This window comes from Rana temporaria, chromosome 11, assembly GCF_905171775.1.
Source record: "Rana temporaria chromosome 11, aRanTem1.1, whole genome shotgun sequence".
NCBI classification, from domain to species: Eukaryota; Metazoa; Chordata; class Amphibia; order Anura; family Ranidae; genus Rana; species Rana temporaria.
The window spans coordinates 122,726,748-122,866,151 of record NC_053499.1 but is presented as its reverse complement, the minus strand read 5'-3'; the positions used below and the strand labels follow the sequence as shown (position 1 = coordinate 122,866,151).

General features: G+C 44.9%; 2 protein-coding genes across 4 annotated transcripts; one reads left to right on the top strand and one right to left on the bottom strand.

Annotated features, from left to right (window-relative positions):
- Nucleotides 1-41,040: 41,040 nt before the first annotated feature.
- On the bottom strand, nt 41,041-82,543 carry DNAJC4 (DnaJ heat shock protein family (Hsp40) member C4). 2 transcript variants are annotated; one of them, XM_040329030.1, is made up of 7 exons: nt 82,440-82,543; nt 71,935-72,040; nt 70,861-70,954; nt 56,728-56,954; nt 55,983-56,141; nt 49,681-49,767; nt 41,041-41,227 (listed from the first exon to the last, which is right to left on the bottom strand). In XM_040329030.1, the coding sequence occupies exons 2-7, from the start codon at nt 72,015-72,017 to the stop codon at nt 41,131-41,133; spliced, it is 747 nt and encodes a 248-aa protein (XP_040184964.1). In that variant the 5' UTR covers nt 72,018-72,040; nt 82,440-82,543; the 3' UTR covers nt 41,041-41,130. The 2 variants fall into 2 exon arrangements, with proteins under 2 accessions (XP_040184964.1, XP_040184963.1); XM_040329029.1 differs by lacking the exon at nt 82,440-82,543 and adding an exon at nt 82,293-82,377.
- On the top strand, nt 82,474-125,664 carry NUDT22 (nudix hydrolase 22). 2 transcript variants are annotated; one of them, XM_040329027.1, is made up of 6 exons: nt 82,474-82,578; nt 103,094-103,701; nt 116,010-116,117; nt 122,016-122,113; nt 122,197-122,290; nt 125,174-125,664. In XM_040329027.1, the coding sequence occupies exons 2-6, from the start codon at nt 103,105-103,107 to the stop codon at nt 125,273-125,275; spliced, it is 999 nt and encodes a 332-aa protein (XP_040184961.1). In that variant the 5' UTR covers nt 82,474-82,578; nt 103,094-103,104; the 3' UTR covers nt 125,276-125,664. The 2 variants fall into 2 exon arrangements, with proteins under 2 accessions (XP_040184961.1, XP_040184962.1); XM_040329028.1 differs by lacking the exon at nt 82,474-82,578 and adding an exon at nt 100,077-100,177.
- The last annotated feature ends 13,740 nt before the right edge of the window (nt 125,665-139,404 follow it).

Sequence of the window (139,404 nt, the reverse complement as noted above, 5' to 3'; positions counted from 1 at the left end):
GATTGAAGCCAAGCTCCAGATCACATTTTATAATAATTTTGTTTTTCTTTTGAGATAAAGGTTTTGCATAAATAAATAAAAGCGGATCATTTAAGTGGTTTGTCTCATCCCTGTAAACTGATACATTCTGCCAAAGAGCTTGTGCTTTTGAAAAACAACAGGCTTCCTGGCTGGATCACCAGATGAAAATATAAGAAATAAAGCCTAAAAAAAAAAAAAAAAAATACTGCAGCCATCACATCTGAAAAGCAGTAAGCTGCAATATACAAAATGTTTGCTTTTGGGTTTAATGCTGCTTTCTCTCCAATTCGTTTTCATTATAAATTTTTCCCCTTGGCAATTTTTTTTTAAATTGATGTTTATATATGAACGTTCAATTTTTTTGTTTTGTTAGCTGGGCATTAAAGTAGACCTACTGGGCCGGATTCAGAGAGCAATTGCGCCTGCGTAACCATAGTTACGCAGCGCAATTGCTTACTTGCGCCGGCGTAACGAATGCTCCTGATTCAGGAACCTCGTTACGCCGACTGCAGCCTAAGATATGCGTGGCATAAGGCTCTTATGCCCGCATATCTTAGGCTGCATTCTTGCGATGGCCGCTAGGTGGCGTTCCCGTTGTGCTCAGCGTATAGTATGCAAATTGCATACTAACGCCGATTCACAACGTTACGCGAGCCCTACGTACGCAGTATACGTCGTTTGCGTACGGCGGTTTTCGCGTAAGGCCAATGTTACGTATACCCGTCGTTCCCACGTCGCAAAATTTGAACTTTACGTAGTTTGCGTAAGTGAATCGTGAATGGCGCTGGACGCCATTCACGTTCACTTTGAAGCAAATGACGTCCTTGCGACGTCATTTGCCACAATGCACGTCGGGAAAGTTTCCCGACGGAGCATGCGCTCTACGATCGGCGCGGGAACGCGCCTAATTTAAATAATTCCTGCCCCCTACGGGATTATTTAAATTGCGCGCTTACGCCGGGCATTTTGCCGGAGCGCCCACGCAATTTACAGAGCTACTGCTCCGTGAATCGCGGGTAGCGCAGAAAATTTGCGGGGGCGCAGAGCAAAAACGGTGCCCTGCGCCTACGTAAAAAAAGCGCAAGGCTACCTGAATCCGGGCCACTGTCATAGCTGAATATCTTCAGTTGGCGATCTTAGGTGCTGGTGTCTTTAACCGCTAGCCTGAGGCAGGGAGACCACAGGCAATGCTGGTCATGAGTTCTCCAGTCTCTGCTTGCCTGTTTGGGAACAGCTTCATTGTTCAGTTCCAAAAGTTTTCTAACAGAAATGTTATTTTAGTATCTTTATAAAAGGGACTAATTGCAGAAAATAATTAACTTTTTTTAATGAGCTTCAAACTACTATAGCTCCCAGATGACATTTTGATTACAATAATGTTAATGTATCCCCAACTTTTTTTAATACTCCTTATGGATAAAATCACTCAGAGTTAAACCAGAGTATAGCCCTGTGCACACGGACCAGAATCTCGTCAGGAAAAAACTGTAGTTTTTCCTGACGAGATTCTTGGCAAGAATATCTCACCGCCCGAGTGTACAGACACTCCTTTCAAAAGAACCGCGGTTCTTTTGGAAGGCAGGAACGCAGTGACCTCATCGCGTACGACAAACATGTGCTCGTCACATTCGATGCCGTCGCCTCCATCTTGCTGCACCCTACCTATGCCTAGGAAGCTACTGCGCATACGTCAAAGTCATTTCGAGCATGCACGGGTTTCCACGGCGTCAGGTGAGTATACACACTCTTGGGTTTCTCGTCAGGAAAACACTGCCGAGAATCACGACGAGAAAATAGAGAACATGTTCTCTATTTTTTTCGTCTAGATTTTAGGTCGTTTTCTTGACGAGAAACCTGAAAGCCTCGTACACACGCACGGTATACTCAGCAAGAAAGCTCTGCCAGCAGTTTTCTTGCTGGTTCTTACCAAGTAAACCGAGCGTGTGTACGAGGCTTTAGATGAAAAAAAGGTGGTAAGGTAACCTTAGAGCAGTGATGGTGAACCTTGGCACCCCAGATGTTTTAGAACTACCGTATTTGCCGGTGTATAAGGCGACCGGGCGTATAAGACGACCCCCTAATTTTACAGTTTTTTAAGATTTTTTTGCCTGTACTCACCGTATAAGACGACCCCCTTTCTGAGGTTTTCAACGCTTCATATTTCTTCCTTCTGGAGCCATATTTTTCTTCATTCTTGCTGGAGCCAATCACAGCGAGTGATGTATTCTATCAATGAATACAAAACCTGCTTGGATTGGTAGAGGATGTAACATCATCAGCCCACGCCTCTCTGACTCTCAAAGCCAATCGAGCAGGCTACTGTATGTAGCCTGCTCGGATTGGCAAAGGCTGTTACTCCAATCCGAGCAGGCTCTGTATTAATTTGAATACATTGCTCACCGGGATTGGCTAAGCGGTATATACTGTATGTAGCTGAAGCTGCATACAGTATTACCGCACATCCAGCAGGCATCCGAGGAGCTGACCCGGCGTATAAGACGACCCCTGCTTTTTGGCCAGTTTTTTTAAGTGTAAAAGGTAGTCTTATACGCCAGCAAATGCAGTACATTTCCCATGATGCTCAACTACACTGCAGAGTGCTTAAGAATCATGGGAAATGTAGTTCCAAAACATCTGGGGTGCCGAGGTTCGCAATCACTGCCTTAGAGCCTGTAAACAGTGGTGGCAGCCCAGCTATGCTGCATATGAATTTGTAAGCTTCATCTAACTAGGCTTCTGGTGGTGGGGGTGCACTTTGGCGTATTTTCCTTTGGGAGAACCTTGTTCTAGCACTCTCAGTTCTCTTCTAAGACCGGTTCTACCTCTATCCGTTATCTTGGGAATCAAATACCTGTGGACGCCTCCCAGCTCTTCTCCTGGAATTTTACTCCCCTGCTCCTCAGAACACAGGCGTACTTATCTTACGTCTCAAGACGGCTCTCATGGCTAGGCAGGGTGAATGCCATGAAAATGGATGTTCTTCCTAATTTTCTATACCTATTTCAGACAATCCCTATCCGTATACCTGCCTCGTATTTATGGAAACCCTGTCAGATGTTTTCCACATTTATATGGAACGTGGCACAACCTAGAATACGTTATGAAACACTATCTCTCCCGAAATCCTGAGGTGGAGTCGGCGTACCTCCTCTAAGCTTTGGGTCCAATTGGAAAACCACATAAACCCAACTGAGCTTTGTGCCCACCCCTGGATCCCAACCACCCTTCGCAAGAGCCCTCCTCTCCTACGAGACCTTATTTGCCTGACGATCCAAAGTCATATATTGTTCAGAGGCAGTGTGTTCATCCTTTATGTCCATTGACATTGGTATGTATGACAGCTTGCGATCCCCTTGGCATATTCCTCTTTCAAAAAAATCATAGTGCTCTTATTATATTTCTCTATGCCCTTCACAATGTAGTGTCAATGCAATGTCATTTTTGGTGCCTCTCACCTGTATCCCTTGATTTCAGTATAATCACCTGTACATCTTCGATTTTTGATTATTTGATCTTGAATTTGCGATTGCGAATAGGAGACAGTAATTTTTCAGCGAAACAACGGCACTAACTTTATCTGCTTATCCCCTGAATTTGAGAAAGAAGGTCCCTCCTCTGCTCCCACCTCCCAGCCCCCTCTGTTGATGTGATAGGGCCCATGGAAGATTAAATTGGGTCCTGGTAAGTAAGTAGGAGTCGCGGTGTGGTCTAGTAAAATAAATTAGGGCTGTTACTGATCAAAATGTTTCTGTTCGATTAATCGTTTTTTTTTTTAATCGATTAATCGACTAATTTCGATTAATTATAACGCACATACAGATCCAACTACTTTTAGTTGATCTCCTTGCAGGCTGATTCCTAGTGCAGCTACCAACCACTGGAAAAATGCATAGCAGGATACAAAAAACACACAAAGGCAGCGCTCGATGGGAATAGCATTAAAACTTTTATAGTCTTCAAGTAGGTAACAAAATAAATATTGCACTGGAGATAAAATCGATGTAGCTACATAAACTGTAAAAATGGTGCAAATAATACCATACGGTACCAAAAGCAGTCATACAAACTTGTAGCTAAGTATGATACCGGTATAAAAATGTGTACAACGATACCACTGCTGAATCCAGATGAGGAGTGGTTAACATCAGTCCGTTGGCATGTAGATGTCCCGTGAAGGGAACTATCACAACTCCCAGTGGATGGTTGTAGAATCCCAGGTTGATAGAGGGAAGTGATAGAGGGAAGTGTAACAGCCCTTGCGTGTGGCAGATAGTAAGGTCCCGCCGGCATGCAGATATGAAGGCACAGCAAAGGAGCCCTTCAGATGGACATGGCAAGCCCCGCCCGTGTCCGTGACGTTACTGGATCTCCGACGGAACTCCTTGAAGGCCCAGAAGCCGGCGGAGAGGTGAGTACCAATCAAAAGAATTTTAATCGATCAAAAAGATTTTGATCGATCAAAAAAATTAAAGATTAATTGATTAATTAAAAGTTAATTTGCACAGCCCTAAAATAAATGTATTAATTTAGGCAGAAATTAGCAATAAAGCTGCCCCCCTGTTTAGCTGATGAGGCCTGGGCCCAGTACAAGAAGACCAGTTGTACTGCCTTATCAGCGGCTATGGCTCCAACCTATGATAGTCTGAATGTGAATGCATTTTAAGTGGGAAAGTCATGCCAAAACAGTCTCCAGGGTCTAATATGGAACTTGACAACACTAAAATGATAGTTGCCTGGCTGTCATGTTGGTCTATTTGCTTTGCCTTTTACCTTGAATCACTGACCCAGAACAAGTATGCCAATGAGAACTACTGTTTTTTCTTTGACTTTGCTGATCTGTATACTCATTCTTAGTTAGTTGTTCAGGAGGTATTAGAGCCATCCATATAACAAGTATAACTTGCCACAAATTTGGGGCAGTGTTGAAATGTAAGTCGGTTAACTTGCTGCACATTTTCACCGGCAATTTGTTCACTTGATGCACAAGTTCTAATTTACACTTTTCCAGTTTGTAGAAAATTTGCGTGGCAAGCCTCTAGTTGGAGCAAAGTTGCAGTGGTGAGTCTACAGCAAGACTCTGCAAGTCTACAGCATGAAAATTCAGCCACAGTGACCCCTGTGGTGGGATGACTATTGCACAGCATAACTGAACCAGAACTTGCAGCAGACTTGCAGAATGTTTGGAAAGAAAGTTGATCTGGAGTCATGCAATGCGGACTTGCTGCAATTGTGCAACAAACTTGTGAAGCCTGGCAAGTCTAGCAATAGCTTAACAAGTCATTTTCAAACTTGCAGCACAATTGCTTACTGTCTGGGCAGGGGATCATCATAACTGTCAGCCAACTAGAATTTTCAAATTGGGTCTGCATTGGCAGCCACCTTTATTTCTCCCATGACATGTCTACTTTAGCCTTTCTTAATATTGTAAATAGCATATTTAATGATTTGGTTTAGTTTAGTCTTTGTAGTTCAGCAGCTGTCATACTGTGCAAAGACTGGAAGGGTATATTTTCGAATGGGCTGGTCATCATATCATTTACAATCTGTGTCATAAGCAATTATTGAAGGGGTTATAATTTAATACTGGCAGATAACAGAACAAGAGGTCTTGTAACTCCCACAGAATTTGGGAAGACATACATATCTTTAGTACATCGCTATTCATTTTTCTGTATAAATCATTCACACATCAGAAAACAAAGCTATACGCAACAAATTCTTTACAGAGGGTAGCACATTCTTCACATACTATTACATTGCAGTTAGGACTTTCTATAGCGTGTATAACCTGACATTGTAACCTGCTTTAATTACTGGCATTCCACAAAGACAGCACTGTGTGTAGTAGAGGTCCTTTACCTCTAGAACTAACGTCAGCCCTAGTAAGGGAAATACTAACCCTGCCCTTACTAGTGCATTTTATTTATCTGCAGTCTTGCAGCTATGTACCAAGAGTGTTGGATCCTATGGTCAGTGGCGTCACTAGGGTTGGTGTCACCCGGTGCGGTAAAACATGGTGTCACCCCCCTCTGTCTAGGCTGCCCAGCACCAAGCAGGCAGCGCACGGGCACAGGGCGCACCCCAAACCAGCCCCTGTAAATGATAGTATAGGGCAGTATAGTGGCAGGTTAGGGTAGTATAGAGTCGTATAGTGGCAGGTTGGTGTAGTGGGGTGGTATAGGACAGGTTAAGGTGGTATAGGGCATGTTGGGGTGATATAGGGTAGTTTGGGGTGGTAAAGGGCAAGTTAGGGTTGCATGGGGCAGGTTGGGGTGGTATAGGGCAAGTTAGGGTGGTACAGGGCAGGTTGGGGTGGTATAGTACAAGTTAGGGTGGCATAGGGCAAGTTGGGATGGCATGGGAAAGGTTGGGGTGGTACAGGGCAAGTTAGGGTGGCATTGGGCAGGTTGGGGTGATATAGGGCAAGTTATGGTGGCATAGGGCAGATTGGGGTGGTACAGGGCAAGTTAGGGTGGCACAGGGCAAGTTGGGGTGGTACAGGGCAGGCTGTGGTGGCACAGGACATTCTGGGTGGTACAGGGGAGGCTGGGGTGGTACAGGGCAGGCTTGGGTTGGTACAGGGCTGTTTTGGGGGATACAAGGCAGGCTGTGGTGGTATAGGGCTGTTTGGGGTGATACAGGGCAGGCTGGGGTGGTACAGGGCAGGCTGGGGTGGTACAGGGCAGGCTGGGTGGCACAGAGAAGGCTGGGGTGGTACAGGGCAGGCTGGGATTGCACAGGCAGGCTGGGCATGTCAGCAAAAAAAAAAAAGAAAAAAAGAAAAAAAAAGGGATGGTGTCACCCCTCTAGCGGGTGTCACCCGGTGCGGACCGCACCCCCTGCACCCCCCTAGCAACGCCTCTGCCTATGGTTGTGATGGAAGACTTTTCACCAAAATGTTAAAACCAGTGTGATGCTGACAGCTTTATCTCTTTTATATCTCTCAATGCAGACAATTAGGCTGGTCATACACAGAGTGAATTAAGTCCAATTCCCAGTGAATCAGCCAAAATTTGTTCCGTTGGCGCCACCGAGCTTGATAAAAGGAAAATCTTCAATCAACTTTTGTTGCAAGACCTGGTTGGAGAATTCTTGGTTGAACAGCAACTGCATGCAATCAGATGTTTCTCTCATTCTGCCTGTAAAGCTGAACAAAAGAAATCTTAACCACCTCAATACTGTGCCATAGCTGAAAGACGGCTACAGCGCAGGAGGGCGTCCATGGGCATGCTCCCAGAACATGCCTCCTGCATGCACACTGGGGAACGCATCAGGCACTCAGTAACCGCTGGGCTATTTGGACACAGCTGATCACAGATCAAGGTAAAGGGTTAATCACAGGGGCCCTTTATCATGTGATCAGCTGTGTCCAATCACATGTAAACAAACTTGCTGGTTATCAGCATTTTTTTTCTCATGCAGTTTTACTGTCTGTAGAAAGGACAGCCAATAACCAGCAAGGCTGATGGGGCCTAGGCAGTACATTGCAGGGGCAGCACGGAAAGAGTCCCCGCCGGCTTGCGCTACAATGTTAGTGTAACGCAAGCTGCTTCCAATTTTGACTGTCCTATCAGCCTGGACCACAAACCTTCCTCACTGTGCTATATGTTTTCTGCTGCACCATTGGCATGTTATATCTTCTTAGTCCTCTCCATAAAATTATCAGAAATTTGTGCTTAAAGTAAAACTATAGGCAACACTTTTTTTTTTCATTTTGAATAGAGTAAGGTAGGGTTATAGCCACTGTCAGTTTATTTTTTACCATCCCTGTCACATTGCAGAGATTTTCCTTCACTTCCTGCCCCATAGCCAAACAGGAAGTGAGAGGAAATGTATGCAAATTAAGGGAATTCAATGCCCCCCTCCCCAGGCCTTAAGAACTAGTGTCCCCACTTGAAAATTCAAGTGGGGACGGTACTTAAACAGAAAGGGGTGTGGCCTTGACAGGAAGGGGTGGTTCATATTTAAATTAAGGGGTACACGAGTTTAGTCAGGCCTAGGGCAGCACAAAACCTAAATACACTACTGGATGGGGCACATTTACACTGATAATCAGTGCCGCCTATCAGACTCCATCAGTGCTACTTATCAGTGCAACCTCGTCAGTTCCTCCTCATCAGTGCCCATCAGCGCCGCGTTATCAGTGCCGCCTAATCAGTGTCGGCTATCAGACTCCATTAGTTCTGCCTATCAGTGCAACCTCGTCAGTTGCTCATCAGTGCCCATCAGTGCTACCTCATCAGTGCAGACTAATCAGTGACCATCAGTGCCACTTCATCAGCACAGCCTCACCAGTGCAGTCTCATCAGGGCACATCTGTGAAGAAGAAAAAAATTACTTATTTGCAAAATTGTATAACAGAAATGAAGAAAAACTTTATTTTTTTTGTATTTTTTATTTTTTTTAGCAAAAATAAAATCCCCAGTGGTGACTGACCACTTGCCTACTGAGCAATTTCCCCCCCTTCCTACCCAGGCCAATTTTCACACTTTAAACAACAATTGTGCGGTCATGCAAAACTGTACACAGATGAACATTTTTGAGGCAGGACTGATGGGCACTGATCAGCAAGCACTGATGAGGCTGCACTGATGGGCAATGTGAGGGGGTTAGCTCAGCAGCGGGTGTGTGTGACCCCCCTGGATGAGTTTACTACACAAAAGGAGGCACAGCAAACAGCATTGTAGGTGAAAAAACAAAAAAGGTGCGGTTTACTTGGCCACTTACTACACACGCAGGTTCCCTATCTATCAACTAGGTGCAGTTTTGTGCTGCCCCCAGCACCTACAGTATCTCCCTGTTTTATAGGTTTGCCACACAGGCTTTGTCTCACAACACAGGCAGGCATCAAGCTCCTTAGTCTACACAGACACAAAACTGGTTCCAGGGTGGCACACACTCTCTAAGCATGCTGGGAATTTTGTAGAGGCCTGAATGAGCCAACTTACTTCAGCTGGGCTCATTACCTCACCACTGCAGGACTCTCAGCACTTCCCCCTAGTAGAACAAATCTGTATAGAGCCTGAATCTAGGACATACATACCTGCCATCCTGGATGCAACCAGGAGATTTTAACTGCCTGCTGTTACAACACTGATGGATAGCACCGATTGGCACTGATAGGTGGCACTGATGGGCACTGATAGGTAGCACTGAAGGGTACTGATTAGCAGTACTGATGGGCACTAATAGGTAGCACTGGTGGGCATGGATTAGCAGCACTAGACAACGATATGGGGACCGATGTTCCTGTAACAGAAGCCTGCTGACAGCTGATCCTGTGGTATATGAAGGACTCGGGGATCACAGAGCATGCCGCAGGGTGGACGCTGACAGCATGAGCAGGGTAGGAGGTCCATGGTAAGCCTGCACTGTAGGTGTCTGTCAGCTATAGCGCAGGCGGGAAGGAGTTAAATACAACTAAAAGAAAGCTCCACCTGACTCACAGGAAATGTCATCCAAAGTGTGACAGCATTGAAAGTTGAAAATTAGCCTGGGCAGGAAGGGGGTGAAAGTGGCTGAAGTATACAGTGAAAACTCGGATTGCGAGTAACGCGGTTAACGATCGTTTCGCAATATGAGCACATTTTTTGGGGAAAATCCTGACTCGGGTTTGCGAATGTTGTCTCGCAAAATGAGCAGGATTCAGGACACAGCAGTGTGCATTACCGCATTCGGTCTGAGGTACGGGGGCGCCGTAGCCAAGCAGAGCTGTTCAGAAATACTCAGAAACATCCCTTTCCTGAGCCTGAGGTTTTCCGAGTTCAGCCGAGCTATCCCTGTGCCTTTCTGAGTATTTCTGAGGCTCTGTGGCGCCCCTCCCTCTTGCCTAGTGTGGTCATTTTTTGGTAGGAAAGCAGAAGGACTGGCAGGAGCACCGGGGATTTCATACAAAGGAAGCAATACAAAGAGACAGGATACTTTCTCATACAAGTGCATGGTACAGCAGGCACATATCGGGAATATGAAATGTTAGGTTTACATATTCTTTACTATATTGTAGACATGCAGAGCATCCTAAAAAAGTGTTGCAGAAGGTTCTAACCCCTACCCTGTTTCCCCAAAAATAAGACCTACCCTGAAAATAAGACCTAGCGTTATTTTCCAGGAGGGCTGCAATATAAGCCCTACCCCGAAAATAAGCCCTAGTTAAAAATGCTTGTAAAATCCTATAATCCACTCTATTATAGTAGTATATAATGTACAATGTGTGTGTTTCTGTAATATAATTGCGGGGGAGAGAGCTCCGGTGGATAACAGACGTGCAGAGTGGCACTATAACAAATGTATTTGGCACAATTATATTACAGAAACGCACACATTGTACATTATATAATACTGTAATAGAGTGGATTATAGGATTGTACAAGCATTTTAACTCAGTTCACACTGGGGATTCCTGTCAGGCAGGGAGAGAGAGGGGGACAGAAACAGCACATTACATGGTAAGACCTACCCCGAAAATAAGCCCTACTGTGTCTTTTGTTGGCATAATTAATATAAGACCCGGGCTTATTTTCGGGGAAACACGGTACATCTAGGATGTGCGGAGCATGCAGCAGGAAAAGAAATTCACTAATGTAAAACAGTATTAGTATTAGTCAGAGTGTTTTCCACTAAAACAAAGGGTGAGGAAATGAATAATGTAGCAATTCAGCTCCCAAGCTTGTTGTGTAAATAGAAAACAATTCTGGAGGAATTGAAGGAAGAATGGACTTTGTAGGCACCTTTATATAAAAGTACGAAATTTAATGTTTCACAAAGAAATAACATCTAAATACATAAGAATAAAGAAGGAAAAAATGTTAATAAAAACAATACAATACAATATTGGGAACACCCAGCGACCTTCTAACAGGAGCTACTCAATAGTAATGTAAGTGATTGGCTATAGAGATGTCTATATAGTAACTGGGCCAGATTCAGAAACAAGATACAACGGCGTATCTCCTGATACGCCGTCGTATCTCTGAGTGCGGGAGGTCGTATCTATGCGCCTGATTCAGAGAATCAGTTACGCATAGATATCCCTAAGATCCGACAGGTGTAAGTGTCTTAGGCTGCATTTTCAGGCTGGCCGCTAGGTGGCGCTTCCGTATGTTTACGCAAGGAATATGCTAATTAGGTAGATACAGCGATTCAGAAACCTACGTTCGGCCGGCGCAATTTTTTACGTCGTTTACGTTCGGCTTTTTGCGGTGTATAGTTACCCCTGCTATATGAGGCGTAGCTAATGTTAAGTATGGCCATCGTTCCAGCGCCGAGTTTTGAAATTTTACGTCGTTTGCGTAAGTCGTTCGCGAATAGGGCTGTACGTCATTTACGTACACGTCGAATCCAATACGTCCTTGCAGCATACTTTAGAGCAATGCACACTGGGATATTTTACGGACGGCGTATGCGCCGTTCAAAAAAACCGTCAAAAACGCGGGGTCAAGTAAAATTTAAATAAAACACGCCCCCAACATCCCCATTTGAATTTGGCGGGCTTACGCCGCCACACATACGTTACGCCGCCGTAACTAAGGGCGCAAATTCTTTCTGAATACAGAACTTGCGCCCAAAGTTACAGCGGCGTAACGTATTGGAGATACGTTACGCCAGCAGAAAGATCCGCTGATCTTTCTGAATCTGGCCCACTGCCTATATTGAGTATGAGAAACTCCTCGATAGGAGGTCCGCCGGATCCACAATGAAAGACTTGTGCTCTACATGTTTCCCGATATTCGATCGCTTCATCAGGAGCCTTTAAATTGTATAAAGAGAGAAACTGTTTCAATCAAATTGTCAGATATAATAGCATTTGTTTGGTTTTAAACAAAGTCAAAACATAAACATTATAGTGTGAAACGCTCACCAACGTTTTTTTGATGCTGTTTTAACCACTTAAGGACCGCCTCCTGCAGATATACGTCGGCAGAATGGCACGGCTGGGCACAAGCACGTACCTGTACGTCCTCTTTAAGTGCCCAGCCGTGGGTCGCGGGCGCGCGACCCGGTCCGAAACTCCGTGACCGCAGCCGCAGGACCCGCAGACCCGATTGCCACCGGAGTCCCGTGATCGCCCCCTGGAGCTGAAGAACGGGGAGAGCTGTGTGTAAACACAGCTTCCCTGTTCTTCACAGTGGCAGCTTCATTGATCGTGTGTTCCCTGATATAGGGAAACACGATCAATGACGTCACACATCCAGCCCCGCCCCCCTACAGTTAGAAAAACATATGAGGTCACACATAACCCATACAGCGCCCCCTAGTGGTTAACTCCCAAACTGCAATTGTAATTTTCACAGTAAACATTGTGCATTTTTATAGCATTTTTTGCTGTGAAAATGACAATGGTCCCAAAAATGTGTCAAAATTGTCCGATGTGTCCGCCATAATGTAGTAGTCACGAAAAAAATCGCTGATCGCTGCCATTAGTAGTAAAAAATTTTTTTTTATAAAAATGCAATAAAACTATCTCCTATTTTGTAAACGCTATAAATTTTGACCAAACCAATCAATAAACGTTTTTTTTTTTCCAAAAATAGGTAGAAGAATACGTATCGGCCTAAACTGAGGAAAAAAAAACTTTATTTATATCTTTTTGGGGGATATTTATTATAGCAAAAAGTAAAAAATATTGCATTTTTTCTAAATTTACGCTCTATTTTTGCTTATAGCGCAAAAAGTAATTACAGCAGAGGTGATCAAATACCACCAAAAGGCAATTGGCACTGCGCTGATAAGCCATTAACCTCTGCAGCTAGGGGTTTGGATCCCGGTCTCAGCTACATGTGAATTGAGTTTGGTGGTCTCAGCCCGGCTCCCGGTGGGTGTGCTATGCGAGGTAAGCCTGCGCCTAGTATGCCCACCCCCCTCCCACAAAAACCACCACACTTACACGCACTCGAAATTGGGTTAACATGCACGCACTTTGACCATGCGGTCTCTAAAAAAGAGAGGCGAAGGACTAACGGGGCTGGTTGAGCGGGCAAATCCTCTCACTCCCTTATAGGGAGTCCCTCTGCCCCGTTGGGCTTCAAAGCGGAGCAGGTAGGGCGGGCTGTGTGGGAGGACCCCCTCACATACCCGCCATTGCCACCCGGGGCATGGAGAAAGGTGGCAGATTGCCTCTGGGGGAGGCCTGCCTACTCCCAACTCCTGCAGTCCGGCTCCTCTCTCGAGTACACACACAAAATACACTTAAAGAAAAAAAAAAACTCAGCTAATGAGATTCCACTTTTCATATTCTCTGTACTTTGCACTAAGATTATGATACATATAAGGAATAATTTTTGTACCTGATTTTAATGAATGAAATGTTAAATAACTGAATGTGAAAAAGAAAAAAGATAAATAAAGAATGAATATTTAAAAAAAAAAAAAAAAAAATACCACCAAAAGAAAGCTCTATTTGTAGGAAAAAAAGGACGCCAATTTTGTTTGGGAGCCACATCGCACGACCGCGCAATTGTCAGCTAAAGCGACGCAGTGCCGAATCGCAAAAACTGGCCAGGTCCTTTACCTGCATAAAGGTCCGGGTCTTAAGTGGTTAAACGAGTTTATGGAGCTGCCCACCCCGTATAGTGCAGTGCTAGTCGACTGATATGGTACACCACTAAAGGAAATGGGGTGAAGACCCGGATGATGGATAGATTGGACCCACAAAAGTTGAAGCGAGGTAAAATGTGGGAATGCGCCAGGTAACTAAAAATAAAAATAAAATAAAAATTGTAACTATGAAGTTATTGAATATTGCCTATTGCTAGAGCAACACAGTAACTTTATATGTTAAGACATTGGACAGGAGACCTTTGCAGGTACATACATAAGTATCAAGATAAAGCTAATGTGTTGGTGGAAAGGTCCTAGACAAGACGTGAGGTAATCAACATAATGAGGGGTATTTTCTAGATTTAGATAAATAATGAAGCGAATATAAACAATTGTAGTAATGAAGGATGTACTGTATATGTACACAGGGCCGCCATCAGGCGCACTGTGTGCCCCTTACACAGCTTCAGGCATGGGCCCCCTGGAGCAGAAAACCGGGGGGGGGTGGGGGATCAGCAAAAGCAGCCCAAAGGGTGGCGCCATTTGAATGGAACTTCCCTAAAGGGTGGCGCCATTTGAATGGAACTTCCCTAAAGGGTGGCGCCATTTGAATGGAACTTCCCTTTGACTGAACATGTGTATGCAAGGCAGGGTTGAGAGGAATCACGTCGGGGAAAAACGTTGGGTTTTGGCCTGTCAGGAAAACCAGCCGTGTGTACAGGGCATGACAGTGTGTATGCAAGACTGATGGAAGACAGCTTGAACGGAATTCTGATGCCGTGTAAGGATATGCTCTGGCGTGTTCGCATAGTACACGTGCAGAGCCCGCCAGGAAGTCTGCACAGCGCTGCGCTAATCACAGCCAGGGAGACACTGTCCGATGCTCGGCTGCAGAGATTGGGAAATGTCTCCCTGGCTGTGATTAGCGCAGCGCTGTGCAGACTTCCTGGCGGGCTCTGCACGTGTACTATGCGAACACGCCAGAGCTCATCCTTAATGCCATGTACACACAATCGTTTTTTCCGATGAAAAAAGTCTGATAAATTTTTTTCAGCGGAAAAAACGATCGTGTGTGGGCCCCATCGGACTTTTTTCCATCGGTGTAAAAAAATAGAAAATTTTTAAAAATCCACGCATGCTCAGAATCAAGTTGACGCATGCTCGGAAGCATTGAACTTAAAGGGGTTGTAAAGGTTCGTATTTTAATTTTCTAAATAGGTTCCTTTAAGCTAGTGCATTGTTGGTTCACTTAACTTTTCCTTCCATTTCCCTTCTAAATGTTTTTTTTTCTTTTTTTTCTTTGTCTGAATTTCTCACTTCCTGTTCCTGCTCAGTAAGGTGTTCTGACTGACTTTCCATCGCTCGGATGATGGTGGAAAGCTTACTGAGGAGAAACAGGAAGTGAGAAATTCAGACAAAGAAAAAAACATTTAGATGGGAAATGGAAGGAAAAGGTAAGTGAACCAACAATGCACTGGCTTAAAGGAACCTATTTAGAAAATAAAAAACGAACCATTACAACCCCTTTAATTTTTCTCGTCTCATCGTAGTGTTTTACATCACCGCATTTTGGATGGTCGGAATTTAGTCTGATAGGGCTAGATTCAGAGAGAGTTACGCCGGCGTATCAGTAGATACGCCGGCGTAACTCTGAATCTATGCCGTCGTAAATTTAAGCGTATTCTGGAAACCAGATACGCTTAAATTAGGCTAAGATACGAGCGGAGTAAGTCTCCTACGCGGTCGTATCTTAGGGTGCATATTTACGCTGGCTGCTAGGTGGCATTCCGTTGATTTCAGCGTAGAATATGCAAATGAGCTAGATACGCCGATTCAGAAACATACGTGCGCCCGGCGGATTTTTTTTTTACGTCGTTTGCGTAAGGCTTTTTCCGGCGTAAAGTTACTCCTGCTATATGAGGCATAGCCAATGTTAAAGTGGAGGTTCACCCGAAAAGTTAATTTTTAAGATTAGATTGAGGCTCATTTTGTCTAGGGGAATCGGATAGTTTTTTTTTAAAATCGAAGCAGTACTTACCGTTTTAGAGAGCGATCTTCTCCGCCGCTTCCGGGTATGGGCTGCGGGACTGGGCGTTCCTATTTGATTGACAGGCTTCCGACGGTCGCATACATCGCGTCACGATTTTCCGAAAGTAGCCGAACGTCGGTGCGCAGGCGCCGTATAGAGCCACACCGACGTTCGGCTTCTTTCGGCTACTCATGACGCAATGTATGCGACCGTCGGAAGCCTGTCGGAAGCCTGTCAATCAAATAGGAACGCCCAGTCCCGCAGCCCATACCCGGAAGCGGCGGAGAAGATTGCTCTCTAAAACGGTAAGTACAGCTTCGATTTTAAAAAAAATAGCCGATTCCCCTAGACAAAATGAGCCTCAATCTAATGTTAAAAAAAAATTTCGGGTGAACTCCCGCTTTAAGTATGGACGTCGGGACAGCGTCGAATTTTACGTTGTTTGCGTAAGTGGTTCTCGAATAGGGCTTAGCGTAAATTACATTCACGTCTAAAGCATTGACTATTTGCGATGTGATTAGGAGCATGTGCACTGGGATACGTTCACGGACGGCGCAATGCGCCGTTCGTTAGAAACGTCATTTACGTGGGGTCATGTTTTATTTACATAAAACACGCTCACCTCTTCAAAATTTGAATTAGGCGCGCTTACGCCGGCAGATTTACGATACGCCGCCGTAACTTAGGGCGCAGGTTCTTTGTGAATACAGAACCTGCCCCACTAAGTTATGGCGGCGTAGCGTATCTGAGATCTGAGCACAAAGTTACGGCGGCCCTGAATCTAGCCCATAGTGTGTAGGCAAGACTGATGAAAGCCAGCTTCGTCGGATTTGCGACGGAAAATTCTATCGGATTTTATTCCATCGGAAATCCGATCGTGTTTACGCAGCATGACAGAAAATTCCATCAGATTTTAGCCCATCGTAAATTCCGATCGTGTGTACAGGGCATTAGACTATGACAATAGCCGCCTGTCAAACATACCACACAGCAGCACAAGCACCTAATCCTGAGCAATTTTAAGTAGCCGCGCACTAACTGCGTTACCCTGAGTAAACAGTGAGTAATTTGTCACAGGTGAACATTTTAATTGCCTTCAGGTTTCAGCCACAAAAAAGAGAATAAACAATTGTAACAAGCTGAAGCGGATGTCTGTGCAGAGGGTCATGTCAGCACATATACAATTAATAGCATCTGTCTGACATCTGTGTCCACGGTCATTGTTACAGGATGCTCCTTTGTGGTTGAGATAAAAGCGCTAAGCACTCTCATAACATACGTGCACGCCGTTTTGTGCTTTAATGTTGCACAGAAGACCAAGATGTTCTTGAATAAAACTCAGGCCTACAAAGAGAAGATCTTAGATAATATAAGACCTCATTGGTGGCATTCCTTTATATACCCTCATACAGTACTTCGCCACCATGCGTAAAGAGTCTTTGTGCTACAAAAAACTATTTAGTGGAAATTGATGGCATCGCCAGTGCAGGTACATCTAAGGCACAACTTGCTGTTTGTTAGCTTTTAATTTGTGAAAAGGACCATTAAAACATATAGAGTTTCTTTAGCCATGCCAAACCATTGTTATATTATAGCCTTGGAATCCACTTATCAGGAAGAGAGGAGTGCTGCGCACATTATTATGGCTGCTGAGTAGCTAGCTGATAAATACACTCACTTATAAAGCTAAATGTACACTGCTCACTGTCACCTAATTAAATATTAGAAATTATTAACTAGTTTTAATGTATATGATAACTGTAGTTTTATGTGGTTAGGACCAGTGGCGGCTGGTGCTCAAAATTTTTTGGGGGGGCGCAAACGAAAAAAAAAAAAATTGCAGCCTCACTGTGCCCATCAAATGCAGCCATCAATTGTCACCACTGTGCCATGCCATCAAACGCAGCCACTGTGCCATCAATTGTCACCACTGTGCCATGCCATCAAACGCAGCCACTGTGCCATCAATTGTCACCACTGTGCCATGCCATCAAACGCAGCCACTGTGCCATCAATTGTCACCACTGTGCCATGCCATCAAACGCAGCCACTGTGCCATCAATTGTCACCACTGTGCCATGCCATCAAATGCAGCCACTGTGCCATCAATTATCACCACTGTGCCTTGCCATCAAATGCAGTCACTATGCCATCAATTCGCACCACTGTGCCATGCCATCAAACGCAGTCACTGTGCCATGCCATCAAACGCAGTCACTGTGCCATGCCATCAAACGCAGCCACTGTGCCATCAATTGTCACCACTGTGCCATGCCATCAAACGCAGCCACTGTGCCCCTCAATTGTCACCACTGTGCCAATTTTCGCCACTGTGCATGTCACTGTGCCCTTTAATTGTTGCCACTGTGCCCATTGTCACCACTGTGCCCTTCGTCACCACTGTGCCCATTGATGCCACTGTGCCCTTTGTCGCCACTGTGCCCATTGATGGCACTGTGCCCTTTGTCACCTCTGTGCTCATTGTCGCCGCTGTGCCCTGTAAAATGCACTTACCTTACTCCTTCCACGTCCCTCGATGTCTTCTCCCGCCTTGGTGACGCTTCAGTCAATCAGGTTACTGATAACCAGAATCGGGGAACCTGATTGGCTGAGACAGCCATCAGTCTTATCCAAGGAACGCACCCCCCATACGTTCCGAGGATAAGACATCCGGGAGCCAAGGGCTGTACTCGGAAAGCCTATCAGAGCCGCTGGCTCTGATAGGCACTTCCGCACAGCCAACCAGCTGCCGTTATTTAGGTGGCCGGCGCTCAAGTTCCGGCCATCTCTGAATAGACCAGCGGCAGCTGGCAACAATAACATACATTCATGCAATGCAGGAATGTATGTTATTAGACTCAGTGGTGGGCGAGAGCCAGAGGGGGCGGCGCTCCAGCGCCCTCTATGGACAAACCGCCACTGGTTAGGACTAAAAAAAGGACTGAAAAAGAAAAAAAAAAAAGATCAAGAGGTCCATCGGCCTGGAGGTATATGGGTTTAGGGCGCTTTCTCTTTATTATGGTCAAACACAAACCATTCTTTTATAAGTCTGGTATATACTGTATGCAATTTTGCGCATGAATATTGTGTAAGCCTACTAACCACCCAGCACAGGATTTGTTCCTTTTTTTAAATTTAACTACTTCAGCCCTGGACCATATTGCTGGTCAATGACTGGGCCACTTTTTGCGATTCGGCACTACGTCGCTTTAACTGACAATTGCGCGGTCCTGCGACGTGGCTCCCGTACGTATTTCATCACCTCTGCGGGGTTTTTTTTGCGCTATAAACAAAAATAGAGTGACAATTTTGAAAAAAATATGAATATTTTTTACTTTTTGCTGTAATAAATATCCCCAAAAATATATAAAACTACTTTTTTCCTCAGTTTAGGCCGATACGTATTCTTCTACATATTTTTCGTAAAAAAAACCTGCAATAAGCGTTTATTGATTGGTTTGCGCAAAAATTATAGGCCCGGATTCACAAAGCACTTGCGCCGACATATCTCAAGATACGCCACGTAAGTGCAAATATGCGCCGGACCCACAAACTGAGATGCGCCTAAAAACAGGCTTCATCCTGCCGACGTAACTTGCCTACGCCGGCGTAGGTTGGGCACACATTTATGCTCACATTGATCACTATAAAAATGCCACTGGCAGGGAAGGGGTTAACACTAGGGGGCGAATAAGGGGTTAATCATGTTCCCTGGGTGTGTTCTAACTGAAGGGGAGGTGGACTGACTTGGGGAAATGACAGATCGCTGTTCATACATTGTATGAACAGACGATCAGGCATTTCTCCCCCTGACAGGACCGGGAGCTGTGTGTTTACACTCACAGCTCCTGGTTCTCGCTCTGTAACGAGCGAATGCGGGTGCCCGGCGGTGATCGCGCCCGCTGGGCACGCGCGTCAGGACCAGGGACGAGCGGGGGTCCTTCAGTCCGTTTCCATTGGTTTGAACCGACCGTGTGTACGCGGCCTTAGATTCCTCCAGAGGTTGTAAGGGGTTCGCTGAACTTTGGCTGGTTGATCTATTATTTGATGATGTCTGCATAGTTCTGGGGCCAACACCACTTGACACGGCCAGCTGCATATTATCACTTAAATATTTAGCTGTCTGTAAGGACATTCTTCCCATTGGCTGCCAATTCAAGGAGCTTTTTTTTCACTGACCCTCGATTCATTGTTTTTTGGCAGGGGTTCCCCGAGACCTGAATTTTTGTACAAGTGTTCCTTTGGGACAAAACACTTGAGAAAGGCTGTTCTAGGCATTTGCTTTATAGGCTGGAAAAAAAAAAAAAGTATGTACCAGGAAAAACCTTAGGTAAGTGGACTAGCCATGCCACGGTGGTCAGAAAATGTGATTGCTGCTTTGTAACTAAGCAGACACTTCAATGCCCTTAACTAGGAATAGCAATAGTGGGCCAGATTCACAGAAAAAGTACGCCGGAGTATCTGCTGATACTCTGGCGTACTTTCAAATTTGCCGCGTCGTATCTTTATTTGGAATTTGGGTATGCTAATTAGCTGTTTACGGCGATCCACGAAGGTACGCGCATTCATCGCATTCTCTTACGTCGTCGCTAGTCGGCTTTTCCCGTCGTAAAGTTGCGATTGCTATTTAGGTGGTGTAAAATTAGACAGCCCATGTTAAAGTATGGCCGTCTTTCCCGCGTCGAATTTCAAATTTTTATTTTTTTGCGTAAGTCGTCCGGGAATACGAAATTAAATAACGCACGTCGCCGTTCAAAACATTGCGTCAAGGCGACGTCATTTCGCGCAAAGCACGGCGGGAAATTTCAAAACGGAGCATGCGCAGTACGTTCGGTGCGGGAACGCGCCTAATTTAAATGGTACACACCCCATTTGAATTAGGCGGGCTTGCGCCGGACGGCTTTACGCTACGCTGCCGCAAGTTTACAGGCAAGTGCTTTGTGAATCAAGCACTTACGATGAAAACTTGCGGCGGTGTAACGAAAACGGGATACGTTACGCAGCCGTAAAAGTACATGAATCTGGCCCAGCAATTCTAGCAGATATCCATTAAGTGATCAATGTTTTACCCTGAGACCATGATAGGACTGTGGCTGTCCTTAGAGTGTTATTTCCATGCTGGATTTCCCAGAACACAGCTGGTCACAAGTGAGACACCACCAACAGAGGATATGGTGGAAGCTGAGGCAGACGCTGACAATACAATAAAGGAAGGAAAAGAACAGGTCATGTTTTTCAACAATTGTAAGCATACGTTGTTTATGTGAAGACTTACGCACACTACTCCATTGCTCTGAGCACCTGCTCTATGCTTAGAAAAAAAAAATACACGTATACTAATGCTGTACAAACATTCGCACAATAACGCGCTGGCAAAACAATTAATACCAGCAAACAATAAAGAATGCTTTTTCATGTTCCACTTTAATTTCAATTGCTGCCAAATGTCATTATTTTAGTTTATCCTGGTCGTGCCATTCCATGTTATTTCTTGTTCAATCAGAGCTATTGCCACACATGTTCATGTCCTCAGTTTCTGTGCCACCTTGTCTTGCCTCTCAACAAGTACCAACAGTAAAAGTTTGTTGACACAACAGTGCTAACACTATACTTCTGTACCTGTGTTCAAACTGGAATCAATTCAACTCACTAAAGGGACAAAAAGTCATGTTTATCCTTTATATCACGTGCTTTATTAAAGTAACCCTGCACTAAGAAAGATATGTAGAGGTGGCCAAGCCATTTTTTGCTTGGCTTCAGATAATAGTCCTGGCATGAGAAGGATTTTAGCAAAGTTTGTTGCAGATTTTTCACATTTTGGCATTTAGACCCTGTTTGAGATCCCAGGGGGCAGATTCATCAAGGGGATACGACGGCGGATCTCCAAATTTTTGTCCCAGTCCAGCCCTGCTAGCGGCCGATAAAGGGTTAATACCGCCCGCAATGCGCCTCTATAGAGGCGCATTGCGGGCGGTATTGCCGCGGTTTCCCATTGTTTTCAATGGGAAGGAGCGGTATACACGCCGCTCCTCTCACCGCTCCAAAGATGCTGCTGACAGGAGATTTTTTTGTCTCCTGCCAGCGCATCGCCTCAGTGTAAAAGCCCTCGGGCTTTCAAATTGAGTCTGCAGTGAAGGAGTTTTTCAGGCGGGATAGCAGCGCTATTTTTAGCGCTGTACCGCCTGAAAAACTCCTCAATATGAAAGGGGCCTTAGAATCAGTTACGCATAGATATCTATTAGATCCGACAGGCGTAAGTCTCTTACGCCATCGGATCGTAACTGCAAATTTTTTTTTGCCCGCTAGGTGGCGCTTCCGTCGATTTCCGCGTCGAGTATGCAAATTAGCTAGATACGCGAATTCCCGAACGTATGCGCGGCTGACGCAGTAAAGTTACAACGTTTACGTTAGGCTTTTCCCGGCGTAATGTTGCCCCTGCTATATGGTGGCCTAAGTGCGGCGCAACAATGTTAAGTATGCCCGTCGTTCCTGCGTCAAAATTTTAGAAAGTTACGTCGTTTGTGTAAGTCGTCCGTGAATGGGGCTGGACGTAATTTACGTTCACGTCGAAACCAATGACGTCCTTGCGACGTCATTTGGAGCAATGCACACTTGGATATTTTAGGGACGGCGCATGCGCAGTTCGTTCGGCGCGTGGACGTGCTTCATTTAAATTATACACGCCCCCTACCCGCCGAATTTGAATTCCGCCGCGTGATTTACGCTACGCCGCCGCAACTTTACAGGCAAGTGCTTTGTGAATAAAGCACTTGCCTGAAAAACTTGCGGCGGCGTAACGTAAATCGGATACGTTACGCCGCCGTATAGATACGCCATTCTACGAGAATCTGGCCCTATATATTTTTTCTTTAGATTTTACAGACCAAAGTAGATTATTTGCCAATACACCAGGCATCATCAAGTGTCATCCAAAAGTTTTATTGAAGAATGATCACATCACAAAGTGCAACGTTTCAAAGCCGTGTAGGACCCCATTCGTCGGCATTTAATTATCATTTGCCTGAAGAAGGGGTCTTTGTGGCTCCAAAACGTTGCACTTTGTCCTTTTGTGATGTGAGCAGATTTATTACCTCTTCTGGAGTCTCTCGCCAATGCAGTCATCTCCTCCTTCCTCTGGGTGCCCCACAACAATCCAATCCAATCCCCACGCTCCCTCCTAACAAATGTTTGACTGACAATGGCCTATGGCTCCCGCTGTTGCCAGTGTTTCCTGTGAATACAGGAAGAGGAGGAGCATTGCTGCAACCTGGACAGAACTGAATCAGTCAGAGGACCCAGATAAGTGTTTAGGAGTCTAGGACAGGTAGTAGGGTGTTTTTTTTACCTAAATGCATAGAATGCATTAAAGTAGAAGTTAGCCCTCATATCATTTTCAGACAAGGAAGCTGCCATCTTAGCCTCTTCTTAATCTCCAACTGCCACCATGATACTGCACATGTGATCAGTTATGACACTAGCTATTGGATGGTTTGACAATTTGGTTGAGAGCACAACCAATGGGACTATTACTTTCCCGACATGTGCTGAATTTTTTTTTTTTTAAACTGTTAAATCAATGGGTTTACTTCCGCTTTAGGTTGGGTTCACAGCATGGGGTCCACTGCGTTCCTGTTCACTGGTTCAGGTGCAAATCAGGTCCAAAATATTGCCTGAATTTGCACCTGAACCAGATCCAAACATGCATAGGACCCTTTTGGAATGTGGACCGTAGCCACCCCGGACCTGGGTGAACTATTGAGAGCCGGTCACACTCGCATGTCATGCAAATTGGATGTAGAGAAGCCCACATCCAATTCGCAATTATGTGAACCCGGCCTTAAGATTAAAACGCTTTGACTTATATTCCCTATAAACCCTGAACAGCGACTATTTCTTTAGTGTGAATTCCGGTCTCAGGGTTCCGGGGGATGTGGTATTCTCACTATGCAGGTGTTGACCCATTTTTCTAACACATACAGTAGATAATAAATGCATCTACAACCTACAAAGAGTCACGAGTGGAAGGTAAATTTTAAATTGCCCTAAACGAGAATTGGGGATACCCCATAAAGATAAGGCTAGTATAATCTATATAGACAGAAGACCTATACTTGAAAGAGCGCACACTTTTAAGTTGTAGAGAATGGAGAAGGTTTAGAGTTTCTATTGGATTTTAAATGCTGTCTGGGGATTATTTTGTGAGACTTTAAAAGCTGCTTATGTCCCCATACATGAGTTTTTTTCTTTACTTCCCATTATTTTTGACATATTTTATGTACTTTCACCACAATATTTTTCTTACTGTAAATTTTCAGAGTCGAACTGATAACCCCCAAAATTTGATAACACGTTTTCTATGTTTAGAAAGAAACTGCAGCAAATAGTTTTTTTCTAATTTTAAATAGAGTAAGGAAGGGTTAGAGGGCCAGATCCACAAAGAGCCGGCGTAACGTAAAAATTCCCATTTAAGTTACACTGCCTTAAAATTTCTACCTAAGTGCCCGATCCTCAAAGCACTTACCTAGTAATTTTCGGCTGTGTAACTTAAATTCCGCCGACGCAAGGCGTTCCTCTTCAAATGGGGGCGTTTCCCATTTAAATTAGGCGCGCTCCCGCGCCGGCCGTACTGCGCATGCTCGTGACGTTATTTTCCCGACGTGCATAGCGCGATATTAAGTTACGCCGAGCTTTGTGGATCGCGCCGGGTCAATAAAGTTGCGTCGAAAAAAAAAAAAGATACGGCGAAAAAAAAAAAATGTAAAACAAAAAAAAAAACGCGTCGCTGGACAGAAGGGTCTACTTTTACAAGGTGTAAACAGTTTACACATGCAACTTAATACTTACGGAGAAAAAACGAAGCGTAAAAGCTTTGTGGATCTCCGTAAGTGCTAATTTGCATACCCGAAGCAGCATTTCGACGCGAAATGCCCCCAGCGGCGGATGCGGTACTGCATCCTAAGATCCGGCAGTGTAAGTCCCTTACACATGTCGGATCTTCTGTCTATCTCTTGGAAACTGATTCTGTGGATCAGTTCCAAAGATAGAAACAGGGATACGCCGGCGTATCCCTTTTGAGGATCTGGCCCAGAATCTCTACTGGTTTTCTTTTTTTGTTGTTGTTGTCTGTTGTTTTTGTTGCAAAGATTTTCTCTTACTGTATGGCTACCATGATGAAAATCTGCAGTTTTAGTTGTCTAGTTTTCTGTTTGAATATTTTATTGTGTTTTCATGAGGCATAACAAAAGTCATAATAATAGTACCATTAATATTTGTACAATACAATAAAAAGAATAAATTACACAAAATAAAAACAAGCAATTATAACTATACTTCTCTCGTTAAGTATATAGAAACGAATGTACGGAGTATTCCTTAGTGTAATATTTCAGTGATCATTACAATTTAGTGATGTAATTCTAGCTGTTGATATTAACAATCATATATAATCAAGATAGGAGAATGTAAAAAGTAATATTTAATTATAGCAAAAATGGAAGAAGATAACGTTTGCTCGATTATAACGGGTCAAATAACCTAAAATAGTTACGAGAAATGAGAAAAAGTTTCCAGGGCCAAGTTCCTGCTAATTGGCTTGGCATTATCTGGTAGTCTGTTTTCAACACAGGAGCGCGATTGAGAGACAGGTGTTACCATATAATAGGAAATGCCTGAACAAGGACCTTTATGGCAAGATCATCAGCCACATGTTGGAGAGTGTACCACTGGGAGGAAGTTGGTTGCTTTAGCTGGCCTGAGGATCTATATAGGATGGAGGTATGGTGACCACTCTGCATTCACTCACTGGCATTTGTGTTCAACAAACACGTTGGACTTTTATGCAATCCTTGTTAATTTATTTCACTTATTGCTTTTATTATACACAGTTATGCCATATAAAATTTGAATGACAATTGTGCAGTCATGCAACACTGTAGCCAAATGAAATTTTTATAATTTTTTCCCCACAAATAGAGCTTTCTTTTGGTGGTATTTGATGACCTCTGCGGTTTTTCTTTTTTGTTAACAAAAATTAAAAAGACAGATTTAAAAAAATTATGTTTTTTTGTTATAACATTTTGCAAACGGGTAATTTTTCTCCTTCATTGATGTACGCTGATGAGGCTATACTGATGGGCACTGATGGGCTGCACTGATGGGCACCAATGGGCTGCATTGATGGGCACTGATAGGCGGCACTGGTGGGCACTGATAGGCGGCACTGGTAGGCGGCATTGATGGGTGGCACTGAAGGGCATTGATAGGTGACACTGGTGGGCACTGAGAAGTGGCACTAATAGGTGGCATTGATAGGTGGCACTGATAGCTGGCAGTGATGGGCACTGATGAGTGGCAGTGATGGGCACTGAGTGGCAATAATGGGCACTGATCAGTTACGCTGATAGGCAGCATTACTAGGTGCCACTGATTGGAATCACAGGTGGGCATTGATAGGTGGCACTTGTGGGCATTGATAGCTGGCACTGCAGGCATTGATAGGTGGCACTGTGGGAACTGGCAGGTGGCACTGGCAGGTGGTATTTTTGGGCACAGAGGAGGCAGATGTGCCTCCTTCCTCTTCGGGACCGACGTCTCTTGTAAACAATCCGGAGGAGGAGGAAAAAAACCCTGATTACCAATCCTCTGTTTACATCATGTGATCAGCTGTCATTGGCTGACAGCTGATCACATGGTAAGGGGCCGAGACCGCCCCCTTACACGGATCTGTGATGCACGAGTCTCATTGATCACAGCGCACGCCGCACGTGCCCTACAGGGGGCGCACGTTGCGCGTGCAAAGGGGAGGACGTCTATTGACGTCCTCCCAGATTTTCAGGCCTGCACTGTAGCTGTCATTAGACTATAGCGTGGGCCTCTAGTGGTTAAGTAAATTTTGGGTGCACAATAGTTTTATATAGCTGCACAGCACTTAAAATAAAATTGATATTCTATGTAGTTGTGGGAACACGTCAGTGCAGGAAGCAGCCCAATAATATTCATACGTTAATGTTCACATTCTTTGTTTTAGGTAATTACGCAGAGGTTATTTTGATTATTATTATTCATCCCCTATAGTCACAAAATAAACAAAGCCGAGTAACTTTAAAAAATCAAGTACATAAAAAAATTGATGAGCACATAAAAGAAAAAAAAAATCTCAGATAATCTTAATTTTCTACTGTTATACTTGAAAGGCTTTAAAAGAATTAATCTTAATTTACATAAGAGCTTCCACAGAAAACCTTGTTAAATTGAGTATATTTTTTTAAACAGCCTGTATGTTTGCCATAAAAGTTCTCTCAGTTATTTCCCTTGGTATAAACTGAAATGAGATCCCTAGAGTATGTTAAGGACCAGTGTAATGCATGCAAATGCAAGTCATGTGTAATAATTATGTTCAGTACGATGACTGCAACAATTAAAAATTACACAAGTTCAGTGAAGCAAATCCAAATCCTCATTATAAATAAATTGGGTAGCTAGTCCAGAAACTGTGATGAGTCAGCAATACGAGTAACAACACTACACTCGGGTTTAGATCTTATAGACGAATGTTGTGTTAGATGCTCTTTTTGGAAACGTTACTAAGCCCAGGTTCACAATGGGCTGCGGGAACGAAGAGGTGCGAGTTCAGCTGAACTCGCACGATTTCACTCCCGCTTGTCAGTCCCGATTTCGGCCGCAATTACAGAGACATCTGTGCAGTTTCTGCACAGATGTCAATGTAAATCGCGGGCCGAAATCGCAAAAAGTAGTACAGAAACTACGTTTTGAAATTGGTGCAGCATCGCAGATGCGGCGTCGCCCCAATTAGGACGTTGCCATTGCAGCAAATGCCACCGATTTGACATGCAATTTGACATGTGTGAACCAGGGCTGAAGGTCAAAAGCTAAACATATAAACTTATACATTATATAGTAACTTTTTGGAAGTAGCACGAAATACAAATAAATAATATGCTATAATAAATATCCCCAAAAAATATATACAAAAACATTTTTTTCCTCAGTTTAGGCCGATACGTATTCTTCTACATATTTAAAAAAAATTAAAAGAAATCACAATAAGCGTAATAATGAATGGTTTGCGCAAAAGTCATAGCGTAAACAAAATAGGGGATAGAATTATGGCATTTTTATTATGACTTTTGACTTTATTATGACATCAGATACTTTTGACACATTTTTGGGACCATTGTAATTTTTACAGTGATCATGCTATAAAAATACATCGATTACTGTGAAAATGACAGTGGCAGTGAATGGGTTAACCACTAGGTGGCGCTGAAGGGGTTAAGTGTGCCTAGGGACGTGTCCTAACTGTAGGGGGGATGGGCTATCTGTAACACGACAGTGATCACAGCTTCCGATTACAGGAAGATGTGATCAGTGTCCTGTCACTAGGAAGACTGGGGAAATGCTTGTTTACATCAGCATTCCCCCCTTCTTCCTCACCCTGACACGATCGCGGGTATGCCCGCGGACATCGAGTTCGCGAGACCAGCGGTCGGAGTCACAGAGCTCCCGGCGGGCGCGCGCATCCACAATGTCGGCTTTCTAAAGGGGACGGGTATATACGTCCTTTGTGTGCGGCGGGCGGCAAGTGGTTGTAAACCAATCGGGAGAGAGAAAAAAAAACTGCAAGACAAAGGCATGATATACTTACCTTACCTTAGATCTTAACTTACCTTAGATCGAAGCCCTTAACACTTTGGCCGGCGACATGTCTCCCGGAGTTACTTCTGTGTATCGCGGGCTCTGGTGCTGTGATTGGCTAGAGCCGCGATGACGTCACTCACGCGCATTTGCGTGGGAGCCGCCAGTAACAGCACACTAGCTGAAGAAACAGCACATATGAGGCGTCTCTTCAGTGCGCATGTGCTGATGACATTGACACATGCTTATACAGTGAATATCTCCTAAACTATGCAAGTTATTATAGGCTTACCTGTAGGCAAAAGTGGTTGTAAAGGGTTTACAGCCACTTTTATGGACAAATTACTGAAGTTTGAAGTTACAACTTCCAACCAGTAATTTCACCGTAAATAGATAAATAATATATTATTATCTTCTAACATATAGCATAATAATATATTATTTAGCTTGTACCTTTTCAGCAGCAACAGATTCTCATTCTCCCTCTTAAAGCGGGGTTCCAAACACTGTAGCTGCTGACTTTTACTAAGGATACTTACCTGTCCTAGGTGCCCGCGATGTCGGCCCCCCCAAGGCCGATCCCTCGATCATTGCAGCTCCCGCCGCCGCCGTGCTCACTAAGGCCCCATACACACGAGAGGATTTATCCGCGGATACAGTCCAGTGGACCGTATCCGCGGATAAATCCTCTCGAGGATTTGCGCGGATTTCCATGCGATGGAGTGTACTCACCATCGAATTGAAATCCGCGCCGAAATCCTCTGGCGATGACGTGTCGCACCGTCGCCGCGATTATGACGCGGCGACGTGCGCGACGCTGTCATATAAGGAATTACACGCATGCATCGAATCATTACGACGCATGCGGGGGATCCCTTCGGACGGATGGATCCGGTGAGTCTGTACAGACCAGCGGATCCATCCGTTGGGATGGATTCCAGCGGATAGATTTGATAGCATGTCATCAAATATTTATCCGCTGGAAATCCATCCCAGGGGATAAATATCAGCGGAAACAGATCCGCTGGAGTGTACACACCATAGGATCTATCCGCTGAAACCCATTCGCTGGGATTTTTCAGCGGATGGATTCTATCGTGTGTATGGGGCCTAAGGGAAACAGGCAGTGGAGCCTTGCGGCTTCACTGCCAGTTTCCTACTGCGCATGCCCGAGTCTTGCAGCGCTGTATCAATGGGCGGCTTCTCTCTTCGATACACACAGTTCCCAGAAGGCAGCGAGCATCATTCCCCAGAAAGAGGCAGATTAGGAACATCCGCACAGCAACCGCAATTTTTGGTAAGTCAAATTTTTTTCTCTATTTTTTTTTTTGAATTTTGGTGACATTTTTTTTTTGTTTTTAGGGTGGACCTCCACTTTAACTTTGTGAGAAAAACATGGGATTATGCATACCTCTCAACCGTCCCTGATTTCGCTGGAATGTCCCGCGATTCGCGTAAACTCCCGTGGTCCCGCGAGACAAACAACTTTGATCCGCGGACCCCCCCTCTTAACAACTTTGATCCGCGGAACCCCCCCCCCCGCTCAACAACTCTGATCCGCGGAACCCCCCTGCTCAACAACTCTGATCCACGTACCCCCCCGCTCAACAACTTTGATCCGCGGACCCCCCCCCCCCCCCTCAACAACTTTGTTTGGGGGGTATGCTCATCTCATTTGTCCCTCATTCTGAAGTTGAAAAGTTGGGAGGTATGGATTATGGGTAAATCTTATACCCATAAACACATGTTTTTTCCTTCTAGTTAAAGCGGGGGTTCACCCTATAAACCCAAAAAAATAAAAAAATGTTTTGTTCTACCATAAAATCAGGCATTGTAGCGCGAGCTACAGTATGCCTGTCCCGATTTTTTTTCCCCCGTACTCACCGTTTACTCGTACATCGAAGATACCGACTCCCCTCGGGGAATGGGCGTGCCTATGGAGACGGAGGATGATTGACGGCCGGCTCTGACGCGTCACGCTTCTACGGAAATAGCCGAAATAGGCTTGGCTCTTCACGGCGCCTGCGCATAGCCTGTGCGCAGGCGCCGTGAAGAGCCGAGACCTACTCCGGCTGTCTTCGGGGAGAGTGACGTGCCAGGGCCGGCCGTCAATCATCATCCCTCTCCATAGGCACGCCCATTCCCCGCGGGAGCCGAAATCTATAATGTACGATTACACTGTGAGTCCGGGGTTAAAAAAATCGGGACAGGCATACTGTAGCTCGCGCTACAATGCCTGTCTCGATGGAAAAATCATGTCAGTGAGGGTGAACTACCGCTTTAAGAGGGCTGGGCTGGAAGGGAGCATATGTATTTTAGACACATGTCCCCTTCTATGTGATTACAGTGAGAGGCGTGTCTCCATTGCAGCATTTTTATTGGACAGCTTAGGCCAATGGTACTTTACTATTGGTCCAAGACTCCAAGCTGTCCATTCAGATCAGTGCCTCTGACAAAAAGTAAGGGAGAGGCACTGTGAGCTCATCCTCTCAGTCTGCTGAAAACATAGGGCCAGATCCACGTACCTCGGCGCTTCTCTCCGCCGGGCGCAGCGTATTTTAGATACACTATGCCGTCGTAATTTTTTTTTTTTCAAATCCACAAAGAATGCGCGCCGTAAGTTACGGCGGCGTAGTGTATCTTTGGCGGCGTAAAGAGCGCGGCATTCAAATCTCTGTGATGGGGGCGTGTTTTATGTAAATACGTCGTGACACGACGTAAACAACGTTTTTTTCTAACTGCGCATGCGCCGTCCATTGGGGGTATCCCAGTGCGCATGCTCGAAATGAAACCGGAACAAGCCAATGGTTAAGACGGTGACGTCATTCTACGCAAATCCCTATTCGCGAACGACTTACGCAAACGATGTAAAAAATTCAAAATGCAAGGCGGGAACGACGGCCATACTTAAAGGGGAGTTCCAGCCAATATTTAGGTTTATTAAAAGTCAGCAGCTACAAAATGTGTAGCTGCTGGCTTTTAATAAACAGACACGTACCTGCTCCAGCGTTCCAGCGACGCGCCGGCCGGGGCTCCGCTCCTCTCCCCCCCTCCCCGGCCGGCGTCTTTATTGTCACTGTGGGCACCCGACCGTGACAGCTTTCGGCTTCACGGCCGGGCACCCACTGCGCATGCGCGAGCGGCACTGCGCATGCGCGAGCGGCGCGGCGCTGTTTGATTGGACAGGCGATCGCCTAGGACCTGTCACGTGTCCTAGGCGATCGCCTACAGGGAGGGGCTGCCAAAAGGCGATTAAGCTTAAGTCCCCTTCTCCTAAAGCCCCCACTCCCCCCCAAAAAAAATTACATGCCAAATGTGGCATGTAAGGGGGTGAGGCGTGGGATAAGCGGAAGTTCAATTTTTGGGTGGAACTCCGCTTTAACATTGAGTACGCCTCATAATAGCAGGTTTAACTATACACCGGAAAAAGCCGAACGCAAACAACGTAAAAAAATGCGCCGGCCGGACGTACGTTCGTGGATCGCCGTAACTAGCTAATTTGCATACTCGAAGCGGAATTCGACGGAAACGCCACCTAGCGGCCGTCCGAAAAATTGCATCTAAGATCCGACGGCGTACTAAGACGTACGCCTGTCGGATCCATCCGAGATGCCGTTGTATCTTGTTTTGTAGATACAAAACAAAGATACGACGCGCAAAATTTGAAATTACGTGGCATATCAAGAGATACGCCGGCGTAATTCTTCTGTGGATCTGGCCCATAGTGTGCCAGCTTGTATTTAAACTGGCTGCTCTGTATGTAGCTTCTAACAGGCTGCGCAAGAAGCCCAGTATCTCCGAAACCATAGATGATAGGAGCCCCAAGGTCTCTGTGAACCCCAGGTCACTGAGAGTGGCTAAGCAGCAACTGTTGTGTTCATTTTTATTATTTTTTTATGAAAAGCAATGGGACTAATATGCCTCAAACAGAAACCAAGCATTTGGATTTCAGTTGACTGCAGTTGTCAGCCCCACTGACTTGAATTTGTAGGTTTTACAAGCAGTGACACCGGTAAACTTGACATGCTGCTTTAAATTTGCAGCGACACAAAGCTGCATGTAGACAGCCCTCTCTGGTTGTATTGTGGACAAAGCCCCCCCCGACCTCTAAGGGGCCCGGTGGTCCCCATGGCCCCGAATGGCATCTCCCTTTTTTTTTTGTTTGTCAGCACCCAAAGCCACAGTGCCTCCAGACCTCTAAGGGGCCCGGATGGCATCCCCCTTTTTTTTTTCTTTAAATTTTTTTTTCCGTCAGCACCCAAAGCCCCCTCCCCCGACCTCTAAGGGGCCCGGTGGTCCGCAGGGCCCCGGATGGCATCCCCCCTTTTTTTTTTCCTCAGCACCCGAAGCCCCCCCGACCGCTAAGGCGCCCGGTGGTCCCCAGGGGCCCAGATGGCATCCCCCTTTTTTTTTCGTCAGCACCCAAAGCTCCCCGCTTCTCAATTTGCTGTGGCAGCACCCCCCCCCCCAGTTCTCTGCTCCTGGGGGCCCATGCCTGAATCAGATTTACCAAAACCATGTAGTGCAAGGGCCTGCCTGATTGCATACAAATTGAAACTCTTAAGCCTCATACGCACGATCGGAGTCTCCGCAGACCAAGCCACAGACTTTTGCCCGAAGGGCATTGGCCGTGAACTTTTTAAAATTTTAAAGCATGCTATCCCACATTTGTTGTCGGAAATTCCGACAACAATTTTCCGATGGAGCATACAAATGGTTGGATTATCCGACAACTTCCTGCAATCACACTTTTCCCGTCGGAAATTCGGATTGTGTGTATGAGGCTTTAAAGTTTAATCTCATATTATATGGTTTTGGTAAATCTGAAGACAAAAATCTGCAGAAAATCTAATAGTGCATATGGGGTCTAAGTGGGCAGTCAAACTACAGCTCAACCACCTATATTTACCATCCCCCCAGCCACTTTTGTGGAAGAAACCTAACATGTCACAGAATGCCCATGCACTAAGGCACACCAGCATGCATTAAAACTTCTTGAAGCATGTGTTATTTGTATTTTTTTTTTCATAAACTTTGCAAATAAATGAAGGGGGTCAAATTTGTGAGTTACCGTATTTATCGCGGTATAACGCGCTCCCGCGTATACCGCGCACCCCTAAAGTGGCCCCCGAAATTCCTGTAAAAAAATTTTTTATATGATTTTATTACTTACAGTTTTGGTGTCTTCCCAGCGTCCATCGTCCGGTCCGGCGTCCGTCTGCGGCCTCGATGATGTCCTCCCGGCTTCTCCAGCACGCGCCTCAAGTCGAGTCCCTGCTTCCCGCGCTCAGTTCGAACGCCTCCGCCGACATATACCGAGTGCAGTACACTCGGGTACATTCGGCAAGGCTCGGCGTCGCTCGCGCTCTGTGACATTTATGCGTGAGCACGAGCGAAGCCGAGACTAGCCGAATGTACCCGAGTGTACTGCACTCGGTATATGTCGGCGCAGGATTTCAAACTGAGCGCGGGAAGCGGCTATCGGCGTATATCGCGCACCCACGATTTTCCCCTTATTTTAAGGGGAAAATAGTGCGCGATATACGCAGATAAATACGGTAGGTCCTGAAAGTATGCTGGTGGGTGGGGCCTTCCCCGGAGGTGGCTGACATGGAGCGGTCAGGAAATTGTATCTTGACAGCTTGCCTGCTGGCTGTCAAAATACCAGAACTGTGGCTGCTTTTGATTGGATGCAGCTGCTGTTCAGCGGAGAATTTTCCAGCAGGATCCTTAATTAAAAGTTGTTCAAACTATCAACTTTTGTCAAGCCAATTGAGACGGGTTTCTAAAGTACAGGCCAAAATTTAGCTGGCAGTCACCTGAATAGGTTATATCTACACACAGGGGCGGACTGACCATTGAGTCACTCGGGCACTGCCCGAGGGGCCCATGCCACTAGGGGGCCCCATCAGGGTTGCCAGGCTCAGTAAAACCAGGGACAGTATGTAAAAATCTGTTTTTTTAGATCTGTCCCTGATATGTCCGAAACTGACATGCTTTTAATGTGAAGATCCCAAGATTTTAGCTGCCCTGCCTCTGCACTGCCTCCTGGCGTGGTGGCCATCTGTAAGCCAGAGGGGCCCCATAATCTTCTATTGCCCGGGGGCCCCATGAGTTGTCAGTCCTCCCCTGTCTACACAGATGTTTTTTTGTTTATCTGTTGTGCTACCAAAGTTACTAGGAAATTAATCTCTAAGTGTAACAAATGATCCCTAAACAAATACTTCTTTATGGAGCAGGCTACACAAATAGCATGTAGCAGTTTTGTATGATTGCACAATGCTCTATACATTTGCCATTGATTGCTACAAGATGCTACTTATGTTGCATGCTCCATAGGGAACCGAGATCACTTGCTACATCTAGAAAAAAATTCACTAGCAATTTTGGGATTAAGATATGTAACGCCCCCTTTACTTTCAGTAAGGGCACTACGCTAAAGTTAGTGGGAGAATGAGAGAGGTAAGTTGCTCTCATTCTTGATTATGTTAAATTTGGCTGTCGCCAAATCTGGATTGTTCTGTGGGTCAGACTGCGTTCTAGTGATGCGGTACCATCCCTGGGTGGCAGGTGGCGCCAGAGAGATCCAGGCGGAGCTGCTTCTTCCCAGCAGCCAATGTAGACGTAGACTCATCCCCTTCATCCCAGAAAAGGACACGGCAGTAGTGGTGGGAACGATCATCAACTCACGACTCGACTACGCAAATTCCCTCTATTTGGGACTACCAAAATACCAGATTTCACGTCTACAAGTCGTCCAGAACACGGCAGCCAGACTGGTAACAGGTAAAAAGCCGTGGGAATCAGTCTCCCCGGCCTTGAGATCCCTCCACTGGCTGCCCGTACAGGACCGGGTGACATTCAAGACACTCTGCCTCACCCACAAATGTATACAGGGGAACGCTCCCCAATACTTAAGCGAGAAAATAAAACCCTACATCACCAAGCGCGTTCTCCAGTCAACCGACCAAAACCTTCTCCAAATTCCTAAATCCCGCTACAAATCGAAGGGAGAACGTAGATTTTCGGTCCAAGGACCACGGCTCTGGAATGCTCTACCCTCTGCAATCCGAATGGAGGAAAACCATCAGGCCTTTAGGAAAAAACTAAAGACCCACCTCTTCTGAAGGACCGGAATGACTTTGGACGGGAAGCGCCTTGAGGCGATTTAGTTCGCATTTGTAGTGCTATACAAGTTACTCACTCACTCACTCACTCAATGAGAGGAGTTGGGCCTCGCTGTGCATGCTGGGAGGGAGTATTTCTGTGGCGGAGGCCGTTGTTCAGGGTTCTACACGGGTTCCTGGTTCCAGGTGCGGCACCCACCTTTAGGGTGTGCGCACATCGCTGGCCCCACCACTATGGCCCACCTGGCCTGGGGTCGCGCGCTACGCGGAGTTCCAGACTCTGGGCCCTTCTGGCCTAGAGCAACTGATGCCACAAAGGGGCCCCAGTGACTGACTGGGTCCCCCTCTTTTTGAGAAGATCCCAGGCTGTATGCCGTTCGGTGGAGGATCGGCTTGAGGAAACCCGGAGGCAGGTTATCCAAAAGGGCTTGAACGAACCATCAGGGATCTGGTGACCGGTTACTGACAGGTAGGCTGAAACTGTCAGACGGTGACCCTGAAGTGATTTAATGGGAAGATTCGCTCTGCTGTTCACATTGTCAGCATTGAGCCTGTGGCAGAGGCCTCAACTGGCATCTTAATCCAATCAGAGCCAGGCCTGTGGCAGAGGCCTGTTCTTCCCAGCAACCTTCAAGTGGCACTCCGGCTGCCAGGCCTGTGGCAGGGGTCTGTCCGGGGGGCACTTCACCCACTCTGGCTAGAATGGCGACGTTTGATGCAACTACAGAACAGCAGGATTGCTTTTCTCTATCCAAGCCTGATACCACAAAGTTTCCTTACTTCATCAACCTTTCCTGTCTACCTCAAGTTGATGTTGGTCGTGTTGGGCCAAGAAATAAAGCATTCAGAAAACCATGGGGCAGATCCTCAAAGAAATTACGCCGGCGTATCTGTTGATACCCCACGTAATTTCAAATTTTGCGCGTCGTATCTTTGTTTTGGTATCCACCAAACAAGATACGACGGCATCTGTGTTAGATCCGACAGGCGTACGCCTTAGTACGCCGTCGGATCTAAGATGCAATTTTCCGGCTGCCGCTGGGTGGCGTTCACGTCGTAATCCGCGGCGAGTATGCAAATTAGCTATTTCCGACGATCCACGAACGTATGAGCGGCCGTCGCATTCTTTTACGTTGTTTCCGTTCGGCTTTTTCCAGCGTATAGTTAAAGCTGCTATCTGGTGGCGTACTCAATGTTAAGTATGGCCGTCGTTCCCGCGTATAGTTTTGAAAATTTTCCTTTGTTTGCGTAAGTCGTCCGTGAATGGGGCTGGACACCATTTACGTTCACGCCCAAAAACAATGACGTCCTTGCGATGTCATTTGGAGCAATGCACCCTGGGAGTTTTGACGGACGGGGCATGCGCAGTTCGTTCGGCGCGGGGACGCGCTTCATTTAAATAAAACACGCCCCCTACTCGCCGCATTTGAATTCCACGCCCTTACGCCGCGAGAGATACACTACGCCGCCGTAACTTACGGCGCAAATTCTTTCTGGATTCAAACCAAAGCCAGGTAAGTTACGGCGGTGTATCGTATCTCAGATACGCTGCGCCGGTGCAGATCTTTGAGGATCTGCCCCCTTATCTGCTGATTGGACATTCGCTTATTGCTCTGCTCACTACCTTCACCCCTAGACACCACACAGAGGTAACTCAATACGCCGATCCCAAATCAACCAGCGGCTCCTGAGGGGGTAGCACTACAGATATTAAAAATCTCCTGCGTAGCTCTAACTTATTCAGGTGAATGCAAGAAAAAGACTCTTAATTACAAGAGAACAAAATTGCCAGTGTAGATCTATTACTCAGTGGTAGTTGCCTCATGTCCAGTACAGAGTCGGTTCGACTCCGACACGACTTTAGCATGAACCACAGGGCGATCTGGGGCGATTTACAACACAACTTGAAGTCGTCTCCAGGACAGGAGACTTTCCAGTGGCCAATAAAACAACAATCAGCTCTGGGAGAGGGAGGGGGGCGGGAGAGATTTGCCTGAGAAATGTATGTTATCTTCCTGGAAAGTCGCTTCAGATAAGACAGTGATCCGACTTCTGAGGCGACTTCCATTGAAATCAATGGGTACAAATCGCCTACAAGTCGGATTGAAGTAGTACAGGAACCTTTTCTGAAGTCGGATCGCCTTGAGTCGTGTGTATTAACACCGCTCCCATTCACTTCCATTGTGTTTCTCTACAGCGCGACTTGGGACGACTTGAGGCGACATGAAGTCGGATCGCAAGTCGCCCCAGTGTGAACCGGCTCTAAATTTAGTTTGTAATGAAATGAGAGTACCGGTAATTAAATCTCTCAGTAGGGAAGATATTTCATTGCCAGTGTAGCCATAACAAAGCATTGAAGCAATAAGGTTAGGGCGACCTACATGTTTCCTTCTCTGCATCTTCCTTCAGTAAAACAACGAATGCCTTGTACACACGATCGGAATTTCCGATGAAAAAAGTCAGACGGAATTTTTTCATCGGATATTCCGACCGTGTGTGGGCCCCATCTGACTTTTTTTCCGTCGGAGTTTAGAAATAGAACATGTTTTATTTTTTTCCGATGGAAAAAAAATCCTATTGGAAATTCCGATCGTCTGTGTGGAACTCCGACGAAGAAAAAAACACGCATGTTCAGAATCAAGTCGACGCATACTCGGAAGCACTGAACTTAATTTTTCTCGGCTCATCGTAGCATTTTACGTCACCGCGTTTTGGACGGTCGGAATTTGGTCTGACAGTGTGTATGCAAGATGGCTTAAACGGAATTCCGACGGAAAATTCCATCGGATTTGATCTCATCGGAAAGTCCGATCGTGTGTACAGGGCATTAGAGATGGACCAGTGTAAGAATCTTTGTACCTCTCTGCCTTGGACATACACAATGGAATGCCATTCCAAAATGTTTAGAATTGTTGTAATATCCATGTGCAAGTGGATTAACCACTTTTTATTATTTTGGATTAACTAAGATTTACCCCCCTTCATGACCAAGCCACTTTTTGCGATACGGCACTGCGTTACTTTAACGGGAAACTGAACATTTTTGTAATGTCGGGTGAATTGTGCTAACTTCTTAAATATATATAAATTCCCACTCCTCTATCTTATATGATCAAGAACAATAGAGTGTGTAAATCATGTGAACCTTGTGCTCTATAAATATGGGGCCAGATTCTACTGATACTCCGGCGTATTTTCAAATTTGCCGCGTCGTATCTTAATTTGTGATTCACAAACAAAATACGACGGCTTTTGGCTAAGATCCGACAGGCATACGGCTTCCGATCTTAGGCTGCAATACTTTGTTTTCCTGCGTCGGGTATGCAAATGAGCTTTTACGGCGATCCACGACGGTTTTCGCGTTTGTTACGTCGTCGCTAGTAATTTTTTCCTGTCGCAAAGTTACGGCTGCTTTAACATGGCTTAACTTTAGATGAGCCATGTTAAAGTATGGCCGTCGTTCCCGGGTCGAATTTCAATTTTTTTTTTTTTGGTGCAAGACGTCCGGGAATACGGAAGTACGTTACGCACGTCGCCGTTCAAAAAAATGACGTCACTTCGCGCAAAGCATGGCGGGAATTTCATAACAGAGCATGCGCAGTACGTCCGGCGCGGGAGCGCGCCTAATTTAAATGGTACACGCCCCATTTTAATTAGGTGGGCTTGCGCCGGACGTCTTTACGATACACCGCCGTAAGTTTACACGCAAGTGCTTGGTGAATCAGGCACTTGCGCTGAAAACTTGCGGCGGTGTAACGTAAACACGATACGTTACGCCGCCGGAGTTTTCTGTGAATCTGGCCCATGGTATCTACAATTACCTATAAATACCAATCAAATTATACGTGCCATTAACAACAATTCTTACTGCAATTTTCAAATAATAAAGTGTAATGTGATATAACGAAAAGGGAATATGCTGCAAATGCAACCAACAAATTCAATAACCACAAAAAAAGTGCAAAAAATTGCTCTTTTCACAGGTGACTTGCTGTACTTCCACCTTCACCGTATGGGTACCTACACCGCCACCAAGTAGAATGGCCACTCACCAGATAGGCTATATTAAACGCCTTTGGTTCAGAAGGATAACCACTCCTTCTTTCAGACTTGTCTGCGTTACCTCCAAATGCACTGGTAGAAAATCTTGCTCTATGACCGGTCATAGAACATATAAAGGACCATCATGATGTAGTATGTTATAAAATTTATTGAAGTTAAAAAAATCTCATCCACTTACATGTAAAAGTGGCTTCCTGATGACGCACTTGATGCAAAACGCATAAAGGTTGCGGGATTATTATCTGCTTGTCACTTCCGGTCAGAACATAACAAGACTTGGCACGCAAGCTGCTTGTGAGGAACCACAGGGGCACACGTGCGGACCAGACATATCTTTACACGCGGCTGGATCAGCTCAGTGCCGGCTTCAAGGCACTTTTACATGTGAGTGGATGAGATTTTTTTAACTTCAATACATTTTATAACATACTACACCATGATAGTCCTTTATATGTTTCATGTGCACAAGGTTGACATGATGTACACACTCTATTGTTTTTGATCATATAGGAGTGGGAATTTTATATATATATATCGTATATATATATATATATTTAGTAAGTTAGCGCAATTCACCCGACATTACATAATTTCACACAACCTATATGGTTTTATTTAATTGCAGCAAACTTCAGAAGAACACATTTAATAGCATCTTGGCGCCGGTACCACACCTTTTTCCCCACAAAAAGAGCTTTCTTTTGGTGGTATTTGATTACCTCTGTTTTTTCTTTTATGCACTTAAAAAAAAAAAACTATTTGCGGTTAGTGAATGGATTGAATACGAATTTATCTGAAGTTACGAATTATCCGAAATAAAGAACGGCACATCTAAACAATTGGAACAAAACTAAATAATAATAACAACTAATATTGTTATTATTATTATTGTTGTTAGCTATTATTATTAATTTGCTACGTTCCATTCATTTAAATACGGCATTCGTTATTATGGATAATTCGTAACTTCGAATAAATTCGTATTCGTTACGTTCACCAACAGCCAAATTTGAAAGAAAATTCCAATACCTATAATTAAATAGTAATAGTTATTATTAGTTATTTCAGATTTGAGTTTTCGGGTTTTTTATTTTCGTTCCTATTTTTGGATTCCCAAATTTCCTGATTTTGGAATTTGTTTTTTTCCAATTAACGAAATTTCGTATATTCTGAAAAATTCGGAAATTCGAATATCCCTAAATTATTGAATTTGTCTAAATTTGTTAAAAATTCAATTGGAACTAAATTAATTGCACATGTCTAAGGTTAGGTATCTATTTACTTTTCCTGCTTAAATATGTTGAAAATCTGAACAAAATAACATGGATGTAGTTACATTTTCACATGACTGTCTATAGATGTGAACAAAATCCAGCCTGGCCATCCTCAGGAAAATTGTGTGCGTTGAAGGACCTACTCTGGTGATAGAAGTGACACATGACAAGGGGGAAGCTCAGGAGGCAGATGACAGCCCTTGCTGAAATTCAAGTGCGATGAACATGATTCAGAAGGACAAAATGGGTGACATTTGTTAGAAGGCTGCAACCAAACACTTGTAGGCCAGTTATTGTACATTCTTAATCAAGACAATTAAATAAAAAAGAAGCAGCCTTTGTTTTAAAGTTTTTATTTACACCACAAGCTCATAAAATATATTATGTTTTGAGAAAAAGGTTAAAGGTTGATCATTTTGGTTCTCCCTTATTTCTTAGCTTCAACATCGAATCCATATAATTTCCTCAGCCTTTCTTCATGCCTCTGTATTAGAAGTTCTTGTTGCTTGCTAATCCCATTCGTCCTGCAGTACATGGAGGAACATGTGTTATTATCTGGCTGTTTTATCCACAGGCAAATGTTATGCTTTATTAGAAGAAAAATGGCATGCCTTAGTAGTTAAATGCACCATGTAATCGTACAATGATCGAATACATTGTATGAGCTAACGTACTTTACTGGTGCAAACACTGAGAACAAAATTGGTGAGATACTGTAACTATCCAGACATCTGTGCCCAACCACTCTATGTGTGCCAAATGCAAACGCTGCTGATCACATGACCCGGTCATTCACAGTGGGAGGGGGCTGGAACCTGGGGGCCCCCTTATTGTTAAAGGCTCTTCCAGATTCTGATAAGCCCCCTTCGCAGATCCCCACAAACACCCCCCACCTAGGGTTGTGAGGAAGAGGCCCTTGATCTCATCAACATAGGACAAATCCTCTTACTCAGACCATAGAAGAGGGCCCGCCCCTCAAAACATGTTAGCGTGATGCCTGGGTCCTAGTGATACACATCTTCAGCCTGACCATTCTGCCACTTGGTTCTTTGTATATTGCTTTTTTGCTTGTTGACCTTTATGAAAATGCATTTGGCATAGTTTCATTTAATAAAATGAATGTGAAGTAATGCACTAGGCTTTGCACCAGCCTGTGATGAGAACAGATATTGGAATGTCCTTGTATTGATGCTACTCTTTAACCTCACAACATCTTAGAGCCATGGTGCCATGACTGTACATGTATGAGGCGCTGGTTGTTAGGATGCCTGCGGGTGCCAGCTCCTTAACAACCCACACAAAACTCTGCCAAAAACACACATGTACATATGTTTTTTGGTGCATTTCTATTGAGGTCTATGGGGCCAAAATCGCGCGACACCAGCGCCAAAGTAGCACCTGTACCTTTGCCAAAAACGTGCTGAAGTTGCGGTGCATTGATGTGAACAGACACCATTAAAAATAATGTGACTTCCATTGTTGTGCGATGCCGTGTGACAGCAGTCACATCTGAAATCGAACTAGTGTGAACCAAGCATAAAAGGATGATTTTTGAGAACCTTGTGCAATCATTGTTTCATGCGACAGAAACCAGATCAAGAGGTGTCTATTCCTTGCTACCTTCTTAATTATGCATAAAGAGAAAAAAAAATAAGGCCTCATCTGGGACCTATGGTCAATTTAGGAGAATTCCGAAGTTGTTGTCAGCTCCTGTGGGCTACTAATAGCCGTTCACCCGATTGGAAAATCGTATAAAAAATACCGCTTTTGAAGTGATCGCATGATAATCTGCTCTTTAGTACACAGCTTTTAAGAGCCGATCACGACAGCTCATCCGATAGTATGTGATGGGACAAGCACAAAAAATGTTCTTGTACGGTACCAGATCGTACGATTTTCATTTAATCAGTACAGTTGTCTGAAAATACAATACAAATACACAACACATGTCTCCACTCCAGAATTTTTATTCTATCGTACATGAATTTCGTAACTTTAGTAACCTATTAATTTTCGCCATGAGATTAGCATGCAAAAAAAAAAAAAACTGACAATTATTCGTCCGATAATCTTACTGTGTGTACCAGGCATTAATCTACACATAGAAAGTTTTAATAATAAAAAAAAAAAAAAAGTAACAAGTACTGTCATACTATAGGTATTTATATAGAACTGACAATTTACACAGCACCTGCCCTCAATGAGCTTACTATCTAAGGTCACTATCTCACATGCATATACAGTGGGGATCGAAAGTTTGGGCACCCCAGGTAAAAATTTGTATTAATGTGCATAACAAAGCCAAGGAAAGATGGAAAAATCTCCAAAAGGCATCAAATTACAGATTAGACATTCTTATAATATGGCAAAAAAAGTTAGATTTTATTGCCATCATTTACACTTTCAAAATTACAGAAAACAATAAAATGGCGTCTGCAAAAGTTTGGGCACCCTGCAGAATTTATAGCATGCACTGCCCCCTTTGCAAAGCTGAGACCTGCCAGTGTCATGGATTGTTCTTACTCATCGTCTGGGAAGACCAGGTGATGTCAATCTCAAAGGTTTTAAATGCCCAGACTCATCTGACCTTGCCCCAACAATTGGCACCATGGGTTCTTCTAAGCAGTTGTCTAGAAAATTGAAACTGAAAATAGTTGACGCTCACAAAGCTGGAGAAGGCTATAAGAAGATAGCAAAGCGTTTTCAGATGTCAATATCCTCTGTTTGGAATGTAATTAAGAAATGGCAGTCATCAGGAACAGTGGAAGTTAAAGCAAGATCTGGAAGACCAAGAAAAATATCAGACAGAACAGCTCGCAGGATTGTGAGAAAAGCAATTCAAAACCCACGTTTGACTGCATGATCCCTCCAGAAAGATCTGGCAGACACTGGAGTTGTGGTACACTATTCCACTATAAAGATACTTGTACAAATATGGTCTTCATGGAAGAGTCATCAGAAGAAAACCTCTTCTACATCCTCACCACAAAAATCAGCGTTTGAACTTTGCAAATGAACATATAGACAAGCCTGATCCATTTTGGAAACAAGTTCTGTGGACCGATGAGGTTAAAAATAGAACTTTTTGGCCGGAATAAGCAAAGGTACGTTTGGAGAAGAAAGGGCACAGAATTTAATGAAAAGAACCTCTGTCCAACTGTTAAGCATGGGGGTGGATCAATCATGGTTTGGGGTTGTATTGTAGCCAGTGGCACAGGGAACATTTCACGAGTAGAAGGAAAAATGGATTCAATAAAATGTCAGCAAATTTTGGATGGTAACTTGATGCCATCTGTGAAAAAGCTGAAGTTAAAGAGAGGATGGATTCTACAAATAGATAATGATCCTAAACACACCTCAAAATCCACGGGGGATTACATCATGAGGCGTAAACGGAAGGTTTTGCCATGGCCTTCACAATATCCTGACCTCAACATAATTGAAAATCTATGGATAGACCTTAAAAGAGCAGTGCGTGACAGACAGCCCAGAAATCTCAAAGAACTGGAAGACTTTTGTAAGGAAGAATGGGCAAATATACCTCAAACAAGAATTGAAAGACTCTTGGCTGGCTACAAAAAGCGTTTACAAGCTGTGATACATGCCAAAGGGGGGCAGTACAAGATATTAACTCTGCAGGGTGCCCAAACTTTTGCAGACGCCATTTTTTTGTTTTCTGTCATTTTGAAAGTGTAAATGATGGAAATAAAATCTAACTTTTTTTGACATAATTATAACTGTAATTTGATGCCTTTTGGAGATTTTTCCATCTTTCCTTGGCTTCGTTATGCATATTAATACAAATATTTACCTGGGGTGCCCCAACATTCGATCCCCACTGTACACATACATGCGCACACACACACAAACAAGGGCCATCAGTTTGGACAGGAACCAGCATGTCTTTGGGGTGAAGGAGAGAACCGGAACCAAAAAACACCTAGCTCATTATGCCTTTGTCTTGCAGGTGTTTTTTTTTTTTTTGGAGTTTACAACCACTTTAATATACTGCAGTCTACCAGTCCTTAGATGAGGTAGCTACATAATTTTTTTAGACTTTATTACCCCTTTGATAAATAACACACTTTCTGTCCTTGGGTGGCTACACTCACACCTCCACTATCAATGGAGGGATCCATAGTTGCCACTCAAGCTGCTTTTGTTCATCTCTATTGCAAGGGGGACGGGGAGCTTAGTAGTTTACAGAAGATAGAGAACGTTTCATACTTCAAATTCACCTCATAAGAAGTTTCAGGGAAACTGCATTTCTTGCAAAATTAACTGGTGTTTTCTGTACCTACTGAAAATGTTCTTAGCCTAAAAAAAAAAAAAAAGGAGTGCAACCACCTCATCTAGTAAGCTGCAAGATTCCAAAATCTTGTTCTTGAGTTAAATTATCTTTTACATAAATAGGCATAATTTCTCGCGTGCTCTTGAATCATATTTGTTCATGCAGACAAATGTGTGGTAGTGTGTTTTAAATGTCAGGGTTGCTGTTTTTCCCAGTCCAGTACCTAAAATAACTGTGTGCTTGCAAAAATAGCCTGTATTTCTGAAAAATGTGTTTCATTTTTGCTGGCTGCTCATCCTGAGCTATGACTGAGCTAGCACAGACATATTAGAACCCAAAAAAATGGAGTTATGTGGTCAGGTATTGCTGAAGAACCCTGCAGTGTTTGCACATTTCTTAAACAATCACAAAGTACAATATAAAATAACTGTTCATCGCATGCTTTTCTTATCATATGTTATACAGCTTTTCCATCTAACATTTTTTTAGGGCATTTGAAAAGCTTTCAATGATAGGCATTTACAAAAACTACTAGTCAGAAGTCTAGGAAGGTTCTCATTTATCCAAGTCATGGTATACCTAGTACACTCAATATTCAATTGCTCTGTAATGTTGCAGACAGTTCACTACTCATCCAGGAAGCCTCCTAAGATCTAATGAGTGACAGATAGCTACCAGTGGCAGCTGGTGGTTTAATGTTTGGGGGGCAGCAAACAACCAACCCCCCCCCCCATTTTACCCCGCTGTCTGCTGGTCGGTCCACTGGCACTTACCACATCTAGGCGGCGGGCATCCAAGAAGCGCCGGCTGGGATCGGGCTCCTGAGGAGCGGCGGGGATCAGGGGACCAAGCAGTGGTGGGGATCGGGCATCCAGGCACTTCACCTCCTCGCTTCCGCCGTGTGTCTCATTTCCCTCCTCCTAGGCGTCCAATAGGATCCCCTGTCCTTTTAGCCAATAGGGTGATGGTTATCAGAACAATGCACTGCGTCCAGAGCCCACCCTAATTTGAAGCCTATTAGAGCCTCTGGCACTAATCAGGTGCTTAAAAAAAAAACCTGCTGCTGGGAGGACAGCGAGGCATGGATAGGGGGGGGGGCGGTGCTCGTGCGCCCACAATTAACAGTAACAGGCTGCCCCTGATGCATACCCAACGTTTAATGCCATATGGATAATTCAGTCAGAACACTAAAGAAGTTGTCTACAACGACCATAGAGTGAAGTTAGGAGTAAAGACAAAATAGTGTCCTATGATGTCACATCCCTTTAAAACTAGTATACCAACTTCAGAGGCTACTGAGACATCTGAAATGACATACCCTTGTGGGAGATTAGCTCGTGAGGGATCACCTTTTCTGAATGACAGTCAGCAAACGGGCACTTTCTTAAAAATCTGGTGGATGCCAGGTTTATTTAAAAACAGTCAAAACCTGGTTCACACTGGGGCGGCACGACTTCGGGGGCGACTCGGCAAGGCGTCCTGAAGACGACTTTAGAGGCGACTTGCAAAATGACTTCTGTATAGAAGTCAATGCAAGTCGCCCCGAGTTGCCCCCAAAGTCGTACAAGAACCTTTTTCTAAGTCGGAGCGACTTATTAGAACTGTTCTATTGAATAGAATGGGACACGACTTGTCAGGCGGCTGAGTCCAACGCTAACTAAACAAATAGTCTCCTCCAGGGGTCAAGTCCTGGGGGAAAAAGTGTGGGAACTCCCACCGAAGATCCACTTAAGCAAGTTCTTTCTAAATCCCGCGATAACTCGCGGCAGACCTCCGCAATGTCTCCTGGGAACAATGACAAAAGCTCCCAGGAGACATTGCAGCATCGAGGAAGTGACGGAATACCCGCACACTACCCGATGAATCCATATACAGGAAGCAGGCAGTAACATAAAGGATTACTAAGGTTCGCCTGCCCCTGACAGTGACTCCAGCTGGGCATCGCCAGTTAGTGAAGGATTGGCTCGGGCGGCTCGGCTGCTCTAGTCCTGCAAAGGGAACTGCGTTCCTGCTGTGAAAAAAGTGCAGGAACTCCGTTCCCACGCGTTCCCGCAGGACTTGAGCCCTGGTCTCCTCTCTATACAGTGCGGGGCCGGTCCCGTCACCCACAAAACATGCGGTAAGGCAAAACTTTTAGTCCAACACCCAGAGCTCCTCTCACTCAGGGTCCTTCCTGAGTCTCAAAACCAGAGCCCTGCTTTGCTCTCTTCCTGGTCTTTTAAATTCCACGTGAGTGTGGACTCACGTGGACCAGAACATCAGGACCGGAACTCAGCCTGCCACAGAGGCTGGAAAAACCCGGGCACACCCTCAGCAGTCAAATGAAACTTAAGCCAGACCAAGTATATTTCTTGTTGGACCTTTGCCCCAACACCACCTATTTCAAAAAACAGAATAAGGTCTACAGACCGAAACATGGCTGTGCAATGGGAACACAATGGTCTCCTATTCTAGATAACGTCTACATAGAGAGGTGAGCCTTGAACTCTTTAAGCAGAACAACACTGTGCCTTTTGTTTAGGTATGTGGATAGTACACGGATGAAGATAAACATTTCTGAATTACAAGCTTTTGGTGACCGAGCTTTGGTGAAACTCAGTGAAAAAAAAAAAAAAACTTATATGCAAAGACACATAGAAAAACAAATATGCCTTTTTGGACTGTGGGTTTCACATCATCAGTCAGTCAGATTACTTGGACATTGAAGTTTACAGGTAACCTGCCCACACAGACCTATAGTATAAACACAAGTTAAACACAGAGGCCCAGATTCACATACATTGGCGCATATTTATGCCGGTGTAGTGTATCTAACATACGCTACGCCGACGTAGCGCAGAGAGGCAAGCACCGAATTCACAAAGCACTTGCCTCCCAAACTGCGCTGGGTTCCCTCGGCGTAAGCCGGCGTAGGTGGAAGAGGGCGTGAGCCATGCTAATGAGGCGTGACCCCATGCAAATTATGTGCTGAGCGCCATAAAGATACGAATAACGAACGGCGCATGCGCCGTCCCGTGGATGCATCCCAGTGCGCATGCTCAGAATCATGTCAGAACTACTCCCTAAGATTTGACGGATCACTGCCTATGACGTGAACGTAACCTACGCCCAGCCCTATTCACGTACAACGTAAACTACGTAAAATACGCGGGCTTGTGTTCCCTTTGCATGGATGCTGCTGAGTTACACCTCCTTTATGGGGCATAACTTTGCGCCGGACGTATGACTTTACGCGCACTGTGTCGGACGGACGTATGTTCGTGAATCGGCGTATCTCCCTCATTTGCATCGAAAATCAATGGGAGCGGCAAATGCGCCCAGCGTAAATATGCGCCCACGATACGCCGGCGTAGACAAGTTACGTCGGTCGGGTGAAGCCTATTTTCAGGCGTATCTAGTTTGTGGGCACGGCGAATAGATACGACGGCGCATATTTACACTTACGCGGCATATCTCGAGATACGTCGGCGTAAGTGCTTTGTGAATCCGGGCCAGAGTCTATAAGACAAAGCCCACAGGCAGGAATGCATGACAATGCGTTTGGCTACCCAGATTGGGTTTTGGTTAAAATATTCACAAGGCCAAGCAAAAACAAGGGACCCCTAAACAAAAGAGAGAAGCAAAGCCCATGAAGCAATATAATTATCCAAGATGTCGCTGGGGTGTAAAAAAAAAAAGAAAAGGGATTCTAACAATCATTACATCCATGGGTCTTTCAAAAAATGCATATGAGCTTTTACATTTAAAAGACAAAACACTGTAACACAAGTAAAGTAATTTGGTATATTAAAATTGGGGGGTGTATAGGCGCTTGCTAATTATAAAATTACATAAAATAAACGTAATAACAATTCCTGTAAGTCATGAAAATGTGTTCCACTCCAAATCATAACCGCCGAACATCAACTGAATGATGTGGAGGGGGACAAGAGTGATATTATATACAGAGTAGCACAGATGGTAATAATACCATCCAGAGCCTAAAATAATATTATATATCGTGAATAAAAATAGTAATCAATATTCAATTTGGTATATGCAGTCCAAGGTAGTAAGGGATGCAAAGCCCTGCAAAAGAAAAAAATAACAGAAGCCTGCTGTCGGCTGACATCACAGAGCCGGTCCAGTTTGGGGAAAGATTGTGACCATATTGTTGGGATCCACCCAAATGCCTAGGCCGGCAACTGGCTCATCGAAAGCCAAAGAGAGCCTGAGCCAGCCACTCCCACCCCCTCCGCAGCCCCTGCACTCCGGGGTGTTGGGGGGGACAGAGCCAACAGCAGTGACTGACAGTCGCCAACTCTCTGCTCACAGGGCACTGAGAACTGAATGATCAGCGGTCTTTGATCGCTCAGTCCTCGGTCTTAGAGGTGGCGGGGGACAGATACAGCATCGGACCGATGCTGCATTCACCTAGGTAAGTACGATTTCTAAAAAAACAAACAAACATACTTCTCTTTTAAAAACAGGGATGACCCAGCATAGGATGACAAACTATGCAGGTCAGTATTCAACGGTCTTAATGCAACCTAAACAAACCGACATCCTTTCAAGGACAGTGAGGTGCATATCTTGGCTAGAGAGGACAACTGGTTCATAAGAAAAGAGGCAATTTACATCAAACTGGAACAACCATACCTAAACTGGGTTGGGGGCCTTCAAGACCATCTGTTACTTCATACTTACTGGGCAGCATCCTTTGTTTTATTATAGAAATCCAAAATCTTCTTCTGCTGTTCTTCCATTTCCTTATTACGAACGTCTCTTAATGTGCTACAACACAGAAATTCAAAATTTTCTTTCAATATGGCTCAACTTGACACTGTGCATCACATATTGTTCCAGAAATCTTAAATAGAGGAACCCGCTAAATTCCAATAATAAACTTTGCCTTGATTTAATAACGCAGTGTGAATGTGGTATAACACAGGAGTTGAGGGCCTAATCCTCAAAAACCCGGCACAACGTAACTTTTTGTATTTAAGTTACACCGCCGCAAAATCTCTACCTAAGTGCACGATCCACAATGCACTTTGAAATTTTGAGCGGTGTAACTTAAATACGTCCGGCGCAAGGCGTTCCTAATTTAATGGGGCGAGTCCCATTTAAATTAGGCGCGCTCCCGTGCCGGACGTACTGCGCATGCTCCCGACGTCATTTTCCCGATGTGCTTTGCGCGGTTTTATGTTACGCCGTGTTTTGTGAATCGCGCCGGGTAAAAAAAGTTGCGTCGGGAAAAAAAAAAAGATACGGCGGAAAAAAAAAAAAAAGTAAAAAAAAAAAAAAAATTACAGCGTCGCGGGAAAGAAGGGTCTACTTTTACATGGTGTACTAACTTTACACCTTGTAAAAGCAGCCCTAATTTTGCGTTTGCAAACTAATACTTACGGAGAAAAAACAAAGCGTAAAAGCTTCGTGGATCTCCGTAAGTGCCAATTTGCATACCCGAAGCGGCATTTCGACGAGAAATGCCCCCAGCGACGGCTGCGGTACTGCATCCTAAGATCCGACAGTGTAAGTCCCTTACACATGTCGGATCTTCTGCCTATCTATTGGAAACTGGTTCTGTGGATCAGTTCCATAGATAGAAACAGGAATACGACGGCGTATCAGTAGATACGCCGGCGTATCCCTTTTGTGGATTACCCCCTGAGTTTCTAAAAGGAGAGTGCAAAATCTGGTGCAGCTCTGCATAGAAACCAATCAGCTTCCAGGTTCTTTTGCCAAAGTTTAATTAAATAAACTGAAAAGAGTTGTAAAGGCAGAAGTTTCTCTATCTTAATGCATTCTATGCAATTTAACGCCCAGTGAGGCGAAAACGATGAATAACGATATGTAACAAATGTATATATTTTTCTAGTGTGGACATGCACCATTTATGTCTTTCTTATGTCACATATATAGTTTTTAACATTTGTACAATAAAACATTGATCTTTTTATTAGGGCTGTGGAAATTAAAGATTAATTCCTCGATTAATCGTTAATTTTTTTGATCGATCAAAATTATTTTGATCGGTACTAGTGGTGCAATGGATCGTAAATGATCCGTGATCAGAACTGGCCGCCATATGTGGATCGGCACACCACGTGATCCGCGGAGCTCCGCTGCTGCCTCGGCCATAGGAAAGGCCGTGGCTTCAGCCTAGCTCCCGGAGCGGCTGCCATCTTGGTCCACCCAGTGGTGGTCTAGGTGAGCCTAGAGCGGCGCGCTGACGTCATCACCCGGCCTCAACTGCTCATGTTCGGCCGGCTTCTCTGGTAAGACTAAGCAAGCACTAATCTTCCTATACAGTGGGGAGATGTCTGTGGATATTACAGTGGGGAGATGTCTGTGGATATTACAGTGGGGAGATGTCTGTGGATAATACAGTGGGGGAGATGTGGACCATATTACAGTGGGGAGATGTCTGTGGATATTTCAGTGGGGGAGATGTCTGTGAATATTACAGTGGGGAAGATGTCTGTGGATATTACAGTGAGGGAGATGTCTGTGAATATTACAGTGGGGGAGATGTCTGTGGATATTTCAGTTTTTTGATCGATCAAAATTATTTTGATCGGTACTAGTGGTGCAATGGATCGTAAATGATCCGTGATCAGAACTGGCCGCCATATGTGGATCGGCACACCACGTGATCCGCGGAGCTCCGCTGCTGCCTCGGCCATAGGAAAGGCCGCGGCTTCAGCCTAGCTCCCGGAGCGGCTGCCATCTTGGTCCACCCAGTGGTGGTCTAGGTGAGCCTAGAGCGGCGCGCTGACGTCATCACCCGGCCTCAACTGCTCATGTTCGGCCGGCTTCTCTGGTAAGACTAAGCAAGCACTAATCTTCCTATACAGTGGGGAGATGTCTGTGGATATTACAGTGGGGAGATGTCTGTGGATATTACAGTGGGGGAGATGTCTGTGGATATTACAGTGGGGGAGATGTCTGTGGATATTACAGTGGGGGAGATGTCTGTGGATATTACAGTGGGGGAGATGTCTGTGGATATTACAGTGGGGAGATGTCTGTGGATAATACAGTGGGGGAGATGTGGACCATATTACAGTGGGGGAAGATGTCTGTGGATATTACAGTGGGGAGATGTCTGTGGATATTTCAGTGGGGGAGATGTCTGTGGATATTACAGTGGGGGAGATGTCTGTGGATATTACAGTGGGGGAGATGTCTGTGAATATTACAGTGGGGGAGATGTCTGTGAATATTACAGTGGGGGAGATGTCTGTGAATATTACAGTGGGGGAGATGTCTGTGGATATTTCAGTGGGGGAGATGTCTGTGGATATTACAGTGGGGGAGATGTCTGTGGATATTACAGTGGGGGAGATGTCTGTGAATATTACAGTGGGGGAGATGTCTGTGGATATTACAGTGGGGGAGATGTCTGTGGATATTACAGCGGGGAGATGTCTGTGGATATTACAGCGGGGGAGATGTCTGTGGATATTACAGCGGGGGAGATGTCTGTGGATATTACAGCGGGGGGAGATGTCTGTGGATATTACAGCGGGGGGAGATGTCTGTGGATATTACAGCGGGGGGAGATGTCTGTGGATATTACAGCGGGGGGAGATGTCTGTGGATATTACAGTGGGGACTATATATGGTGGTGATCCAAAAAAATGTGCGTTAAAATTAATCTAAATTAGGTGATTAATTGATAAAAAAAAAAAAACACGAACATTTTAATCAGTAACAGCCCTACTTTTTATATATAACGTGGTACCTTTAAAGTCCTCCATTTTTCTAGTTAGGGTCCTTTTGTGGCTCAAGAATTCTCAGCATCTGACAGGATGTGTCAGATGTCTGGTCCCCTTCTGTGCACTGCGATTCCACCCACTAGCCCCAACATCACTACTGCACCCAGTAGTGACATAGGAGTTGGCGGATGAAACCAAAGAATCCAACTCTGAAGCGTTTGAAGACTGAGGAAGCTTATTATTCACAAGGTTTCTGCCAAAAGGACATGAGGGACTCACATTTGGGCACTGTCCCCCACTAATTTGAATGGTTTATGCACTAATCATATTACCGTTTACTGGTGAAAACATGAAACACAATTTATATGTATTTCGCCCCCTGTTTTACTCTTTACTTGTTTATCTCAGCAAAACTTAACATAGTTTTATGTCATCATTTCAGGATAGATGATCTATAATTCATGTGCAATGAGTTTTATGTTATTGTTAAGCTAAGGTGGCAATTGCAATAATCCACATAGGACTGTGGCATTACTTTATGGCTCCTAGATGTCATGTACTCTAGGCCATATTGATAATGTTAATAGTCTTACTGTTATAGTCATAGGCCTTAAATTGATTGTAAAGTCTATTTTTTCCCCTATAAAAATAACAAACATGTTATACTTATCTGCTCTGTTGCAATGGATTTGCAGAGAGCACTCTGGATCCTCCTCTTCTGGGGTCACTCTTCAGCTCCCCTGGCCCCTCCCTCCTGTTGAGTGCCCCCACTGCAAGCAGCTTGTAATGGGGACACTCAAGCTGAGTCACAGTTTCCTGTGTCCAATCAGACATGGAGCCCTAACTTGGCCCCACCCCACCCTCTCTCTTCCCTGAGCCAATGGTGCCGCTGCTGTGTCTTAGCCAATGAGGAGGGAGAATCTCGGACGGCTGAGACACTCATGGACATCGCTGAACAGAGAGGGATCCCTGGTAAGTGTTAGGGGGGCTGCTGCACACAGAAGGCTACAGAGAGATCGGTGCTTGCAACTGTCCCCACCGCTGCATCGATCATCCCCGACTGTCTGTTGGATTAGCCTTCCTTTCTGGGGCCCCCCATGTGCTCCTCCTCCCTCTGCATTGCTGCCAGCTTCCCTCCTCTCCTTTCCTTCCGGCTGCTGCGGGAGATCTGTCAGGATGCAGAGCGGAGGAAGGAGCCAGTAAATATGTAATTTATCTGCCCTTTCCTTTTCTGAATGAGCTTCAGTTTATGAATGAACAGGCCACCTGTTCATTCATCTTCAGTGCAGCTGAGGCTGCAGGGAAAGGGACTGGGTAATCTGTGTGCTCAGTCCCTCTCTCTGTCTCAAATGGGAGATGTTAGGGGTCTGTTTAGACCCCAGGTTTGTCACCTAAGCCCCCCAACAGGGCTGATAAAAAAAAAGAATTGTAAAAAATATTTAAAAATGTTATTGTAAAAATAAAATATGAAACAAATTGTAAGAAATGCTAAAAAAATAAAAACAAAAAACTCCTGACACTGTCCACTGCTCTACTGGCACTATCCTGTGCCCCTCTCCCAGAAGCACCGTCATTTTTTTTAAATAATAGAAAATTAAATAATAACAAAAAAAAAAAACTACTGACACTATCCTGCACATACCACCCACCAGAACCCTAACCTTCAAATCACTGCCTTAACAAAAGTAGGAGAACAATTTCCAGTCTGTTTCAGATGAAATAAATAAGCATGGAGCTGCATCAGCTGAAGGTGCCATTTCAAAATGGCACGCAAGAAAATTTGGAGGACCCATTCATACATACGTTTTCACTGCATGTTACTACAAAACACGCACTTGTACGTCATTGTAAATGGCACAACAACCACTATATGGTAGCAGAAAACATACATGCAGGGCGAAGCATTACAGTACATGTGAGTTGTGGTCCTGCGTTGGTGAAATTTAGGGAAAAAAAAAAAATCAAGGTTGTGTAATTCCCAGGGGATAGCTTTGAAAGAAAACATTATTTAACATTTTAGTTCAGTACACAGTAAAGCCCCGTACACACAGGGCAACAGGGGGTGGTAAAAACAGGCCATCAAGCCGTGGTTTTATTACCCCTGTCTACCTAATGAAAAGCATGCAGCTGTTCAGGGCTGCATACATGTCTTGGATTTCATGGGTGGGACAGTGCTGATCCCTAGGGATACACAGGGGAGGGGGGTTACTGCTTTTCTCTGTTCATACACTGCAGCATCTGGTGACAGGAGAAGGTGGCAAATGATGGTGGAAAGTGACACATTGCCACTGGCGGCAGGCGCCAGTGGCAAGTGACACCCTGCATCTGGTGGCAGGTAACGTGGCAAGTGATATGCGGCATCTGATAGCAGGTGATGGTGGGAAGTGACACGCTGCATCTGATGGCAGATGACAGTAGCAAGTGACACCATCCATTTGGTTGCAGGCAACTATGGCAAGTGACACGCTGCATCTGGTGGCAGGCAATGGTGGTAAGTGACACGCTAAATCTGGTGGCAGGCAACGGTGGCAAGTGACACGCTAAATCTGGTGGCAGGCAACGGTGGCAAGTGACACTGCATCTGGTGGCAGGCAACTATGGCAAGTGACACGCTGCATCTGGTGGCAGGCAATGGTGGTAAGTGACACGCTAAATCTGGTGGCAGGCAATGGTGGCAAGTGACACGCTGCATCTGGTGGCAGGCAACTATGGCAAGTGACACTGCATCTGGTGGCAAGCAACTATGGCAAGTGACACGCTGCATCTGGTGGCAGGCAACTATGGCAAGTGACACGCTGCATCTGGTCGCAGTCAAAGGTGGCAAGTGACACGCTGCATCTGGTCGCAGTCAAAGGTGGCAAGTGACACGCTGCATCTGGTGGTAGGTGATGGTGGCAAGTGCACGCTGCATCTGGTGGCAGGCAACGGTGGTGAGTGACACACTGCATCAGGTGGCAGGGAACAGTGGCAAGTGACACCCTGCATCTGGTGGCAGGCAACGGTGGCGAGTGACACCCTGCATCTGGTGGCAGGCAACGGTGGCGAGTGACACACTGCATCTGGTGGCAGGCGACAGTGGCAAGTGATATGTTGCATCTGGTGGTAGGCGACGGGGGCAAGTAACATGCTGTATCTGGTGGTAGGTCTGGACCCCGTGTCCTTGGACAACATTTTCTTCCATAAAAACAGGCCCTGGTGCCAAAAAGGTTGGGGACCGCTGCTTATTGTAAAATAAAATAAAATGTCACTCGAAAATAGAAACATTTTAAATAAATATGTAGTTACCGGAAAACAAAGAAGTGTAAGTAGATGCTTGAGAAAACCATCATTATGCAACCCCAAACAATCGTTTTATTGCGCTCTTGTCGCTGATTTGCAGTCTCATCGAAATCCGACTGTGGAGTAAACTGCGACCAATACCAACTGTCACTGTTTGTAGTGGACCTGAATAGGTTTTGGACAGACAAAGGGCATGACCATTAGCAACGATGCATAAAAAAAAAAAAAAATTAAGCAGAAATAAACATAAAAAATATAAATAAATGATAAAGCGTGAAAGAAAGAGTGAGCAGCTGGAATCAGCATTTTTATATTAAATGACAGCTAACAGCTTGTCTCCAGTCTCATTATGCATAACACTGCATTCCTCTCTCTGCCCCTATGTGTCAATATCAAAGAGACAAGGAATTTCCTGGTATCACAGCATCTTTAAGATAAGAAAGGAAGAACATAGTAAAAAGCATTAACAGCACACGGAAAAAATGAGAGTCAAATTAGAGAAAGTTGAAATAGAGAGTGAAAGAACAAAACAAACTGCAGGTCAAAGACAGACAACTGTCATTGCTGACTTGCTTTAAATGTGCAATTCTGTGGCTGTCATCCTGATCCTGGCTTGTTCCAGATTGATGACTTATGAACGATTTCCTGATCAGTATGTCAGCCCTGGAGCTTACACCAATGGTACACCCCATATTGTTATCTTCACAGGTTTGCTATAATTACAAGGGGAATTGGAAGGAGGACATATTACCCGTTATAAGGCTCTTCTTTTCTATAAGTGTATGTTGTGCTGTCCGCTCTGCTCGAGCTCTTATAAGGACTTTGGGCTCTATAAACCGGCCCATTTCTCCGTAAAGCTTCCAAGAGCTGATCATATTCCTTGCGGGAAGACGGTTTGCTCAGCACCTTATATGCATCATTGATGCGTACGAACTGGGCATGGAGGAGCGGATTTGATGGATCACTGTCAGGATGGCACTAAAAAAAAGAATAAACCAGATAAATATGATAGCAGTGGCATGAAGAGGTACACAAAATAAATACAAAACAAAATGTATTTACTGTATATGTTAAACATAATACAATTTAGAGCAGGGGTGTCCAAACTTTTTTCAAAGATGGCCAGATTTTATGAAGTGAACATGCGTGAGGGCCGACCATTTTGCCTGACATTTTTTGAGCCATTAAGATTTGGTCTAGGTGTGTTCATCCAAGCACCAATACACTGTCCAACAAGAATTCTCTTGCCTTTGTGGCTGATGATCTCAGGCGTGTTATTTGGATATACCGTATTTATCGGCGTATAGCACGCACCTTCACTTTAAGAGGGAAGTTTCAGGATTTCTTTTTACATTTTAAATAAAGAACTGTGAAGCAAAATAAGGGTCAGTGCCCATTAATGCAGCCTAATCAGTGCCCAGCTGCAGCCCCACCATTGCCATGATTGCAGCAGCCCCACCACTGCCATGAATGCAGCAGCCCCACCACTGCCATGAATGCAGCAGCCCCACCACTGCCATGAATGCAGCAGCCCCACCACTGCCATGAATGCAGCAGCCCCACCATTGCCATGATTGCAGCAGCCCCACCATTGCCATGAATGCAGCAGCCCCACCACTGCCATCAATGCAGCAGCCCCACCACTGCCATCAATGCAGCAGCCCCACCATTGCCATGATTGCAGCAGCCCCACCATTGTCATGATTGCAGCAGCCCCACCATTGTCATGATTGCAGCAGCCCCACCATTGTCATGATTGCAGCAGCCCCACCATTGCCATGATTGCAGCAGCCCCACCACTGCCATGATTGCAGCAGCCCCACCACTGCCATAAATGCAGCAGCCCCACCACTGCCATAAATGCAGCAGCCCCACCATTGCCATGAATGCAACAGCCCCCACCATTGCCATGAATGCAACAGCCCCCACCATTGCCATGAATGCAACAGCCCCACCACTGCCATGAATGCAGCAGCCCCACCATTGCCATGAATGCAGCAGCCCCACCATTGTCATTAGTGCAGCCTGATCCAAGCGCCAACAGATTACATGCAGGAGAAACTCCTGTTTTCTCAGTGTCCTTTTTAATACAAAGTCCCATCTCCTTTGGTGGACCGAACAGTCATCCAATGACAGTGCAGGAGACGGGACTTCCTATTACAGAGTCTGCCGCGTAAACAGGAAATACTCCTGTACGTACAGCACACGTTCCGCACCCTTCCTGTCTCCTCCGAGGCAGCCAGAATATATATCTTTTGTGGCCCTAGCGCTCGTAGATTCATTGGGGGCCACAAAAGATATACATGTCCAAAATACCAGGCGGGCCGTTCGAAAACGGAATGCGGGCCGGACTTTGGACATGCCTGATTTATAGGCAATCTGTGGCAAGGCTCAGATCTCATTGTTGCTCAGTGTGCAGCATTTCTCCGATGTAAAACGTTTCAGATGGACACTGTCAGCTGCATGCTAGTTTTACCAAACAGACATTACGCATACTAAAGAATAAAAGAGGTATCTTCACAATCCCAGAACTAGACTATAGCTTAAAATTTGAGGCTTCCCACATGGGTGCTTTGCTTCAGGATAGATTGCCTTTGTGTGCAATTCCTAATTATGCATCTCAGGACAAGGAAGGGAAAAGGAATTTCCAAACAAACTACGGCGCTACATGCACTGAGTTTGCATGTTCTCCCTGTTTGGGTTTCCTCTGGGTACTCCGGTTTCCTCCTACACTTCAAAGACATGCTGGTAGGTTAATTGGTTCCTGTCTTAATTGGCCCTAGTATGTATATGTATGAATGTGAGATAGGAAACTTAGATTGTGAGGTCTTCGAGCGCAATATAGTAAAGCACTGTGTAAATTGACAACAATATATAAAGTACCTGTAATAAATAAATGAAAACAAAATATTTACCTCCTGACACGTTATTAGCAACTAAATATGCTGCAGCAGTAGACTACTGGAATGCAGTGCTTGTAATACAAAAGGGGCCTGTTAGATGGCTAAAGGTGGCCCTAAGCTGCCCAATTTTGCCATCTAGACAGCTCTATGTCATGATCAAAGATCATGTTTAACCACATGCCGACCGCCGCACACAGATATACGTCGGCAGAATGGCACGGGCAGGCAAAAGGACGTATATATACATCCCCTTTAAGAAACGGCTTTGTGGACGCGCGTCGCCGGCGGTGAGCTCCGTGAATCCGACCGCGGTGAGGAAGAAGAATTTCCCCATTCTTCCTAGTGACAGGACAGTGTACAAAGCTTCCTGTAATCGGAAGGTGTGATCACTGTCGTGTCACACATAGTCCATCCCCCCCTACAGTTAGAACACATCCCTAGGCACACTTAACCCCTTCACTGCCAGTGTCATTTTCACAGTAATCAGTGCATTTTTATAGCACTGATCGCGTACACACGATCAGTCCATCTGATGAGAACGGTCCGAAGGACCGTTGTCATCGGTTAACCGATGAAGCTGACTGATGGTCTGATGTGCCTACACACCATAGGTTAAAAACCGATTGTGTCAGAACGAGGTGACGTAAAACACAACGACGTGCTAAAAAAAACGAAGTTCAATGCTTCCAAGCATGCGTCAACTTGAATCTGAGCATGCGTGGATTTTTAACCGATGCTTTTGCATACTAACCATCGGTTTTGACCTATCCGTTAGGCGTCCATCGGTTCAATTTTAAAGCAAGTTCTAAATTTTTTGACCGAAGGTTAACTGACTGATGGGGCCCACACACGATCGGTTTGGACCGATGAAAAGGTCCTTCAGTCCGTTTTCATCGGTTTTGACAAATTGCGTGTACACGGCCTGATGTGTCCGCCATAATGTCGCAGTCACGATAAAAATCGATGATCACCGCCATTACTAGTAAAAATATTAATAAAAATGCCATAAAACTATCCCCTATTTTGTAGACGCTATAACTTTTGCGCAAACCAATCAATAAACGCTTATTGTGATTTTTTTTTACCAAAAATAGGTAGAAGAATACGTATCGACCTAAACCGAGGAAAGAAAAAGGTTTTTTTATATATTTTTTGGGGGATATTTATTATAGCAAAAAGTAAAAAATATTGATTTTTTTTCAAAATTGTCGCTCTATTTTTGTTTATAGCGCAAAAAATAAAAACCGCAGAGGTGATCAAATACCACCAAAAGAAAGCTCTATTTGTGGGGAAAAAAGAACGTCAATTTTGTTTAGGAGCCACGACGCACGACCGCACAATTGTCAGTTAAAGCGACGCAGTGCCGAATCGCAAAAAAGTGGCCTGGTCTTTGACCAGCAAAATGGTCCGGGGCTTAAGTGGTTAAAGGGGTTTTAAACCCTCGTGTTTTTTCACCTTAATGCATCCTATGCATTAAGGTTAAAAAACACCTTGCAGTGTCTGGCCCCCTAGCCCCCCGTTTTACTTACCTGAGACCTGAATTTCCGTGGGCGCGATCCCACATCACTCTCTCCACGGCTTCTCGGCTCTTCATTTCGATAGATTGACAGCAGCGCAGCCATTGGCTCCCGCTGCTGTCAATCAAATCCAATGATGCAGGCGCCGGGGGCGTATGGCCACGGAGTGTATGACACGGCAGCGCACCCGCAAGGTAACCCCCTCGGGAGGGAGATTCCCAGGAGGGGGTTATCTGTTGCGGGAGGGAGCCGAGAGAGACGCCGTAAGACCCCAGAACAGGAGGATCGGGGCAACTCTGTGCAAAACTAACTGCACAGTGGAGGCAAGTATGACATGTTTGTTATTTTAAAAAAATAGAAGCTTTAATATCACTTTAACCACTTGAGATCCCGCCTATTGTATAAAGACGGCCACAAGGTGGCTCTCAATCCGCTCCTCTGGCCAATGGGGGCGCGCGAGCAGCGCCGACGGCGTGCGCCCACCCCCGACGCATCACTGAGATGCCGATGCGCTTGCCTGGCGGCCACAATGTCCTCCTGGCTCCCGCGATTAAACAGACAAGGACGTGGATCTGTGTGTGTAAACACACAGATCCATGTCCTGTCAGGGAGAGAGGAGACTGATGCTGTGTCCCTTGTACATAGGGACACAGATCGGTCACCTCCCCCAGTCAGTCCCCTCCCCCCACAGTTAGAAACACCATGCAGGGTACACAATTAACCCCTTCCTCGCCCCCTAGTGTTAACCCCTTCCCTGCCAGTCACATTTATACAGTAATCAGTGCATATTTATAGCACTAATTGCTGTATAAATGTGAATTGTCCCAAAAATTTGTCAAAAGTGTCCGATGTGTCTGCCATAAGGTCGCAGTCCCAATAAAAATCGCAGATCGCCGCCATTACTAGTAAAAAAAAAAATTCTTTCCCCTATTTTGTAGGCGCTATAACTTTTGCGCAAACCAGTCGCTTATTGTGATTTTTTTTTTTTTTACCCAAAAAAATGTAGAATAATACGTATCGGCCTAAACTGAGGAAAAAAAATTTCTATATAATTTTGGGGAATATTTATTATAGCAAAAAGTAAAAAATATTGTTGTTTTTTTCAAAATTGTCGCTCTTTTTTTGTTTACAGCGCAAAAAATAAGAACCGCAGAGGTGATCAAATACCACCAAAAGAAAGCTCTATTTGTGGGGCAAAAAGGACTTCAATTTTGTTTGGGAGCCACGTCGCACGACCGCACAATTGTCAGTTAAAGCGACGCAGTGCTGGAAACTGAAATTTCGCCTGGGCAAGAGGGGGGATATGTGCCCAGTAAGCGGTTAAGGCTATCCCAAAGATGCTGTCAGATATTTTATAACTTCCCTGTACAACAGCGACATTCCTTCTCTCTTTTCAGTGAGGAGAGAGAAGGAAGCAATGCATCACCTGAGTGGTGTAAGTAAAGTCACATGATACTGTGATGGGTCTTGGGTCAATTAAGGATGTGCAGATGTTCTTCAAGAGATATCAGCCCATCTATGGCCAACCCTATCCAGTCATCACTCCTGACATTATGCAAGATTGTAGTTATATTTAAAGTAAACATAGGGCAAACATGATATATTTGTTTACTTCTATTCAGAGATTTTTAGCAGGTTAGTTTAGAAGGAAAAAAGACGATTTATTATTAGCTGGAAGGATTACACATCGATGTTGATTTGATCATATTACTCAATAAAGGCCAAGTGTCAGAAGCAGAGTTCCTGTGACAGGAAATATACTCATTAGATGTGAGGGTTTCGAATACTAGCTGGTCATGTTGCATTTGTTTTTCAGATGTAATATTGTTCTTAGGTAACAGTGTATTGCTGATTTTAAAGGCCAAGTTCACCTTTGGAAAGAGTTCCACCTGTATTTAGACCCCCTGATCAGGGGTCAAGTCCTGGGGAAAAAAAGTGTGGGAACTCCCACTCAAGATCTACTCCCCCACCAAAAAAAAAAAATTATACGCTCATATGCATAATTACTAAACCGCATTTTTTTCGATCCACTGTACCTTAGTAATCCTTTATGTTACTGGCCGCTTCCTGTATATGGATTCATAGGGTAGTGTATTCCGTCACTTCCTCGATGCCGCAATGTCTCCTGGGAGCTTTTGTCATTGTTCCCAGGAGACATTGCAGAGGTTTTCCAGCGAGTTATCGTGCGATTTAGAAAGAACTTTAAGCAGACCTCGGCAATGTCTTCTGGGAACAATGACAAAAGCTCCCAGGAGACATTGCGGCATCGAGGAAGTGGCAGAATAACCGCACACTACATGATGAATCCATATACAGGAAGCGGCCAGTAACATAAAGGATTACTAAGGTTCGCCTGCCCCTGACAGTGACTCGAGCTGGGCATCGCCGCTTAGTGAAGGATTGGCTCGGGCGGCTCGGCTGCTCTAGTTCTGCAAAGGGAACTGCATTCCTGCTGTGAAAAAAGTGCAGGAACTCCATTCCCACGCGTTCCCGCGGGACTTGAGCCCTGCCCCTGATCCCCCCCTTCCTATGACAGTGGGTGTGCAGCATGAAGGTGAACAAGGTCCGGACCGGAGCAGAGCAACTAGTAGATGGCGTAGTGTACAACATGGGAGTGCTATAGCGGGGACCAGAGAGAGAGAGAGAGGACTGAGCAGCGATGGATCAGCAGAGCTGGCAGACCAGAGCAGGAGAAACTAGCAATATCACAGGTGGTGTGCAGTATGGGAGCAATATAGCGGGAGGTGAGAGAATGGAGGATCAGAACACCAGAGGTGGGGGTTACTACTGAGCCAGGGATCAGCAAAGCTATAAGCAATATCGCTAATTCCCAGAGGTGACAAGCACCTAATTGGACTTAATGCATGGTGTGCCTGCACTTTATGCAAAGTTGCTAAATTCCTGGAATTCATGTTTACCAACTGAAAGTCATTACTAAGCAAGTTAAAGTGGCTGTAAAGTTACAAGTATTAATTACTTTGATTCTCTCCGTTTTAGGTCCCTGTTCAGTACAGTGTGTGCATTTTCCTAAAAGTATAATGCTAAATACCTTCTTTGCAGAGCCCTGCTGTCCAGTCATGTGACCTCCCTCTGCTTCCCTTCCTGAGTGAGTACAGTGGGAGGGGCAGAGATTCCCCTATGATGAATGCAAGCTAGCAGAGAAAGGTCACATGTTTCTACAGCAGTGCTCTGCAAAAAAAAGGTATTTAGCATTTAATTCTAGGAAAACACACACGGTACTGAACAGGGACCTAAAACAGAGAGGATTAAAGTAATTAATGCAGGTTTCTTTGCAAGCACTGGAGCAGCTGCAGGGCATAGAATTACATAGGCATGAGGGGAGAGGAGAGGGGTGGGGCAGAGACGGGAGAAGATGGGCTCTCCCACAGACTACTGAACCGACAGGGATAGAGGGAGGGGAGATGCAGAGACACTGAAGAGATAGCTGGATGACAGAGGCACTTAATTTGACCACACTTTTAGAGATCAGCAGCCATGATAAACTTGATCAATTTATAGAGGGGAAGACAGGAACAGGCAGAATCAACCAGGTATTGTACAACATAGAAGGCGACAATTGTCATGGCAAAAGTACTGTGCTATACCTCCTGCCTTAAAGGGACAGGAGAACTTTTTATTTTATATATATATATATATATATATATATATATATATATATATATATATATATATATATATATATATATATAAAATGTTTGGGGGTTCTAAGTAAGTTTCTAGCAAAAAAATACAGATTTTAACTTGTAAGCAACAAGTGTCAGAAAAAAGTTTAGTCTTTAAGTGGTGATACTGCCCTCATCTACAGACAGACGTTCATTCCTTGATCTAAAAAGAACAAAATGTTACAATGCTTCTCTTTATCTCCGCCTAAAATGTTGTGATAAACTTGGCAGGCTGCCTGTTTTGTTTTTTTGACAGCTATCGGCTTGTGCAGAGAACTCTCTGCACTGAATTGAGGAAATGCTGTAAATTGAGGAAATCACGAGGGGGGTAGAATTGCAATCTCGATTCTTTATCAATTAATCGTGGAGCTCTAGGGGGCAGGTGTGCTGGCTCGATCCCAAGCAGGGTTGCGTTTGTCCATTGACACACAAAGTGTGGCTTGACCCTGCCCCCCACTCTCTTCTCACAGAATATGACAGAGCAGAGAAGACCAGCAGATAAGTATTTAGTTTGGTGAAGCAAATGACAAAACATTTTTTTACCTGAATGCTTCACCAAACCAACATCATAGAAAGTTATCAATAAATGCTGTTCATACTCACTCAGTCACTATTAGATTTGTTTTCTGAATTCTGCAAAAAACCTGGTTGATCCTCTATCTCCACCTTCTGTCCATGTCCCCAATTCAGCTAGGGTTTTACAGAAATGTGGAACTCTGACCTCTGCACATGCTCAGTTTTCAGTAAGTTTCTATGCTGCGCATATCCTCACTATGAAATCTTAGCAGCCCATGTGACTATAGAATCACACATGTGGGCGCATACACAGTGGTAAATGACAGCCCACTCCTTCCCTCCTCCTCCATGCCCACTAGCCAGCTAAACACAATGGGAGTGGGATATTACATGTGGATTGATGGAGGCTTCACTTCCCTATTTTTCTAGGACACAGGATGGATGGGCATGACATGCCAAAAAAAAAAAAAAAAGATTTGATTTCAGATAAATATTTGTATGATCATTTAAAACAGTTTAATATTAGTTATTTATTTTTACTCTGTATTCCAAATGCTGTTTTTTATTTTATTTTGCACATGTGACCAGCAGCAGAGGACTAAAGGCTCCTCCTGCTTATGTTTCCCTGCAGACAGGCTGGAAAAGATCTGGGTCATGTGACAGCTGTATATCAATTAGGAAGAAGGTACTTAGATGTTATTTTTTTTAATTAAAACAATTACAATGCCATTATCCCCATACAGAAACAGAAGAGACAATGTAAATGAAACTGTGTGTTTAGTATCACTTTAACCACTTAAGCCCCGGACCACCAGAGCACTTTTTGCGATTCGGCACTGCGTCGCTTTAACTGACAATTGCGTGGTCGTGCGACGTGGCTCCCAAACAAAATTGGCGTCCTTTTTTCCCCACAAATAGAGCTTTCTTTTGGTGGTATTTGATCACTTCTGCGGTTTTTAGTTTTTGCGCTATAAACAAAAATATTACTTTTTACCATAATAAATATCCCCCAAAAATATATAAAAAAACACAATTTTTTTCCTCAGTTTAGGCCGATTTGTATTCTTCTACATATTTTTTGTAAAAAAATAAAAAAAATCGCAATAAGAGTTTGATTGGTTTGCACAAAAGTTCTAGCGTTTACAAAAATAGGGGATAGTTTTATGGCATTTTAAATTATATTCTTTATTTACTAGTAATGGCGGTGATCAGCGATGTTTTTTCCGGTACTGCGACATTATGGCGGACACTTCGGACACATTTTTGGGACCATTGTCATTTTTATAGCGATTGCTATAAAAATGCATTGATTACTATAAAAATGCCACTGGCAGGGAAGGGGTTAACACTAGGGGGCGGGGAAGGGGTTAAGTATGTTCCCTGGGTGTGTTCTAACTGTGGGGGGGGTGGACTCACTAGGGGAAATGACTGATCGCTGTTCATACGCTGTTCATGCATTTCTCCCCTGACACAGCTCCCGGTTCTCGCTCTGTAACGAGCGATTGCGGGTGGCCGGCGGTGATCGTGACCGCCAGGCACGCGGGCGGGAGTCAGGAGCGAGCGGGGGGTGCGCGCCCCTATTGGCTGCTGGGAGAGATGACGTAGATCTAAGTGATCTCGCCCAGCAGAGCCGACCTGCCGCTGTAAAACTGCGGCGGCTGGTCGGCAAGCAGTTAATGCAAGGTTTCACTGTGTACTTCACATTTTTGACCCTTTTTACACTTAACTTTAGTGCCATCACATAGAGGACCAATAAAATTGCATGTTAGATGTCAGAAGTTTTCTTTAGCAAAACATCAGGGGTCTTCTCTGAAGAAAATGGAGTGCAGATCATGATTTCTGTGGCAGTAAAAGGTTAAAGTAAAAATATTTAAAACACTACACTAGATACAGTTAAATGGTAACCAATCAGTCTGGATGAAGTTGGAAAGCCAGATCTATTGTAACTTTGTTACATGTTTGTATCTACACGCTAAATCTGATTTGTTGATGAATTTGCTTGCACAGGAAAAAGACGTCTGCCCTTACAGACACACATTATCAAAAACTATGACAACTGATAGTCGCATGAAAACAGAATTCTTTCTGACACCATGATGGGGGATGTATATAAAACACAGTAAAAGTGTTTTTAATTTTCTTATCATGTACAGTTATTGTGAGCGAACATGTTAATACTCATCTTGCTTATTGTATTAATCAGATAAAATTCCACATTGTTTAACTTGTTTACAATAGGAATATTACAGGAATGAATGCCATCGAAATTTCGGGCGCATTCCCCGGATGATTGTTTTATTCTTTCTTTTGCCTTCTTTTCTTTTCCATTGGTGCTGTTAGATAACGATGAAGTCTTGAGTTGCCAAAAGAAGCAAGCTTTGCACCTGTGAAACGTGTCGTGTATCAAGACGAAGCTTGTTTTTTGTGCAGTAAAAGTATACTTATACATTTATGATGTCGGAACGAAATTATCTCCCTTCGTTTGTGGTTTTTAATATTTTCAAATGAAATAAAAGTGTATAATATTTTTATACATATATCATAGTGGTGCGGTACCTTTAACCACTTAAGACCCGGACCTTTAGGCAGCTAAATGCCCAGGCCAGGTTTTGCGATTCGGCACTGCGTCGCTTTAACAGACAATTGCGCAGTCGTGCGACGTGGCTCCCAAACAAAATTGGCGTCCTTTTTTCCCCACAAATAGAGCTTTCTTTTGGCGGTATTTGATCACCTCTGTGGTTTTTATTTTTTGCACTTTAAACAAAAATAGAGCGACAATTTTGAAAAAAATTCAATATTTTTTACTTTTTGCTATAATAAATATCCCCCAAAAACATATATAAAAATGTTTTTTTTCCTCAGTTTAGGTCGATACGTATTCTACCTATTTTTGGTAAAAAAAAAATCGCAATAGGCGTTTATCGATTGGTTTGCGCAAAATTTATAGCGTTTACAAAATAGGGGATAGTTTTATTGATTGCATTTTTATAAATTTTTTTTTTTTTACTACTAATGGCGGCGATCAGCGTTTTTTTTCATGACTGCGACATTATGGCGGACACTTCGGACAATTTTGACACATTTTTGAGACCATTGTCATTTTCACAGCAAAAAATGCATTTAAATTGCATTGTTTATTGTGAAAATGACAGTTACAGTTTGGGAGTTAACCACAGGGGGCGCTGTAGGAGTTAGGATTCACCTAGTGTGTGTTTACAACTGTAGGGGGGTGTGGCTGTAGGACTGACGGCATCGATCGAGTCTCCCTATATAAGGGATCACTCGATCGATGCAGCGCCATAGTGAAGCACGGGGAAGCCGTGTTTACATACGGCTCTCCCCGTTCTTCAGCTCCCCGCGGGAATCCGACCGCCGCATGTAGCGGGGGGGTCCCGATCGGACCCCCCACCCGCTAGAAGGCAAGGACGTACATGTACGCCCATTTGCCTGTACGTGCCATTCTGTGGACGTACATTTACATGCGGCGGTCGGGAAGTGGTTAAAGTAGGGCTGTTACTCATTAAAATTTTCGCGTTCGATTAATTGTTTTTTTTTTTTTTATCGATGAATTTACCAATTTCGATTAAATTATAACGCACATACAGATCCAACTACTTTTAGCTGATCTCCTTGCAGGCTGATTCCCAGTGCAGCTACCAACCACTGGAAAAATAGATGGCCGGATACAAAAAACACACAAAGGCAGCGCTCGATGGGAATAGCATTAAAACTTTTATAGCCTTCAAGTAGGTAACAAAATAAATATCGCACTGGAGATAAAATCGATGTAGCTACATAAACTGTAAAAATGGTGCGAGTAATACCAAACGGTAGCAAAATCATCTAAAAGTCAGCAGCAGCATTCTCATTAGCAGAGACGAGCTCAAGTGTGTTTGGATTCTAGTCTTAAAGCGGAGGTTCACCCTAAAAACAAGTATATACCATTCAATCCAGCATACTGCCGACATGTACAGTATGCTGTTTTTTTTTTTTTCTTTTCGGTTTACATACCGTAGTATAGGTATTTTCCCCCCCGGCTTCCGGGTAGTGAATCCCGCGGGAATGGGCGTTCCTATTCAGAGACTAAGTGATTGACGTATGACAAAAGCTTCCCCCCGGCGCATAATGCGCGTCACCAGTTTCCGAAAGAAGCCGAACTGCGAGTCGGCGCTATACGGCGCCTGCGCACCGACGTTCGGCTTTTTTTCGGAAACTGGTGACGCGCCTTTTGCGCCGGGGGTGAAGCTTTTGTCATACGTCAATCACTTAGTCTCTGAATAGGAATGCCCATTCTCGCGGGATTCACTACCCGGAAGCCGGGGGGAAAATACCTATACTACGGTATGTAAACCGGAAAAAAAAACCCAGCATACTGTACATGTCGGCAGTATGCTGGGTTGAATGGTATATACTTGTTTTTAGGGTGAACCTCCGCTTTAACCACTTAAGCCCCGTACCAATATGCTGCTAAATGCCCAAAGGCGTTTTTACAATTCGGCACTGCGTCGCTTTAACAGACAATTGCGCGCTCGTGCGACGTGGCTCCCAAACAAAATTGATGTCCTTTTTTCCCCACAAATAGAGCTTTCTTTTGGTGGTATTTGATCACCTCTGCGGTTTTTATTTTTTGCGCTATAAACAAAAATAGAGCGACAATTTTGAAAAAAATGCAATATTTTTTACTTTTTGCTGTAATAAATATCCCCCAAAAACATATATACACATTTTTTTTTCCTCAGTTTAGGCCGATACGTATTCTTCTACCTATTTTTGGTAAAAAAAAAAAAAAAAAAAAAAATCGCAATTAGGGTTTATCGATTGGTTTGCGCAAAATTTATAGCGTTTACAAAATAGGGGATATTTTTATTGCATTTTTATAAAAAAAAAAATTTTTACTACTAATGGCGGCGATCAGCGATTTTTTTCGTGACTGCGACATTATGGCGGACACTTCGGACAATTTTGACACATTTTTGGGACCATTGTCATTTTCACAGCAAAAAATGCATTTAAATTGCATTCTTTATTGTGAAAATGACAGTTGCAGTTTGGGAGTTAACCACAGGGGGAGCTGAACGTGTTAGGCTTCACCTAGTGTGTGTTTACAACAGTAGGGGGGTGTGGCTGTAGGTCTGACGTCATCGATTGTGTCTCCCCTATAAAGAGGATGACACGATCGATGCGCCGCCACAGTGAAGCATGGGGAAGCCGTGTTTACACACGGCTCTCCCCGTTCTTCAGCTCCGGGGAGCGATCGCGACGGAGCGGCTATAAACGAATAGCCGCGCCGTCGTCCCCGGACCCCCCACTCGCTAGAAGGCAAGAACGTATATATACGTCCTTCTGCCTGTCCGTGCCATTGTGCAGACGTAAATAGTCGTGCGGCGGGCGTTAAGGGGTTAATGTGCCTCGACTATTCTTTCGGTAAGCTATCACTGCAAATTGACAATTATTAGCAGTCAAGGTATTCCCTGCCCTACAGCCATCTCTTATATAGAGTACGTGTGGTTGCAGAGCAGGCAATGCCTCTGCTGCTTATACCTGGCGGGGCACTGTGATGGGGGGGGGGGGACCTGTAAGTTAGTGTGTACGGGGCCCCAAGTTTTATAACAGCAGCCCTGCATGTTATGTAGTGTAAGGTTCTACTTTGTCCATCAACGGAAGATGCTTTGTAGGCAGCTACACATCATCCAATTAAATAATGAAAGATCTGCAGCTCATATGTCTCTGTTATATTATAGTTAGTATAACATAGGCAAAACACGTGATCTACACCTATTCCTTTGTAGGTAAAGCTGTTTACAGTGCTGGGACTGCATTAGCCACACTACTTACCAACTTCTGCATCCATAAATAAAAAAAATTAAAAAACAATACCCAAGGTCGACCGTTGCATTCAGCGTTCTACACCAATGCTCTGGCTGGGATGTTCCATCCCAGATGCAATTATTCCATAATAAGAAAATCCAACCACTCTGTGTACTTCCCGGGGGAAATCTTTATTGGCTATATATCAAAAGACACAGTGTACAGACTGCTAAGACGTTTCGGCCACAACAGCCTTCCTCCCATGTGTCTGTTGTAATGTAGCCAATAAAGATTTTCACCCGGGAGTACACCGAGTGGTCGGCTTTTCTTATTATGGAATATCTTCATCCCTAACCTGATCTCATAAGAAATAACTATACTCTACTGAAACATGCTGTAAATGCATTTTCCATACACATAATATGGAATAAAAAGAAGAGGATATTGAAAGAATTACCTTCTTTGATAGGGCGAAAAAGGCATCCTTAATTTGGCTCTTTGATGCTTCTCTTCCCACACCGAGCACCTGATAATGATCCCTCAAAGCAGAACTAAAAGAAAATAAATGATGTGATGTTAGAATCACGGTAACCCATGTTCCCATACCCAATTCTAGCACAGTCTGGGCATTTACGGGGACTAGAGATCACTTACATGTAACTATGCTAAAACAATTTTTAGGCCCCTTTCACATTGAGGCATTTTTCATGCGGTACAGCGCTAAAAATAGCGCTGCTATACCGCATGAAAAAACCTGCCCTGCAGGCTTCAATGTGAAAGCCCGAAGGCTTTCACACTGAAGCGGTGCGGTAGCAGGACCGCTCCAAAAGTCCTGCTAGCCGCATCTTTGGAGCGGTATAGGAGCGGGGTGTTTACCGCGCCTTCCCATTGAAATCAATGTCGCATTGCGGGCGGTATTAACCCTTTTTTGGCCGCTAACGGGGGTTAAAACCGCACCGCTAGCGCCTGAATATCGCAATAAATATGACGGTATAGCGGCGCTACAAATAGCGCGGTTATACCGTCACCGCACCTCCACTGCCCAATGTGAAAGCAGCCTTACCTCCCAAAATAATAACTTCTGAATATACCAGGCAAAGTGCATTAGTTCAGCTTGGTTTAGTCTAATATGTTTTCAATATTTTTTACAGAGACTCTTTCACTTAACAAGAGAACTTGTTAGTATCAAAAAATTTATAAAGATAAGGAAAAGAAACCTCCTCCTTGTGGTTTTGGTGATTTTAACATTGCAGTCTATGGCACTCACATTGCAAGGAAGACGTAAAAAAGTCATATAGGAACTTTTTTTGTCGCTGCGACTTGAGTTGCAGCAATTAAGATGGCCCCATTGAAACTAATGTGTTTTGACTTGTCATGCGACCTTCTGTGTAGCATGTCATGTGAGGAGTCGCAGCAGTGTGAACCAGGGCTTAGGGAATAATTTACAATGTAAACAAACCGCTGCATACGGGACCAGAGTTACCAGGATATGCGTAGAATTCAAAGCTGTAGTGAAGTGCAAGCATCTCACCGTGAATAAGTTCCAGCAGAGCGCTGAGCCCCTGATGGGCATATCTGTATACCTCCTCTACAAAACCCACGCCATGACATCATTGAGTAATGAGAATCGCTGTGGACTAAAAAGAACATGTGATTAATGAATGACAATCATGAATCATGCCTAAATCACATACTGCAATTACAGTTATAAAAGTTTGTGAATTTTAGAAATACTTTGGATTTCAGCATAAAATGTAATTCAATCTTCATACACAAATAATAAATACTGTGAAATAGTATATCTGTATTCAGAAACCCTGGGCTTTTTTTCTACCGAAACAGCGTTCCGCCACCTCTGGCAGCCCTGTCCTCTCCATCCTGTCACTGAACACAGAAGGTGGTAGAGGACGTTTTTGCACTACTGCAGGCGATGATGGGGGGGGGGGTGAGAGTGGTGAGCTGCAGACAATGGGGAGAAGTAGAGACCTGTGGACTGAGGGAAGAAGAAGAGGTGAGCTGCGGACGGGGCGGGAGAAGAGGGGAGCTGTGAACAGGGTAAAGAAGAGGTGAGCTGCGCTGCAGACGGGGCGGGAGAAGAGGCGAGCTGCGGACGGGGCGGGAGAAGAGGTGAGCTGGGGACGGGGGGGGGAGAAGAGGTGAGCTGCGGACGGGGGGGGGGGGAGAAGAGGTGAGCTGCGGACGGGGGGGGGAAGAGGTGAGCTGCAGATGGGGTGGAAGAAGAGGTAAGCTGTGGATGGTGGGGGAAGGAGGTGAGCTGCAGATGGGGGGGGAAAAGAGGTGAGCTACGAATGGGTGGGAACAGTGGCGGTTCGTCCATAGAGGGCGCTGGAGCGCCGCCCCCTCTGGCTCTCACCGCCACTGAGTGAAATAACATAGATTCATGCATTGCACGAATCTATGTTATTTTCGCCGCTGCAGCTGTTATTCAGATGGTCGGCGCTCAATGTCCGGCCATCTGAATAACGCCAGCTGGTTGGCTGTAGGGAAATGTCTATCAAAGCCAACGGCTCTGATAGGCTTTCCCAATACAGCCCCCGGGTCCCGGAATCTTATTCTCGGAGCGCACAGACTGTACGCCCCTTGAATAAGATGACAGGCGCCTCAGCCAATCAGGTTGGCCGGTTCTGGCTACCTGTAACCTGATTGGCTGAGACGCCTGTCAGTCATCGAGGGCGGGAGAAGACATCGTGGGACGTGGATGCCTGACTCCAGTAAAGGTAAGTGCCGGGCGGGGGGGGGGGGGGGAGGAAGAACGCAATTTACAGGGCACACGGCACAGTGGGGACAATTGGCACAGCGGCGACCATTAAAGGGCACAGTGGCTGCGTTTAATGGCATGGCACAGTGGTGACAATGGATGGCACATTGGCTGCATTTAATGGCATGGCACAGTGGTGACAATGGATGGCACAGTGGCTGCGTTTAATGGCATGGCACAGTGGTGACAATGTATGGCACAGGGGCTGCGTTTAATGGCATGGCACAGTGGTGACAATGTATGGCACAGGGGCTGCGTTTAATGGCATGGCACAGTGGTGACAATGTATGGCACAGTGGCTGCGTTTAATGGCATGGCACAGTGGTGACAATGTATGGCACAGTGGCTGCATTTAATGGCATGGCACAGTGGTGACAATGTATGGCACAGTGGCTGCGTTTAATGGCATGGCACAGTGGTGACAATGTATGGCACAGGGGCTGCGTTTAATGGCATGGCACAGTGGTGACAATGTATGGCACAGGGGCTGTGTTTAATGGCATGGCACAGTGGTGACAATGTATGGCACAGTGGCTGCGTTTAATGGCATGGCACAGTGGTGACAATGGATGGCACAGTGACTGCGTTTAATGGCATGGCACAGTGGTGACAATGTATGGCACAGGGGCTGCGTTTAATGGCATGGCACAGTGGTGACAATGTATGGCACAGTGGCTGCGTTTAATGGCATGGCACAGTGGTGACAATGGATGGCACAGTGGCTGCATTTAATGGCATGGCACAGTGGTGACAATGTATGGCACAGTGGCTGCGTTTAATGGCATGGCACAGTGGTGACAATGTATGGCACAGGGGCTGCGTTTAATGGCATGGCACAGTGGTGACAATGTATGGCACAGGGGCTGCGTTTAATGGCATGGCACAGTGGTGACAATGTATGGCACAGTGGCTGCGTTTAATGGCATGGCACAGTGGTGACAATGGATGGCACAGTGACTGTGTTTAATGGCATGGCACAGTGGTGACAATGTATGGCACAGGGGCTGCGTTTAATGGCATGGCACAGTGGTGACAATGTATGGCACAGTGGCTGCGTTTAATGGCATGGCACAGTGGTGACAATGGATGGCACAGTGACTGCGTTTAATGGCATGGCACAGTGGTGACAATGTATGGCACAGTGGCTGCGTTTAATGGCATGGCACAGTGGTGACAATGTATGGCACAGTGGTGACAATGGATGGCACAGTGGTGACAATGGATGGCACAGTGGCTGCGTTTAATGGCATGGCACAGTGGTGACAATATATGGCACAGTGGCTGTGTTTAATGGCATGGCACAGTGGTGACAATGGATGGCACAGTGACTGCGTTTAATGGCATGGCACAGTGGTGACAATGGATGGCACAGTGACTGCGTTTAATGGCATGGCACAGTGGTGCGAATTGATGGCACAGTGACTGCATTTGATGGCATGGCACAGTGACTGCGTTTAATGGCATGGCACAGTGGTGCGAATTGATGGCACAGTGGCTGCATTTGATGGCATGTAACAGTGGCTGCGTTTGGGCACAGTGAGACTGCAATTTTTTTTTCCTTTGCGCCCCCCCAAAAATTTTGAGCACCAGACGCCACTGGGTGGGAAGAAGAGGTAAACTGCGAACGGGGGGTGGGGGGGGGAAGAGGAGAACTGCGGACTGGGGGGAACAGGAGGAGAGCTGCCGTGTTGATGGGAGAATGTTTTTTGATATTCTGTAATCACCAATTTCCTGGTGATTGTGCCAGTGTCATTAGTGCCGCTTCTCCCTCTATGCTGTCAATACAATCCACAGTATCAGATTCCTGGTAGCACCGACAATCATCTAGTTTGTACAGGACGATGTGCATTAGCACGAGGAGCCTGCAGTCTGTCTATGACATCATAGGTCAACATGCCAACTAGTACAGCCTTCTCAAGATCAAGTGACAGCACCCTTCATCAAGAGGCAATGGCTGGATGCTGTGGGTGAGGCCACACTCCACGCTGCCCTACATACTGATCTCTGTAAACTGCCCTACCTACTACTGACTCCTGAACACCTCTACACATTGCCCTACCTACTACTGACCTCTGCACACTGCCCTACCTACTACTGACCTCTGCACACTGCCCTACCTACTACTGACCTCTGTACACTGCCCGGCCTACTACTGACTCCTGGACACTGCTTTACATACTACTTACAAAAACACAGAGTAGACAGCCGGGCTAGTATTGAGGTCAGTCAAGCAAGTCATCCTGCAGTCCCAGTGGTTCTGCCCGTATGGTGGACTCCAGCATCAGGCTTGTTTGGGTGACCAATTACTTGCCAGGCGTGAAAAAAAAAATCGTGAATGAAAGGGAGTGACGTGTTTCTCACTGAAGCCAACTTTTAAAGGCATGCTAAGTTTATACTTTTACAGTGACATTTGTTTTATCAGATTTTCTAAGTTTTCTTCCTATCGTTATATCTTTTTAATTGGGGGTTTGCTAATTAATTTCTTCAAAAATTAAATAAAAAGGATGCCGCTCCCAGGTGATCTTTGATCTCTTCTTTGTTATCCAGATAGATCTCCCCCTTTCAAAGGTTGCCTACCCCTGCTGTAGACTGTATTTCACCCACGAAGGACACTTTTAAACCACCTAAGGACCGCTGCACAACGATATACGTCAGCAGAATGGCACGGCTGGGCACATCAACGTATATGTACGTTGCTCTTTAAGCCCAGCCGCGGGGTCACGGGTGCGCGCCGCGCTCCTGAGCTCCGTGACCCGATCGCCGCTGGAGTCCCGCGATCGGTCCCTGGAGCTAATGAACGGGGAGAGCCGTGTGTAAACACGGCTTCCCCGTTCTTCAATGTGGCGGCGTCATCGATCGTGTGATCCCTCTTATAGGGGGACACAATCGATGATGTTACACCTACAGCCACACCCCCCTACAGTTGTAAACACACTTCAGGTCACACATAACTCCATCAGCGCCCCCTTGTGGTTAACTCCCAAACTGCAACTGTCATTTCCACAGTAAACAATGCATTTTAAATTCATTTTTTGCTGTGAAAATGACAATGGTCCCAAAAATGTGTAAAAATTGTCCGAAGTGTCCACCATAATGTTGCAGTCATGAAAAAAAATAAAACCGCTGATCGTGGCCATTAGTAGTGAAAAAAAAAAAATTATAAAAATGCAATAAAACTATCCCCTATTTTGTAAACGATATAAATTTAGCGCAAACCAACCGATAAACGCTTATTGCGATTTTTTTTACCAAAAATAGGTAGAAGAATATGTATCGGCCTAAACTGAGGAAAAAAATGTTTTTTTTATATATTTTTGGGGGATATTTATTATAGCAAAAAGTTAAAAATATTGAATTTTTTTCAAAATTCTCACTCTTTTTGTTTATAGCGCAAAAAATTAAAACCGCAGAGGTGATCAAATACCACCAAAAGAAAGCTCTATTTGTGGTAAAAAAAGGACGCCAATTTTGTTTGGGAGCCACGTCGCACGACCCTGCAATTGTCAGTTAAAGCGACGCAGTGCCGATTTGCAAAAAGGGGCCTGGTCCTTTAGCTGCATTTTGGTCCGGGTCTTAAGTGGTTAAGAATTGTTTTGCACAACATTTTGCAGCTACTGTTTTGATGTCAATTATGCACTAATCGTTATAATTACAATATAGCTATTCAATGAAGATCAAATATAACATAATAATGCTGGCATTGTTTTTGGAAATGTTTTGATCTACAGAGTAATCCATTTCTATACTATAAGGCTCCTGTTTACATTCCTAATTAAAATGCAGGATGTAATTATCATCCAATAAATGTCATCATTATAGTTCCGATCCAGATAACCGTGTAATCATCTGCTAGTGCCAGGGAATTTTTGGCTTTCGGTTAAATGTACGTTATAATATGTAGCAATTATGGCATACATCTATTACAGGGCACTCTGTGAGAGTCAATTTCCACAAATCAAACATAAAAGGGATGTGAACTGACAAGGAGGTAAACAATTACATGTGGCAGATTGCATTCAGGGCAGAGGTACCGCAAAACACGCAAACGGGGTGAAAAGAGCACCAAGCGGCAAAAAAAGTGCTTCCCACATAAGGGACACCTACTGTCTTTGCTCTCATTTTATTGTAGAAATGGATCACAAATACTAGCATGCTTTCTACGGCTCTAAAATATTTCTGGGTTATGTGATTTTTAATATCAGCAGGGGTATGCTCACCTTTTGTGGTACTTATTTCTACTGCTCTAGTCTGTTAACCACTTGTCCACCGGGCCTATTTTGGCACTTCTCTCCTTCATGTAAAAATCACAATTTTTTGCTAGAAAATTAACCAGAACCCCCAAACATTATATATTATTTTTTAGCAGGCACCCTAGAAAATAAAATTGCGGTCATTGCAACTTTTTTCCTCGCACGGTATTTGCGCAATCATTTTTCAATCGCCTTTTTTTGGGGAAAAAAACGGTTTCATGCATTAAAAAATAACAAAACAGTAAAGTTAGCCCAATTTGTTTGTATAATGTGAAAGATGATGTTACGCCGAGTAAATAGATACCTAACATGTCATGCTTTAAAATTGCGCACACTCATGGAATGGCGCCAAACTTCGGTACTTAACCATTTAACAACCGCCCTATAGACGATATACGTCTACAAGGCGGTTGCTTAACTCTGGGAGGACGTCCATGGACGTCCTCCCAGAATCGCACACCCTCTGGGGCGCGCACACGGGAATGTCCGTGACCGCTGCTGCGGCGGTTTACCACGTGATCGCTCCGTCCAATGACGGAGCGATCACTTGTAAACAAACCGACGTGATGTGATGACGCCGGTTCCTCCCTCCCCTCTCTGTACCGAACGGTACAGTGTGAGAGGAGAGGGGGGAGAGAGCAGATGCAGCAGCAGCTGCTGTGGGCTGGATCTGTGACACATGCAGTCACAGATCCAGCAAGCCATCCATCCCTGCTCAGCCATCCCTGCCCCATAAATACACAATACCCATACTGTGCAATACTCTGCAATACCCCACAATACTCTGCAATACCCCACAATACTCTGCAATACCCCACAATACTCTGCAATACCCCACAATACCCTGCAACGTCGCCTATGGGGATTTTTAAGTAGCAAAGTTTGGCGCCATTCCACGAGCGTGTGCAATTTTGAAGGGTGACATGTTGGGTATCTATTTACTCGGCGTAACTTCATCTTTCACATTTATGCAAAAGAATGAAGAAAAAATACTAAATTTGCTAAATTTTATAACAGAAACAAAGAAAATTTCATTTTTTTTACCGAATTTTCAGTCTTTTTTCTCTTATAGCACAAAAAATAAAAAACCCAACGGTGATTAAATACCACCAAAAGAAAGCTCTATTTGCGTGAAAAAAGGACGAAATTTCATTTGGGTACAATGTTGTATGACTGAGTAATTGTCATTCAAATTGTGAGAGCACCGAAAGCTGAAAATTGGTCTGGTTATTAAGGGGATTTACGTGCCCAGTGATCAAGTGGTTAAAAATCTCCATAGGTGACGTTTTAAATTTTTTTTTTACAGGTTACTATTTTCGAGTTACAGAGGAGGTCTAGTGCTATAATTGTTGCACACGCTCTAATGCATGCGACGATACCTCACATGTGGGGTTTGAACGGCGTTTACATATGTGGGCGGGACTTGCATGTGTGTTCGCTTCTGCACGCGAGATAACGGGGACAGGGGCGTTTTGAAAAAAAATTTATTTTTATTTTACTTAACTTTTTTTATTTTTACACTTTTTTTTACATTTCTTTTTTTTTTTTTTTTATCACTTTTATTCCTATTACAAGGAATGTAAACATCCTTTGTAATAGGAGTCAGTGTGACAGTCAATAAAACCCCACATCTCTCCTCCAGGCTTACAAGCATGAAATTGGTGAAAAAAAATCACCGATCACATGCGGACAGCTGCGATTGTGGCTTTGTTTACTTCTGGGTACTGGGCGTGACGTCATAACGTCGCGCCCAGGTTTTTGACGGTCATAGAGATGACTGGTGACCATCTGGTCACCAGTCATCTCTATGCATTCCAGGCAGCGCCGACCGATTCGTTCTCCGTGCCCCCAATGGCATGGAAGAGCCCTGGAGAAGCACCGGATGGCGGCGGGAGGACGCCCCCTCCCGCTGCCTATAAGAACGATCGTTCTTATCGTGCACGGAATCGGCGGCTGAAGACGGCGATATCTGAATGATGCCTGTAGCTGCAGGCATCATTCAGATATCACCGCACAAAGTGGAGGACGTTATATGACGTCCTCCCTTGGACAAGTGGCAAGTATACATATGATTTTGGTAGTTTTGTATAGAGTGGTACACCACATGCAGATGCCATATTACTAAAGTATCCTATTAACCACTTCAGCCCCGGAAGAATTTTCCCCCTTCCTGACCGGAGCACTTTTTGCGATTCGGCACTGTGCCGCTTTAACTGACAATTGCGCGGTCGTGCGATGTGGCTCCAAAACAAAATTGATGTCCTTTTTTTTCCACAAATAGAACTTTCTTTTGGTGGTATTTTATCACCCCTGTGGTTTTTATTTTTTGCGCTATAAACAAAAATAGAGCAACAATTTTGAAAAAAAAGCAATATTTTTTACTTTTGCTATAATAAATATCCCCAAAAAATATATATAAAAAAAAAATTCCCTCAGTTTAGGCCGATACGTATTCTTCTACATATTTTTTGTAAAAAAAACGCAATAAGCGCATATTGATTGGTTTGCACAAAAGTTATAGCGTCAACAAAATAGGGGGTAGTTTTATGGCATTTTTATTATAATTTTTTTTGCTAGTTATGGCGGCAATCTTTGACGCTATTTTGGGACCGTTCACATTTATACAGAGATCAGTGCTATAAAAAAAGAACTGATTACTGTATAAATGTGACTGCCAGGGGAGGGGTTAACCAGTAGGGGTCAGGGAAGGAGATAAGTGTGTCCTAGGGATGTGTTCTAACTGTTAAGGGTGGGGCTTACTGTGACACAACACTGATTGCTGCTCCCGATGAGAGGGGGCAGATGATCAGTGTCCTGTCACTAGGCAGAACAGGGAGATGCCTCGTTTACAAAGGCATCCCCCCGTTCTGCCGTTCCGTGACCCGATTGCGGGACATCTGCTAGGCGGCAGATTCAAAGCAATGTATATATACGTTGCTTTGCCTTCCCGTGCCATTCTGCCGACGTATAAGTGCGTGAGGCTGTCGGCAAGTGGTTAAACATGACCCATGACAGGTCCATTGCAACACCTTGATAAACATCAGCCATGCTTCATATGGGACCTCCATATAAATATTGCATATTGTGTGCTGGTTTTCTCCAGCAAATGGATATTTCACACTACCACAGTTGGCGGAGCACCCACCATATTTGCTTGGGGGATGGAGCCAGCGCGGTATGAATGGTTTATTTTAGTAGGGTTTTTATGCCAAAGAGAGTCCCCGGTGCCCCATCGGGGGAGCACAGGACTGGATACTGGGACAGTTTTTGTAGATGCTGACTTTTAATTTTCAGGAATATGACTGGAGCTCCTCCTTAATAATAGGATTTCTAAAACTTTACCTAAAGTCTTAAATTATTGCAAGTACTCTCAGATGAAGACAAGTAAATGCTGGAATACAATTCAAGTAACACTGTAATTCTCAATGCAGTTCTCAAACAGGAAAACATGATTCTACCACTAGGGGGCACTGCAGGGGAAAGGCTCCTGCTCAGTTTGCTTGTGACTTTTACCCTAGGTTGACATTGGAGCGATTTGTCATGCGATTTGAGAGATGGAATCACATGACAAGTCGCAGCCTATTGACGGCAATGGCACTGTTCCAATCGGTGCGATACCGATTTAGCGGCGCTGCACTGATTTGCAAAAGTAGTTCCTGCACTACTTTTGCCGATTTCATGTGCAGCTTCAATAGACATCTGTGCATGAAGCCACGCAGATGTCTATCAAGTAGCACCTGAAATCGCACTGACCTTGCTACTTTGAAATTGCGCTACTTCAAGTGAAGTAGTGCAATTTCAAAGTAGCATCAATGTGAACCAGGGGTTGCCCAGGGTTGCCAACTGTCTGTAAACGTAGAGACATTTTGTAATAATTGGCTTATTTTTACATTGTCTGTAAATGTCTGCAGGGACGCTGATAGGGGGGGACCACCAGTCCTCCTGTAGGGGGCCCCAGCACACAGAGGGGCCCGAACAGCAGGAGTAATCGGTGTGGTCAATCGGAGGGGCATTTACAGAAATATGCCCGGTGCGGCTCTCTGCAGCAGCTAAAAGCTGGTTACTCTCCCTCCTACCAGCTTTCAGCTGCTGCAGGGAGAGACAGACACAGGGCATCGTTCTTGAAATTGCTTCCCCTGCTGCGATCCCCCTCCCTGTTCCACCATAAAAGGGCTCATTTACGCAGGTTCTCTGTTATGTCTGTGTCCGCTAATAATAATTTTACTGTATTTTTTATAAAAAAATAAATAAATTGATATATGGGGGGACTGTATGGGGGCCCCATGATTTCTAACGGCAGCCCTGAATGTCTGCCATGAAATGCGGCTGCCCCTGTCAATTTTTTTGCCCATCAATGAGATTTCCCTTAACTTCCTGTGCCATGGCAACAGGAAGTGAGAGGAAATCATTCCAAAGTGAAGGAATCTCAGAGTGTCACCAGAACTAGTGTCCCCATTTAGGTGATAAAATGTCACCAGGACTAATGGAGAGGAAGAGTCCCCCTAATGGGGGCACAGACAGCAATAACAACTGACAGGGGTTCTAATCCCTCTCCACTCCATCCAATACTAACAATACAAGTTTAGTTACACTTCCATTCTGGTAAATGGATGATTACAAAAAGTACAGATGTTATATAACTGCAGAGCGGAAGTGACTCGAGTGCCATCTCTATACACAGCACAGGGGAGAGGGCTGGATTCCTAAGTCATAACACACCAACACGGGGACATCTCTCAATAACACAACTCCCCCCGCCATTGGTCAGTCACTACAAGCACACTAACAAGGCGAAAAATGATTGGCGCTTCACTCCCCTTCCCAAGCCTCTGCTTTAATGTAATTGGCTGGAACAGTGACCTCTGTTTTGGTAGATGTCTCTTCCCTGTCTACAATCCGTATCACCACCACGACTTCTTCCCACATCCATACAGTACACTGGAGCCCCTCCATACACCGGGCACACTCCCTCATCCTCGCTGATGTTTACTAACAAACGCAGCTCACCATCTCCTCAGATGTTTCCCACAAGCCGGCTGCGCAGGCGCAGACCAGGAATGCTTTGTGATTGGTGGGGATGCTCTATAGCTGCCGGGCCCCAGCGACAAATGGGAGCAGAGGAGGCGGGGCTGAGGTGTGTGTACAGGTAATGGGGCCTTTGATCACGTAGTATGGATGTGTGGTGTGTGTATGGAGGAGGGTGATGGGGACGGTCAGTGACATTGAAGGGAATGTCCTGTGTGATGTGATAGGAACTTGGGGACGTGTGTGCTCGGGGCTGCTCTCTGATTCGCTGACGTGTTGGCAGATCCATCCTTCATGTCCTATACAGGACCTCTGATGGCTGCCAGGCACATCCTACATGTCCTATACAGGACCTCTGGTGGCTGCCAGGCATAACCCACATCCTTTATGTCCTATACAGGACCTCTGATGGCTGCCAGGCACATCCTACATCCTTTATGTCCTATACAGGACCTCTGGTGGCTGCCAGGCATAACCTACATCCTTTATGTCCTATACAGGACCTCTGGTGGCTGCCAGGCATAACCTACATCCTCTATGTCCTATACAGGACCTCTGATGGCTGCCAGGCATAACCTACATCCTTTATGTCCTATACAGGACCTCTGATGGCTGCCAGGCATAAACTACATCCTTTATGTCCTATACAGGACCTCTGATGGCTACCAAACATAACCTACATCCTTTATGTCCTATACAGGACCTCTGATGGCTGCCAGGCATAACCTACATCCTTTATGTCCTATACAGGACCTCTGATGGCTGCCAGGCATAACCTACATCCTTTATGTCCTATACAGGACCTCTGATGGCTGCCAGGCATAAACTACATCCTTTATGTCCTATACAGGACCTCTGATGGCTGCCAGGCATAAACTACATCCTTTATGTCCTATACAGGACCTCTGATGGCTGCCAGGCATAAACTACATCCTTTATGTCCTATACAGGACCTCTGATGGCTGCCAGGCATAAACTACATCCTTTATGTCCTATACAGGACCTCTGATGGCTGCCAGGCATAACCTACATCCTTTATGTCCTATACAGGACCTCTGATGGCTGCCAGACATAACCTACATCATTTATGTCCTATACAGGACCTCTGATGGCTGCCAGGCATAAACTACTGATAGTTGACAGGAATCACATGGGAGGTGGACCTGATGGAGAACTAGTTTATCAGCATTCTTTCCAGGCTCCACCCATTCATCTACTCGGCTCCATGCAACTGCACCTATTGGGTGGGTGGGGCCTGATGGGGAAGTTATGAGTCTAGTTCCCCATCAGGTCCACCACCCTTGATTGACAGATGTGGGGTCACTGGGGTGGATTCCATAGCCACTATTGGGCTGAACAGCAACTATGGAATACACCCTGATGTCCGCTGTCACTCAAAGGGAGGTGCTCCTGCTATAGAACCCATCAGTATTAGCCCACCCCACAGCAAAATCCCTTGGCCAGGCACCTGTCTGTGTGATGAGTGGCTTGGTAGGTTGTTGAGTCCGGCCTCCATGTAAAAGGTTCATTGCTTGTGACAGGTACAGTGGATATAAAAGGTATACACACCCCTGTTCAAATGTCAGGTTTCTTTGATGTAAAAAAAAAAAAAATGAGACAAAGAGAAATCATTTCAGAACTTTTTCCACCTTAATGTGGCCAAAAACTGAAACCTTTTTTAACAATGAGATCCCTCTGATGCTTTGGAAGCTCTCTGCGGACCATGGCTTTTGCTGTAGAATGTGACTAAGAAAATGTCAGGAAAGACCTACTAGAACAGCTGAACTTTATGTGTGGTTAATCAGAGACACTTTAAATCGGGGGTGTCCAAACTTTTGAAGCGCGAGGGCCACTTAAGTGACATGGTAACTGGTCGCGGGCCACAATCAGTGGAGCGGGCGGATGGCAGAGTGGACACGGACACAGCCTGATCAGTTTGGAGGTAGGACACAAGTAGGTTTACATCTGCCACTCCTTAGAGGTGAATGAAGGGTCCAATTGGGTCGGACTGACCGTGTGAAAGGGGCCCACGGTTGCTTTTACACTGATGCAATGCAGTTTACCCGCACCGCCACTCGGCCCCGCCCCTCGATGTGCCATTGATTTGATTGACAGCAGTGGGAGCCAATAGCTGCGCTGCTATCAATCCAACCAATGAACAGCTGACGAGCCACTTAAAGTGACGCGGGAACGAGCCCACGGAAGTTCGGGGCGCAGGTAAGTAAAACGGGGGGGGGGGGGGAGGGCGCAGAGTACAAGGTGTGTGTTTTTTTTTTTTTTTTATCTTAATGCATAGGATGCAATAAGGTGAAAAAACCCGACGGTTTACAACCACTTTGAAAGTATTTTTTTCCCAAAAAATTGCATTTGAAAGACCGCTGTGCAAATACAGTGTGACATAAAATATTGCAACAACCGCCATTTTATTCTCTAGGGTCTCTACTAAAAAAAAATATATATATGTGTGTGTGTGTGTGTGTGTGTTTGGGGGTTCTAAGTAACTTTCTAGCAAAAAAATATATTTTAACTTGAAACCAACAAATGTCAGAAAAAGGTTTAGTGTTTAAGGCCTCTTTCACACGAGGCGGACTCCATCGCTATGGAGTCCACCAGATCCCGCCAGCTCAGCGGGAGATATCTCCACTCTCCCTCTCTGCTCACTGAGCGGGGAGGGGCTTGTGCAGCGGCGCTGTCTCCTATGGAGAAATCTGATGAAAATGGACATCCGCCATGGACTGGTGGGGACATGTCGCCATCGTCTGATTTTGGCAGATCGAAGGCATGCATGGAGCGGTTCAGGTCCCCCATCAAAACAGGCGGACCTGAACGGTCTGGCCGTGTGAAAGGGACCTAAACTTTTCTCATTTTATACACAGTCTTTTCCTTTTGTAAAGGACAAATTGTTACAATGTTTAGACTTAACATTCCACTGATAAAGAATGTTGTGATGCTTGGCAGACTGCCGGGATTTTTTTCTTCCTTTCTTTTGACAGCTGTGGCTTCTGCAAAGCAGAGGGAATTCTCTGCATCGAAAGATCGGGGAAAAAATCGCAATAACAATTCTTGACGCTTAATCGTGCAACTCTAACCCCCAAGATACCCTCACTCACAGCTGTGGTCTTCCGGTGCAGCAGAGGTTAGTTGGAGCGGCTGGACCTGTCACAGGAACTTGACAAAAGTGCTAAAGCTGCATTTTCTGCTCCATTCATAAAAGCTGTAATTTCTATTTCCACAATGAAAAAGTACTTTATGAATAGAGGACGGTTGGATGAATGAAAGGGCTGCCTACTCCATTCATAGGGCATTTTTCATTGTGGGGAGCATTGGTATAGCCTTTATGAATGGAGCTGGTGGATGGAAAGGCATTGTTGGCATTTTTGACAAGTGCCTGTAACAGGTCCAGTGGATTGTATTAAACCCCATAGGACAGGAAGATCACAGCTTCAGGGCTATGGGGGTGGTTAAGCCACCAACACAAGGAACACTTTTTGTAAAAAAAAATGTTTTAACTTAAACTTTAAAGCAGGGGTTTCCAAATTTTCCACAAAAAAAGGGGCGGATTACTGTTCTACAGATTGTGGCCATCAGGAGTAAAAATATGACCCAGCATCAGTTGGAGTAAACAACCCCCCCACCACTGGTAAATGGAAAGGAATATCTGGACAGCCGCACTCTGGACAGCCTTATTAACCACTTGCTTACTGGGCACATATACCCCCCTCCTGCCCAGGTGAAATTTCAGCTTTTGGCACTGCGTCGCTTTAACTAACAATTGACGTCCTTTTTTCCCCACAAATAGAGCTTTCTTTTGGTGGTATTTGATCGCCTGTGCGGTTTTTATTTTTTGCGCTATAAACAAAAAAGAGCGACAATTTTGAAAAACATACAATATTTTTTACTTGTTGCTATAATAAATATCCCAATTAAAAAAAAAAAAACACACATTTTTTTTTCTCAGTTTAGGCCGATACGTATTCGTCTACATATTTTTGGTTTAAAAAAAATAAAAAATCGCAATAAGCGACTTGTTTGCGCAAAAGTTATAGCGCCTACAAAATAGGGGACAGAATTATTATTATATATTTTTTTTACTAGAAATGGCGGCGATCTGCGATTTTTATTGGGACTGCGACGTTATGGCGGACACATCGGACACTTTTGACACATTTTTGGCGCCATTCACATTTATACTGCGATTAGTGCTTTAAATATGCACTAATTACAGTATAAATGTGACTGGCATTGAAGGGGTTAACACTAGGGGGTGAGGAAGGGGTTAAATGTATTCCCTGCATTGTGTTCTAACTGTGGGGGAAGGGGGGTGACTGGGGGAGGTGACTGATCTATGTCCCTATGTACAAGGGACACAGATCGGTCTCCTCTCCAGAGACAGGACGCTGTCTCTGTGTAAAACGACAATGAGAGATGATCTCATATGTTTACATATGAGATCATCTCTCATTGGCCGCACAGATCGCAAACGGCCACTCTGATTGGCCGTTCGCGGCGATCTGTAATTGGCTGTGTCCAAGGGGCACGGCCAACACAGAGTTTCCCCGCTGCGCGCTCTGGAGCGTGTGCGGGGAACGCGCAAAGGGGCGGACGTCAATTGACGTCCAGTTGGATTTTCAGGTCCGCGCTGTAGCCGTCATTTGACTATAGCGCGGATCCCAAGCGTTTAATAAAACAGGATCACAAAGTACATGTCACAGCAGACAGGATACCAGCTGACGCATTTCACACTATTGTTTGTTTAGTGCTTAATAATAGCTGAAACCCCCACCACTGGTGTCATTGGGAGGAATTGTGCCCCATCAGTGGTGTCATTGGGAGGAATTGACTCCATTGTTGGTGTCATTGGGAGAATTTGTGCGCTTCACTGGTAAAAGTAAGCAAAGGGCTGCAGTTTGGAGATCACTGAAATTGAGAGATAAGAGGTATTTTTACGGTGCATTGCAAATAATAATGAGAAGCAATTTGAACAAAGGATTTAACACATTTTAATAAAGCATACAAATTGATTGGCATGGGTAACAATTCAAATGCTAGATTGTCGTGTAAGGCGGGTATCCGTTTACAGCAGTTTAATTGAGGCTTTGCATTTTATCCCGACGTGTTTTGCATAAATGCTTCCTCAGGGGGATATACGAATATGCTTTGTCTATTATTTTTAATAGTGTTTCACAAGGTCAGTATAATAATTTTATAGTACGTTTCTTATATGACCTGCGTATCCCGCAGGGTGACTAGGTCATTATATTATAGATCCACTTTGAAATAATATCATCAGCTAAGCAAGAATAAATTCTTGCTTCTAAATATCTACTCGAGTCATTGTGGTTACCCTGTTGGGAATGAGGATATCTAATTTTCAAGCTGCATCCTGGTAGCAGTGTTGCCAACCGTCCGTATTTTTATGGACAGTTCGTAAAAACGGGCACTTTTTCCCCCGTTCGTAAATGTCCGTGGTTGCAGAAATGTGCCAGTAAAAATAGCGGAGATCGGTTCGGCTTGGAAATGCGCATGGAGATTGGAGGCAGGGGGTGATGGTGGCTGCGGTGGCACCGCAGAGGGCGATGGAGGCAGGGGGGGATTGGAGGCAGGGGGTGATGGTGGCACCGCAGAGGCTGGGGGATGGAGACAGGGGTTGTTGGTGGCACCGCAGAGGGGGATGGAGGCAGGGGGTGATTGGAGGCAGGGGGCCTGGGGAGATTGGAGGCAGGGGGTGTTAGTGGCAGGGAGTGATTAGAGGCAGGTGGTGTTGGTGGCACCGCAGAGGGTGGGGGATGGAGACAGGGGTTGTTGGTGGCAGCGCAGAGGGGGATGGAGGCAGGGGGAGATTGAAGGCAGGGGGTGTTGGTGGCATCGCAGAGGGTGGGGATGGAGACAGGGGATGTTGGTGGCACCGCAGAGGGGGATGGAGGCAGGGGACGATGGAGGCAGGGGTTGATTGGAGGCAGGGGCCCTGGGGGAGATTGAAGGCAGAGGGAGATTGTGGCACCGCAGAGGGAGTGAAGGCAGGGGTTGTTGGTGGCAGAGGGGGATGGAGGCAGGGGATGATGTGACTAATGTATTTGCCCTTATTATATCGATAATAACAAAAATATGTTTTTTTTTTTTTACCTTAATATCATCACATTGCTATTTGCCTAGTGTTCTTGTTTGTAGCCTAAATACCGTAATTTGCACCTAAAAATGTAATTTAGTAGCTTTTGTGAAATGTCAGTAAAAATGTGGCTGTGCCAGTAAATTTTAATCTGGTAGGTTGGCAACACTGCCTGGTAGTTTGAGTAGAGCCAACATGATTGCATGCATTCCTGGCATCCAAATGAGAGCGGCACAAGAATAGGTAAAAATTGTCCATGGGGAGGTCAGCATTTGGGACTATTTAACTGTACAGTACATATTTAAAATATCAAAAATGTCCTTCACCAGTATACCATGGGAGTATAGTGTATGGCAAATATAGCATACAAAACCGTAAGATGCAAAGGGTAACTTTTAAATGCACCTAGGATATGTGTAATGTAACGGCACCTATGAGAATATTATTTAATGTTTGTTTTAACCATTGGCTGTCCAGGGCAATTGTTTACTCCCCCCCCCCCCCTCCTTCTTTTTTTTTTTTTTCTTTTTTTTTTTGTGCATGTGTCAAAGTCAGCATTATTTGCTAGGAAATTACTTAGAAGATGACTCTGCCCACAAAGTCTGTGATAGTTTGTGACCTGGCTGTTACTGTGACGTCCTGGATTCCATACATTGAGACATTATCTTTTAAAAAATGTGGATGAGGAAATTTAAGACGTCAGAAGCCTTTTATCTGCATACTTGTTCAGACCATGAGAAGTAAGATTTTTTTAATAAGAGGGGGGGGGGGAATCACAGTGGCTTACTTGATTTTAAAGGGTACTTGTAATGTAATGTAATGTAATGATATAGCTGTGTTAGAAGCCTCAGATGGAAGCTGCCATTCTCTGACATCCAGGTGGTTGATGGCTATGTGACGGTGAAGCTGAAAAAATTCAAGGCTTCTTGCACGCATATCTTACTGAGTGAGTAACTTGTATAGCGCAGCAAATGCGAACTTAATCGCCTCAAGGCGCTTGGAATCCAGCGTCGTAACCGGTCTTTCAGAAGAGGTGGGTCTTTAGTTTTTTCCTAAATGCCCTTCGATTTGTAGCAGGATTTATGAATTTACTCTGAGAACTTCTCAGTAAAGAAAAAAGGGTGTATCATTTTTGTTTATCCACTAGGCCAGGGCTCAAAATTTCAAGTCCTGAGCTACTAGCCAGGCCTCAAGGCGTACTCGCCACCAGTTGTCCCGCCCAACCCCTATCGTATCCCGCCCCCTAATCCTGCCCCTAGACACGCCCTCATAAATCTCATAAAATGGCACTTAAATGTTTTATGCAGAATTAAGTTATAAAAAAATATTAACAACAACTTTATCCGTCCCCCACATTGCAGCCTACCTGTGCTGGGTAAGAGAGAGGAGCCAGAGCCGCCGCCACCTGGTTGTTCAAAGCACGGGGAACATAACAGCTTTCAATTCAATAGCTGTGTTTCCCGCCGCGAGCTGACATATACAGCCCCTCCCCCCTTGTCCGGGAAACTTTGATAGACAGATCACCCGTCCAATCCTGGGGTGGGTGATCTGTCTATCAAAGTGCCCAGACAAGGGGCTGTATATGACGGCTCGCGGCGGGAAACACAGCTATTGAATTGAAAGCTGTTATGTTCCCCCGCGCTTTGAACAACCAGGCAGTGGCTCCAGCTCCTCTCCTCTCCTTGCTCACCCCCCCTGCTCCCAGGCAGCCCACACTCGCCAGCCCTCAAAATGTACTCGCAAAATGCGAGCAGGCGAGTGTAAATTTTGAGAGCTGCACTAGGCTACCCCCGCCGTCAAATGACGGCGGGACGATAAGCCTCTAGTTCATGGGAGGACGTCATATGACGTCCTCGCCTTCCCGAGCCACTAGGGGGCGCGCGCACACCCGCCGTGTCCATTGGGAACCCAATGCGCGTGACCGGCGGAATGATGTTCGCTGTATAAATGTGAATGGTCCCAAAATAGTGTGAAAAGTGTCCGCCACAATATCGCAGTCATGATAAAAATCGCAGATCACCACCAATCCTAGTAAAAAAAATAAAAAAATGCTATAAATCTATCCCCTATTTTGTAGCCGCTATAACGTGTGCACAAACCAATATACGCTTATTGCGTTTTTTTGTTTTACCAAAAATATGTAGAAGAATACATATCGGCCTAAACTGAGGAAAAAATAATTTATATAATTTTTTTGGGGGGGGGGGATATTATTATTATTATTATTATTATTATTATTAATTTAATTATTATAGCAAAAAGTTAAAAATATTGCTTTTTTATTTTTTTATTTATTTTTTAATTGTAGCTTTTTTTTTGCTTTTTATAGTGCAAAAAATAATTTAAATTGCAGAGGTGATCAAATGCCACCAAAAGAAAGCTCTATTTGTGGGGAAAAAATTATTAAAATTGAATTTGGGTACAGTGTTGCATGACCGTGCAATTGTCATTTAAAGTGTGACAGCGCCGAAAGCTGAAAAATGGCCTGGGCAGGAAGGGGGTGAAAGTGCCCTGTATTTAGGTGGTTAAAGGGTAACTCCACTTTTATGGGGGGAAAAAAATGGCAAATAAAAAAATCTATCTATCTCAATTGCGACATGAGTCATTATGTAATTGAATGTTATAAAAAAATTACCTTTTTTCAATCTGCAGCTGCTGTAATTTTCTAAAAAATGCAATATGTCTACCTGGAGGGGCAGATCCACAAAGCGAGTACGCCGGCGTATCTACTGATACGCCGGCGTACTTTAAAATTTCCTGCGCCGTATCTTTGTTTTGAATCCTCAAAACAAGATACGACGGCATCTGGGTTAGACCCGACAGGCATACGCCTTCGGATCTAAGATGCAATTCTTAGGCGTCCGCTGGGTGGCGTTCCTGCCGTAATCCGCGTCGAGTATGCAAATTAGCTATTTCCGACGATCCACGAATGTACAAGCGGCCATCGCATTCTCTTACATCGTCTCTAGTCGGCTTTTTCCGGCGTATAGTTAAAGCTGCTGTTTGGTGGCGTACTCAATGTCAAGTATGGCCGTCGTTCCCGCGTATCATTTAAAAAAAAAAAAATAATTAGTTTGCGTAAGTCGTCCGTGAATCGGGCTGGACGGAATTTACGTCCACGTCAAAACAATGATGTCCTTGCGACGTCATTTAGCGCAATGCACAACGGGAAATTTAGGGACGGCGCATGCGCAGTTCGTTCGGCGCGGGGACGCACTTCATTTAAATGAAACACTCCCCCCTACTCGCCGATTTGAATTAGGCGCCGTTACGCCCCGAGAGATACACTACGCCGCCGTAACTTACGGCGCAAATTCTTCCAGGATTCAAACCAAAAAATGTAAGTTACGGCGGCGTATCGTATCTCAGATACGCTGAGCCGGGGCAGATCTTTGTGAATCTGCCCCAGAATGTGAACAGAACGCCCCCCAGAAACATCAATGTGTGTTCGGCTCACTGGTTTTCCCAGAAGTCTGCACGAAGATGGCATCCCCTGCAACAAAAATTTAATTTTTGGTAAGATACTCCCAATAGGAAATCACGTCTAAGGGCCAGTTCACACCAGATGCAGTTCCGTGTGGTTTTTTTTTTTTTTTTTCTGCACTAAAAATGCATGCGCAGTGTTTTCCATGTATCCCAATGGCTCTAGTCGGCTCTAGTTCACACTGGTGTGGAAACTGACTGCATGGTGTGAACTAGAGCCATTGTAATACATGATAAACACTGTAAATGCATTTTGTGCAGAAAAAAAGCACACGGAACTGCGTCTGGTCTAAACTGGCCCTAAAGGGATGCAGGCCCTGCAGTTTTTCTCATTAGAGCCCTACAGTTGCAGCAGTTGGTTGAGAATTCTGAAACCATGCTCATTAGACTCACTCGGCACAGAGGAACAAACTGTGATTTCTTCAGAATGACAAAAGGTAGCAACAAAGTTTGTTAAAATCCTTGCAATGTACATAGATCACCCAGAGGGGAATGTTTTTTTTGTGCTCAACAAAAGTAGAGTTATGCCCTGTACACACGATTGGTTCGTCTGATGAAAACGAATCGATGGATTTTTTTCATCAGATATCCGATGAAGCTGACTTTCATCAGTCTTGCCTACACACCATTGGTTAAAAATCCGATCGTGTCAGAACGCGGTGAAGTAAAACACGACGTTGTGCAGAGAAAAATTAAGTTCAATGCTTCCGAGCATGCGTCGACTTGATTCTAAGCATGCGTGGATTTTTCTCCAATAGATTTCCCCACAGACGATCGTTTTTTTTCTATCGGTTTTTTAACCATGCGAAAATTTTAAAACGGGTTCTATTTTTTTTTCACCGATTGGGGGGACTGATGGGGCCCACACACGATTGGTTCGTCCGATGAAAACGGTCCATCGGTCTGTTTTCATCAGACAAACCGATCGTGTGTACAGGGCATTACACTTTTAATCAAGATGCCCTTTAGCACCTGTCATGAAAAACAAATAAGGACTGCGATTGACTTTGCAAGTGAAAATGCCAAATGACTGTCTCTGGTCTCAGCACCTTAGATTACCGTTTGCCACAAGTCGGATAGGAGTGTCAAAACACAGAATTCTTTGTATTCACACCGGATCGATGACTCAGGCAAACTAAAGCTTATAAATGAATTTAACAACCAAGCAACCGCAGAAAATCAACAACCACCTTCATATCTTTCTTGATTAATCCCATTGATGGTACTAAATGTTATGAATTTAATCACCTCGGCAACACTGGTTGGGATTTGTCCCGTATCTTGTTTGGTTGCTGACGACGTTCATTTCCCATCATGGATTTTTTTTTTCTAATTATTATAGTAGACAGAACAGCCAGTAGACTGTGACCGCACCGGTAACTAGACTATTCCCTAGCTATGGCCACACATTCAAAATGGTTGTAAACCTCTGACATAAAAGATGAACAGGGCATATCCTCCTATAATGGGTGCTTGCCTCGGTCCAAAGCACCTATTTGATTACTGTCTTCTCTGTCATTGCTTTGTTATCTGCATGAGTCACTTTCTGCACCCCCTCCTGTTCCCCAGCACACAGAAGGTGATTGACAGCCTCTGCTATGCATGTTTCTCAATTTCCTCCACTCAGGTCTCAGATTACACTCGGCTGTCCTCCTCTATGCTGTGCAGTGTGCGATGTCGGATCCCCACCCCTGCTGGAGCTGTGAACTAGCCTTTGATCTGTGTGCTTTTAGAGGGCTATAGTAAAGGAGCTGCAGATAAACAGGTACAACTTGCACAGATCCTCCTTTAATATCACCTGAGGCCAGTCACTTCCATGGGTATACTGTATGTAAGGGTTTACAACCACTTTAAATGTGTTCTACTGTGGCTTTACAACTACACTTGTGCAAAACATACTCTGAGTTCCCCAAATTGTGAGACACATACTCATTGCAGGCAGTACACATCGGGGTGCAGGAGTTATTTCTTGGATAACCTTTTTATAGCACTTTTTTGATGCAGTATAGGATAGGGTTGTCCCGATATCGATACTAGTATCGATACCGAGCATTTGCCCGTGTACTTGTTCTCGGGCAAATGCTCCGATGCTTCACCCGATACCTGGACAGTCAGGGTGATCAGTGCGGTGGGGGAGTTACAAGCACCGATCACCGCTGACTGTCCTCGTATCCTTCTGCTGTCCCCCTCCGTGCTGCTGTCTCCCTCTGTGTCCCCCTATGTGCTGCTTCGTGTCCCCATCCGTTCTCCACCCCCCTCGATCTGTCAGGATGGAGAGCAGAGGTAAATCCGGCTCCTACCTTTTCCGAATGTACAGAGTCAGTGATCACTGACTCTGTCCATTCACATAACTGAAACATCGTAAACTGTGTTTACAATGTCTCAGTTTATGAACGGAGAGGAGCTGCTGTCTTCTCTCCATTCATTTTCAGTGCAGCTGAGGCAGCTGAGAAAGGGACTGGGGAATCTGTGTCCCTAGTCCCTTTCTCTGTCTCAAAGGGGAGATGTCAGAGGTCTGTTAAGACTCCTGATATCTCACCAAAGCCCCCCAACAGGGCTGATTAAAAAAAAATGAATTGCAATAAATAATAAAAAAATGAATTGTAAATAATAAAATATTAAATAAAAACACACTGACGCTGTCCATCCCCCCCCCCACCCCCTTAAAAAAAATAGAAAGCATTGTAAAAAACAAACAAATTGTAAAAAAATAAAATTTAAAAAGAAAGATTTAAAAAAAAGTATTGGTAATCGGTATCGGCGAGTACTTGATAAAAAGTATCGGTACTTTGTACTCAGTCCTAAAAAAGTGGTATCGGGACAGCCCTAGTATAGAAATATTTATTGTAGTCTTGACCACTTATTCCAATTTGGGGCTGAAACAACCAATCAACCTAATTATAAAAAATATTTGTCAACTATTTTCATAATTGATTAGTTGGCCTGCATACATAATGCATTATTTGTTTTACATATCAGGAAATACAGTAAAACGCACATAGAGCTCAGTAAGCTGTTCTTACACGTCAGTAAGTGCCTAAGAGCTTGTGAATGTATGGGGAGCAATGCCTCATGGGACATGTAGTCCTGGGTATAGAAAGCAGCTTACTAAAGGGGCACTGTGAAGGCAGGAGGAGCCAGAAGTGGTGGTGGGGGATCCCAGAAGAGGATGATTGAAGCTGCTCTGTGCAAAACCATTAAACAGAGCAGGTATGTATGACATGTTTGTTGTTTAAAAAGGGGGGGGGGACAAACGTTTACAATCACTTTAAAGCAGAACTTCACCCAAAAGGGGAAAGTTCTGCTTGTTAAATGTATTTTATTTTTTTAACAAAAATCTTGATCTCTAAGTCTGATATGTACCATATTCACCTCTAATAGCATATATACTGTATATTAGGGTTGTCCAGATACCGATACCAGTATCGGTATCGGGACCGATACCGAGTATTTGCGGGAGTACTCATACTCGCGCAAATACCTCCGATACCTAAATAGAATACTCCCCCCCCCCTTTCCCCCCCCGCCGCATCGCGCCGCCGCATCGAGGGACATGGCTAGAGGGACATTGCTGCATATGTGAGGGACATGGCTGCATATGTGAGGGACATGGCTAGAGGGACATGGCTGCATATGTGAGGGACATGGCTAGAGGGACATGGCTAGAGGGACATGGCTGCATATGTGGGGGACATGGCTGCATATGGGGGGGACATGGCTGCATTTGGGGACATATTTAAAAAAAGTATCGGTATTCGGTATCGGCGACTACTTGAAAAAAAGTATCGGTACTTGTACTCGGTCCTAAAAAAGTGGTATCGGGACAACCCTACTGTATATCTTTTTATTCTCAGAGTGAATTATTTGTTCCCCAACCATATACATTTTTTTTATCAAGGTATTTATCCAACGAATGGATTATGAAAATAATGATTAGTTGACGCCTTCATTCCAATCAAGCTTGTAAGAGCTGCAGGTAATCATTTTAGATTGTGTGGCAGATGGATACTTGTTTCTAAGGTCATCTTGGCCTCTTCTCAATTGAAGCTCCCCTAACACAAAGGAAAAATTACTTGGGTGAAAGACACACCTGGCGCCACAATGCTGACTGTACAACGTGAGCAAACGTTGACGGCGTTGTAAGAATTTGGCTACAAAGCTATTAACACCTTCCTAACACGTGTGGGCCTCTTCTTTTAAACATGGACCCCCCCCCCCCCCCCCTTTTTTCTTTTTTTGTATATAACTTTTTTTTTTACTTTTTTCACCTTACACTTATGCAGATGCATCATATATCTTGTGCAGACGGTTGAATTGGGACACTGTAAGGGGGACAGGCTCAACTGGTCCGAGCAGGTTTGGCTTGCGTGTGTTTTTTTTTTTCTAGCAAGGCAGAGAACAAACATTGTTTCGATGTAGGAGGGAATTGTACAGCAAGTAAGCAAATAACATTTTGAAAATAATTTTTGTATGAATGTTCGTCTGAAAATCTACAATTGTGCAGCCTGCTTTGGATGTGCTCAGCTTTTTTGTTTTCTAGTATATATTCCTTTTGTGAGGATTTGTGTTCAGCTGCTCAAAGAGAAAACTGAGGGCCAGATTCAGGTACAATAGCGCCGGTGTAACGTAAGCCGTTTACGTTACACCGCCGCAAGTTTTCAGTTTTAGTGCCCGATCCACAAAGCACTTACCTGGAAACTTGCGGCGGTGTATCGTAAATACGTCCGGCGCAAGGCGGTCCAAATCGAATGGGCGGGTAACATTTAAATTAGGCGCGCTCCCGCGCCGGACCTACTGCGCATGCTCCGTTTCGTAACTCCCGCCGTGCTTTGCGCGAAGTGACGTCATTTTTTCGAATGGCGACACGCGTAGCGTACTTCCGTATTCCCGGACGTGTTACGCAAACGGCGTGAAATTTTAAATTTCAACGCGGGAACGACGGCCATACTTTGGACAGCAATACGTTTGCTGACTAAAGTTAAGGCACCCAAAACGACGACTAACTTTGCGACGGGAAACTAGACTAGCGGCGATGTAGCGAACGCGAAAAACCGTCGTGGATCGCCGTAACTCCTAATTTGCATACCCGACGCTGGTTTACGACGCAAACTCCCCCCAGCGCCGGCCGCGGTACTGCATCCTAAGATACGACAGTGTAAAACAATTACACCTGTCGGATCTTGGGGATATCTATGCGTAACTGATTCTATGAATCAGTCGCATAGATACTCTGAGAGATACGACGGAGTATCTGAGATACTCCGTCGTATCTCCTTTGTGAATCTGGGCCTAAATATATACTATATTCAATAAAAAAAAAAAAAAATTCCCAAGAAGTGGGGCTGTGCTGCTCATTTTGTCTAAGGGTGTGGGAAAAAGGTATACCCCACCAAATTCTTTACTCCACCAGAAAATGGCGCTCCCATGGTCCAGCGGTGGTCTGTTCCTGGTCTGTGGAGCCTGTTCTGAGCTATATGCTGTCCGTACCATAGGCAAGCACAGGGGGTGTGCCTGGGCACATCCTAATCACTCCTGTGCTATGCCGATTTCCCTATACTGCCCATACTTTGCCCTGTGTTGCACCCCCCCCACCTTTCATTGTCTCTGCCCCCCAGCTGCTGCAGGGGATGTTTCAGGATAGAGAGTGGGGGAAGGGGCTAATCAATATGTCCTTTTTAGCAGCCCATTCCTCTTCTAAATGCACACACTTGCTCACTGTGTTTCAATCGGGACTGAGGCTTAGTAAACTGTTTACTATGCATCAGTTTGTGAATGAACAGGAAGCTACTCGGCACAGAGCACTTCCCATTCATTAACTGTCCGGTGCAGCTGAGGTTGCAGAGAAAGGCATATGTGTTTTGAGGTGCACATCCTAATGTAATAGGCTGTGCATACCTATGGTGGGTACTGTCCACAATTCAACATCGCTGGCGTGTGGTGATGCTGTCTGGATAGACGCACAGAGCAGTGGCTCAGGAGCGAGCCTGCTTGGATGCCCACATAGCAAGCTGTTGGGGGGGGCTCGGCAGGAGGGAGGAGCAAGGATTGCCGGTGGGGGACCCAAGAAGAGAAGAGGATCTGGGCTGCTCTTTGCAAAAAACACTTTACAGAGCAGGTAAGTATAACATCATAACATCATTATATTTCTGATTTCGAAGGACTGTCCCTCATTCAGATCAAAGTCCCTCCACCCCTCTTTCCTCCTCATTTGTCCCTCATTTTGGTTTGATCTATAAAGTTGTATTAAAAAAAAAAAATGGGCCTAAACTGAGGAAGAATTTTTCACCGCAGAGGTGATAAAATACCACCAAAAGAAAGCTCTATTTGTGTGTGTGTGTGTGTGTGTGTGTGTGTGTGTGTGTGGGGGGGGGGGGGGTGAGAGGTGTGTGTGTGTGTGTGTATATATATAATAGTGTGTGTGTGTGTGTGTGTGTGTTTCTGTAATATAATTGTGCCAAATACCTCCGTTATAGCGCTATTCTGTGCTTCTGTGACCTGCTGGAGCTCTTTTCCCCACAATTATATTACAGAAACGCACACATTGTACATTATATTCTACTGTAATAGAGTGGATTATAGAAATATTACAAGCATTTTAAACTAGGGCTTATTTTTGGGGTAGGGCTTTTATTGCAGCCCTCCTGAAAAATAACACTAGGTCTTATTTTCGGGGAAACACGGTAGGTGTCCATCATTCCCATTTCAGAAAGTTGGAAAACATGATGACATTTATTTTTTTGAATAAAAATAAGACTTTTTAAAGCGGAGCTCCATGCTCCTTCAGAAAAAAATAAGTCCGCAGCTGCAAATACTGGAGCTGCTGACTTGGAATATTAGGTCACTTGCCTGTCCAGGCATCCAGCGGTGTCTTCACCCGAGACAATTTTTTCAATCTGGTGCTGTCACCGCCATCTCCACTAGGAAAAGCCGGCAGTAAAGCCTTGCGGTTTCACAGCTGGTTCCCTTCTGTGCGTGCGCAAAGCTTGCTGCGCTTTGCGACTGGCCCGGCAGCAGGGGAGAGAGAGGAGGGGGGCCAAACCAAACTATGCTGCCTTCTCTGTGCCAAGATCAGCAAGAAATGGGACCCACCCTTAATTGCTTTATTATTGCTTTCACCTAGCGCAGATTCCCCTATCCCATTTATCTTCCTTATACCAAGCAAGAAATGGGAGCAGGTACCTCAAAATCTGGTACCCCTCTCCGTCCGAAAGGAGACAAATGTGGCAGCAAAGAGGGTAGGAGTCAAATAAGGGGAGCTTCCCCCTTTTGGGTAGAGCTCCGCTTTAATATCCCTTTTAACTGTGCAGTGCAGGCATAGCCCCGCTGTATGGAAAAAGGTTTAAGCCCTGGTTCACACTGGGCTGCACTCGCACGATTTCACTCCCGCTGGCAGTCCCGATTTCGGCCGCGATTTAAGAGACATCTGTGCAGGTTTCTGCACAGATGTCTATGTAAATCGCGGCCCGAAATTGCAAAAAGTAGTACAGGAACTACTTTTTGAAATCGGTGCAGCACCGATTAGGACAGTGTCATTGCCGACAATTGGGGGCAAATGGCGCCGATTTGAGATGCGATTTCACATGTGAAATCGCATCTCAAATCGAAGGAAATCATACCCAGTGTGAACCTGGGCTAAGGGTATCGGGACACATCCAGGCAGTGCTGGGCTTTCATATTCGAAAAATGAACCTGCTATGCAAACCGTGGCATGGATGCAATCTATAATAATGTTTTTACGTAAAACACATTTTTACATAACTTGGGTTATTAAAATGTTATTTTAAAGAAGACTTACTATGACAGAAGTTTTCTTCTTTTTTTGTGTGTGTGTGTGTGTGTGTGTGTGTGTGTGTGTGTGTGTTTTGAAAGTGTTCTGTGCACTACCTTGCAGTTCATTTTTTGTGATCACCCCAAGATCCAGCCCTGTGCATTGTGGGAGCTGGCAGATTCCCCGTCACACATACACATTCAGGTGTTCTTAGGGATGGGCAGGCCGCAGGAGCCCTTACAATAGAAACCTAGTGACATTCTTGGGTCATCAGCAATTGCGTGTCAGAATTTTTAAAAAGGGCGGAGCTTTGTCTGTGAAATTATTGTGGTTAATACTGTATCTGAGTAGGAGACCGAACAGGTAAGCCATCTGTATGGATTGTTATTGTTATGTTCAGTTCTTTGCAATAGGAACCCCAATATGTATTTGTGTGTTTTATATTTTACTATTATGCTGTCTCACTGTGTGTTCTTTCACACGCATGGTATGATTGACTCTGGGATGGTGCCGTCTCAGCATGCTGATAACAGTCATTTTGCTAAGATTATATAATCGTTGTATAAGTACCACTATCTATCTATTTGTAACAAATGTATGTATGTATGTTTGTTTTTTATATACCAGCTTATAGTGGGCAGTAAAGGCTGCATTGCTACCAAAACTAACAGCAGACAACCCCCCCCCCCCCCCCCCGCACCACTTTTTTTTTTGTTGTAAAATCTTTATTTGTGAAAGACCCGGCATTACATCTCGATGAGAAGTGCCGTCGGCATAAGAAGCAAACGTTGCACGAGTCATATATATCTATCTATATCTCAAAGTATGAAGCCTCGTACACACGATCAGTCCATCCGATGAGAACGGTCTGATGGACCGTTGTCATAGGTTAAGCGATGAAGCTGACTGATGGTCCGTCACGCCTACACACGATCGGTTAAGAAACCGATCGTGTCAGAAGGCGGTGACGTAAAACACGACAACGTGCTTAAAAAAACGAAGTTCAATGCTTCCAAGCATGCGTCGACCTGATTCTGAGCATGCATGGATTTTTAACCGATGGTCGTGCCTACGAACGATCGGTTTTGTCCAATCGGTTAGGAATCCATTGGTTAAATTTAAAACAAGTTGGCTTTTTTTTAACCGATGGTTAAATAACCTATGGGGCCCACACACGATCGGTTTTGACAGATGAAAACGGTCCATCAGACCGTTGTCCTCTGTTTAACCTATCGTGTGTATGAGACCTAAGACATGAACAACAACATAGTTAGAATAGGTAGTACAATTTGGAGCATAAAAGACTTGGCAATTATTTAACAGGACGGCGGCAGGGCACCCTCCCTTACAGGGAGTGAGGAACTCCAACCACCTTCTGGATTTGTGTGTCCCCTTATAAGTTTTGTAATGTGCAAGTGGATCAGTCCACTTTCCAAACTACAAGTAAATATGGTGTGAGAAGAAGAATAAGGGCTGGGTCTGCTGGGTGGGGCGTAAGGGGAGGGGAGCAACTATAGGCCTCCAACTGACCACACACACCACCCATACCAGGACCACCCTAAGGAAGAGTGTTTGCTCCATGGTGGCAAAGCTATGCCAACCCCCGGGTGAGTCGGTCTGTCGCATGTTAACAAACTTTTCCAGTCCGACTTGCACGTCTGCTCACCCTTTACTACCCGATGTGTAAACACATGAGCAACCATTGGTCAGGGGACCGGGGTAAAAAGAGATAAAAGTGGGGAACAGTATAGGGAACAAAAAAAGGAAATCGGAATAACTAGAACATACCTGGAATCTCGCGTTCAACACCACCTCTCGCGTCCCGCCCCCGGTGCCACAGCAAAATATGATAAGTAGCTGAAAGAAAGATAGATTTATTTATTTTCCCCCTCCCCAACCCCACCTCGGGCAGCTAGGTTAGGTCTCTGTTCTCACTTGCTGAGTCTGGGGACATCACTTAAGGGGTGGCTCTGCCAGTTCCAGTAGGGCCACGTCCAAGCTAGAGGACACTTGTCCTGGGTCAGAGACATATGCTATCCAAGCTGACCAAGTGCTGGAGAAGCGGTCCCGGGCACCCCTGCGGGTGGCGATCCAGTCCTTTACTTCCCTTATTTCACTCGCCTTACGCCTCCATTCCTCCCTGCCAGGGATTTGTGTTTGTTTTCAGTATATGGGGAGCAGCCGCTTAGCTGCATTCAATAGATGAGACCATACACTCTTCCTATATTGGCTAACTGGCATAGGAGGAATATGCAAGAGGAAATAACCAGGGAGAGAGGGACGTCCAGCCCCATGATGTCCTTAATCTGGGACCTAATGTCCTCCCAATAGGGTCTAATTACCGGACAATACCACCAGATATGCAGGAGTGTACCCCCTGTGACCACAGCCCCTCCAGCATCCCTGCACCACTTTAACCACTTGCCGCACGCAGATATAAGTTTGCAGCATGGCACGGGCAGGCAAAAGGATGTACCTGTACGTCCCCTTTAAGAAGCGGTTGTTGCTGGCGCGCCCGCCATGATCTCCGTGAGGTCCTGCGGACTTGATTGCCGCGGGCATTCCCGCGATCGTGTCACAGAAAGATAGAACAGGGAGATGTTAGTGTAAACACAACGGGCCAGATTCACGTAGATGGGCGTATTTTTGGGCGGGCGTAATGTATTTGATTTACGTTACACTGCCGCAAGTTTTTCAGGCAAGTGCTTTATTCACAAAGCACTTGCCTGTAAAGTTGCGGCGGCGTAGCGTAAATCATCCGGTGGAATTCAAATTCGGCGGGTGGGGGGCGTTTTTCATTTAAATGAAGCGAACGAACTGCGCATGCACCGTCCCTAAAAAATCCCGGCGTGCATTGCTCCAAATGACGTCGCAAGGACGTCATTGGTTTCGTCGTGAGCGTAACTTACGTCCAGCTGTTTTCTGAATCGACGTACGCAAACTATGTAAAATTTCTAAATTTGACGCGGGAAAGACGGCCATACTTAACATTGGCTGCGTCTCATAGACCCAGGGGTAACTATACGCCGGAAAAAGCCGAACGCAAACGACGTAAAAAAAAATGCGCTGGGCGGTCGTTCGTTTCTGAATCGGCGGAAATCCTCATTTGCATATTCGTTGCGTAAAAAAACGAAACGCCACCTAGCTGCTGGCCTGGAATTGCAGCCTAAGATCCGACGGTGTAAGACACTTACACCTGGCGGATCTTAGGAATATCTATGCGTAACTGATTCTTTGATTCTCTGTAGCTGTTATCTTACTGCTTTTTTATCTGTTCAGTTGCAGTTATCATGGATCCTGAGATATCTATCTTGTACTGCAGCCCCTCCCCTCAGGGGATCCCCCAACGTAAAGTGCACGTCCAGCTTTCCCCACTTTACCAGCGGCGACGACTTCCACCTCCACTGGAAGAGCAGATTCTGGTAGATTGGGAAGAACGCCAGCGCAAACAGCCATGGGTGTTTAATGGAGCAAAATTTAGGCTTCATTCTGTCCAGCCTGAAGAAAATCCAAAAACGGAAGGACAAGAAAAGACGACGGTGAAGAATAAAGCGACCCTAAAAGTTGAAAGTAGAACAGAAGAGAATGAGGGACAGAAATGTGAAGAAAGTGACCTTAAGATGAGTGAAGGGGGAGGTCTTACGCTACACCTGGCACTCACATGTTACAGAGACTTCTTGGGTACCAACTGGTCAGGTGATGCAAGCGCCTTACAGGAACGAGGAGGACGGGAGTACGGGGACACTGAAGCCTATCTGGCACAGCCGCTTGGCGTAGGAGCTGCTCTACAGTGTAAAGATGATCGCTTTGTTCTATTGAGGAGGAGCTTCAGGGTAGGAGAAGCACCTGGTCAGCTGGATGTACCAGGAGGACACCCTGAGCCCAAGGTAAGGCAATATGGCAATGAAGGTCCTTCTGCTTGCCTAAACTGCAGTATAACATTGAGGTACATTTTGTAATGTGAGTGATTAAGTGGCTGTTTAGCGCTGTGTGTTGAATGTGTTCTACTTGTGTAACTTGCATATTATGATCTATGACCTACGGCAGCAGGACCACCTTGGGTGATCCCCCCCCCCCAGCTACCTCCATTTGGGCTGTTGACAGTCCATTACATATTCTCGTATATACAGCGAAGTTCCAGTGCTATATGGCTAGGTCACTTGCCAAGCAAAGTCATTTTTGCTGAATAGCATTGGATTGATGGCTAGCGTAAGATGGTCCCATACAATCAATAAACAGAGTGCCAGTCTTCTCAAGTGCATAAGAGAAGACCAATCCCGCACATTATGGTGGCTTAAGGTTCCCCTTCAGCAGGGCTTGGACACACAATTGTAAGGCAATGCAAGTTATAATGGCATCATAATCTCCAACTGACAACTGCGGTACTTCATCCAAAAGGGGAAATTCTACTTATTTGCACCCCCACCCCTTTAACAATTGCCACCTTTTTTGGGGAATTGGGGGGGGGGGGGGGGGGGGGACATCACAGGTCCCAGAAGACTTTGGGACCATTTGTACAGAGCAGAGCAAGTCGCGCATGCACAGTGGGATGCCAGATTCGCAAGGCTTCACTGCCGGTCTCCCATAGTGAAGATGCTGTCACCTGAACCTGAAGCTGACTGAAGAATCCGCTCGGGTGAGGACAGCGCTTAATCCGCTCGGGTGAGGACAGCGCTTGATCTCTGAACAGGCAAGATTCCTTATATTTAAAGTCAGCAGCTATAAATAGAGGGTGGCTACGTTATTTCTCCAGTAGTGTGTTCCTAAACCCAGGACCCTATATCTGGTCTCCCACAGTATACAGAACATGGCAATGAAATTTGTTTAAAAAAACCTTTGAGTTTTTACAACCACTTTTAAGGCTACTTTCACACTGGGGGGGGGGGACGTTGGCAGTAAAGCGCCACTAATTTTAGCAATGTGGACGTTGGCTGTTATAGCGCCGCTTTTCTGCCACTAGCAGGGCGCTTTTAACCCCCCGCTATCGCCTGAATAAAGGGTTAAAAGCGCAGAGACCTTTGCAGGGCTTCAGCAGCAGTGCCCATTGATTTGCACTGCCTGAAAGATGCTGCTTGCAGGACTTTTTCTAACATCCTGCAAGCGCACTGCCCAGTGTGAAAGCACTCAGGCTCTCACACTGGTGCTGCAGGGGAGGTGTTTTTCAGGCGCTTTACAGGTCCAATTTATCAAGTTCTACTACTACTATCCATTATTGGAGAAGGATCTGAGTCCAGCACCTCACATTTATAAATGTAGAATATATAGCTCTTCAGGTGATCAATGCCCATCCTGGTTGTAGAGATGTTCAGTGGTTAGATCCATCGACGTTTGGGGGGGGGGGGGTAATTTTCCTTAAAGTGTTACTAAATCCAGTACCCTGCATTCACTATATCTGGTCTCTTACAGTACACAGAACACTGAAATGCAATTTATTTTTGTAAATATAAACTGCTAAATACCTTTCTCCTCAGCAGTACTGTATTTGTGACTTTTTTTTATTGGTGTCCAGCCGATCACTGGTTAAAGCTTGTAGGAGGAGTTTTCTATCTCCTCTCACTCTCCTATGAAGCTGCATGACTCCTGACCTCTGTCTGGACAGTGCTGATTAGCCCTGTGCTGATCACATACACCCTCTAGCACTACACACCAAACTGAGCATGTGCGTGAGTGTCTCCTAAGGCTCTGTTCCATCAGCAGATGGATTGGGGACAGTAAAAAGGAGGTTTAATCTGCTGATGGAGCCCTTGGCATGTCACATTCGTAGCCATTCCCAAATAACAGGGTTTAAAACTCACAATTTAGCACACATCATTAGCCTATTTGCTGATGATGTTATCTTTAGGGCTCTTTCACACTGAGCGCCCGTACAGGTCCGTCTGTCATTTTTTTTTGCGGACCTGTACAGGCTCTCCGTGCTCCTCTATGGAGCCGCGGTGACATGCCCGCTGACATCCGACCCGCTCCGATCCGCCAAAGTGTGACGGAGGAAAAACCTACTTTTCCTTCTGTCTATCGGATCGGGTGAACACGGACATACGGTCCGTGTTCATCCGATCCCCCCCATAGGGGGGAGCGGAGAAAAGACAGGGCGGTCCCTGCACAGTGTGCGGGGACCGCCCTGTCATCCGCCAGCTCAGCGGGGATCAACGGAGCGATCCCCGCTGAGCAAGCGGAGGTGCACGGGGCAGATCATTACTGATCCGCCCAGTGTGAGAGAGGCCTAATGCTCACGGATGTGGAAAAATCCCTGGCTTCGGTGCACCAAACGTTGCAAATGTTTAATCGTCTCTCTTACTCTAAAGTGAAAGCTTCCAAATCTTACAAATTGGGATTGAATGTTCCTCAGGCACTGCAAACAAAACTTGTAGGGCTGTTACTGATTAAAATTTTCGTGTTCGATTAATCGTTTTTTTTTTAAACGATTAATCGACTGATTTCGATTAATTATAAATGCACATACAGATGCAACTACTTTTATCTGATCTCCTTGCATTGCAACTCTGCATTAGTCAGTGGTAAATGGGGTATACACTATATACAATCACCCGACACTAGTTAGTTTCCACAATCCATGACTTAACTTCACAGTTCACACAAATACGTTTTAAATTCAAACTGTAGCACTAACGTAAGTCATTTTTTCTTATTGAACTTTAAGAAAAACGTAGAAAGTTAGTTTAACTTTAATTATACAACTTATCTAGTATATTGACTGTCAGTCACTTTATAGTAGGCAAGTAGGCATCACTTTAGCCAGTCACGCAGACATACCAGAGTGTTTACATTTTCTGGAAGCAGACATGATCGCATTTTATTGACAATATACCCTGAAGAACTGAACAGTCTTTTCGTATGGAACAGATGTTGCCGATACACAAAGAATTGTCTGCACAAAACTGCTTAGGACAGGAAAACAATGGTTTATTTCCCCCCCCCCCCTTCCCCTAATGGAGCCTGATGCATCCTCCTGCTCCACAGATTCAAAGGTACCTCAATACAATGGGTGCAGTTTGCTCGCATCCAGCAGGGTAAGTCTCACTGTCCAGACTGTCCGGTGACATCAAAAATTTTGATCGATCAAAAGAATTTTGATCAATCAAAAAAATTAAAGATTAATCGAGGAATTAATCTTTAATTTACCCAGCCCTAAAAACTTGCAAAACTCTATCCATATTCATGCGACAGTATTGATATTTAGGGCCAGATTCACAATAGAAGTACGCCGGCGTATCTACTGATACACCGGCGTACTTTCAAATTTGCCGCGTCGTATCTTTAGTTTGAATCCTCAAACCAAGATACGACAGCTTCTGGCTTCGATCCGCCTGTCGGATCGAAGCCAGAAGCTGTCATATGCCTTCGGATTGTAGGTGCAATACTTTGGCGCCTGCTGGGTGGAGTTTGCGTAGTTTTCCCCGTCTGGTATGCAAATTAGCTTTTTCTGTCGATCCACGAAGGTAGGCGCGGCCGTCGTATTCTCTTACGTTGTCGGCTTTTCCCGGCGTATAGTTAAAGCTGCTATTTTGTGGTGTATAGATAGACTTGCCATGTTAAAGTATGGCCGTCGTTCCCGCGTCGAATGTTTAATTTTTTTTTTTTTGCGTAAGTCGTCCGTGAATAGGAAAGGACGTAACTCACGTCGAAGTTCAAAAAATGACGCCGGTGCGACGTCATTTTGCGCAAAGCACAGCGGGAAATTTCAAAACAGAGCATGCGCAGTTCATTCGGCGCAGGGACGCGCTTCATTTAAATTAATCACGCCCCCTACCCGCCCAATTTGAAATACGCGCCGAGAAATGCACTACGCCGCCGTAGCTTACGGCGCGAAATCTTCCTGGATTCGAAAATGCGCCAGGTAAGATACGGCGGCGTAGCGTATCTCTGATACGCTGCGCCAGGGCAATTTTCTGTGAATCTGGCCCTAAGTACCTAGGTATCACCCTAACACCAAAATCAGAAGACCTATATAAAGCTAATTACACCCCCTTCATAGACAAATTAAAATCGAAACTCCAAGGCCTAGCTAAAGTACAACTCTTATGGTCAAGTTGATTAGCGGCCTTTAAAATTAGTTATTCCATTTACTAGGTTCAAGCAAATAGAGACTGAAAAAATAGCTCTTTTTCTTTTTTCTTTTTTTTTTCTCCCTTTTTCTTTTCTCCCTTTTTTTTTCTCAGTTTTTGCGCTCTTTCACACGTCCGTTCAGTTTTTCCATCCGTTTTTGCATCCGTTTTTTCATCCGTTTTTTGTTTTTTTTGGGGCTTTTTACATAGAAAAACGGATGTTAGCGGAACGGATGATAAACGGATCATCCGTTAACGTCCGTTTTTCGTCCGTTCCGTTTTTTAGACGGAAGAAAAATAGGGTTTTCTTCCGTCCAAAAAAACGGAACTGAACGCAGACGGATGCTAACGGACGTTAGCGGATGCTCATCCGCTAACGGACGCTAGCCCATAGGGAAGCATTGCGGTCCGTTAACGGACGTCCAAAAAACGGACGAACGGAACGGACGTGTGAAAGAGCCCTTTCTCTTTTTTTTCCTCAGTTTTTCCTCAGTTTTTCCTCAGTTTTTCCTCCAGTTTTTCCTCCAGTTTTTCCTCCAGTTTTTCCTCAGTTTTTCTCTTCCTACCTGGTAATCCAGGGGAATGTCTGCTACTGGCTGGGCCAGGAAGTGTATGGATCGTTAGTGACATTTCCTAATGAAGCTTGTATGTTTTGCACTTCTTCTTGTGATACTTATTTTTTGTTGTCATTACAAAAATCTGCTATATTTAAAAAAGTTTTCCCCAAAAAGTGAAGTCACCTATTTTTGCTTTTCCAAAACAGGAAGTGAGGTAAAAGCTCAGCAGCGGGGACACAAGTTCTTTTAATGTTTTTGACTTCACATACGCTTTTAATTAAAGCGAGTTTACTTGTGTGAGCATTATGTATAAGAATAGTGCTCTTGGGAGTTACTGATATAAGTTTTACTGTGAATACATTATTAAATACAATTAAAGTAATCCATTATCTGATATAAAGGTTTTCTTATTAAAGTGTAAAAACGATCTTCCCATGAGGGAGAAGGAACAGAAAATTCAGAGAAGAGGAACAGGATGTAATGTGTAGAATTTTTAAAGAGAAACTTCACTTTAAAAGGAAAGTTCTGCTTTTATATTTTTGGGGGGGCGGGCACCAAATTTTTAGTGGGTACCCGCTCCCATTTCTGATCAGATCGCCTGGGAGATTCCTCCAGACATACGCACACCCCCCCCCCCCCCCCTTCCCTCAACCTCTTGGGAGATATCAGAGATCCCATGAGGCTGCAGGACCATTCATACAGTACAGCATGGCTCTTGCATGTGCAGTGGGAAGTCGGCTGTGAAGCCGTGAGGAGTCACTGCCAGATTCCCACCCTAAACATGCCAGTGCCAGGGACCCGAAGACCACCAAAGAACCAGCCCGGGTGAGGATGCCCCTGGAGCCTTTGACGGGTAAGTGCCCTTTTTATTAAAGTCAGCAGTCGCAGTATTGGTAGCTGTTGACTTTATTTTTTTACAAACAGAAAAATATCAAATTAAATAAATTAGTATTTTCAGCCTATTATTGTTAGTAGCTTAAAGGGGTTTTATTTTCTAAATAGGGGTGCAACGGATAAAAAAACTCACCGTTCGGATCGTTTCTCGGATAAGAGTCACGGATTGGATCATTGTTCGGATCGGCAAAAAAAAAAAAATTCTCCCCCACTGTAATATCCACATCCCCCCCCCCACTGTAATATTCACCCCCCCCCCCCACTGTAATATCCACATCTCCCCACTAATTGACACATCTCCCCCACTGTAATATCCACATCTCCCCCACTGTAATATCCACATCTCTCCCCCACTGTAATATTCACACCCCCCCACTGTAATATCCACATCTCTCCCCCCACTGTAATATCCACATCTCCCCCACTGCAGTGGCGTCACTAGGGTTGGTGTCACCCAGTGCAAAAAAAAAATGGTGTCACCCCCCACCTCAGTGCAGACCCTCCTTAGCAGTACACCCCCCTAGTAGTACAGATACCCCCCTAGTAGTACAGACACCCCCCCCCCATCAGTATGACTCCCAGCGGTGTGTGTGTCCCACGAGTGCAGGCTCCTCCTCCCGCGGCCTTTCCTAATGTTTTGGCCGTGGCGGCAATCCGCGGATCACAGTGTGTACTGATCCGAAGGGGTTGACCCATTCGGATCACGGATCAACGGTGATCCGTTTCACCACTATTAAATAGGTTTCCTTTAACCACTTAAGCCCCGGACCTTTAGGCAGCTAAATGCCCAGGCCAGGTTTTGCGATTCGGCACTGCGTTGCTTTAACAGACAATTGCGCGGTCGTGCGACGTGGCTCCCAAACAAAATTGGCGTCCTTTTTCCCCCACAAATAGAGCTTTCTTTTGGTGGTATTTGATCACCTCTGCGGTTTTTTATTTTTTGCGCTATAAACAAAAATAGAGCGACAATTTTGAAAAAAATGCAATATTTTTTACTTTTTGCTATAATAAATATCCCCCAAAAACATATATAAAAAAAAAAATTTCCTCAGTTTAGGCCGATACGTATTCTTCTACCTATTTTTGGTAAAAAAAATCGCAATAAGCGTTTATCGATTGGTTTGCGCAAAATTTATAGCGTTTACAAAATAGGGGATATTTTTATTGCATTTTTATTAATTTTTTTTTTTTTTACTACTAATGGCGGCGATCAGCGGTTTTTTTTTTCGTGACTGCGACATTATGGCGGACACTTCGGACAATTTTGACACATTTTTGGGACCATTGTCATTTTCACAGCAAAAAATGCATTTAAATTGCATTGTTTATTGTGAAAATGACAGTTGCAGTTTGGGAGTTAACCACAGGTGGCGCTGTAGGAGTTAGGGTTCACCTAGTGTGTGTTTACAACAGTAGGGGGGTGTGGCTGTAAGTCTGACGTCAACGATTGTGTCTCCCCTATAAAGGGGATGACACGATTGATGCGCCGCCACAGTGAAGCACGGGGAAGCCGTGTTTACACGCGGCTCTCCCCGTTCTTCAGTACCGGGGACCGATCGCGACGGAGCAGCTATAAACGAATAGCCGCGCCGTCGTCCCGGATCGCTCCCAGAGGGAATCCGCACGCAGTGGAGGGGGTCCCGATCGCACCCGCGCAAAGGCAAGGACGTATATATACGCCCATCTGCCTGTCCGTGCCATTTTGCGGACGTAAATAGTCGTGCGGCGGGCGTTAAGTGGTAAAAGGGGTTTTATTTTCTAAATAGTAGGGGTGCAACGGATAAAAAAAAACTCACCGTTCGGATCGTTCCTCGGATAAGAGTCACGCATCGGATCATTGTTCGGATCGGCAAAAAAATAAAATATCCCCCTCACTGTAATATCCACATCTCCCCACTAATATCCACCCCCCCCCCCCCCACTGCAATATCTTAACATCTCCCCACTAATATCCACATCTCCCCCACTGCAGTGGCGTCACTAGGGATGGTGTCACCCCCCCCCCCCACCAACTATACACCGCCCTAGTAGTACAGACACCCCCCTAGTAGTACAGACACCCCCCATCAGTATGACTGCCAGCGGTGTGTGTGTCCCAGGAGTGCGGGCTTCTCCTCCTCTGTGGGTGTAAACAGAGAGGAGGGCCGCCACCGGTGTACCAAGATGGCCGCACACAGTGTGTGCTGATCAGAAGGGGGTGACCCGTTCGGATCACGGATCAACGGTGATCCATTTCACCACTACTAAATAGGTTCCCTTTAAGCCAGTGCATTGTTGGTTCACTTACCTTTTCCTTCGATTTCCCTTCTAAATGTTTTTTTCTTTGTCTGAATTTCTTACTTCCTGTTCCTCCTCAGTAAGCTTGCCCCCATCATCCGAGCCGTTCTGTCTGGGGGTTGGTCAGCGTGCTCCCCCCCCCCCCCTCCCTTGGGACCACAGTGGGAACACAGCATCTCCCTGCAGTGATGTAGTCCCAAGGGAGGGGGGGAGCACGCTGACCAACCCCCAGACAGAACGGCTCGGATGATGGGGGCAAGCTTACTGAGGAGGAACAGGAAGTAAGAAATTCAGACAAAGAAAAAAACATTTAGAAGGGAAATCGAAGGAAAAGGTAAGTGAACCAACAATGCACTAGCTTTAAAGGAACCTATTTAGAAAATAAAAAACAAACCTTTACAATCCCTTTTAACAAAAAGCTACAAGCAGCTGTTGCAATGCTTTGCATTGTTTCTTCCCCATCTTTGGCAGACTCCTCCAGTATGATCTTCCTACCAGCATTCCCAGATACCATCAACTTCCCTCTGCCATTCCGAGGCAAAGAGATTTAGGCTGATTAAAGCGGAACTTCAATCCATTTTTTTTTTTTTTTTCCATCTATTAAATCTTCTGCCCTTGTTGTTTTAACTATGGATAGTAAAACATATATATATATTTTTTTTCTGCCAGTAAATATCTTATACAGCCCACTTCCTGTTTTCCTGTAGTTCCTCTTTTAACTAAAGGATTTGAAAATGTTCACACAATTGTGTAAAGCTGGCAATACCCTTTTTTTTTTTTTTTTTTTCTGCCAGTGGTCTTTAACCACTTGCCGTTGTTTTACGGCGGCAGGTTGGCTCCCCTGCGCGAGAGAACGTAATATAACGTCGGCTCTCCTGCAGGCCACTAGGGGCGCGTGCGTGCCGCTGGAGGCGCGCGTGTGCCCCCCTCGCCCCCGACCCCCGTGCGCGATCATCGCCGGGCACCCACGATTGCTCGTTAAACACACAGCTCCCGGTCCTGTCAGGGAGAGAAATGCTGATCTTCTGTTCATACAATGTATGAACAGCGATCAGTCATTTCCCCTAGTGAGGCCACCTACAGTTAGAACACACCCAGGGAACATACTTGACCCCTTCCCCACCCCCTAGTGTAATAGTAATCCAATGAATTTTTATAGCACCGATCGCTATACAAATGCCAATGTATCAAAAGTGTCCGCCATAATGTCGCAGTACCAAAAAAAAAATCGCTGATCGCCGCCATTACTAGTAAAAAATAAATATTAATAAAAATTACATAAAAATACCCCCTATTTTGTAAACTCTATAACTTTTGCGCATATCAATCAATCAATATCATATCATATTTTTTTTTTTTTTTTTAAGAAAAATATGTAGAAGAATACGTATCGGCCTAAACTGAGGGAAAAAAATGTTTTTTTTTATATCTTTTTGGGGGATATTTATTATAGCGAAAAGTAAAAAATATTCATTTTTTTTTCAAAATTGTCGATCTATTTTTGTTTATAGCACAAAAACTAAAAACCGCAGAGGTGATCAAATACCACCAAAAGAAAGCTCTATTAGTGGGGGAAAAAAGTACGTCAATTTTGTTTGGGAGCCACAACGCACGACCGCACAATTGTCAGTTAAAGCGACGCAGTACCGAACCGCAAAAAGCGGCCTGGTCTTTGACCAGCAAAATGGTCCGGGGGTTAAGTGGTTAAAGGGGCTTTAAACCCTTGTGTTTTTTCACTTTAATGCATCCTATGCATTAAGATGAAAAAACACCTTGCAGTGTCTGGCCCCCTAGCCCCCCGTTTTACTTAAAAAATATTCATTTTTTTTCCAAATTGTCGATCTATTTTTGTTTATAGAGCAAAAAATAAAAACCGCAGAGGTGATCAAATACCACCAAAAGAAAGCTCTATTTGTGGGGAAAAAAAGGACATCAATTTTGTTTGGGAGCCACGTCGCCACAACTGCGCAATTGTCAGTTAAAGCGACGCAGTGCCGAATCGCAAAAAGTGCTCTGGTCTTTGACCAGCAATATGGTCCGGGGGTTAAGTGGTTAACGGCTTATCGATTGGAAACATTTTCTAGCAAGGCAAAAGGGCCCACATACTGAATGAAATGTGCAATTGATGTATGGCCAGCTTAAAGTGATATAAATCCTCCATGTTTTAAAAAATAAATAAAATAACAAACCTGTCTGTCTATAATTGCCTGCTCTGTGCAATGCTTTAGCAATCAGTTGAGCTGCACGTTTGAAAATGACTTGCTAAGCTATTGCTAGACTTGCCAGGCTTCACAAGTTTGTTTCACAATTGCAGCAAGTCCGCATTGCATGACTCCACATCAACTTTCTTTCCAAACATTCTGCAAGTCTGCTGCAAGCTCTGGTTCAGTTATGCTGTGCAGTAGTCATCCCACCACAGGGGTCACTGTGACTTGCAGAGCTCTTGCTGTAGACTCGCCACTGCAACTTTGCTCTTGCTAGAGACTTGCTACACAAATTTGCTAGTGTCAACTAGAACTGTGTGCTTCATGTGCTCTGCAAGTGTACAACTTGCCAGGGAAAATGTGGAGCAGACTTGCAATTCAACACTGCCACAAGTTTTGTGGCAAGTTATCCTTACTATCTGGGACAGAGCAACCCCCACCAAAAGCTGCTTTTTCATGGGGGGCACCCGTGCAAGCTCGCTCCTGAGCCCCACTGCTGTGTCAGGTAGCACAGACAGCGGGACTCGACCCCACCCCCCAGCTCCCATGTCACAGGGGTGCTATCAATCTGCCCAATCAGGAGGGAGATGGCGGCATGAGCCACTGCTCTTGTGCACATTGCTGGATTGGATCAGGCTGGTGGGAGCTCCGGCACAGAAGGTTTTTCAACTTGATGCATAGAATGCAAGGTGAAAAATCCTAAGGCTTTATAACCACTAAGATTTATTAGAATTATTCAATCATGTGAAAATAAAATCCCAGTTTACTTGTTTGATGTGCAGGATTGCACAAACTGTGTGAACATTCTCAAATCCTTTAGTAAATCGGCCTTGTAGTGTCTTCCCTTATGGGTTCTTCTTCATACATAATAAACGCATAACACTTCTGCCCACCCAAAACTGATCTATCCATTTTGATGGAGTATTCTTTCAAAAACCTAAACCTAGAAATGCAATAACATGAATGTGTGCATTATGGTCTTGCTAGGAAAAGTGGTTTGTTGCAAGACGGGCACCATAAGCTGCATCCAGCTACTTTCCCTGCACCATTTCACTCAAAGCCCCAACAAAATACAGGACTTCTGTATTTGCTCGAAATACTTTGGGGGATATTTGTCACATGGGGGCATTTGTCACATGGGGGCAGAAAGGGAACCTACTAGACTTTGCACATGAATTTTTTTTTTTTTTAACAGCCCTGTTGGGGGGCTTTGGTGAGATATCAGGGGTCTTAAACGGACCATCTGCCCGGGAAAAATAGAGAACCTGCGCTCTCTTTTCCCGGCAGAGTGTTTCCTGCCGAGAAAACCGGTCGTCTGTATGCTTACCTGTCCCAGGTAAACCTAGATACAAGGTTAGTGTGGGATGTAACAAGATGGCGACGACGTCATCGAATTTGACGACCGTCGGCTCGTCGTAGTCGATGACGTCATCGCGTTCTTGACATTCAAAAGAATGGCGGTTCTTTTGAGTGGCCGTCGGTATGCACAGCTTTGCAAGGCAAGTTTGCCAGGAATCCCGTCGGGAAATCCGACGTTTTTTTCCTGACGGGGTTCCCGGCCATGTGTACAGGGTTTGACACTGTCCCTACCCCCCCCCCCCCCCAAAAAAAAAAAAAAAAAACAAATTGTAAAAAAAAAAAAAATACAGTCACATGAAATTAAAAAAAAGAAGCGGTATCGTCGAGTACTTGGAGAAAAAAAAGTATCGGTACTTGTACTCTGTCTTTAAAAAAGTGGTATCGGGACAACCCTAAGAAAAAGATCGCAATTTTGATTAACGATTAATCGTGCATCGCTACTGGGGAGTAATTGGAACACCTGACAAATACTATTGCTTTCTGTGCCCCTGTTGGGGACATTCACCCTCTGTTTGTTTTGTTTTACCATTATCCCCAACAGTGAAAGTAAAACAAAATTTGGGTTGTCCCCAGAAGAGCATTGGAGGGGATATCTTCCAATGGGGGACACTAGTTATGGTGACAAACCGGAATTTTTTCTTACTTCCTGTTTTTGGCTATGGAACCGGAAGTGCAGAGAAATCTCCCCAATGGAACATGGATCACAAAAAAAATATGAGATTTACCTTCCCTTTTCCTATCCAAAATAAAAAATGATGTATATATATATTTTTTAGTGCTACTTTAGCTGAAAGTTCAGTTGGGCTTTGAAATGTTGTTCTTTTATTCATTCTCTCACTAGGCTGTTGCTCCCAATGTTCCCGAGGAAGAACTGAGCTTGGAGGTTTTGGAGCCAGAACTGGTCATCAGAGAGCTTTTCTCATCTATCCTGGCTGAAATACGGGATGAGGTAATTGATATGCAATGCTGCCACATACACTTGATAAATTTGTTACTTTTTAATCAGCATCCAGTCACAATCCTTAATTTATTTCAAGCAAAACAAAAACAAATGTGGGGTGGAAAACATTTGAACATTACTTCTTTGAAGTCCCCAGTGGGGGTTGCATGCTGCAGAAAAATACCTTCAGAGGTCCCCAATCTGTCCAAACTTGGGGCCAGATTCACAAAGGAGATACGATGGAGTATCTCAGATACTCCGTCGTATCTCTCAGAGTATCTATGCGACTGATTCATAGAATCAGTTATGCATATATAGCCAGAAGATCCGACAGGTGTAATTGTTTTACACTGTCGGATCTTAGGATGCAGTGCCGCTGGGGGGAGTTCGCACCGTAAACCAGCGTCGGGTATGCAAATTAGGAGTTACGGCGATCCACGACGTTTTTTTGCGTTCACTACGTCGCTGCTAGTCTAGTTTCCCGTCGCAAAGTTAGTCGTCGTTTTGGGTGCCCTAACTTTAATCAGCACATGTATGTGCTGTATAAAGTATGGCCGTCGTTCCCGCGTCGAAATTTAAAAATTCACGTCGTTTGCGTAAGACGTCCGGGAATACGGAAGTACGCTACGCACGTCGCCGTTCGAAAAAATGACGTCAGTTCGCGCAAAGCACGGCGGGAATTTCGAAACGGAGCATGCGCAGTAGGTCCGGCGCGGGAGCGCGCCTAATTTAAATGGCACACGCCCCTTTAAAATACGCGGGCTTACGCCGGAGGCCGCCAGCGTAGGTTTTCGTTGCAAGTGCTTTGTGAATCAGGCACTTGCGATGAAAACTTGCGGTGATCTACGATACGTTACGCCGCCGCTAGTCTATGTGAATCTGGCCCTTTAATCTGAAGTTTTAGGTGTGGCAATTTCTACATAGCTTGGGCCAAGGTAAGTATGTATGTGCCATACCTCTAGAATCCTTATGGAAGCTGGAAATCTCTGTAGGAGGCACTATTATAGTGCTCTCCACTGGCTTCTGGATAATGTGCTAAGTGGCTGCCCTGCAGCTCTGAAAATTTAAAAGGTCACTTGTTCGGCACAAGAGCCATTCAGGGAACACTTTGCATTTTCTCAATTTTAGACAATGTGCTCTCTGATTGGACAAGGTGGAGAAGCAGGGTGGTGATGTCACAATCTTTATCTCATCCAATCGGATAATACTTTGCATTCTCTGGGATTTTTTTAAATTAAGCAACTATTTCCCAGATTGGCAAGGTTGTCACTTGGTCCTCTGTTCACGTCCTCTAAGTTCTACCAGGTGGATGTTTCAGCCCCATCTGACAGCATTGGGTGGTACCAGGGCTGTCTTAATGAGAGGGCACACCTGGGCACTGCCCAGGGGCCTCAGCTGCATGGGGGGCCCTTGCCCTTTCCCCAAAGCAGCTTGTCCATGATCCCGAGCTGCCCCTCTACATCCCAGATGTCCCCCCAGCACTCTGACCCCTCTTCACCCTAGATATCCCCCCCAGCACAATGTCTCCATTGTAGGGGCCCCAGAGCATTACTTTGCCCAGGGGCCCATGATGCTATTAAGATGGCCCTGGGTGGTACTATCCTTGAGGTGGCTCTTTGAGCTCCAAGCGGTGCCCCCCCCCCCTTTTTATTTTTTTATTTTTGATCTTGGGCCTGATGGCAATTGTTTGCTTTGTTGCCCACCCCTCAGTTGGACTGCCTTTGCACAAAGGTTCCTGTGTACCTCAATGGATGAGAAAGATGGTAGTATTTTTGTGCTCGCTGCTCTTAGTACTACTTTAATAATAAAAAAAATGGAGGCATGCTGATAGTAGGAGAGGGTATCCTGGCCAGACCTACAATTTTGTCAGTATCCGGTTTCCCTGAAGGCGCAGTATAACCCAAAGGTAAAGACTTCCTGTGTTCCACAATGGACCCCAAGAAACAGATTTTCTGATGAGGCTTTTTGAACTATTTTTCAAACATATATGTTTTCAATTCCTCTGAAATGAATTTAAATGCACACAAAGGCAACATCACAAAATGTTGTTTGCTCTGTTTTTTTACATACTTTTTGCATCCTTGTAATAAGCTTTATATCATTAAAAATGGTGCTGCACGCTGCCAAAGTGGGCCAGATTCACAAAAGAGATACGACGGTGTATCTCCTGATACGCCGTCGTATCTCTGTTTACGGGCCATTCTAACTATGCGACTGATTCATAGAATCAGTTACGCATAGCTAGCCCTAAGATCCGACAGGTGTAATTGAATTTCACCGTCGGATCTTAGGATGGAATACTTCGGCCGCCACTGGGGGGAGTTCGCGTCGTAAACCAGCGTCGGGTATGCAAATTAGCAGTTACGGCGATCCACGAAGATTTTTCCCGTCGTTACGTCGGCGCAAGTCGTAGATTCCCGTCGCAAAGTTAAGCAATGTTTTTCATTGCTTAACTTTACACCAGCCATGTTAAAGTATGGCCGTCGTTCCCGCGTCGCTTTTGAATTTTTTTTTTTCCCGACGTAAGTACGTTACGGACGTCGCGATTCACAAACACGTCGCGCCGCCGTAATTTCGCGCAAAGCACGTCGGGGGAAAAATGCGAACGGAGCATGCGCAGTACGTCCGGCGCGGGAGCGCGCCTAATTTAAATGGTACCCGCCCCATTTGAATTGGGCCGCCTTGCGCCGGACGTGTTTACGATACACCGCCGCAAGTTTCCAGGTAAGTGCTTTGTGGATCGGGCACTTAGACTGAAAACTTGCGGCGGTGTAACATAAACGGGGTACGTTGCGCCGCCGCAATTGTACCTGAATCTGGCCCTGTGTTCCCACAATGGTAAGTGCTGATGGGGGGGGGGGGGGGGGGGGGAGGTGTGTATTTGCATTGCTTAAAACAGATTTCCTAATTTATAGGACCAACCTCTGGTTTTAAGTGAACATAATCCTAGGTGCTTAAACACATATAAAAAATCTCTCATCTCAAAATCATATTCATATGACATCAACACCTTTTATAAACTTAATGACATAACATTTTTTCCAAAACATGAAAAACGGCAAAAAAGTGAAAGTAGCACTCCCTCATAAGCTATGTGCTACAATTCAAAATTTTCGTGCTTTGCGCGAAATTACGGCGGCGCGACATGTTTGTGAATCGCGACGTCCGTAACGTACTTACGCCGGAAAAAAAAAAAATTCAAAAGCGACGCGGGAACGACGGCCATACTTTAACATGGCTGGTGTAAAGTTAAGCAATGAAAAACATTGCTTAACTTTGCGACGGGAATCTACGACTTGCGCCGACGTAACAACGGGAAAAATTTTCGTGGATCGCCGTAACTGCTAATTTGCATACCCGACGCTGGTGTCAGTGTTTAGGGCCCTTCACCCTTAAAGGGTCCGTAAAGGAAATCATTTTTTTTTTGTTTTAAAATAACAAACATGTTATACTTACCAACACTGTGCAGTTTGTTTTGCACACAGTGGCCCCGATCCACGTCTTCTGGGGTCCCTCGGCAGCTGTCTCGGCTCCTCCCTGCAACAACTCCACATAGATATGCGAGCGAGCTTGCATAGTGTGGAGCTGTTGCGGGCGCGCTCCCGTGATACAGCGGCAGCCATAGCCGCCGCTATATCCCCTGGCATGCCGCGTAATTGGATGTGATTTGATAGCAGCTCAGCCATTCAACGGCCAGGCTTCGAATGGAGGAGGATGACGGGAGCGAGCCCAGGACTTTTCGAGGGGTCAGGTAAGTAGTTTCATACTTGCCTAGGTGGATGCAGCATCGGGTCTGATGCTGCATCTGTCCCCCGGCGTCCCTGCACTGGAAACCGAGCGATCTAACATCACCGATGACTCAGTTCTCACAGCTCCCCGAGCAGAGAGCTGCTGACTGTCAATCGGTAGCTCTCCGCTCTGCTTCTCCTTGCTCACTGGACGCTGAGCTGTGGAGGGGGCAGAGCGGCCGTCTCAGGCTCTCAGCAGCTCGCTAAGAGGCTGAGACGGGTGTTAGTCCAGGAACCTGGTGGATACAGACTCCTATTGTTGGGTTGATGTGATGTTGGCAAAGAGTGGACTTTAGTCCGCTCTCTGCTGAAAAACGGGTCACAGGAGTACAAAACTAATTACACTTATGTGATCCTGGCTCTGCAGCCACCCGTAAAACCATGTGGCTTCGTCAGCCTAAAGCCGTAAAGCCTTTTTAAATAGGCTTTAAATCATGTCTTGACAAAGCGGGCTTAGTTTTGGTAAAGTACTGTCCAAATTCTAGAGACCCTTTGCCAGATAATTAATTTCAAGGAAAATAAATTCCCGATTAGATGCACTTTTTTTATTATTTATTTATTTGCCTATTAATACCTGTTTTGCATATAGGATTTCTCAATGACATTTAGTTGTTCATCAATCAACATCCATTTGTGGAATTTTTCATTATTTTTTTTTTTTTTTTTTTTATATAGACTTTTTTGCACTTTAGTAAATGGACGTTTAACCACTTGCCAACCGCCGCACGCTGATGCACATCGACAACATGGCACAGGCAGGCATATTGGCATACAGGTACGTCCCTTTAAATCTGGTGCCCAGTGGGCGCGCTCACGCCGCCGGGGGCATGTGCCTCGAGTGCGGCCGCAGGTCCCGGGAACTTGATGTTCCTGGGAGGCCCGCAATTACGGTGGGCAATGGCAGAACAGGGGAATGCCTTTGTAAACAAGGCATTCCCCCTATTCTGCCTAGTGACACTGTGACTGATGATCGTTCCCTGTGATCGGGAACGGTCATCAGTGATGTGTCACATGTAGCCACGACCCTTAACAGTAAGAATCGCTCCCTAGTACTGACTTAACCTAGTGGTTAACCCCTTCACTGCCAGTGTAATTTTTAGAGTAATCTGTGCATTTTTATAGCACTGATCGCTGTAAAAATTACAATGATCCCAAAATGGTGTCAAAAGTGTCCGATGTGTCCGCCATAATGGCGTAGTCACGATAAAAACCGATGATCACCGCCATAGCTAGTGTGTATATATGTGTGTGTATGTATGTGTGTGTGTATATATATATATATATATATATATATATATATATATATATATATTAATAAAAATGCCATAAAACAGTCCCCTATTTTGTAGACGCTATAACTTTTGCGCAAACAATCAATAAACGCTTATTGCAATTATTTTTTGTATCTGACTAAACTGTGGAAATTTTTTTTTTTTTTATATATATATTTTTTGGGGACATTTATTATAATAAAAAGTAAAAAATATTGCATTTTTTTTTTTTCAAAATTGTCGCTCTTGTTTTGTTTATAGCGCAAAAAATAAAAACCGCAGAGGTGATCAAATACCACCAAAAGAAAGCTCTATTTGTGGTAAAAAAAAAGGATGTCAATTTTGTTTGGGAGCCACGTTGTACAGCCGCACAATTGTCAGTTAAAGCGACGCAGTGCCGAATCGCAAAAAGTGGCCCGGTCTTTGACCACCAAAATGGTCTGGGGCTGAAGCGGTTAATGCACTTTATATGTTTTGATTCAATGATTTTTGATATGTGTTTATATTTTCATGATTCAGAGCTGCACTTTTTATATATTGATATATACTTGCTTTCATTATCTATTTTATTAGATGGAAAAGTCTTCTATTTACCAATACTAGCAGCATACGAATGAAAAATGAGTCAATGTTGACTGAGAATGTAAAGTTCCACATTAATAAACATACACTGGAATTCTTATAGTCCTATTCTCTGCTGTAGTACTCACTATGGCCACAAGATGTCAACTTGTGACACCCAGAAATCACTGAGTTGCTGTAGTAGATGGATATAGCAATAGAAAATATTTATATGTAATATAAGAAATGGTTTACATAATTTATTAAAACCTCTCCTTTTTCCTTAGGTTAATTTACCTTTGTCTACATTAAGTGAACCTCTTCTGCTTGGCATTGCCCGTAACCATACAAGTGCAGGGCGCCCAAGTGCAGAATTCTACGTAAGGTGAGCACATTGTTGACGTGTCCATTGTGATTTACTCTCTTCTTTATGTTCTTTTTCAACTGACCTGAAATGTCACTTCTCAGGTGCAGTCTGACCTCAGAAGAAGTGAAGGATAAGTACTTGGAGGGAGGACCAGAGGCACAGGAATCTACAGATATTCTTTTTCTAGACAGAGAGGTAAAGATGGAGCAATCTTGCCACAATGTATAATGTTTGTGTATAGGGGCTGCTGAAAGTTGTGGTCCGCCTGTCACCCTGTCCAGCCCGGCATTCACTCCCCAATCACCTTGGAGTCAATGAACAATCCAAATGCTTTTATTTTTTTTTGAGGGATTTGAACTTGGATAGGGATGAGAATATATGGGATGCCCAGTACAATTGCCGAACAGTCAACTTAAGACAGAACTATGTACACTCTTTGTACCAAGCACTCCTCCTGCACACTGCAACACTTGCTTGCAGACTGTCACTCACTCTTCCTCCTGCACAATACTTGACTCCAGGCACAGCTAGCACATGGTTCAGCCCAACACTAACTTAGTCAGGCCCAGTGGCGTCACTAGGGTTGGTGTCACCCGGTGCGGTAAAACATGGTGTCACCCCCCTCTGTCTAGGCTGCCCAGCACCAAGCAGGCAGCGCACGGGCACGGGGCGCACCCCAAACCAGCCCCTGTAAATGATAGTATAGGGCAGTATAGTGGCAGGTTAGGGTAGTATAGAGTGGTATAGTGGCAGGTTGGTGTAGTGGGGTGGTATAGGACAGGTTAAGGTGGTATAGGGCATGTTGAGGTGGTATAGTGCAAGTTGGGGTGGCATAGGGCAAGTTGGGATGTCATGGGAAAGGTTGGGGTGGCATTGGGCAGATTGGGGTGGTACAGGGCAAGTTAGGGTGGTACAGGGCAAGTTGGGGTGGCATGGGAAAGTTTGGGGTGGTACAGGGCAGGCTGGGGTGGTACAGGGCTGTTTGGGGGAGTACAGGGCAGGCTGGGGTGGTATAGGGCTGTTTGGGGTGGTACAGGGCAGTCTGGGGTGGCACAGGGCAGGCTGGGGTGGCACAGAGCAGGCTGGGGTGGTACAGGGCAGGCTGGGATTGCACAGGGCAGGCTGGGCATGTCAGCTAAAAAAAAAAAAAAACGGGATGGTGTCACCCCTCTAGCGGGTGTCACCCGGTGCGGACCGCACCCCCCTAGCAAATCCTCTGGTCAGGCCCTATAAATTGCCATTTGTAGGCAGGGACCATGGACCCCTTTTTGTTTCGCAAAAATAGAATAGAAAATCTTTACTGCTAGCTGTCCTATGGGAGACTACAATCCCTCTTCGGGCCCTGCCAACCTTCCTGGCTGCAGCTGCCCAACTCCACTGCCCATGACATTGCAATCCTCACTGGCTCCACACCCAGCTCTGACTGTTGTCTCTCAGTCCTCTCTGGCATATCTTTCCAGCCCTCCCGATGGCACATGTCACTCACCAGCCCTGCCGGCTCCTCACACACACATCGATGGTTCCCCCCTGAAGACTTGCCTGGCAGCACTAGCTCCTGCTGTCCTCTGACTCCTCTCTGTGCCTCCTGTCCATATCCTTCATGCGTTCCTGAAGGGATCCTTCCTGTACCCGAGTCCCAGGCCCAAGGTCACCCCCCTCCCCGCATAGGGGAACTCCCTCAAAGGCCCCCGACAGCCTAGTACTCCATCCTCAGTTCTTCCAGCCGACAACTCCCCAGCCAGGCTGACTCTGGGTATTAGTGGAGCCCTGCCAATCCTAGTTGGGGATTGGTCATGGGTCCTTGGAACACCTCAGACAACCCTACCTCTCTCCTCTCTTCTAGAAGCAAGAGGGAGGTAACCAAGAAGTGATGCTATCTGTAAGTCATCAGCCTTCTCTAAACCACTCCCAACTAACGCAGACCAAAACAAAAAGGCCTAGCTTCAAGCTAGGCCTGCTTACATTTACCTGCACCTACCTACATTTTTTAGAAAAAAAAAGTAGTGTGTGTGTGTGTGTGTGTGTGTTGTGTGTTTTTTTTTTGTTTTTTTTTTTCATAAAAGTATGTTGCTGCAATACCTACAACTGATGCATTAAAGCTGTATTAAACCCAAACCCCCAAAAAATTGTATATTGCAGCTTGCCAATCAATGGATGTGGTGGCTGCAGGGGAGGGCTGGCAACCTTAGGCCTGGGGGGCAAGTCCAGTCAAGTGGCCCACAGAGTGTGGAAAAGTGATGGATCGAGGAAAACAGTCGATTTTTCATGATCACAAGAGTCCGCACAGAGGCCTCCCCTTTGATCAGAGTCCGCACAGAGGCCTCCCCTTTGATCAGAGTCCGCACAGAGGCCTCCCCTTTGATCAGAGTCCGCACAGAGGCCTCCCCTTTGATCAGAGTCCGCCTTAAGATATTTAGGTTATTTTAGGTAGGCTGGTGTTTCACTTGCTGTTTGTTTATTTATTTATTTTTTGATATAGTTCTATTTATTAGCTATTAGCGCACTCACCCGTTTTTTGAATCCACTTTGCAGCAGTGGTATCCACTGTTTTTTTGGGGTGCAGCTCATATTTAGTTTAATTCTTTGTTTAATTGCACATTTGGCGCAAGATACATTTTTTTTTTATTTTTTTTATTTTTTTTCCCCACTAGACTTTAGTTGGGGTTTTTTGCAGTAAAGTGGGCCAAATACAAATGCACGCCACACTTTTCAGATATTTATTTGTAAAAAAAATTGAAAACCATTCATAATTTTCCTTCTACTTCACAATTATGTGCCACTTTTGTGTTGGTCTATCACAAATACAACCAAAAACAGAACTGTTTTTTTTTTTTTAACATGACAAAATGGGGAACATTTCAAGGGGTATGAATACTTTTTCAAGGCACTGTAGAGATATGCTTTGTTCATATTTCACATCTGAGGTTTACACCACTTTAAGTGCTTTCTTTAGCTACAAGTGTTATGTTCTTCATATGTTAATGGACTTTTTATTAGCGCAGATCACTTTATCTGAAAAGGTTTAATGATGTAATCAGGCTCTGTTGCTGATGCAGCGATTTTGTGATTGATTTACAGGATCTGCTCGCCATCGAAAGCTCCGAAATGTGGAAGGAGCTGTGTCCCTCAGCGAAGGGTTGTATGAAACTTTATCTCTTAGTACGAGAACAACAATCCTAGGATGAGCTAGAGACAACTCAAATACCATGGTCTGAAGTAGAGAAGATCTATTCATTTTATCCAACAACTTTTATAGTAATTTATAAAGCCGAACATTCGTCATGATCAAGGACCCTGTAAATAAAACATGAACGTTTGTGTAGCTTTTACATAGGATTTTTTTTTTTTTTTAAATAAAGAGATCACTGCCTGTTTTAGGGAATGTGAGGGGATCATATAAAATCGGCTCTTTTAAATTGTGACGGTTTCATACTATTGTTTTTTTCCGGTTCTTGTGTTTTAAAATGAAGTAAGTAAGGTAAGTTGACATTTCATTTGCCAAAACATTGTGTGTAATAAACCCTTTTATTGGCATTTTTTAAATAAAATACTGCTTTCATTATTTTAAACTTTGTTGAATCTCAGTGCTGTTGATTTTCCTTGACTAAGGACCCTGTTCCAGCTGAAGAAAAATAGCCCCCAAAGCATGATGCTGCCACCACCATGCTTCACTGGTGTTCTTTTGGTGATGTGCAGTGTTATTTTCGCACCAAACATATCTTTTGGAATTCTAGCCAAAAAAGTTACACCTTGGTTTCCTCAGACCACAACACATTTTCCCACATGCCTTTGGGAGACTTCAGATGTGTTTTTGCTAAATTTAGCCGGTACAACGCCTTAAAGCAATATCGGTAACATCGGTACATTTCTGAACGATACTTTGAAAAATGACAATATTGGCCGCTTCAATAATCGGTTGACCCCCTAGTTGGAAGGTAAACTTTCTCACTGACAACTTTCTGGCAGAGGGCAGCAGATTTTTCTCCATAATTTGATGGTATTTTGCCCCATCCATTTTTCCTTCTATGCTGACAAGTGTTCCAGTCCCTGCTGCAGAGAAACACCCCCATAGCAGGATATTACCACCTCCGTGCTTTACTGTAGGAATGGTGGATTTGGATGGTGAGCTGTATTGGATTTCCGCCAGACATATTGTTTGGTGTTAAGGCCAAATAATTCAATTTTAGTCTCCTCTGATCAAAACACCTTTTTCCTTGTGGCCTCAGAATCTTCGAGATGCGTTTTTAATGTGGTAAGATGAGGTAAAAATAAGTGATTTCTATGCGCCCTGTTTACACTATATGTGTATGTTGGTGTGCGTTGAGTGAAAATGAAGCATGTCTGCATTTGTACACAGTTCCCATCACTACATGTCAGTACAACATAGCATTTTCCCACGGTCGTCTTCTAGGTCAGCCCTTGGGAGATGGAGTTCCTCCCTCCAAACAGGAAGCACATTGTCAATTAGTCTTTTAAGGCGGTCCCTCTGATTCCTGGTCAGTCATCGTGTTTCCTCCATCCAGAGGGACTGCCAGAAGCTCCATCTCCCAAGGGCATGCATCTCATGGCTGCAGCATGGATAGCGGTGTGTGAGCCTCTGGACTGCAGGGGTTAGGGCACCATTACCGAATTGCTGTGCAGAGAAAGTTGGATGTGTGGCCACGGGCAACCCTCTTTAGGCTGCAAGCAGGAGGTGTCCTGGATTCAGGCTTCTTCTGAGCCATAGAGAAAGGCGCCGGTGAGGCTTCCTCTTTGCTCCGGCGGGGGGGCGTGTACCCACGGCCAGAGGTCACTTGACCAGAAAGATGCGGCATGTCATTTCCAGGGCAGGGTGACATTGGCACGCGCCAGGCGGGGAGCTTGAATGGCCAGCTGGTGCCATTTTCCATGGATGAGGCTGCAGGGGACAGCGTGGATGCCACAACGAGCGCTAGGATGCAGGACAATGAAATTCCATATGCCCAGGGCAGCAGGCACCTGGTGACACAGGTGACACCAGTGGGTGACCTTTTGTCCAGTTTGGGAACAGCAAGCTAGATGGTGGTGGTCTCTAGCGGGCTGGGGTACTACAGGTCGTAGTCAGGTGTCGCTGGGTGTGCACACTGTTTTGGCTGCTTGAGTATACTCTTTCTCACTGCCATGGGCCCTGTGTTTTATGTATTGGCAGGCAAAGCCTCCTAAAGAGCCAAAGCCCACTCCCAGGAAGCGGTGTGCAAAATGTGCTACCAAGATGTCCTTGGTATACACAGAACTGCTGTGTCAAATATGCATAGACTTGTTAAATGACACTCCGATGCAATCTACACACATTTTTGTATCCGTGAGGGATGACATGACTTTGATGGCATGACATAACTTTTTTTTTTTTTTTTTTTTTTTTTTTAAGGATCTCAAAAAATGTATTTCAGAGGTAGTCTCCTGCAGCTTCCTCTGGATGTTCCTCTCCCATAGCCTCACTAAGATTAGTTGCCTCAGGGTCGCAGGAGACAGGGAACGAGTGTGTAGCGGTGCGGTTAGCAAAATGGCTACCAACAGCTCAGATTTGGAGGAGGGGGGGGGGGAGGTCCCAAGTACAAATTGTCCCTAGAAGATGTAGAGGACTTACTGGTGGCTATATATGAGTCTTTGGAAATGGAAAAACCTTTGTTATTTAAAAAAAAAAAAAAAAAAAGGCAAACCTTTCATACTTCCCTCCACTGTGTAGCTAATTTTGCACAGAGTGGCCCCCGATCGTCCTCTTCTGGGGTCCCTCGTCAGCTCCTCCTAGCATTAGATGACCCCCTAGGAGAAGTACTCTCCTGGGGATTACCTTGCGGGCATACTCCCGAGTCCAGCATTTGCATCCATAGACATGCATGCCAGACTCTGTCTCGCCCCCCGACACCTGCGTCATTGGATTTTATTGAAAGCGGCAGGAGCCAATGGCTGCGCTGCTATCAATCTATCCAATCAAGAGCCGGGACCCCACGCAGGGAGAGCGCATCTCCGGCGAGGGAAATACAAAGCTCATGTAATTGGAAAAACACAAGGGTTTACAACCCCTTTTAATGTGCAATGGACTAGGAAACAAATAGTTCAAAGTATTCGCGGCCCACCAGATGATGTTGGACGTCGTGAGGAATGAATGGGCAGACCCAGAAAAGATGCCCTTCTTTGCAGCAATCCATAAGAAGTGGTTCCCTTCCAGTGACAATCCACAGGCGCCACTGTCTAAAGTCTCCAAAAAATCCTAATTGGCTGTTGAAGACATAGGGCATCAAAAGAATTGTGAGGACAAAAGGGGTGACCTTGTCCTGAAGAGGGTCAGGGAAATGAGTGTTGCCAGCCTGAAGCCTGCGCTCGCCACCACTTGCATGGCAAGAAACCTCAACTTTTGGCTCTGCCAACTTCAAAACCATATAAAGAATGGTACGCCTAGGGAAAACATTCTGAAAACCCTACCGGTTCTCTCCAAGATGGTCGGTTACATAGCAGATGCGTCCATAGAATCCATCAAACTGTCAGCAAGATCAGGGGGTCTAGCCATGGCAGCCAGGCTGTTATTCGGACGAAGACTTGGTCAGGGGACCCTGCATCCAAGATGAGAATTTGTAACCTCACATTTTCTGGAGATCTTTTAAACAGAACAGACTTGGACGAAGCCCTAGAAAGAACAGTAGACTGGAAGAATACCTTCCTGACTGAGAAACGCAAACCTCCACAAAAGGTTTTTACGTGGGCGAAGAGAACATCCACAAGAAGGAACAAAAAGATTATCCCAAGAAGCACTGGACGGGTCACAATGGGAAGTCAAATAGTAACGTCCTCTTTGGCTCTTCTAGCCAAACCCCAAAACATTGACTACAGAACGCCGGTAGGGGGAAGGCTGGCTACCTTCCTACCTCAATGGCAGAAGACGGCCAACCAATTTATTCTAGACATCATCGCAAGGGCTTACTCCCTGAAATTCAATTGTCATCCTCCAGAGAGATTTCTATTAATGAAACTTCCTGGGGATCCCAAAAAGGCAAGGGCTCTCCCACTGTTCCTGGGGAAGATGTTCGATTAGAAGGTCCTTACTCCAGTTCCAGAGGAAGAAAAACGAACGGGTTTTTGTGATTAAAAAAAATCTTCCGGGAAGTTTTAACTAATATTGGATCTAAAACCCCTGAATCAAGCGACATAATACAAGAAATTTCACATGGAATCAATATTCTCAGTCAAGAACATTCTTCAACCAGGACCCTTCATAGCAACCAAGGATCTCAGGGATGCCTATCTCCACATTCCCATAGGAGAAGATTCCCAGAGATACCTGAGGTTGGCAGTGGAGATCGAAGGAAAGGAGTATCATTTATTCTCGATGATGATAGCCCGAAAATTTACCTCCTCCCTCACCACTACTAGCAGAAGCCCTGGCCCCTCTGAGGTTAAAGAGAATGACCGTAGTGTAATGCCTTACCTATACTACCTGCTTTTCGCGTCACCGTCAGGAGTACAGCTGGTAAAAGACCTGGCAGAAGCCCAACTATGGCTGAAGTCATTCGAATTTTAAACCTTGAAAAATCCAACCCGTGTCCTACTCGAAGCATACGGTTTCTGGTATATCTTCTCAACTCCACAGAGCAGAAAACGTCCCTACCGGAATAGAAAGTTCAAGGCCTTACCAGGTGAGCCGGTTCTGTACAGAACAACCTCCCACTATCCATCAGAGGGCTGGTGTTGGTTCTGGGTCTGATGACCCCAATGATACCTGCAGTACAATGGGCCAAGTGTCATCTGAGACCTCTACAAACCACCTTTTCTCCTAAAAGAAGAGCAAGAGGATCTGGACAAAACACTTACTTCCAATCTCAGTGAAAAGGTCACTCTGGTGGTTAAGGGACCACACAAATCTTAACCAGGGTCTGGCATGGCCTTCCCTAATCACATGAAAGTTGACCACGAATGCGAACAGTAGCAGTGGTGAGGCTGTGCTGATGGGCACTGATCAGGCCATATTAATGGGCACTGGTGTGGCTGCGCTGATGGGCACTGGTGAGGCTGCATTAGAGGGTACTGGTGTGACTGTGCTGATAGATACTGATCAGGCTGCATTAATGGGCACTGGTGTGGCGGCACTGATCAGGCTGCATTAGAGGGTACTGGTGTGACTGTGCTGATGGGTACTGATCAGGCTGCATTAATGGGCACTGGTGTGGCTATGCCCTGCCCTATGCCCCATAGTTGAATGTTTTTACTTATTTTTTTGCGCAATTGCGTATAGTTTATATACTGTTTTTGTGCGTGTTTGCAAAATTAAAGTGGGCCGGTCTGGATGAAGTCCAGGGCCAAATTTTTGTCCCAGTCCAGCCCATGACATAAATTAACAGTGCTGTATAATTCCCTGAAAAAAAATAGCCTGTTTTTGTCAGTCACTGGACTCATGCATGTCAAGGTCTGCAGTTAGTAAGAGCAAAAAGACTACATCAGGCCACACAATTCAGGTGACCGTAAGCTCTGCAGGCATCATCCAACTATCGGAATATGCATATTTTTTGGCAAGATACCAACATAAATATGAATTTAGTATAAATTCATATTTGTAGAGAAAAATATGAAAAGTTTAGCAAGTAAACAGTAGATGCCTCCCTTCCCATACAAGCTTATCTCTAGGGCAACAATGGTATTGAGGGAAGAACTTTAAATTGTCTGATGGATCATCACCTTTTTCTAAGAGAGTGATCAGCCAATGGTGTCTGGCCTGCTTGTGTGAGAGACCTAAGCAAAATGGCGATCCAGATTTCATGTCCATATCCAGCTTTAGGGGAAGTCTGCTCTAGTTATGTATTACTATAGACAAGGGGGTAGATCCACGTACCTGGGCGCATTAATACGCTGGGCGCAGCGTATCTAAGATACCTTACGCCGCCGCAACTTATTTATTTTTTTCGAATCCACAAAGAATTTGCGCCGTAAGTTACGGCGGCGTAGTGTATCTCTGGCGGCGTAAGGGCGCAGAATTCAAATGGATGTAATAGGGGCGTGTTTTATGTTAATATGTCGTGACCCGACGTAAACAACGTTTTTTTTTTAACTGCGCATGCGCCGTCCGTGGGGGTATCCCAGTGCGCATGCTCGAAATTAACCCGGAAAAAGCCAATGCTTCCGACGGTGACGTCATTCTACGCAAATCCCTATTCGCGAACGACTTGCGCAAACAACGTAAACATTTCAAAATTGTACGCGGGAACGACGGCCATACTTAACATTGAGTACGCCTCATAACAGCACCTTTAACTATACGCCGAAAAAAGCCGAACGAAAACAATGTAAAAAAATGCGCCGGCCGGATGTACGTTCGTGGATCGCCGTAAATAGCTAATTTGCATACTCAACGCGGATTTAGACGGAAACGCCACCTATCGGCCCGCCGGAAAATTGCATCTAAGATCCGACGGCGTACTAAGACGTACGCCTGTCAGATCAATCCCAGATCCCGCCGTATCTTGTTTTGTGGATACAAAACAAAGATACGACGCGGGAGATTTCAAATTACACCGGCGTATCAATAGATACGCCGGCGTAATCCTTTTGTGGATCTGCCCCAAGATCAGGCAGTTGTATGTGAGGAGACAGGCAATATAGTTTCCTTCAATGACAAGACCACAGAGTTTTCTTCTGCTCAAAAAAGAAAAATCATTGGGGAAGATTCACATACAGTTGGACAGGCGCAGCGTATCAGAGATACGCTACGCCGCCGTATCTTACCTGGCGTAAATTCGAATCCAGGAAGAATTTGCGCCGTAAGTTACGGCGGCGTAGTCTTTTTCTGGCTTGGAGGCGGGTTTCATTTAAATGAAGCGCGTCCCCGCGCCGAATGAAATGCGCATGCGTCGTTCCTAAATTTCCCGCCGTGCATTGTGCTAAATGACGTCGCAACGACGTATTTTTTTTTTACTTAGACGTGACTTACGTCCATCCCTATTCACGGACGACTTACGCAAAAAAAAAAAATTCAAATTTCGACGTGGGAACGACGGCCATACTTTAACATGGCAAGTCTATCTATACGCCACAAAATAGCAGCTTTAACTATACGCTGGAAAAAGCTGACTACAGACGACGTAAGAGAATGCGACGACCGCGCGTACGTTTGTGGATCGTCGGAAAAAGCTAATTTGCATACCCGACGCGGAAAACAACGCAATCTCCACCCAGCGGACGCCAAAGTATTGCATCTGCAATCCGAAGGCGTACGAAACCGTACGCCTGTCGGATCTTACCCAGATGTCGTCGTATCTTGGTTTGAGGATTCAAACTAAAGATACGATGCGGAAAATTTGAAAGTACGCCGGCGTATCAGTAGATACGCCGGAATACTTGCTCTGTGAATCTGCCCCATAATGTATCGATATCCCTGTCTACTCCATGTGATCTTCCACCCATGCTGGCTAACTGAAAAGAAAGCAAATTGCTGTTGTGTTATAATTGTTTTTATTCCATAATTTTTTATACAGGTATTACACCAGAGCATATTTACAAAATAATTTACAGAAGCCAAAACATGTGAATAGAAAGTGATCGAGATCTCGAAGTGGAAGGATGTAGTGACTAAAAAGATGAAGAAATATGTATTGTGTTTAGATTTTAAAAAAAATGTTAAAAGCAAAGATGGTAAAACATGTTTAAACCCATGGTCTGGCCGAGATCAGCGCATCGCACATTTTTTTTTAACAAACTTTATTGAAATGTCACACAGACCTCTCAAAAAAAGGCCATTTCCAGCCATGTGGTGTGGGCAGTGGATTGCTTAGCGCTGCACCAAAAAAAATGCATCAATAACGCACCTGTATTAAGTTTTCGGTGCAGTTTTTGAGTCGCACGACCTATGAAAAACACACCATAAGCACAGTAAAATCATGGTAAAATCGCAATTGTGGCAAAATCACATGAGTTTTCTGTGTTCTTTTTTTTTTTTTTTTTTTTTAATCCACTTTATTTTTATTTTGTTTTCTTATTTCATACATAAATATGCCTTTTCGGCATCCATTGCAATTCAGTTGACATACATTATACCACATTTTTGCATGCCTATAGAATTCCAATGTACGTCTCTATATTTTTATATCCCATCCCCCCCCCCCCCCCTATTCTCTGCACTCTACATAGAAAATCTATCCATCACCAGTTTTGGTGGTGCGACACTCGCATCTCTCAACCAGGAATACCAAATCTCCTCAAATTTACCCTCTGCTTTCCTTCGTTTGTAGGCCAGATGTTCTCTACCCAACAGGGAGTTGACATATGCAATCCATTGCTTCCCTGTGGGGACCCCGGGGGCCATCCAATAACGTGCAATGAGTTTTCTTGCCAAGTACAGCAGTCTTGTTACCATACAATACTTTCCCCTTGTATACTCTCCAGGGTCAATAGCCCCCAACAAATATACTAGGGGATCCAATGGAACTGGTACCTGTGCCACTCTAGTGATACACTGAGATACTTCCTCCCAGTACCTGTGAAGCTTTGGGCATCTCCAAATCAAATGTATGTTTCTGTGTTCTTATCGGTAACTTTTTCTCTATCCGAAAAATGCCGAAAGCATAATTTTTGTCCGCTATGTTTCCGTGGCCGGGAATCCTCTTTTTTTTTTTTTTCTTTCCGGGTCACAGCTCATGCACATTTCTTTTTCAATTATATTTCTCCTACGATTCTCCCATAATTTATTAGAAATTTTTTGTTTTTCTAAATTCTTAGTTACGATTTTGGTAAGAAAATTCTTTTAGAATTTGACCTGTGTATGGCCTACTTAAGTTTAACCATTTCTCATGCCGCGTACACACGATCATTTTTCAGCATGTTAAAAAAAACAACGTTTTTCCAACTTCATAATTAAAATGACGTTGCCCACACACCATCGTTTTAAAAAAAATTATTTAGCAAAGCGCGGTGACGTACACCACGTACGACAGCACTATAAAGGGGAGGTTCCATTCGCCGTTTTAACCCACAGACGATCATTTTTTACAACCTGAAAAACGACATAGTTTTTCAAAACCTGAAAAATGATGTGAAGCCCACACACGATCATTTTTAAAAAAACATTTTTTTCATGCGAAAAATGATCGTGTGTACGCGGCATTACTCCACCATCTACAGCCTATACTTTTAGACTGCTTTCGAACTGATGTGGTGCGGTTTGATCACCCAAGAGGAGCAACGCAGTGCATGTTTAGAGCCGGTTAGCTGCGCTTTCCCGTAGAGTTATATTGTGTCCTGTGTGTTTGGTGTCCTCTCTGAAAGCGCACGATGCAGCACGTAGAAGTTTTGGTGCCCTTTCAGAAAGCATACTAAAACCACAGGCAATATAGCCCTATGTGAAAGCGCAGCTAACCTACTCCACACACACGGGTAAGCTATGCTGCACCGGCGGAGTGGGAAAATCAATTTTAGGTTATCTCCAGCAATTAGCTAGTTGTCAATGCCCAAAACAATGGTACCAACATTACAAACATATTGGTTGGATGTCAAGTATGATTTGACATATAGATGGACATGGTGGATGGTCAGGTAAGGTCTGTGAGTACACGATCACTATTCGCCTTGATTACTTCTGTCCCCTTTTGGAATGTGAGTGGGGCTGCTATTTACATTTTAAATGTATACAGCATGTAATTGTGTATTACTTCCATCATTAATTATACCTCTGAGAAAACCCTCTTTAAATGAAAGAAATAAAACAGTGTGGTACAGAAATCGTAAACGTGGGAGTCTGAAGTCTGCATCTTCTTCTCAATATAGAACAGAAGCCAAGCTGGGCTCTGCAGCAGCATACAGATACTGTATGATGTTATTAAGTTAATTAATACTAATCAGTATTCAGTTATAATTGGAACTCTTCATGCTGTCTGCATCCAACAGTAGCCATTATACTAGCTTCAGAAAAAGAATAGCTAAAGGCAAAACTTGTTTATTTTTAGTTTTAGATAGAGTGGACATGGATTAGAACACTTATTAAAGTGGTTGTAAACCTAGTTACACCACTTTTACCTACAGATAAGCCTATAATAAGGCTTACCTGTAGGTATCAGGAATATCTCCTAAACCTGCATGGTTTAGGAGACATTTACCATATACACTTGCACCGATGTCATCGGGCACGTGCCGTTTCTAAGGGGCTTGTGCCGTGATCGGCAGGACACGCTCAGTTAAAACGCCACTCACCTCCTCCGCTGCAGGCTCTACCACAAACTCATATAGGGGTCCCCCCAATGATCTGCTCCCCCTTTCCTCTTCGCCCTGAGCATCGCCATGACGGTTGGCGCGCGCGCCGGGAGTGCCCTTTATGCTTTCTAATGGGCAGATGGGGAGGGCCGTGGTTGCTCGTGCCCATGCGCAGACACAGCGCACCTGTGTGCAGGCGCAAAGAGGCTGATTTAAAGCCCAGCACGCCAGAAGCCTTCTGTAAGCGCCATGGACACAGAGCTGTGGGCTGTAAGCATCCCTGTGGATTCAACCAGGTAAACCTAAGACTCCTACTCGGCATCAGGTTGTGCAGTGAGCTGATATATGTGTATTGTAAGACTATAGCACAACAGTGATTGCATTTTTTTGTGGATAGTACTTTGTAGTAAGGACTATGTCCCCGAGAAGAGATACAAAGGCTAGTAAAAGAGGCACCAGAAAATCCCCGCTTATGGCTAATGCCCCGTACACACCATCGCTTTTATGTGATGAAAAAAAACGACATTTTCTGTGAAGTAAAAAACGACCTTTTTGAAACTTCAATTTTCAAAGACGAAGTTGCCTACACACCATCGTTTTTCTCACAATGTTCTAGCAAAGCGAGGTTACGTTCCACCACGTTTTTCCATTGAAGCTCTCTTCATAACTAGCTTCTGGGCATGCACGGATGAAAAAACGTCTTTTTAAACGACGTTTTTTGCTACACACGGTAAATTTCTGTGAAGTAAAAAACAACGTTTTGAAAAACGACACATAAAATTGAAGCATGCTTCAATTTTTTTTGGTCGTTTTTTACAAGACATAAAACGACGTTTTCCCCCACACACGGTCAATTAAAGTGACGTTTTTAAAAACTTCGTTTTTTTTTCATCACATAAAGTGATGGTGTGTACGGGGCATAAGGGTTCTGAGCTTGCCTGCAGTTTACCATCCCCCTCTGTCAGTCTAATAGCAGCCTCACAGGATGAGCCCCTGTCTGGTTCTGAAGCTTCTCCTATGGCAGCTCCTGTATACGTCACTGAGGACGCTTTAAAAGTTGCTTTGGATGGCTTAGAAGGAAGGATTGCTACTATAATCGCAACCTCCTTGAAAGATAGCAAAAAACGGGGTAGATCCCCTTCATCTGCTCTGGCTCTCTCATTAGATGAGCATCCTGAGGGTGAAAAATCTCTCTCTGGAGATGAGGATCAGTTGCAGTCTGAAGACTTAGAGGATTCCTGCTACCTCTAAGGCCTCGTACACACGACAGAGTTTCTCGGCAGAATTCACCGAGAAACTCGCTCAAACCCGGATTCTGCCGAGAAACTCTGTCGTCTGTACACTTTTGGCCCGATGGAGCCGCCGAGGAACTCGTCGAGAAAATAGAGAACATGTTCTCTATTTTCTCGTTGTTCTATGGGAGAAGGCGGCCCGCCGAGCTCCTCGGCGGCTTCATCCCTGAACTCACCGAGGAACTCGACGTGTTTGGCACGTCGAGTTCCTCGGCCGTGTGTACGGGGCCTAAGTCGCTAAAGATGCAGGTGCAAAATTATGCAGAGATGGTGCGTGCCACTTACAAATTGCCTCCTGTTGAAGCTTCTATGTCCTCTATTTCTTCTTTGGGATCTCGGAAATCCCCACAGGCTGCATGCTCCTTTCCAGATCATCCCTTGCTGGATAAACTGATGTATGATGACTTGGTTTCACCCAGATAAACAGTTTTCTCCTCCTAAGCCAAAAGGTTTTTACCTTAATTCATTACCTACATCAAGGTAAAAATAAAATCCTCTAGTTGTTCTGAACACCCCCCTCACTAAATATTTAGTGCTGTATAGATCCAGCGTTGTGCCTGTCTGCAGCAACACTGTTTCCCTCTCTCCCCTCTCACAGGCTTAGAGACAGCAGTTGGAGCCAAAGGCTTCTGCCAATCATATTCTGTGAGGAGGAAGTGGGGGGGTGGGGCCAAGCCACACTGTTTGTGTCTTAGGAAGCACACAGCTCGCTTTGAGAGCAAGTCTGCAGGTGCGCCATCATAGAAAGCAGCTTCCTATGGGGGCAAACAGAGAAGAGGAGGAGCTGAGAACAGCAATGGGGGATCCCAAGAAGAGGAGGTTTGGGGCGGGTCTGAGCAAAACCATTTTACAGAGCAGGTAAGTAGGAGGGGTATCTAAAGAGTTTGGTGAATGGTCCGATATCTCAACAGCAACAGGGCCAGGTGTGTGCACATGCACATGGCTATCCAGAGATACATTGAGAAACGCCATCTATAGTACACATGATCATCATGGTAAACCCACTGCGGGCAGTCGAACATAGTCAGTGTGATAGGTAGGGTCACAGTGCAATGGAGCAACGTGTAAACATCAGGTTTTGCTACAAATTGGGGAAAACGGTGACTGAGATGCATTAAATGTAGGTTGGAGCCCAGGTTCACACTGAGCTGCGGGAGTGAAGGCGTGCGAGTTCAGCTGAACTTGCACGATTTCACTCCCGCTGGCATTCCCGATTTCGGCCACGATTTCAGAGACATCTGTGCGGGTTTCTGCACAGATGTCAATGTAAATCGCGGCCCAAAATCGCAAAAAGTAGTACAGGAACTACTTTTTGAAATCAGTGCAGCGCCGCAGATGCGGCATCGCACCGATTAGGACGGTGCCATTGCCGACAAATGCCGCCGATTTGAGCTGCGATTTGACATCTCAAATCGTACCAGTGTGAACCAGGCCAAAGTGTACATGATGGAATCCGTGAGCAGAAAATATGTTTATGATTGGCTCAAACGCTTTCACGACAGGAAGAAAATTACTGAGGGTGAGCTACGTTCAGGTCGCCCATCCACAAGCAGAACCCCAGACATGATCGAGCAAGTGCGACAAATGCTGGCTTGAGATCAGCGACTGACTCTAAGATTGATGGCGGCAGGGCTGCCATCAGGGGGGTACAGGCAGTACTCAAGTAAGGTGCCCGCTCCATCTACAGCAATTTTTTTTGGCAGCAGCACAGAGGACACGGGAGGTTGTATTCCCGATCTAGCCAGCAGTGAGGGGGCGGGGCTGGGAGCTCCACTGGTGCGCTGACCCCGCCCCATGTAGCCTGTATGCTTGGAACAGAGCGGCTGTAGTTAGAGCAGTGATCGGGGTGGGCGTGTCAGTAGAGCTCCCGTCCCCGTCCCCTTTATACTGGCTGGGGAATACAGAGGTCCATGGCGGGGCCGGGAGCTCCACTGATGCGCCCACTCCGATCACTGGCTCTCGCTACAGCCAATCTGTTCCGTGTGGAGCTCCCGGCCCCGTCCCCTCTCTGCTGGCTAGTGTGCGAATACAGCCTCCTTTGTCCTCTGTGCAAAGCTGTCATCGGGGGCCCCAATTCATGGGTAATCTCATGCAGTATGACCGCAGTCTCTGGTAATCTCATGCAGTATGTCTGCAGTCTCTGGTAATCTCATGCAGTATGACTGCAGTCTCTGGTAATCTCATGCAGTATGTCCGCAGTCTCTGGTAATCTCATGCAGTAGGTCCGCAGTCTCTGATAATCTTGTGCAGAATGTCCACAGTCTCTGGTAATCTTGTGCAGTATGTCCGCAGTCTCTGGTAATCTCATGCAGTATGTCCACAGTCTCTGGTAATCTCATGCAGTATGTCCTTAGTCTGGTAATCTCCTGCAGTATGTCCTTAGTCTGGTAATCTCCTGCAGTATGTCCTTAGTCTGGTAATCTCCTGCAGTATGTCCGCAGTCTCTGGTAATCTCATGCAGTATGTCTGCACTCTCTGACCCTCTCCTGTAGTATGTGTAATAATGTGTTGCTTTACTTGCTCAATTATTTGGGATTGCTCCACTGCTCAGTGAGAGGTAATGATGTGCATTAACCTATAACAACCAATCAGTGAGGGCTAATAATGTTCAGTAACCTCTAGCAACCAATCAGCAAGCAGAAATGATGTGTTGAAACCTCTAGCAACCAGCCAGTGAGTGGTAAGTGGTAAACAATGCATTTTAAATGCATTTTTTGCTGTGAAAATGACAATGGTCCCAAAAATTTGTCAAAATTGTCCAAAGTGTTCGCCATAATGTCGCAGTCACGAAAAAAATCGCTGATCGCCGCTATTAGTAGTAAAAAAAAAAAA

What these genes read in the sequence shown, in the direction of transcription:
- NUDT22 (XM_040329027.1), top strand. Translation starts at nt 103,105, where the DNA reads ATGGATCCTGAGATATCTATCTTGTACTGCAGCCCCTCCCCTCAGGGG. An exon ending in GAGGACACCCTGAGCCCAAG is followed by an intron (nt 103,702 to 116,009) that starts GTAAGGCAATAT and finishes TTCTCTCACTAG; the next exon opens with GCTGTTGCTCCCAATGTTCC. An exon ending in TGGCTGAAATACGGGATGAG is followed by an intron (nt 116,118 to 122,015) that starts GTAATTGATATG and finishes CTTTTTCCTTAG; the next exon opens with GTTAATTTACCTTTGTCTAC.
- DNAJC4 (XM_040329029.1), bottom strand. Translation starts at nt 82,362, where the DNA reads ATGGATGTGGGAAGAAGTCGTGGTGGTGATACGGATTGTAGACAGGGA. An exon ending in TTTTCGCCCTATCAAAGAAG is followed by an intron (nt 56,955 to 70,860) that starts GTAATTCTTTCA and finishes TCTTTTTTTTAG; the next exon opens with TGCCATCCTGACAGTGATCC. An exon ending in TTACACTTCTTTGTTTTCCG is followed by an intron (nt 49,768 to 55,982) that starts GTAACTACATAT and finishes TCTGTGTTGTAG; the next exon opens with CACATTAAGAGACGTTCGTA.